This window comes from Myxine glutinosa, chromosome 1 (assembly GCF_964187855.1).
Source record: "Myxine glutinosa chromosome 1, kmMyxGlut1.1, whole genome shotgun sequence".
Classification (NCBI taxonomy): domain Eukaryota; kingdom Metazoa; phylum Chordata; class Myxini; order Myxiniformes; family Myxinidae; genus Myxine; species Myxine glutinosa.
Window position 1 is genome coordinate 279698021 of NC_136261.1, and position 144179 is coordinate 279842199.

A 144179-nucleotide genomic window follows, 5' to 3' on the forward strand; every position below is an offset into this window, starting at 1 on the left:
ACCAGCCTCCCCCTGCTATATGTGAGGTCCGCTCGCGTTGAACGGTACGCAGAGCTGCCTGCCCGGGTTATGCCCGTGGGACCGGAGCCTGGACCCCATCGCCTGGACCATCTACCTGGACCTTTCACCCTACCAGCTACAATCCCCATGTGAGTGTGTATGTTTGTCTGGGGTCATAAGTTAAGACTGTTTTTAAGACTGCCCTGTGTCCTGCTTCTTCTTCTTCCTCTTGTACATCCCTTTCGTTTCCTCTTTCCTCCTTTATATTTGTAATAAATTGCCTTGTTCTTTCTTGGTTTTCCCGAATCCGATCGCATTCGTCCTTTCTCAATTGAGTACCTGTGGCACGATTAGGAACCGCTCAGAATCGGGTTTAGTCATTGTTAACGGCTCGGATCGCGGATTGCCAACCGCTCGGCATTTTCCATCTTATCCGTGGTTCAAGCGGCAGTTATTTCCCTGCTTTACGGTCGGGTTAGTAAGTAGGTATTTGGGACTACCTTGACCAATGACCCGAGCTAATACCGACCGGAAGGAGTGTTATAACTTCCCAGGACTCGGGACGGCCAGCTAAAAGGACAAGGGATTAACCCCCCCCCCCCCCCCCTTGATAAGGGGAGTGCCGACCTCCGAGATCCGTAACAATATATATATATAGTGTGTGTGTGTGTGTGTGTGTGTGTGTGTGTGTGTGTGTGTGTGTGTGTGTGTGTGTGTGTGTGTGTGTGTGTGTGTGTGTGTGTGTGTGTGTGTGTGCGAGCGAGTGAGTGTGAAAATATGTTGTCCATATCGAAAGAAAGGCATTCACATGAAACGAATCCTCTGGAGTCAATTTGTTTCTAGTACAGAAACTGCTGCCGAGAAAGGAACCGCATTTCAAGACAGCAAGCAGTGCAACCTCATGTCAAGGAACCTCCAAGAAAATCGAAGAACTTGCTACCCACAGTCCAGGAAGCAATTTGTAATTTGTTCAGGGTGCCGGCGATAGCTCGCCTACTCTTCACGAAGGACAACATGGGATATTTAAACTCCACCGACTAATGCTGGCAGATCGGATAAACATTTAACATCCATTCGAGGGATGGCACACACATCGATGAACCACTCAGCCTATAAAACACCAGGATGGCACTTTATAGCTGGGTCGGGATTTAAACCCAGGATAGACAGCTTAGAGTCGAGTGTTCGTACCTCCAGCATATATATATATATATATATATATATATATATATATATATATATATATATATATATATATATATATATATATATATATATATATATATATATATATATACTAATACTCATAGTCATTCCAGTCCAGTCACCTTACTTTGAAAATCAGTCATTTGAGAAAATCCTACGAAAGAAAACCGTTATCCAAGAGGGAGTGGGGCAAGAAGACGAAGGGATTGTTACTCCGTTAAATTGAAAATAAATTGAGTTACGTGAATGGTTATTAACTCAATCCCCGCTTCTTTTAAATAGCACCCCAGATACTCAATAAACCTCCGAAATACCTTCAAAGGTTGCACTCCTCAGTCGAATGATTCCAAAACGGTTTATCCAGGTCCTCCTGGAGCGGCGGGAGACGAACGGGACCGAGAGGTAAACTTCAGATGTTCAGAGAATCCGTCCGACACAAAACCAATGACCATCGGTTATTCTCTGAAACGGTGAAAGCGAGGCCCGCCAAGGTCACGTGATCGTCACCGCGGCAACGGCGCCAGCACGTGGAGATCTTCTTCCTCTTCGCGTTGCGCGAAAGGTTTTTTGTATTTTTTTAATGCTCATCAGGATGCTCCCGTCTCTTTTCTGCATGTTCTTTTTTTACGTTTCTCGGATGAGTCAGGACGGACGCACGCTCCTCACCTTGTTACCTTGGGGGAAAAAATGGCGCAATTTTTATGGCGATTCGCCGACTGCATTTTCAGAAAGAACATAAACGGGACGCCGACCATGCAAACAGCATTCCAGCAATACACCGCCCAATCAGAACTCCTAACGACAGTTTAAATTCCTTCGGAAAATAAACATCTTAGCATCAAATATAGTAAAGAATAACCAGAACAAGATAGACTAGCTCATTTGGCAATGTTCGTGCACTGCAGTTTATTTCATATAGGTTCGATTCCACGATGCCGTCATGCAATTGCCGTCCGATCAAACTATTGCTGTCCCGTTTGCATTTAGAATGTCGACATGAAATGTCACAAATTATAAATATTAGTATGGTATATTTTACAAATACTGTTTGATATTCCTCCTCTTATTAGGCGAAGTATTAATTGTGTTTTTCCTCTTGGCAGGTTCACGGTTTCTATTGACGTCACACCTGTCAGCGAGTCATCTTCAGCTCTTTGTATCGGCTTGAAATGAATGTCCTATTAAATCCCTTGGCAGAGTCTTATTTTATAGCAATATGGAATCGGACCAAAGGCGTAATCCAAAGAAAGAAAGAAACCAACATGTTATACATTCCGTCCATATGAGTACTAGTACTACTGGTCGACATTCTAAGGGGAAAAACATTCCCTCCTTCTTCGCTTGGCCAGGGAAGCTTTTTGATCCATGGCTTTCACGAACCGGCTGGCCAGGCTTAACAGCTAACACAAAACACGTTCGCATTGTGATACAAACAGGAACTTTGGCAGATATTCTCTTATATAGATACTCTTTAAATCCAGTCGATTAGCCAACTCGAAAAGTAAACGTGGCGGCCATTTGCTTCAATCGTTAAAATTTAAATTTATCTTGATCTCAAGCGAGGGACACACATTGATGAATCACCTAGCACTGTAAAACACCAGGATGGCAGTTTATAGCTGGGTCAGGATTCGAACCCAGGCTAGACAGCTTCGAGGTGAGTGTGTACCTCCAGCAAGCAATCCTTACGGTCAATTTCAAAAAGAACAATAAATTGTACCAATTCATTTTCCTTCGTTTAAGACACCAATTTGGACACATCAAGACCACAACACAAACTTGAATGCACGTGGTCCGTCCGTTATTTAATAAGTCAAACGAATATACGTGTATTCTTAATTTCATGAAAAACAAGTCAATGTTGCAATTGTGACCATATATGTGTGTTCTAAAGGCAGTTGCTCTCACACAGCTTCATCACGAAAATATGTTTCATAAACAGGAGCCAAGGATCCACGTCATGCCCAAAAATCCCAAGACGAAGAGACATCCACACAACCAGAAAAACTTTTAATACAAAACTCGGTTAATATACACACTCTGAGCTGAGTTGGGATATATATTCAAATAAGTATACAGAACTTTTATTTACCTTTCAGCATACATTCCTCAAAATCCAGGGGACTGGTAGGATAGCCTGGAGGTATACACATGCACCTCTGAGCTATCGAGACTGGGTTAGAATCCCGACACCGCAATTATAAACTACCATTCTGGTGTTTTGCATGCGTTACGAGCCATTGATGCCAGCCATCGGAAGGACGTTAAGCCGGAGGACCCATCTGGCAGCACCGGGTGAAGCCGACAAACGGGTCGTGATATGCCCCAAACCCACCCCAAAAGTTAGAGTATTAGCCTATAATTATTTTCCAAAATCAGGTGGAATCGTGGAGTAATTTTCAAGAAAAAAATAAAGTAACTAGAACGCAACGCAGTAGAGCGCATACTCCCGCCGTGGGTCAAGTTGGAATAGTGCGATTTCACAAAAGTTTGAGGGAGTAGTTCAGTGACAACACAAGACAAGACAACACAAGACAGACACTGCACAGATATATATTTAGAATATATATATATATAGAAGATAATGTTTAAAAAAAACAAGGCACTTACATTTTCGGATTCAGCGTTCAATTCCACATAGGTGAGTGTATTTTGAGGCATGTGTGACTTCAAATAAAATTGTAAGCCAGGTAAACGTTCGTTTCATTCCTTAGGGATACAACATGTAAAACTGGCCCAAACGTCAAAACAAAACTCACTCATTTTAACTCGTACAAGCTAATGCGACCACTCATTCTTCTGGGAAGAATCCCGTGCACATGCTGGTCACACTTATAACGCACCTAAGTCTTTATAAGTTCACCAAATACTGACACCGTGATTGACATTCGCTGAGGTAAATGTTGATATCTCTTCTGAGGTTAAAAAACAAAGCAAAAAAAAACCGTTTTAAAGCATTATACGTATCAACCGATACATTTTATGAAACGGGGAAACCCAACACTTTGGTGGTTTTAAAATGACAGAATGTCTTTATTAGAAAAGAAAAAAAAGAACCTTGAAGACGACGCTGCTAAAAAAAAAATACACCGCTCCAACGCATAACCACGAGTTTAAACTATATTTACAACAAATATGAAAACTATTTTCATATCACAATGTTAATTATAGAATATATAGAAGATAATGTAAAAAAAAAATGAGCCCTATCTTCCAATGGTAAAAAAATCCTTCAAAAAATTCCTGGATCCGGAATAATATCCTGAGCTTCACCAAAAACTAATCAATTCTTCCTTATCCCAAGGGCAATCATCCCACCAATCTTCATCCAAATCCGTTCAGAACTTTTCTGGATATCTTGTTCACAAACACACGAACGGACACACACACACGAATGCATTACTCCCTCGCGGGAGTAAATATAAGTCGTTGTTAGCAAGTATCCGACTGGAGGGAAAGTATCAAAGGATGGAGGTAAAAGTATCCTTGAGAATGCAATTGCAGTGTGAAGCTGGAAGGAAAAAGAACAGGACCGAGAGTTGGTTAAAAAAAAACTAATTATGTTACAAAAAAAAGCTTTGAGATGGAAAGTGTTTTAGCTGCTAGCTGGGCATTTTGCCACCAGCTGCAAAAGTCATAGATTTGTTCAGGATGTTATGAGCAGTCTCTGTCTCTTCCTGTATTTGTGCCCACATTTTGTTTCCGCATTTGGCTCTCATCCTTCCAATGAAAAGTCTGCGCCTCACTTTCACCATGAAAAAAACTTTCCGTTTTGTTTTTCTCCATTGTTGCTCTCCTATCATAAACGACAAAGCACTAATATGATGTCAGTTTTTTAAAATCCCACAATTAACTTTTCATTACTATTTCATTCCACAATTAAAAATCCGTCATATTGTTCATTGTAGTCCATGAGCCAGAGATTGAAATTTTGGAGTTTATGACCAAATGGAGGGGGAAAAAAATACCAGTATGATTTTCAGATAACCTGATGTCTTAACTACTTGGACACTCTGCATTCCCGGCCAAATACTATTTTAGTGGACATCTTTCAAAATGACCGCCATTTCCCACCCGATCACGCCACTGAGTGACCAAATCCAAACTTGTGGGTGGTGATCTCAGATTCAAGATGCAACTTTAATCCATCACTACCCCACTTTATTTCAACCTTGTTCCTGAGCGAAAGATCTTCTTTTATCTGATCTGATTTTTCTTCCTACCGGATCTAAGGCTCAAGGAAGAGCTGTATGTCTCTGTCTGCATCTCTCTGTGTCTGTGTCTCTCTGTGTCTGTCTGTGTCTGTCTGTGTCTGTCTGTGTCTGTCTGTGTCTCTCTGTGTCTGTCTGTGTCTCTCTGTGTCTGTCTGTGTCTGTCTGTGTCTCTCTGTGTCTGTCTGTGTCTGTCTGTGTCTCTCTGTGTCTGTGTCTGTCTGTGTCTGTCTGTGTGTGTCTGTCTGTGTCTGTCTGTGTCTGTGTCTGTCTGTGTCTGTCTGTGTCTGTGTCTGTCTGTGTCTGTCTGTGTCTGTCTGTCTGTGTCTGTGTGTGTGTCTGTGTCTGTCTGTGTCTGTGTCTGTCTGTGTCTGTCTGTGTCTGTCTGTCTGTCTGTCTGTGTCTGTCTGTCTGTGTCTCTCTGTGTCTGTCTGTCTGTGTCTGTGTCCGTGTCTGTCTGTGTCTCTCTGTGTCTGTGTCTCTGTGTCTGTGTGTCTCTCTGTGTCTGCGTCTCTCTGTGTCTGCGTCTCTCTGTGTCTGCGTCTCTCTGTGTCTGCGTCTCTCTGTGTCTGCGTCTCTCTGTGTCTGCGTCTCTCTGTGTCTGCGTCTCTCTGTGTCTGCGTCTCTCTGTGTCTGCGTCTCTCTGTGTCTGCGTCTCTCTGTGTCTGCGTCTCTCTGTGTCTGCGTCTCTCTGTGTCTGCGTCTCTCTGTGTCTGCGTCTCTCTGTGTCTGCGTCTCTCTGTGTCTGCGTCTCTCTGTGTCTGCGTCTCTCTGTGTCTGCGTCTCTCTGTGTCTGCGTCTCTCTGTGTCTGCGTCTCTCTGTGTCTGCGTCTCTCTGTGTCTGCGTCTCTCTGTGTCTGCGTCTCTCTGTGTCTGCGTCTCTCTGTGTCTGCGTCTCTCTGTGTCTGTGTCTCTCTCTCTCTGTCTCTGTGTCTCTGTGTCTCTCTCTCTCTGTGTCTCTCTCTCTCTCTCTCTCTCTCTCTCTCTCTGTCTCACACACACACACACACACACACACACACACACACACACACACACACACACACACACACACACACACACACACACACACACACACACACACACACACACACACACACACACACACACACACACACACACACACACACACACACACACACACACACACACACACACACACACACACACACACACAGTGCGTCAGTGACACCATTTAGTATCATTGCTTTTCTCTCCGCAGTCAGTAGGGAATTTTAATGAGCAGCCTCTCCCACCTTCCCAATCATTGCTTGCCAACCCAAGGAATTGATCCATGCTTTGTCCTCTAAATACCGAGTGTCAAGCAAGGAAGCAGCATGTGCCATCTTTTAAAGTCTTTCAAACACCTCGGCCCAGGTAAGAATCGAACCGCTGACCTCGCAGACCCAGAACGGATGCTCTAATCTCCAATAATTCAAGAGGACCAGGCACAATGCAAAATGTTTTAAGATACGATGAATACATTATGAGAAGACAGGTGAAGACATAGAGCAAAAATAAAGTTTATTTGGAATAAGCAGAAATTTGTCAAGATTTTGAAAAATGACCTACACTTCAAATAGCAAAAGCATCTGGCTTCATTACAAAAACTTTCTGTCGCTTCGCTTCCCCTCCCAACCCCCACACCACACAATGATTTTGGCAATGAAAACATAAATAAATTAATCCATTCCAAACATTGTACTCTTTGTAAACAACAATACTTGTGCACATTTAAGCAGAACTTTCAAAATATTTCATCAACATCAGTTGTATTTGTGGATGGGTGAGCAGCTTCAAATGTAAAAATCCACACTATCAAATTTAACAAAACGCAAGTCTGATTCCCACATTTATAGATGTGCAGTAAATATATAACAGGACATACATGGCTATGTACGTGTGGGCGTAAGAAAAGAAAAGTTTTGGCTATCCAATAACTTTTTTCGACAAACGAAATAAACTCTTCCAAGAAAATAAGAAATTAGGAAGAAAAATACTTTCAGACGGATTATACAAACTTGTATTGAAAAAAAATATAGAAAATGGCACGAACCAGACTATAGTGTTCACAGAATTTTTTGAATGCCACCAAAATGGTAGAAATTGAGCCCAATTCAGATGCCTTTTACATTTCCTGTCCTCACCATCATCATGTTTTCTCCACCCCTTCCCTTTATTTACCCATTTACTCCAACTGATCGAACCTTCTTTTTCTTTATCATTTTCATTTTCTGACTTTTATTTCATCTCAATCTAGCCCTTATCCCATTGCAAACACGTGCGTTGTGTGCACGCACAACACACCAACGGTAGGTCATGATCTTCAGCAGATACCTAACTTCCCTAGCCTTTGTTTAACATTTTGTGACGACACCTTCTGCTTTCGTTTTTGCCCAAGATATCGTTTTTATTTAAACCATAAATAATAATACTTGTACACAAAAACAAGAAGTTAGACAAGTGGCTGCTTTAGATCGAAGAGGCCCGTACCACCTTGTACTGGATGGCCGACCACCAGGCAGGCAGAGGGAGAGTGGAGGAAGTCCGGAGTGCCTTTTGAGAGTGGGAAGAGAGAGAGAGAGAGAGAGAGAGAGAGAGAGAGATCAGTACACAAGAGAAAGAAAAATAAGGATTGGGATGGGCAGGGAGGGGATTAAAGATTTTCTAAAGGTTGAGTAGAGTAAAAAAAGGGTGTTGTTGTGTGTGTAAGATATCAGATCTGGACCACGGGCCTAGATATAATAAACACAGCCTTTACTCAATCACCGCCATATTCCTCTCCTCAGCTCCTATCATCACCCACTTTACCAGTGCCCTCTCGTGTCCAAGATCACGAGCATTTGCATCGTCAATGTAATGACAGAACAACAGGGGTGAACAGTGTATAACAGACTAGAAGAGCTCAAAACATTTGTTTCATTTTGGTGATTACATTTGCCCGAATTCGCCATGTACACTTACCTTTCTTTTGGTGCTTATCTACTATAAATAGATGAGGTGTGTGTGTGTCGTTTATTGTTATCTCAATAATTTGCATTTTAGAAGGTGGAACAGAGTCCTCCCAGGACTCAAAGTATCAACCCCCGCTTCGGTGAAGGATTGCTATTCATGGGCTAAGTTGTGAAATGTTGTTCTCAGAGTTTTGTTCCAAGGGCTCTTTTTAGGATCGTCACTGAGCCCCGTCCAGCCTCCAACTGCAGTTCATTTGTGGTAATGTTACCAGGGATGTTTTTTAAAGATCACTGCAAGGTTCTTCTTTATCATTCCTGTTGCCCCAATTGTCACTGGTACAATTTCGGAGCTCTTCAGCTTCCTGAATCTTTTCACTTCATTGTTAAGGTCTTGGTATTTGGTCATTTTCTTTATTTCTGCATTATTTACACCAAAATCACTGAGTACTGAAACCACAATTAGCAATACCTTCTTTTCCTTTTTGTATCTGAGTACTATGTCCAGTCACAGTGCTTTGTTTTATATGTTCACACTAGATGGGATCATCAGGGCATACGTGGGCATTATATCCTTGTTTTCAATGATTACTTTTGGTTCATATTTCCATGAATTTTGTGGAATTGGGATATGGAAACTTCTGCAGAAGTGCCAGTGGAGTACTCTACATACCTTATTGTGCATTTGGGCATACAGCTGCTCTGACATGAGTTTCTTTATATCTCAATAGGAGGTGACTCGTGCTTTCTATTTCTACCTTGCAGAACCTACACTTGTCTGATTGACTCGGTCCTGTCATCTTCTTAAAGCCATTGGTGTGGTGTCCTTGGTCTTGGTCTTGGGGATTTATGATGATTTGTTCTCCGTCCCAGTTGAGCTGACTTCTTATCTATTCCGGTGATCTCTGTCTATCCCCAATCTGTCCAACTCTTTTTTTTACATCTCCCTCAAATTTTGCCTTTCTCCCAGTTGTCACTATATATCAGCTTGTTATCGCTGTGACAGATCAACCTGCGTGTCAGGTTTTGCGGTCGATTCCGAGGAGAATCATCGTAGTGCCGTTACGCCTCGAGAACGGGCCGTCGGCCATTTTGACTCGCGCGCTTTGCGCTTCGCTCAAGGTTTTTCACTTCGCTTCAAACCATTTTCACCACATTCAGACGCTAATCTGGTGTGTGTGTGTGTGTGCAACGTGGCTTTTGAGTTGGAAATCTGCGGTTCGCCGAGTGGGAGCCGTGGAACGTCCATACCCGAGGGTGTGATTTCCCAGTCGCCTTGAGGGCGCCTTTACGCAGCTTTGGCAGCGGGACTGTGACTGTCATCCGAACGGGATTCTGGTCTCGATTAGACATCGTTCTGAACATTCGCAGGAGCGAATCGACTTTGGCTTGATACCGGAATAGAGACATTGGGAATGTTCTTCTTTTCGCTCACTTGGAGCACAGTGAGTTTTATTGTACGAACCTGATGGTACCATCATAGGAAATATATATATTGGTTGTACAATTGATTACTATTGTTTTTGTGTTGTTATTCTTGTGTGACCTTAATACAATATTTGTTTGTTGGTAACAATTGGTGTGGTTTCACCATTGATCTTTGACACAGAATAACACATCTTTCTGCCGTGACTCCTCTCGGGGCTCGGAGGTACACCTAACCAGGGGGTTTGGGGAGGAGCACGTAACAGTAGTCTGTTGAGCTTTTCACGTACTCTGCTAATCCTATGGTCGTCGCTCTGTGCACTCGATTGAGTTCCATCGGGCCATCAAGCCGCCACCTCCTTTCCTCGGCAGGTACATTCTTGGGATGCACTGATTTTTGTAAAACATTTTGTGAACAGTGAGGAGTTTCCTTGTTTGATATCTAGTTTTTTGATATCCGCTTGTGGCCAGTTTACTATTCCGCAACTGTACTGGAACACCGGTACTGCGAGTTGGTGTAAGGCTTCAATTTTGCTCCTTTGAGCAAGGTACGTCTTCAGGATCAGCCTTGTTCTACGAAGGTATTCTTTGGTAATGGTTTTGCTAATTTTTGTTACAAATTTGGTGGCCATCTTCTACTCCAAGGTATTTAGAAGATGCTTCGTTGTCTAGCCCCAGTGTTGCTGTTTTTGTTGTTTTGTTGTTTGTCTAGCCCTGTGTTGTGTGCCGTTGTCTAGCCCCTAGGTCTTGTCCGTTTTTGTTGGTCTACCTTGCACAACTGTGCACTTGACACTTATATAGGCGAAATTCCATTTGGATGTCGTCGGAGAACCATTTTACTAATTTCAGTTATGCCAATTTTTCGTCATACAGTCCAGAGTTTTAAATCATCCATGTACAGTAAATGTGTCATCTTTCTTGTTTCTTTTGATGTTATTTTATTGGATGTTAGGGTGTGTGTGAGTGTGTGTGTGTGTGTGAGTGCGTGTGAGTGTGTGTGTTGGTGCGAGTGCGAGTGCGAGTGCGTGTGTGTGTGTGTGTGTGTGTGTGTGTGTGTGTGTGTGTGTGTGTGTGCACAGGTGCATATCAAACATGAAAAAACAAACATCCGTATGTTTTTTTGTGGTGTTCTTCTGGAGCTGATATGGAATGTGATACACCAAAATTATCGTCACAACAATCTGGAATAATTCCCATGTTTCTAAAGGTGCGCCATGTTATGGTGCAGAGAGCAGTTTAATAGGTCCTTCCACGGCATGGCATTTTAATTACAAAATAAATAACAAAAACAATGACAACATTGTAACAAAGCATATATTAATTAATAATCATAATATTAACAACAACAACGTCAGGAGACGACGATGGTTTACGACCGAGCGGTATTCAATGACAAAGGACGGACTATAACCGAAACAGGCCGAGACAGGCCAGCCCCGCAAATGTCAAAACGAAGGTTACTGCCGTTGAAATGAGATAGAAAATAATGTATAATCAGTTATGAGGTTAGTTAGCTACACAATACCGAAAATGTGGTGAAAAATGAAATGAAAATAAATAAATAAATAACAAAATGGAAAAAAAAGAAAAATGAAAAATCGAGCTCCATGGGGCTAGACACATGACAATGGCCTAACCAAATACCGAAACCCCTGTCAGATTCCACCAAACCCCTCGGAGAAGATGTAGCTTGAAATCGATTACCCCCTAAAAAGACATCTTTTTCGGGCGTGGCTCCGCCCACAATGGGCGCAATACGCCCACTCAAGGCAGGACATAACTAGATCATGATATCAACCTCCCACCCAAGTTTCATCAAGATCGGATGATATCATCGGGTAGTTATGCTGCGGACAGACAGACACACAGACACACAGACAGACGCACACACATGACGAATTTTGTGGTCACTTGATAACTCGTGAATAAAACACAACAACAACATGCATTTTCAACATGCATGCATACAACTCGTGAATCAATAATATTGTTACAGACGCGGTTTTAGATGTTAGTTTACCGAGCGGTTTGGTATTACCGCGTCCGAACAGTTACTCCCCGATTAGAACCCGATCCCGCCCGACGTTGACCAAATCGCGCTATGCTAAATCAATGAAGGAAAGGACACAACGGCTGGGATTAATGAAACGACACAAGGGGGTACAGTTCTCAAGACCTCTGGAGGAGGATATAATTGGTGATGCAGAAAAGGGTAGATTACACGGTAAGAGGTAAAGCACAGAAAAGATGGGCACTTAGACACAGTCTTATCTATCCCCGACAGACCACAGACAAACGGGACAAGACTGACTTACACGGGGATTGATGGCAGGGAAGGACAGGCAGTCGATAGCACAAGGTGCACCTTGGCTCAGGGGCAGAATCAACACGGTCCGGTCCAGAGATGCGGGGAGGTATTTCAGCGCTCAGAGGTGGCGTCTTCTCTCTCCAAGCTGAGGGCGCATCTGACGTCACCTCCCTCTTCCTGCGCATGCCCAGCGGGGAGTGACACGCCCTCGGCTCGTTAGCTCCGCCCCAGATGGAATCGGTCCGCCGCTTCTATTGGGTGCGGGGGGTTACCGGGCTCCGCCCTTGACGAGGACCTGACAGCGAGCCCCTGCGTGGTAACCCCGTCGGAGCACATGTTCAATGGCGGCTAACCAAGCCGGAGTGAGGACGCACACTCCCTGCGCCGCCGCCGCTGTTGTTGTTGTTGTTGTTGTTGTTGTACCATGAGGGAGAGCTGCGGGGAGGTATTGGGAGGTCCTAAACTTTCTAACGGTGCCATACAATCACATTCTGGTGCAACGAAGAGTCAGAATTAATGGAAACGAGTCCTTAACTGACATAGACTAAGAATAACTAGCAAGATGTCCTATAGTTGTCTACGTGAGATGCGGTGGACCTGGATGCGACATTTAATTGGGGGAAATAGGGGAAGGTCGGGTCTACAGAGTGTTGTTTACAGAAAATGGGACTAGGGAATGGGGGATTGGGGATAGTTGGGAAGTATTGGGGAAATAGGGGAATATTTACAAGCGGATATGGATGGAGGCCAATCTCATATCCGCAACATTGCACCCTTCTCTACCTCGGGGCGTCCCGACCCGATAAATTTTTACTTACTTTAGTGTGGCACTCAGATGTAGTTCCCTCTACTATTAACTCAACCCTGAGTGCGACAGTTTTACAGATGTTCACAAATGAGTAAATATGCCCCCCTGCGACGTTGCACCCTTCTCACAGAAACACACCCACAGGATAACCGAATCGCGGAAAGAATCCTCAAACTAAACATACAGCCGGTAGGGAGCATTATTTACACAAGACTGATATTTACACTACAATCCAGGACCTGTTCTTTGAGGAACACATGCAGATGTTATGCATAGAGAGAGCACGCATGCCAGCATCGATACACCAACCCACGAGTGCCCTGTGGCCTTACGGCCTTTAATAATGTGCAGAGCACCCCATACATACAGTCAGCACCATCCGGTGCACCAATAAAGTGTTCAATAATCACCGGTGGTGTCGCAGCCGGCCGATGTTCTGCCGCTGGTCTTGCCTTCTTGGAGCACTTGGCCTTCTGGCTTCCCTAGAAATAAAGAAAGGCGCCAACCGCGTCCATTTCTAAATTGTGGCCGTCAGGGGGCCAACTATAGTGGTTCACCTCTATGGCATAGGTGCCACGTTGACCCAGAGGTCCATCCACGGGTGGTGCTTGCCCGCAAAAGAACTGCGGTCCATGGGGGGCGGCCACAAAAATTGCGGTCCATATGGTGTATCGATCCAGGCAGCAAGCAGCGAAAGTACAGGCCCACAACTGCGGAGCCAGCACCTCTCTCTCCTCTCTCTCTGCCCCAAAGCCAGATCCTCGGAGGTGGGAGACAAAAGAAAAGACAAGTGAGTAAGGTGGTAAGGGCGCAAAAGTGCACGCAATATTAGGTAATGCACACTAGGGGCACATGGGAACCAGGTGAGACAGGTACGTTCCTACCGTACGCCCCCCCCCCCCACCAGGTAACCTACATGGCCCCTCCCTTACCCCTTACTGTTTCCACAAAACACAACACTACCCATAAACATCTACTTTACACATCAACAAACGTCCCTACTGTCTTCCCCGTTCCTCCCATAAACCAAATTCGTCTTCTCTCCCTCCTAACCAATCAAATTTGCCATTTCCAACTCTCATCAAAATTTGCCATCTCCAACTCAACATCAAAATTTGCCATCACCAATTCATCATCAGTCCCTCCTAAGGAGGGAGAGATGGAATCACCCCAATGTCTCATCCACGTCGTGATGCGTCTCACAAATCCAACAGCAATTCTCATTTCCTGCAACACAGAACAAAGGAACACAGGTGTGGAGTCATCATCATCACCTCAGGTAAGTGGCTGCGTATGGTGCGACAGGTTCATCAATCCTAACTATTTCCTAAATGACTTTAACAACTTTACATTACCCGGGGTCTTTCCCTGCCAATCCATTGGCCAACTTACACTATGGGTTCTAAAAACCAATTCCCATTGACCAAACTGTGGTGCTTCTCAATTTGGGGTCTCACTCCCCCGATTCAACACTCGGTGCTCTCGCACAATTTCTGGGCTGTGACGTGTAGCTCTCCCAGCAGGTCTACCCACCTGCACACCTCCACCACTGTAGTTGCCACCCGAGCTTACCTGCTCCTCACCCTAACCTAACTAACTGGGGAAGGCCCTCTCGCACTCTCACCCCCTCAGTGCCCGCTCTGGCACGGGCTGCCCGATCCACACCCGGGATCCTCAGGCACCCACTGACACTAACGGCTCCCAGAGCCCACCTGCGGCCTCACCTGGCCGACATCCTCACAGTGGTGGAGTGCCCAAACCAACTACACACACTAACAGGCTACACGCCCAGCCATTTCCACAACACTATTGCACCCATCCAAAGACCATTCTTTCACCCGCACCACAGATGCCAATATCCAACCACAATTTACCTGTACCCTCTACCTAACACTTACACTACCCGCCCCGGGTATCCGTGATGGGGGTCCACTCTTCCCCCATTCACACCTTCGCACCATCCACTCCACTCCACAATTTCCACCATACTCACTCCACGACCATCCATTCCAATACTCCATACCATTTATTCCATACACCTGTCCTCCATTCACCTGTCGTTGCACACCTGTGCAATCATACCTGCACCCTCCTCCTCTTCCTAGACCATTTGGTCAGCACAATACACAATCACCTTCACTCAATCATACACTGCTCCACACACCTGTTCAGTTGCACACCTGTGCAATCACACCTGTTCAATTCTCACACAGCATCATCTCATTTAACTACTCCCCTCTGAAACTTGCGCTTCCCAGTCGTCCCTTTAAACTATTGCGCTCCCTCGTCATTATCATCCACTCTAATCTACCTGCGTCCCCACTACAGGTATCAGTCACTAACTAAACCTTAACGTTACCTAATGTCATCTTCGCTAGATCCCTATCAATATAACCTAACCCACCCGGGCTAGTTTTCACTGCCATCAACCCCATAAGCTATAGCGCATTTGCCCCACTCATGGGAAGGGTGGCAGGGATGCCACCCTTACCCACCGTCATACGGCGCGAGTGGGACTTTGTGGGACCACCTCGTATGCGAGTCGTTGCCCGCCTGCCGGACCCCGTGCGTCGCCCCTTGCGGGGTCAGCGCGGGGCCGAACCGGCCGGGCCCCCACAGTACATTACCCCCAAGGGGCTCTCGTGCCTCCCCTGTCCCTCTAACAACTACCCCTGTTGGTGTCGATGCATGGGTCACACTTCCGCAACCCGCTACCCATTCCATACCACCACAACCTTGCTCACTCACACCTCGCACCTCTCCCATCACCGGACCCTCTCGCTCGCACCCTCGTTCCATACCCTCCGGACCAGCCATACACCTCACTCTTGGCCTCTCACGAACATCCGGGTCTATCTCGACCCCCAAGCTTATTAAATCACCTGGCGCATCATACGCACGACCATATTGGTCACCACTTACACCGGGTCCTCTTTCTCTTCGCTTCTCCTCCATCACCTGCGAATCCCTCATCCGGTTAATGAGCACATCATCACGATCCGAACACAGACTTTGGACCAATTCTTTTACTTCCTCCTTTATCTCTTTCTTATCCTCTCTCCGTCGCTTCTTAATTTCGCTCACCCCTTCTTCCACTTCTTCTAATTTCTGCTTCACCTCCTTCATCTCCTCGTGCGCCCCTTTAAGTTCTTCCTCTAACTCCACTTAATTTTTTTCTATGTGCTCCCGCACCTCCCGCTCTTTAACCTCCATCACCTCTACCAACTTGTTCATTTTCCTCGTCAGGTCCTCATGTACCGTCTGATACTCTTTTTTAATTACCCCTACGTCCTTTTTCATCTCCTTCTGTGTCGATTTAAAACCCTCTATTACCGCTGTGTTCTTCTTTACCTGTTCCCCCAACTCCTTTTGTCCCACTGTCAGTTGTTCTACTCCCAGCGTCAACTCCTCTATACCACCTTGCAATTTTACAGTCCCCTTTCTCACCTCCTTCTCCATGCGCTCCTTACAGTGCCTCACCTCCTCGCGCACTCCTCCGACCTCCTCACTCACACCTCTTCTGATCTCTTCTCCCATCTCTTGCATCTCCTGCCCAGATGCCACCCTCATCTGCTCCATTTCCTCCCTGTGAGCATCCAATTTAGTTTCTACCCCCATTCTGACCCCCTCTATCTGCTGCCCCATTTGTTTAACTTCCCTTTCCGCTTGGTCCCTCATGTCCCTCAATTTGCCTTCCATACTGTTTTCTAACCCCTCTCACCCCTTTTTCATCCCTTCCATTTGATTCTCCTGAACGGCCATTCTGTTTTCTACCCCCATTAACCCCTCCTGTATTTCCCCTAATCTATTGTCTAATCCCTCTATTCTACTCCCTAACCCTCCGATCTGGGCCCCCATGTCCTCCCTCAATTTCTCGCTATTGGACCCCATGTCCTCCCTCAATTTCTCGCTATTGGACCCCATTTGGCCCTCCAATCGCTCACCCTGAGCATCCATCCGGTTCCCCATTACCCCCATTTGGCCCTCCAATCGCTCACCCAATCGCTCACTATCAGCCCTCATTTGCTCACTATTAGCCCTCATATCGTCCTTCTGCAGGTTGAGGGTCGCCTGCATTTGTGCCATAAATTGCTCCATGAGGGCCTGCATTTGGGCCATCCCTCCCACTTGTGCAGCGGGTGCGGCCGCCGCAGCCATGTGCGAGGCGCCATTTTGCGAACCTGCCGCCCTCACTGCTTCGCTCTCCTCTTGTCCCTCAATTTGGTCCTGGATCGACCCTGCCTCACTCTCCTCTACCGGAACCCAGCCGTCTTGATCCGCCATAGCGCGACTTTCAAAATTCGGGTTTTTATTTTTGTAAAACAAAATCAAATTTCGCCGTTAATAATTTCGAGCGCGTGAAGCGCGCTTCGGGTCCAATCCCACTTCCCGACACCAAATGTTACAGACGCGGTTTTAGATGTTAGTTTACCGAGCGGTTTGGTATTACCGCGTCCGAACAGTTACTCCCCGATTAGAACCCGATCCCGCCCGACGTTGACCAAATCGCGCTATGCTAAATCAATGAAGGAAAGGACACAACGGCTGGGATTAATGAAACGACACAAGGGGGTACAGTTCTCAAGACCTCCGGAGGAGGATATAATTGGTGATGCAGAAAAGGGTAGATTACACGGTAAGAGGTAAAGCACAGAAAAGATGGGCACTTAGACACAGTCTTATCTATCCCCGACAGACCACAGACAAACGGGACAAGACTGACTTACACGGGGATTGATGGCAGGGAAGGACAGGCAGTCGATAGCACAAGGTGCACCTTGGCTCAGGGGCAGAATCAACACGGTCCGGTCCAGAGATGCGGGGAGGTATTTCAGCGCTCGGAGGTGGCGTCTTCTCTCTTCAAGTTGAGGGCGCATCTGACGTCACCTCCCTCTTCCTGCGCATGCCCAGCGGGGAGTGACACGCCCTCGGCTCGTTAGCTCCGCCCCAGATGGAATCGGTCCGCCGCTTCTATTGGGTGCGGGGGGTTACCGGGCTCCGCCCTTGACGAGGAGCTGACAGCGAGCCCCTGCGTGGTAACCCCGTCGGAGCACATGTTCAATGGCGGCTAACCAAGCCGGAGTGAGGACGCACACTCCCCGCGCCGCCGCCGCTGTTGTTGTTGTTGTTGTTGTTGTTGTACCATGAGGGAGAGCTGCGGGGAGGTATTGGGAGGTCCTAAACTTTCTAACGGTGCCATACAATCACATTCTGGTGCAACGAAGAGTCAGAATTAATGGAAACGAGTCCTTAACTGACATAGACTAAGAATAACTAGCAAGATGTCCTATAGTTGTCTACGTGAGATGCGGTGGACCTGGATGCGACATTTAATTGGGGGAAATAGGGGAAGGTCGGGTCTACAGAGTGTTGTTTACAGAAAATGGGACTAGGGAATGGGGGATTGGGGATAGTTGGGAAGTATTGGGGAAATAGGGGAATATTTACAAGCGGATATGGATGGAGGCCAATCTCATATCCGCAACAATAATAATATAATAATTTGACAATAATAATAATAACAAAGCTATAATCCCTGCCCTGGCCAAATCACATCTGGGCTTGGAGAAAGGCAAGCTAATGCTCAAGCACAACCGCAGGCAGGTGTGCTACCAGGCTGTGAAGAACAATGTAAATTTGGTCCAATGGACCAACGGGCCCACTAGTATTTTGAAACTGGCTTGGTCTTTTTGAAATGTTACATCTTGGCTCGTTTTTGATAAGCTTTGCAGTCCTCACAGCATTTTCACAATTCAACAGGATATGCTTCTCTTTCTTCCCTTGATGGTCCTACATTCATCTATCAATCCCTTTTACCATGCATACCCCCATTTGTTTTATTTTGCATTATTTTATTCTACCTGTTGATTATTTGGTGCACATATTTGTGTGGGGGTGGGGGGGGGGGGGGGGTTTCCAGCAGATTTGTGTTGCACTCATTTTTGCATTTTTGCCATTCCCTTCCTGCATTGGCTTCATGCACGTGTGAACAGTGAACGCTCAACACCTTACCTTGTTAAGCGAATTCACATTCTAGGATTTGGATTTTTCTGATATTTGTGCAGTATTAATGATCACACACGTTTTTTTGTGATCACAGTGGTCTCTTCTTTTTTCCTGTTCCTGTTGATGCTTCTTTATATTGTTGCGGTTTTGGAATAAAGGATACTCCCCCTCGTAGGTAGACGCACCACAACATATAGCCTCGCAATAGTTCAGTTATTTCTTAGTAAATGTAAGCGTAGTCCTTTGCTGTGTTAGTTTTACGTTGAGCAGGCCCGTGAGTAGGGCGGTCTTTTGGCGCTGGAATGCCACGTGCTCGGCCTGAACAAGTCTGGCAAGACCGAAGGGAGGAGCTGCAGGGGGAGTGGCTAGTAAGCAACGAGATGCGAATCAGGGCTCGAGGGGAGTGGCTTACCACGGCGACGAGAGGTGGGGCTTGGAACATTCGAGTAAGGCCGGGGTGGAGCCATAAAACCCTGCCCCGGGTACCCCCACCTCAGTTGAGAGTCGTGCAGCCCATCAGTTCAAGTTGGAGTCGGGATCGGGATCGGAATCGAGTCAGAGCCGGGGAGTATCGTGAGTCAGTTGAGTTCAGTTGGAGTTCTGAGTTGAGTTGGGTTGAGCTGGAGTGCGAGAGAGAGAGAGAGAGAGAGAGAGAGAGAATCGCCCAGCCTCTGGACAATTGCCGGTTATCGTCATTGTACACGAACTTGCCCCGTGCCCCGTGCCCTGCGCTCTGTGCTGTATTAATCGCGTTTGAGAAGACAACCCGTTCCGGGCCACAGACGCGCGATCTCCTCCTGCCTGCCTTCTCCTGCATACGTGCCGTGACCGCCAGAGGGCCACGCCGGGCGAGCTGCCCCGGAGCGACCGATGGCAAAGCGCATTTGGCGCGCGAACTTCTCTTCTTCTTCTCCCCGTGTGTGTGAGTGGGCCCTTTGTCTGGGCTTTAAGTTAAACTGTTAAGCTTCTGCTCTGTGTCCCCTTTCCTTTATCCGAATCCTGCACATTGTGTAAACAAATCGTGTTATTCCTCTTATTTGACCGTTCCCGTCCCTTCCATTAATTGGCCTCGCATGGTACGAATAGAACCGCTCGAATCGGGTTCCATAAAAGTAACGGCACGAGTCACATGATACGCATACCGCTCGGGTGTACTTGATTAAGCGTGGCATGTGCGAGGTCCGGTCCCCGCTTTCGTGGCAGCGTGGGTCAAAGGTACGAGCGGCGTCGACCGATACCCTTTTTCACGCTTGCTGCGGAAGTGGCGATTCGGCCTCGTGGACACGAAGACCCAAAGGGAAAAAGGGGTTTAATCCCCCCTTTGTAACGTAGAACGGGCTTCGGGAGATCTGCAACAATATTTTTGGTATGGACTCGTTATTGATACTTTTTTGACATCCTTAGTTTAGCTTTGAATTATTCCCATCATCCCATTTTATAGGAAGGTTTCTGCAAATGTTTCCTACCGCTATTGGCACTGTATATATTTGCATAATTATATTCCCATCTATGAACATTGTTTGCTAGTTTAAAAAGCAAGGACCTTCGTTGAAAGCACTAATAACTTCAGAGGTCCTTCTCAAAAACAACAACACAACAACATGCATTTTAAGACCATTTTCCCTGCTAGAGCGGGGGTTAGCCTTGCGGTCCCCATGACAATCTTCTCCATTTTGCCCTATTTTCTGCATCTCTCCTTGTTAACCCCCTTGCCCGCATTTCTTTTTCCACCACCTTTAGTCCCTGGTGTTGGGCTAGCGGCTAGGGTGCCGGCTTAGGATCCTAGGATCCTGGGTTCGAATCCCGGTCAATCGCTGAATTAACGCCATGGGGGGTTGACTCAGCCTGTCATCCTTCCGAGGTCGGCTAATTGAGTACCAGTTCACTGGTAATTCCCTGCTTGTCGTTAAAGGCGGCAAAAAGGGTTGGCGTCAGGAAGGGCATCCGGCCGTAAAACATTGCTTCAAAAAGGGGACCGAAAAACAACAACAACCACGGTTCCCGAAAAAAGGCCAACCCCCGCTTGCGGGGAAAAAATGGCCTCTAAAGGTGTTTTTATTTTTATTTTTTTTAGCCAAGTCTTTCTCGGTCTTCCCCGTCCTCTACTTCCTTCTACATTCATTTCCATCACTCTTCTCAACCAGTCACTTTCATCCTTCCTCAACACTTTTTTTTTGTTTGTTTTTTGTATACAGAGTCGAGGCTCGTGAAAGAGCTAACATTTATCAAACAAACAAATCAAACAAACAAGTAAACAAACAAATCAAACAAACAAGTAAACAAAGTATATAAAAATGACCAAACCATCTCAACCTGTTCCTCTTCACAGCATCAATCACAGGCTCTATTCCCATCATCTTTCGCAATTCATCATTTGTCTTCCTCTCTCTCAACGATACTCCGCACATCCACCGAAGCATTCGCATTTCCACCCTTTCCAGCCTTCGTTGCTGCTCTACATTCATGACCCATGTCTCGCTCCCATAAATCATAACACTTCTCACACATGCAGCATACACCTTTCCCTTCAGCTTCAACGACACTCCCCTACTCATCAGCATGCCACTCAGTTCCCGAAACTTCTTCCATGCACATCTCACTCTCGCAACCGTTGCCGAGTCTGATCCACCTTCTCCATTCAGCATGTCTCCGAGGTAGCAAAATGTTTTCACACCTTCCAGCTTCACGCCGTCTCCAAGATCCAACTCAACATTTCCTCCATCTGCAGCTCCCTCTGTGCACACCTTACATTTGAATGTAGCTGCCACACTGGTTAATGACCCTCTCAGACCACTACATTTTTGATGAACCCACTCAGCGCACATTGAATGGAGTTCACTCCGACACCCTTCCTGCACACAGCACATGGCCACTTCCCAATTCTTTCCACCTCACCACATGCTTTACCACTTGCCATCACCTTTGTCTTTCCGATATTCACCTTCAGACCTTTTGTCTCCATACATTCCTTCCACTTGTTCATCTTTTCCTTCAGTCCATCCATACTTTCCGCATTCAACACCAGATCATCTGCATACAACAACTCCCATGGTAAACCCTCCTTTACGTTCTGAGCCAGCACCTCCATCACAGCCACAAATAGTAGTGGACTTAGTACCGACCCCTGATGCACTCCCACCTTCACCTCAAACTCACCACTGTTCCCATCCTTCGTCCTTACAGCTGTGCGCACTCTTTTGTACATTGCCATCACTACTCTGATCAACCATTCCTCCACTCCGAAGTTCCTCAACGCTTCTCAAAATTCAGGTCCTTCTCAAAAAGATGTTGCAAAAGGTCTCTTTCTCTCCCGTTAGCAACTGACTGTGGGCCTTATTGGTAGAAACAAAAGCTACAGCTTTACAGAAAAAAAACGTATATCAGGATCAAATATGTACACATGTATATGTATACACACACACACACACACAGACACACACACACACACACACACACACAGACACACACACACACACACACACACACACACACACACACACACACACACACACACACACACACACACACACACACACACACACACACACACACACACACACAGTAGTGTGTGTAATTTTGTACTTACCCTGAATTGTTGCCTGTTTGAGAAAAGCCATGCTAGTCTCAAAGGTCATTTGTTGCAGAGGCGAGGGTGATGTCGCCATTGAAAAGCGGTTGCAAGCCACGTAGGTCCCAGAAACGCACATATAGTCAGCCACGAGCGATAAGTGTCGAGGATCAATGGTTATACCTATCAAAGAATAAAGTGGTGATTATCGAGTACCAATGTCCATATCAACCTCAATATGAGGCACTCCATCCAATCCTTCTTCATGTTTGTGCCCTCCCATGACACCCCTAAACCACCAGCACCCATTACATGCTCATTAGGAGCAAACGCTGCCGTTACCACCCAGACTCTTACCGTAAACCGCAAACACATCTCTGACTTCCCGATGGATGACACGAACAGCAGCTTCAATCCCATAGAACCTCATTATTTCCATAATGTTGTTGCAGTAGAGTCGGTTTAAATCCAGAACCTAAGAACCACATATGTGTTATTCATAAAACTCAGCAGTGGGAGAAAAAAATATATAACAAAAAAGAAGATTTATTCGCAAGATCAAACCAGCACAGACTTTGGGGATTTTTTTTTTTTTTAGCAAGTTAAACAAACGAAAAAAAACCTGCTGATTGCATTTCCTCTGGCTCCCTTCCCCCTCCCTTCCTGTTGATGCTATCCTGCTCGTCTTTTCCCCCGCAAAGCGGGGGTTGGCCTTTTTCGGGAACCGTGGTTGTTGTTTTTCGGTCCCCTTTTTGAAGCAATGTTTTACGGCCGGATGCCCTTCCTGACGCCAACCCTTTTTGCCGCCTTTAACGACAAACAGGGAATTACCAGTGAACTGGTACTCAATTAGCCGACCTCGGAAGGATGACAGGCTGAGTCAACCCCCCTGGCGTTAATTCAGCAATCGACCGGGATTCGAACCCAGGATCCTAGGATCCTAAGCCGGCACCCTAGCCGCTAGCCCAACACCAGGGATGAAAATCCCATTGTAGTTTTAAAAAAGAATGCCATTGTGTGCTGGTACCCTGGACAAATTGTAAATTATTGTACTGATCTTTTGAGTTAATGTATTACTACAAACCCAGAAATTGACGAAAGAAAACAAGCAATCAGGTGCTGCATATGCACAAGTGAACCTCCATTTTATATTTGCTGCTGTCATGAATATAATGGCTCTAAATTAGATTGAATAACTAAGACACACATACACACACCATGCACGCACGCACACACGCAGGAGGTGTGTGACATTCTTGCCTTTCCATGATTGAGCATCTCATGGAAGTTCAGTCCCTCAGTTTTTAGCAGCAGCTGTTCCTCTTTCCCTTTCCCTTCCTCATGGAGAAAGCAGCGGGTTATTCCCTTGGTTTCTTTCACCATTGCTTCTTTGGCCAACCCATCAACCAATTTGCACATGTCTATTGATGTGTTGATGGGTAGCAATAGACTTAGCTTGGAGGTCAAGGATTGGGAAAGGAATGAAGAATATGATTAATACATGTCAAAACGACAACATTATTTCATGGGAAATGGATGAAGAGTATGCTTGATTCATGTTAACACTATTCTTTTTTGGCAGCTTCGAGAAAAACATTAACCAACTTGTTACCTTTTCTGAGCAAAGCCGAACAATTCTGGAATAAAAAGGTGAGGGACGTTCAAAACGTTTTGAGAAATAAATACTTAATAGTCCGATCATATAAAATGAGTAACAAAAAAGCTTGGCCAAGAGCACCTTTTTTGTATACATAGTCGAGTATCGTTGAAGATCTAGCACACAGAATGAATCAGGACATAACATACAAAAACAGGACGCAAAACATGCATACATGGAGAAGGAAATGCCAGCGAAGAAAAACTGGGAGGGATTTCGGTGAGGTTGATGAGGGTAGAAAAGATCATGGTTTTGGAATGGGAACAATCTGAGATGGCAGTGGATGTGGAAATAGATTCCACAGGCAGGAAAAAATAGAAACAAATGAGTGTAGTGATCAATGATCCTGGATTTAGGACCGTGTAATCCCTGCAGAAATCTGGGGGAGGGGATGGGGGGGGGGAGGGAGGGAGGGAGGTGGGGAGGTGGGGAGCAGGTGGGGCAGAAAGATCAGAGGGTGCAAGACCAGAAAGGAGGCGGTAGAAGACAGAGACCACCGACCTGTCTGCCATGGCGAAGTGTTAAGCCTGAGTGTTGACTGAGCTTCAACACAAGAGATTCTGAGGACTTTGAAGGCCTAGGTTTCCACAGCGTCAAGCTGAGCAAGATGTAACTGGGTCTGTCAATGGCTTCTGTGAACAGTTTTATAGATGGAAGGTAAGCCCACAGATGTAGGATAGCTTTGTCCAAAAACGTTTGCAAAACTTTCACCAAACTCCTTATCAAACAGGGAGAAACCATTAGCAAGGTCATGTGCAAGAGTCTTAATTATTATTGTGAAGTGGTTTGAATTAGAAGAATGGTAATGTGATGATGCAAATGGGAAGTGCTGGCAATTAATATTTAACATTACCATCATGAGGGAATGGTGCATTTTCATCACAGGAGTCACGACTGGTAGCATAGGGTGGCGAGGGACACTAATGGCATGATCGGCTATATACAGTCACGTGAAAAAGTAAGTACACCCCATGTAAAGTTTTGACTTTTTCAACATATTTCAACATACAGCTATTTGATCTTCATTTCAACAATTTTGATAGATAAAGGTGATATAATATAACAAATATCATGAAACATTTACATTTTGTAGTCCATTGTATAATTTAAATAAACATAAATGCAAATTTCACATGTGGAAAAAGTAAGTACACCCCTACATTTATCACTACTTCAAATACCTAAAATTAGAATCAGGTGCACCAGCTCAGGTGCAAATGATTAGAACATCATTAGAGATGATCTTGGAGGAACCTGTCTTATTTAAACCTCAGACATTTCGTTTGGTTTGCTCTTTGTGGTTGAAGTGTGCGGCGTCACCATGCCTAGATCAAAAGAGCTCTCTGAGGCCTTCAGAAAGAAGGTTATAGATGCCTATGAGTCTGGGAAGGGATTTAAAAAGATCTCCAAACAATTTGAAATCAATCATTCGACTGTCCGGAAGATCATCAACAAGTGGAGAAGATTCCAAACAACTACCAACTTGTTCAGGGCAGGCCGCCCCAGCAAGTTCAGCCCGAGAGCAGACCACAAGATGCTGAAAGAAGTCTCTAAGAACCCCAGAATGTCATCACGGGACCTACAGGTAGCCCTTGCCACTGTTGATGTCAAAGTGCATGAGTCTACCATTAGAAAGAGGCTGCACAAATTTGATCTACATGGGAGGTGTGCCAGGAGGAAACCTTTGCTGTCCAGAAAGAACATCAGGGCAAGACTAAAGTATGTCAATGAACACCTCGGCAAAGACCAGCACTTCTGGAACAATGTGCTCTGGACAGATGAGTCAAAGGTAGAGCTATTTGGCCACAGTACCAGAAGACATGTTTGGCGAAAACCAAAGACAGCATTTGACCACAAGAACCTGATACCAACTGTAAAGCATGGTGGTGGAAATATTATGGTTTGGGGCAGCTTTGCTGCATCAGGGCCTGGGCAGCTCACCATCATAGAATCCACTATGAATTCTTCATTGTACCAGAGGGTGCTTGAGGATAATGTGAGGCCATCTGTCGGAGAGTTGAAGCTCAACCGAAGGTGGACCTTGCAACATGACAATGACCCTAAACATACCAGTAAATCCACCAAGGAATGGCTGAAAAGAAAGAAATGGAGGGTTCTGGAATGGCCAAGTCAAAGCCCGGATCTAAATCCCATCAAGGTGTCGTGGGGGGATTTGAAACCAGCTGTGCATGCAAGAAACCCCTGAAACAGCAGGATGACAGCTTATAGCTGGGTCAGGATTCGAACCTGACCCCCCCCCCCCCCTTCCCACGCCTCCTCCCCCCCAAGCCCTCTCCCTCCCACACATCTCCCTGCTCTTAAATGTTGTGTGCTCAAGTGTTTGTGTGCTTCCCCTTCTCTTGTCTTCCGCTCCCTCTTTTTATATATTTTGTTTGTCTGGTTGATTTGTTTGTGAAGTAAATGTCAGCTCTTTCACGAGCCTCGATTCAGTATACAAAAAAATATATATATATATCGCACAGCTGAAATAATTCTGCATGGAGGAGTGGGCAAAGATTTCTCCCAGTCGATGTCAGAGACTGGTAGACAGTTATAAGAAACGCCTACTTGAGGTTGTTTCTGCCATAGGGGGCAATACCACCTATTAGAGCCAAGGGTGTACTTACTTTTTCCACATGCGAAATTTGCATTTATGTTTATTTAAATTATACAATGGACTACAAAATGTAAATGTTTCATGATATTTGTTATATTATATCACCTTTATCTATCAATATTGTTGAAATGAAGATCAAATAGCTGTATGTTGAAATATGTAGAAAAAGTCAAAACTTTATATGGGGTGTACTTGCTTTTTCACGTGACTGTAGCAACTAAATACCACTAAATACCAATCCTTGCACACCACCAATTTGGTTCAACTTTCACAACCTGGAAGCGCAACAGTGATGGCAATCAAGCTGCTCTCCTACACCAGATTTCCAGAAATTTCAAACATCTACAACCCCCAAAAGCAAAGTCAAGGTGGTTCCATTAAACCCTGAGCACATTCCTTAGTCCTCCTCTCCTCCCTCTACAAGACAGTACAAAGCCAGTCTCGCTATCCTGCTACAATACTGACCGTTACCCATGCAATGAAATGGCCTGCTTCCCTTCAAAGGAAATGCTTCAAATCACTTTTTCAACTTTAAAAATGGAATAAAACTCCTGGTGACTCACTCGTGATTTTTTTTCATCCATGTTTGACAAACCCGAAGAGCACTTCTAAGATTCTAATAAAAAGGTATAGTCTAGTAGGAAGACTAGGTCCCCCTGCACCCCCCGGAGATATACTTCTAATCAGTGTTTCTAGATTGGAAAAAATGTGTAGAAAATGACCAGCTATGGCCCCAAGCTGAAAAAATGTCCCACATACCATTTTTATGCAAATTACTGCTGCCATTATCAAAAAAACGATTTTTGACATATCTCAGCCAATATTGCAGATAATTGAAAAATGAAGGTGTCTAGACCCATGTTTTGAAGGGCATAGATCATGATAGAACTATTCATAACATGATTACATGTGTCTATGGTATACTAGTATGCTAATTAGTGCTTTATTTACAAAATAATCACAGTTTTACGAAATAATAGACTCATATTAAGGTCCGTCTACACAGACGTTAACACAAAGTTTTATTTTTCTAAATATTACAACTATCAAAATAGTCCTAGCACTCAATGTGACCACTCTTCTCTTGCTTGTTTTAGATAAACATCATTAGCATTAGTGATTCTACACTGAGTCAGTCATCATCATTTTCATCGAAATCGTCAGAGTCAAACTCTTCTTCTCCTTCCTCTTCCTCCTCCTCTTCGTGCTCTCCTGTGTTCAGAAGATCCACCAGTGAGGTTGGTAGGATGGGACCACTGGACCACATTGGTTTCAACAGTCCTTCATCAGTCCTTATCCATCCTTGCTCCTCATAAGGTTTTGGCTTTTCGATGATAGGTTGATCGGCTCTTTTGTACAATGCTACGCGGTGGTTCACACGCTGGATGTGCGGCTTCAGGGCAGACTGGCATGGAGGAAGGCGAGCCAGATCAACCTTGGACTTGGATGTGAGGGTCTTGTCCTCTCCCACCATTTTTCGTAGCAGCTTGGCACGGACAATGTCCACTGATGACTCGCGACTCTGGCCGTACATCACACAGGTGAATTTTTCTAACTGCCTCTCCACCTCAGGGTTGGCATCCCAGTTGTCACCCAGTTCACCGAATGCCCTGTGAAACCTGGGATTCTTCTCCAGCTTTTTCAAGGGCCCGACTTTTCCCTTCCCTTTGAAGGCACTGGTGCAGTCTTCTCCGCTGAACACATAGTACCCCAGGAGAGTGGCACAGTAGTCCTCTCCCAGGGATTCTGCCAGCTCAGAGACGTTGACAAGTTGGCGATGCTTCCCTGACCCTGTATCCAGGTGAATCTCTCCATCAACAGCCTCTCCATTGCCTCACACACTGTTTTGAGGCAAAAGAGGGACTTTGCGTAGGCCTTTCCACTGAGAACACCTTTGAGAGATCCACTTGTTACTAGTTGTGCCTCAAAGAGAATCTCTGCATATCCAGAACCACGCATCTTGTGTCCAGTGAGCATCCCGGTGTAGTTCATGGATGTGTGGAAGGGTCCAATCGTTACTACATGACTAGCAAATTCATTTGGCCAGCGCCAGATGATGGGAAGGGCTTTCATGCAGACACCCAGATCAAATGTATTCAGGACCCATCTCTGACCCACCTCAGCAGTTGCTGCCTCGGAACGCTTCAGTAGCTCACGAACAACTGCGTTGTCTGTGATCGGTTGGTGGATAGGCGTGCAGTAGTCGACTGTTGATTTGCTGGGTGGGGGAGAACCAGTTGCAGAGGTGAAACCCCCTAGCCCAGGCACAGGCTGCAGGCCACAGCTTCCGATGTATCTGATGAAGAGCCAGATGTAGTACTCTTGCATCGTAGTGGCATAGACTGTGTCATTCTCTGCTGGCGGTGTGAATGATGAGCCTTCAGGGAACTTCGGGCCAACGCGAGTAAAGTGCAAGGGTGGGAGAGTTTTTGGTGTGTCGACCTTCAGGCTACGCTGTTGTGACCTATTGATGGTAGGTAGCATTCGGTCCTTGCTGCTCTCGAACCCGGGCTTGACCTCCTGCACCATGATTCCTCCAGCACTGTTTACAATGTTGCTGCCGTGCACACTGGTAGTGGTTTTATTCAAGTTGTCCCACTCACAGTGGAATACAAGGTTGCCCTCTCCTGTCACAATTTGTGGTGTACGATAAGTTGAGACTTCATCCAGGACCTTGGCGAGAGCAGTTTCCAACTCCAAGGCGAAATCGTAGCTCTCAGAGTGTCCAAGCCTGTGTAGTATTGTGGTGAGCTGTTTGCTTCGGAACAGGTGCCTTACAGTCACACAGAGGAGAATGTGCTTTGGTAACTTCCATTTTCCATCTGACACTGCACGGCACAGATCTTGTCCAATGGAGAAGACCAGACGCTTCACCTTTTCTGTCTCGATGCCCTCCTTGCCAGTCATTAGCACGCTGAGAAAGCGGACAAGGTCTGGAGGTAGGATGTCTTCAGGATTGAGCTCCATGTCTTCAGCTGTTGGTGGCCATGGTTGGTCTTTACACTCTCTGAAAGCCTGTAGAATACCCTGGCGAAGTTGGAGGGCAACATTTTGGTTCTTGTTTGTGCTTCCGAGTGTGAATGCTCGTGCGAGAGCATTGGAAACTGTTATGTTTGAGCTGTGCACAAGCCAGAAAGAAATGACATCACATTTGTCATGATCAACCTTCGTGAAGTGGATATGCTCCTTGATTGGGTCATTCTGTAGGCGTTTCAGTAGTTTCTCTGACCGATAATTTGAGTTCTCATATCCATTCAGTTTCAGTTCCTCGACATAGAGCAAGCGCAAGGAAGAAAGCTGTAGAACTTTATTCTGCTGGATGACCTGGGTTTGAATGTGTTCCAGTACTGAGTTGAATGCCTTTTCATGGGCGGCTGACATGCAAGCCTGCTCCTTTGGTGCTTCGGCTCTGTGAATCGCACGCTCATAGTTGTAGAATGCTGTGCGGAAAGCTTTAAAACATGACGGATGGTGTTTGGCCTCACATGCAAAGAGGTCTTTGTTTTTCACCTTTCGATGGAGTCGATAGAGACCCATTTTCTCAGCCCGTGTTTCGATTTGCTCCCATGCATTTTCTTTGTTTTTAAAGGATGGGAAGGTTGTAGGCCTCTCAGTATTGCGATGAGCATCTTTGGTCTCAACTTTCTCACAAAATATACACTCTGGCGGGAAGATGGGTTCAGCAGAACCTCCTGGTTTACGAGGAGAGTGATGCCATGATGAGGTTGATGGCCCTGGTTCTGTATCATCTCCCAGACGATGAAAGTGGCGGACAAAGTGCTTATAACACTTGCTGTGATATCCTACTCTTTCTAGGTCATCAGGAAGAGTTGCCGGGATCTGATCACATACTGATTGCATACGACATGGGGAGTCATGCGGTTGGTTGAGACGTCTATCCCGGATCTTTTGAAGCAGTTGCAGTTTTTCTGAAGCAGATCCTTTAATTTTACGGAGGGGCGTGAAATCCCCATGATCAGACATGGATGGTACATGAAGGATGCATGTAGGAGGAGAGCTTTGGGCTGCAGGTTCTACACTCCGTTTTCTTTTGGGCATGCTTGCTGTCGATGTCTACCATCACTGTTAAATGACAAATAAGAAATCACGAATGATGTTAAAAGTGCCTGTGAAAGGAGGCTCTGAGTTTTCAGTGAGGTAACAGAGGTTCTGAGTCATGTTCTACACTAGGGTACTTTTTAGCTGACTAAACCATGTTTAGTGGCATCAAAAGTGCTAATAGCTAAAACATCTAAATTCTTCCACACTAACGTTAGCTATCTAGGCCAATGAAACATTGTGCTAAGTTACTGTAGCTAGCTCAGCTGTCGTGCCTCTTTCTGGTTCAATTCATATACAGAAGTCAACAGATATGTCTCATGTTTGGCATTAACAAAAGTTTAAGTTACACCGACATTAGGAACATACTGTACATAGATGAGGCTAGCTTTAACGTTAGCTAACATGGTGCTAGCTGGCTCAGCTGTTATTCTGCCTGTTTATGATTTCATGCAGAAACTGAAGTCAAGAGTGTGAGTAACATTATAGTTAGCATCTTACCTGGCTAGATTGGAGGATGAATACCAAGAACAACACACAGATGGAATGGAAGACTGAACTTTCAACTGAGGTATTCAATAACATCAACGTTACCAATTGATACGAGCGCGCGACATTACCAATTGATACGAGCGCGCGAGCGCGCATGTTACATGGATGGAAATGTAAAATGGCAGCTATAGCAGCACTAATTTGGATCTCTAGTCTGTCATTTCTGCACTGTGATTGGATAACATAAAAAAATATGTTTGGGAGTTAACAGCAGGAGTTGGTAGATTTTACGTGGGCTGGGTGAGAAACCTTTAAATAAGCAAGTGAAAATCTCTCGCAATACAAAGTCAATGGTGGGAAGAAAAGTTGAGTGGTACCAATGTTACTGCCAATGTCCCGCCCCTATGCAAGACTCAGGAGCATCTTGTTGACATTTAACCTTGAAAATACCTGGGTTTAGACCCCTTATGTACCATGTTAAGTTATCTGCAGTATTAACGTATCCTTATCATTTGTAAAACTGATTATTTTGTAATTACAGCATTAATATGCATACTAGTATACCATAGACACATGTAATCATGTTATGAATAGTTCTATCATGATCTATGCCCTTCAAAACATGGGTCTAGACACCTTCATTTTTCAATTATCTGCAATATTGGCTGAGATATGTCAAAAATCGTTTTTTTGATAATGGCAGCAGTAATTTGCATAAAAATGGTATGTGGGACATTTTTTCAGCTTGGGGCCATAGCTAGTCATTTTCTACACATTTTTTCCAATCTAGAAACACTGATTAGAAGTATATCTCCGGGGGGTGCAGGGGGACCTAGTCTTCCTACTAGACTAGTAAGATTCTAAGATTCCTCTTTTCTCCCACCTCTGGAACAAACTCCCACACTCTCTAAAATCCCTCTCCTCCCTCCAGGTCTTTAAAACGGCTGTTCACCACCATCTCTTATCTTCCCCCATCCAAAACCTTGATCTTTTCTACCCCCGTTAAAACACCCCAAATCTGCTTCTTTCAATCCCCAACTTCCTTCCTGAAATTCCTAGAAGTGTTCATTTGCTTTGTACCGTGTACCCCTCCCTCGTCCCTCTGCCCTCCTCCTCCCACAGATCTACCGACATCTGTTCTCTTCTGTTGTTGTGCTTGTGTGCTTCCCTCTCTCTCCCCTCTCGTCTCCCGCTCCCTTGATTGCATGTTTTGTATGTCTGTGCATGTTTTCATGTTCAATGTGTTAGCTCTTACACGAGCCTCGATTCTATATTTTTTAAAAAGAAAAGAAAAAAAAAGCACCATTCCATCATGATTATTAAAAACTGTTGTCAGAAAGGCTTGGCGTGTTTATATCCAGAGGCACAGGACCTCATGCACACATTTGATTGGTAGTTGTGGAACACTTCAGACGTACGAAATGGCCAAGATGTGACATCGTAGATATGAAGACAGAGTTTAGTGTAGTACCAGTAATTCTAAAATGCCGACAAGACAAACTATTATAGTTGTATACAAAACCTAGTCTCACGGAAGAGTGAGGTGTCAGAGCAAAACTGTAACGTGCCGATATTGTGACAGTGGAGCAACAGATGTACGTAACAAGGAAGGGGAAGAACGAACCGGGAAAAGAGGAGTTATAGGACAGGGGGAAAGCCAGCAACCTGCAAGAAGAGGGTTGGGTAAGAAGAGGTGCAAAGCCGAAATTGGTAGAAAAGGTAGGAAAGGTTGGTAGAAAAGATGGAGGATGACATGAGATGGCGGAGCATCGCAGAGTTAAACACCTGGAGAGAAGATTATGATTGAAGGTGGGTATTGCTAAAAATTTGCTGAAAATTGCAAAGAACACTTGTTTTTATTTTTAAAATATGAAATAGCTTGCATGTGTTACATTCATCCTCGCATCCTCCAAACTGGCAACCCTGAAGCACAATTTAAATTAGTCTTAAAAAAAAAAAGTGACCAAAGACGATGCAAATCTTAACTATAGTTCAAACCATCAACCATAAGGTTTAAGAAAGAGGAGAAGTTAAATTGAGAAGAAAAAATTGAATGAAAAGCGGAAAGTTACGCTGAAGGAGTTGTAATGACAAACCTCACACCACCCTGTCGATGCGTTGTACATATAATTATCTATGGAGGAGGAAAGAGACAAAACAGCATTCACTCTGTCCATGTCCGATGAAGTCTTCACACTTTTCTTGGGCCTATGGTGGGTGGAATAGAAAATATATAAAATGCCCTCAGAAGGCTCTATTGTAACCCATATAATCAATAAATCGTGACCTTTTAGTCTACAAGTATAGTGCTTACACTTTAAGCTGTCGAAACCTTTCAACTTCCTCCATTTCCTTTTCTTCTTCTACCTTTTCTTCCTCTTGTTTAATCTTCAAGCCTTCTTCTTCTTCATCCTGCAAGTCATCTTTCGTTTCATCCACCTCTTCATCACTTTCATATTCAACCTGGAACACAGGTGGATCGGGAAGAGTTGCAGAAACGTGGATCTAATTGAAAAGAGCTGCCTTCACAACAAAGTTGCAATGAGCTCAAAGACAGACGAGTTTTTTTTAACCCAATGAGCATACTTTTAGTTATACTATGTTAAATGCTCGAACAAATCAATGGAAGTACTGATGCCCATGATGAGTCCTTGATGAGCTTTGAAAAATATCCTCGGGCTAATGTTGCACGTTACCCACTCCATGCAAACATCCAATAATTGAAGAATCGATAGGCATTATACATAACTGGGGTACTCTTCAATTCACCAATCGTATGAAACCACACATAAACAGCCACAGTTGATTCAGTCTCAGCTTGGTGCAGTGGAAAAAGCAGAGATTTGGGGGAAGGAAAGGGGGACACACAAACAAAAAATATGTTTTTGTACAAGTTATCACCCAAGAGAAAATGAAAAACAAAGATTTGTTTGCAAATACACCAATTGGTTGAAGTATGTTATGATGGAATGCTTCCTTTTCACGAGCCAGCCTTGTGAAGAGAGCATACTTTGTTTAGCAACAACTCGATAAACCTCACACCACCCTGTCGATAGGCAGCACATACAGTGATCTGGGCTTTATGACAGAGTGGCCAGACGGAAGCCTCTCCTCAGTGAAAGACACATGAAAGCCCGCTTGGAGTTTGCAAAAAAACACCTAAAGGACTCTCAGACTGTGAGAAACAAGATTCTGTGGTCTGATGAAACCAAGGTTGAACTGTTTGGCTTCCGTCTGGCCACTCTGCCATAAAGCCCAGATCGGTGGGGTGTTGCAGCGATGGTTGTCCTTCTGGAAGTTTCTCCCATCTCCACACAGGATCTCTGGAGCTCAGCCAGAGTGACCATCGGGTTCTTGGTCACCTCTCTTACCAAGGCCCTTCTCCCCCGATTGCTCAGTTTGGCCGGGCGGGCAGCTCTAGGAAGAGTCCTGGTTGTTCCAAACTTCTTCCATTTAAGAATTATGGAGGCCACTGTGCTCTTGGGAACCTTCAATGCAGCAGAATTTTTTTTGTAGGCTTCCCCAGATCTGTGCCTCGACATAATCCTGTCTGTGAGCTCTGCAGGCAGTTCCTTCGACCTCATGGCTTGGTTTTTGCTCTGATATGCATTGTCAGCTGTGAGACCTTATATAGACAGGTGTGTGCCTTTCCAATTCATGTCCAATCAATTGAATCTACCACAGGTGGACTCCAATCAAGGTGTAGAAACATCTCAAAGATGATAAAGAGAAATGGGAGGCACCTGAGCTAAATTTCAAGTGTCATAGCAAAGGGTATGAATACTTATGTAAATGTGATATTTCAGTTTTTTATTTTAAATAATTTTGCAAAACTTTCTAAAATCCTGTTTTCTCTTTCCATTATGGGGTATTGAGTGTGGATTGATTTGGGAAAAAATGAATTTAAACGATTTCAGCATAAGGCTGCAACATAACAAAATGTGAAAAAAGTGAAGGGGTCTGAATACTTTCTGAATGCACTGTATGCAGAGAAGGAAAACAAAAATATTTTTATTTGAGAAATAAATAAATAAAAGGGAAAAGAGGATGAGTGAAGGGATATAAGTAACTAAGGAGAGAAAGTCAGAGGAGCATACTTTGTTTATCAACATCTCAATAAGCATCTCTTCCTTGCTAATGAAAATGAAACATTACATTAGTGAGAAGATGGAACACAATGCAAGAAATCATGATGAAAGGAAATAAAACAATGAAATTGGTATTGTTGAGTGGCCTGCATGGGGTGGTCAATATTGGCCAGCATAATGGTAAGGTGAGAGAAATAGAACAATGCTAGTCAGTTTAACCTCTTCAACTTGCTTTGCAGTCAACTTCGTATCCGTCGCATCACCATCTCCATCTGTCGGCTCTGTATCTACTGGTTCCTCAGCCAGTACCTCATCTTCCTGTCCATCCTGTTAAACACACATTTAATCTTCACCTCCATCATTACTTACCTCTGCCAGAATCCATAGCATCTTGTACTGCACACGTACAATCTAAACATCCATTGTTGGCTTCAGATAATACATATAGTAAGTAGCAGGCCTTTCTATGTCTTTCCCTTTTCTCTCCAATGAAAGTCATAAGAATCTCACTCGACGCCTTAAATCCCTGCTCACCTCCCCTTTGCCTCCATCACCATCCCCATCCATTGCTTTCGACACTTGCACTTTGCCGACTCGAGCTCCAGCCAATCGAATCTTGCGCAACAGAAGCTGAAAAAATCTTGTGGAAGAAAGAAGTGTGATTTAGCAAAAACCAATGAGACAACTGGTTACATTTCACCAGCTACGTGTTTATTAAGCATAACACAAACTATAATGCAGAAATGGTCATATACATTACACGTATGTAAAAAGGGCAAACAAAAACAATTTTATTTGAGAAAGAAATAAGAGGAAGGAAAGAAAAGGGAAAGGAGGATGAGTGAGGGGATAGGAGTAACTAAGGAGAGGGAAAGACAGAGGAAACTCTCGGTAATTCAAATAATTTCATGAGAGACTTTGTATGGTAAACAATGGAATTAGCAGGAATTGTTTTCGTTGGAGCCATCACTTCTACTGTATAACATACGGCAATCAACACCCGTATCAACTTGCTTATGCAACTTCACTGCACAGAGCGCTCTGCTCAGAGTTTCCAGGAATGACAGCTTGGGATATACAAAGAGAAAAGTGAACAAAAAGAAAGAGATTGGTTTCTGTGCAAAAGTTCTGCCGAAGAACTTGATGGAATTGAGATCAAGCTGCAAGGTGTAATCGTACGAGGATGCCAATGGATAGAAATCACCACCAGGGCATATACATGATGGAGCCATGTACCATACCAGACTTGCTTCTGGCCCATTGACCTCTATTTGCCCTGTAGTTTTTTGCACTTTTAGTCCATGCCATTATTGTATAATCTGCAGCTGCATGGGATCTGCTAAAATATATAAAGCAAATCTGGGTCTTGACCAGTTGATTTGTGTTGAAACACACAGGACGTTTTTGCCAGTTTTCAAGTAACAATGGCAGTTATTATTGCATTGCTGAAAGTGTTTTCAGGAAGGTGAATGCATGCTACATCTCATAGGTACGACCTTTTTAAATGGCAATTGAGTGCCGAGTCTGAAACAATCATGCTGGGAGGGCCAAGATGGCAAAGAGCTTATTGAACCTTGCTTTACGATCGAGCTCTATAAAAAATGAACTGCACCTAAAGGTAAACATCACTTCCACCATAATACCAAATCCTTCAGCATTTTTACTTTCTAAATAATTTCCATAATCCAGTGTGGACATTTGTGATTGCTTTGCTTGTTAAACACAGCCATCGTGTCACCAAAGATTGTTTGCCTCGTTACTTGGAGTAAATGTTGGCAATGGAGCAAGGGAAAACTGGACTGGACAGTTACCTTAGAATGCACTCCAAGTTATTGTAAGGGCCTGCCCATTTAGTGTCAACAAAGTAGCCAATGCAATGACTTTGTGAGTTATCATTTGTCAGTGATACAAAAGAGAAATGGCACTACGGTATGGTATGTGTACTGTTATGCAATACAGTGGTGTACAAGAGTAAATGCAGTAATGTACAGAGGTTTGTTCTTTTTACCATCCTGCTTCATCCTTTGGATGACACGACGACCACACTGTATTTGTATTCCACTTGGTGAGAAGAAAAATGTAGCTATTTTTTAGTACCATTCAATGTTGAAGGACCCTTCGACATACTCTTTTTCAAAAAGAAACACAATACTATCTTTAAAATCCACACCAAATTATGGCCAAGTACATTGATAAAGAGTTTTATAACGTGATGGCAAAGGCAGCGAGTCACACCTTAAGTGCCGTTCATTTGTATTTCGCTCCATTGTAATGACGTACAACATGCTCTTTTGTCATTTTGACCCACAACACATGCTCCAAAATTGGCACTCTGATTAAGCTTCCCCCTACAGGATAGAGAAAGGCATATACCTGTTTGCTATCTCATTATACCTAGATCTGTTTTTACGATTAGTGACCCCAATTTTTAATGGTGTTTTAATTATTTTTTTAGAGTTTATTCGACCCTTCGAAGTACTAAACCACCATTTGGAGTTTTGTTATATATATATATATATATTGTATATATATATATATATATATATATATATATATTCTTCCTGCACTCCAAATTTCCGAACTGTATCTATATTCAAACTGTATCTCGGATCCGGCTGGGATTTTCGGAATGAAATTTTGCATCAAGAATGGGAACAACAAGTATGCAGGGTTGACGATTTTTTGACGTTGACCTAATTTTAAGGTCATGACCTGATTATAGATTTTTTTGTTTTTGTTTTTTACTGTAACTCGACTAAGGTTTGGCCGATCAGAACAAAATTGCCCTCTAGATATCTGAGAGTAAGTCGTATTTGCACTTAATTTGCACCATACCCCTCTAGGTTAAAGATCAAATGCCGGTCTAAAGAAGAAAATACGTTTTTTGTCATCGCTCAATTTTGCCAATGTGGAATTTTAAAGACCACTTAACCTTCCCAAGATGTTCTTGCAACATAATCGTGGAAGTGCACTGAAGTTGTGCACCTGATATTTAATTTGTGTGCTTGACCTACTTTTTTCAGATTGTGACGATTAAAAAAAAAAACAAAAAAAAAAACTATCATAACTTGAATAATTTTACTCTGATTTTCATGAGTTTTATGGACAGATTGTAGATGGTGGCAGATTTTCTTAATTTGCACTCTATCCTGAAATGTTGAAGGTCAAGGTCATTGGTGGTCTGAAATAAATATGGCAATCATTAGATCACAAGCTAAGGGTAAGTTGCAGATGATCACCAAGGGCAAGCCTCCCTGGGTCCGGGCTTACCCTTGGTGATTGCAGATATCAAGTTTTAATTGAGCCTGTTGAAGTGAACGCCAATGAAATGTCACATGTAACCACGGTTTATGGAACTGCCTTCCGTAAGTTGGTCAATCAGACAATTTCCTCAGGGGCTTCAAGTAGACTCTGCACCAGGGTCTCGTTATCACCATCCATACCAGCAAACTTTTCCACTGCAATTAGGCTCTTACCTAATTTTACTATCTTACTTACAGACAAGAAAGGCACATCATGACCACTTGAATATCAAAATGAAAACATGGACAGCTGGTTTAATGTCGAGGTCCAGGCACTCAACCTGATGATGCCTCGGCCTTCAAACGGCAGTCACTTGTGTGAGTCAAACTGATATGTTATTGAATGTATGTACAAGTAATGCATGTACAACTTCTTATATTAACTAAAATAATAATTTGCCCTCGAATGTACAAGTTCCTCTGTTAGTTTAAAAACAGTTTTGGGCTCAAACCTATTTTGCATCAAAGCACATGACAATGCTCTTTTCCTGCAAAATACAGCTCCAACACTCTTACACAAACCTGGAATTGTTTATATCAAATAAACAGAGAAACAAACCTCCTCTCCAAGTAGTGTAGAAAGATATAGGGAGTAATTGGTGGAGGAAGGTGTGATCGTGTGAGCAGATGAAAGGTTATTTTGATCAACCTCTTGTTTTCTTTATCCTTATCCTTGTCAACCTTGAAACCTGCCCAAACGTCCAACTTTTCAAGTACCTGAAGGGAAAACTTTAATTAGTGCATCAATCTAAAGTTAAATGTAAGTGATCGGTAAGCCACTGTGTTTGCCTTTTTTTTCTTTTTTTTTTTTAAATACAAGAGTCTACACTAATGGAGGAGATCAACGACAAAGGGCAGCAGGTTCCAAAACTACCAGTGGGTATGGGGGGGGGGGGGAGGAGGGGAAAAAGGGGGGCAGAAGGGTAATTGGCATACACAAGGAGGAAAAGAGATAATATACAAATGAGCAACAATAGCCCAGAGAGGAACAGAATGGGAAAGAATCAGTGTTCGTAGAAGTGATCATGGATGTGCATGGGTGAGTGCATGGAGTAGTGATGGGTGGTGCATTTGAAAGACAGAAATTAAGACAAGACAACAGATAGAGGAAGACAGTTCCACAATCTAGAGAACTAGGGCATGCCCGTACTATATATAAGCTAGGACGTGCCCGTACGTGGGTGCCCGTTCCTTGCCAAAAAAAAAAAAAAAAAAAAATTTGTGTAGGGGTGTGTGTGTGTGTGTAAACATCCTAGGGTGTGCCCGTACGTGGGTGCAAAAAAACATGCGTGCAAACAACAACAACAAAAAAAAAACTTTGAAACCACGTGGCAGTAACGACCACAGAACCCCCCCCTCTATTTACATGAATGGTTTGGTCCATTCGCAACGACCACAGAACCCCCCCCTCTATTTACATGAAATGGTTTGGTCCAAAGCGAACGGCTTGCGGTGTTTGGTAAAGAAATCGCCATAGCTCGGTAACTACTTGTCCGATTAATTTCAAACCTTGAAAAGGCACATCCTCGGGTCCCCAGCAATATACCTGGCAAGTTTAAAGTATATCGGACCCGTGGTTGTCGAGAAACAGCGGTCACAGACAAACATACACACATACACACATACACACATACACACAGAGATTAATGGAATTATAGATAGATGTAGAGACATATGAATACAGGTGGTGGGCCATCAGCTTGGACTTTGGGACGGCGAGGTGTTTGTAAGCATTTTCACCTGTATTCACTCAAATACATATCTCTAAAATGTCCCTCAGAGGTCATGCTTTTTCAACAGAAAGACATGCAAGCCATTTCCATTCCATTTTAAATACAGCCTCAATATGAAAAAGAAACTTGGCAATTATGTATTAATAATCTATCTATAATTCCAGTAATCTCTGTGTGTATGTGTGTGTGTATGTATGCGACAACGATTTCTCGACAACTACCGGTCCGATATACTTGAAACTTGCCAGGTATATTGCTGGGGACCCGAGGATGTGCCTTTTCAAGGTTTGAAATTAATCGGACAAGTACTTACCGAGCTATGGCGATTTAGCCGTTCGCCGTTCGCTTTGGCGTTGCGAATGGACCAAACCATTGCATGTAAATAGAGGGGGGGGTTCTGTGGTCGTTGCGAATGGACCAAACCATTCATGTAAATAGAGGGGGGGGTTCTGTGGTCGTTACTGCCACGTGGTTTCAAAGTTTTTTTTTGTTGTTTGCACGCATGATTTTTTGCACCCACGTACGGGCACGCCCTAGGATGTTTACACACACACACCCCTACACAAATTTTTTTTTTTTTTTTTTTTTGGCAAGGAACGGGCACCCACGTACGGGCACGTCCTAGCTTATATATAGTACGGGCATGCCCTAGTAATAATAATAATAATAATGGGCTTGAATTGAATAAATAAAAATCATAATACCTGTGTCCAAAGATGCTCATGTATTTTTTGAGCCAATTTATATGAGTTGTCGAAGGGAAGATGTAAAATAAAGGTCTGTGCAACATACTGATGTTGTGTTGTACACAGCATGTAGCTGCTGAATGAATGAATGAATGAAAAAAAATTCTAGGGGTATAATTTCTGGTGGTATAATTGGTATAATTGTATGGTGTGGCTGGTGGTATAATTATAATTGTATGGTGTGGCTGGTGGTAAAGTGTGGCTGGTGGTATAATTTCTAGGGGAGGGGGTCGGGAGTAGAGGGAAAGGTGGACGGCAGTCCCACCGATGTGGTGCCCCTTGAAGGTGAAGACAGGGATTTGGAATTTGTTCAGGGTGCCAACAATTAAATAACTTGCTCACTTTTTTTGAAAGACTGAAGGAAAGGTCTATTGAAAGAAAGGTTGACAGATGGGCCCCCAGCTGAACGTCACATCTGAGGGGTTACATACTCATTGAACCGAGGGAAATACCAGGATGATGGTTCATAGTTGGGTCAATAATTGAACCTTATCGACCTATCTGTGCTATCTCTAACAAGTTGATAAAGCAGACATTAAAATCCCTTTTCTAAAATGACTGAAAACAAGATAAAGGTGCTTAAACATGAAAAAAAGTCAACCACACAGATTGTAGGTTTATTTGTATCAATTTTGAAACTCCATGCAAAGGGGCCGAAACGTGTATGGCTGTGAGATGTACCTCTGAGAGTCTGATCGGACTCAAGGAGTGCTGAAGAGCAACGGCACGTTCCCGTTGAGAAGGTTTGAAGGGCACTATCATGGCAGGGGTCTTTATTTGAATTCCAGCCACCATGAGGATCTCTCTAAGGCTACAGGATCACAAGGGGTGGACAGAGAAAAGTTAGAAAGATTGAGATACTGATATGTGGAGAAGAATAGAACAAGTGGAAGCAAAAAATTGTTTTTGTGTATTAGAACTAAAATGCCAATCAAACAACATTTAGAAATATAATTGGTGCAGGGGACAACTGAAAAACAACAACAACAAAGATTTCACATTGCCCCCAAGTTATAATCAAATAAATAAAGCTGAAATAACGTTTTTTTTTTTTTTTTTTGTATACTGAATCGAGGCTCGTGAAAGAGCTAACATTTATTTCACTAACAAAACAACCAGACAAACAAAATATACAAAAAGAGGGAGCGGAAGACAAGATGGGGAGAGAAGGGGAAGCACACAACCACAACATTTGAGAGCAGGGAGAAGTGTGGGAGGGAGAGGGCTTGGGGGGAGGAGGCATGGGAAGGGGGGGGGGGGGGACTGATCATTACCGTGGTATCCCCAGAGTGACGTTCATTTCTCCTCGTCCGGCGAAATGGAAGGTGTTCAGGGTCATCTGGGTGGAGGGCTCGCCAACGCTCTGGGCCGCAACGAGACCCACAGCTTCACCAGGATGGCAAAGAGCTGAACGCCATACTGCTGCCAAGACATTGCGCAGTCTGGACCACACAACACAATACAGTCAGGTACCTGAGGTAGAGAATACCTTCGTATGTGCTGTGGGCAGTCAGCTCACCTATCAGTTGATATGTCAGGAGCATCCTTGTTACCATTATTTTTGAGGTAATCATGCACTGCGTCGGCAAAATACTCTGACATTGCCCCCAGGTTAGAATCAGGTCGCCAGAGGGAAGAACAAGGGTCCAGACTACGAATTGGCCTCGGCGAAACCCAGCATCGGGTGGAAGCACTGTGGGAATCGAGCGATTTGCGCCAGCGCCGACACCTACGATGCCAGCGGTGGCATCGTGTTGGATTTGAGAGAAGCAATACTTGGTCCAGACTGCATGCTTTGCTCAGAGTCTATGGGTCGGACAAAACAGTAAAAGCTAAAGTGGCAAGGAAAGACTAATTAAGGAAAAGACAGCAGCATTATCCTCACAAGGGTGGAATGCAAGGTGTTCAGGGTCATCTGGATGGAGGAGAACAGAAACTACTGAAAGTAAATCACAATAAATGTAGACAAAGAGTAAGGGATAACCTTGTAATTGTTTGCGAGAAAGGGAAGGTGTGGAGATGAGAGAAATGGAGACCGTGTGACATCAATCCCATCATGACCATACAGGAACTGTACAACAGAATTGTCGCTGTCCCTGACTGTGAGGTCGTAACGAACTACGAGGCCTTCTAGATGCTTAATCAAACATCTGAGGACAGCAAGGGAAGTCAGGAAGATAATGCTTACACAAAAGAAGAACAATCCATGCTCACACATGCACATATAGCATTTCTCCTCACCCCCATCCTCTCAACCTCCCTCCTCACCCCCAATAAATAGGATTAAATTCTGACTTTGGCCAAACTACCTGCACACGATAGCCTGTTGCTATGATGGGATTGTGGTAGTGTGCTACTATTACTTTCAAGACGTAATATGGGATCTCTAATCAAAGCATGTAAGAATTGTGTCTTCAATGGCATACAGCATGAAAATGCCCATAAATATTGTTGCGGAAATGATTTATTGGGGGTAAAAAATGCTTAATATCGCGTATTTATTTCTACATATTAAAAGTTTAGAGTAAGCGTCGAGTGATTAAATGTCATTTCAGATACTGTCTAAATTAAATGTCTAATTGTGGAGATTTAGATTGTTCCAGGGGGCAGCTTCTCCAAATCTCCACATATCTCAATCTTTCTAACTTTTCTCTGTCCACCCCTTATGATCCTGTAGCCTTAGAGAGATCCTCATGGTGGCTGGAAGTCAAATAAAGACCCCTGCCATGATAGTGCCCTTCAAACCTTCTCAACAGGAACTGGCAATTATGTATTAGTTGCTCTTCAGCACTCCATGATTAAATGTCTAATTTACGTAGTTATAGACGTCAAACCCACCCCATTGTGTGCGTCTAAAAATCCTCATCCTTGCAAAGCCTTATCTATCCTTATCCTCCATTTGTGTCTTAAATGTTCCCTTTTCACCACACTAGAACAATTCATCAAGTTTAGGCAGCAAAAATTGTTGTGTTCTCCCAACATTTGCCACCTTGCCTCAGCAATGGGAACAAACTGCAGCACATCTGGGGAGAAGGTCTTTGACTCACCTACCGGTCGTGGCGTGGACTAATTGTAGATGAAATATTAGGGGCGCACATTGTCATCATTGACATTGGCGGGCCAAGCTATAAAGGCGCGAGTTACCAGAATGAGGTGCTATTACCCCGGAAGCGCTGAACAGGAAGCTGCCCCCTGGAACAATCTCAAGGAGGAAGAAGCCACGCCCTGCCCTGCAGAGGCGAAGCCCCCTCCACCAAGACATGTCCATCCCCCCTCGCTGTCTGCAAAAGACAATTACCATCTGCACTGGTTCTCTTCGCAAGCAACTTCATCAGGTTTGGCCCAATAACTCTGCTGTCCCGTGACTTTCCACTGTCTCTCCATTGTGAGTGCAAGGCCTTAAGACATTGTTTAATTAAGAATCTGCCATCCATTGCTCGATATGTTCACGGGCACGTGTGTCAGTATTGGGTGAATTGGGGATGGAATTATTAATATTGTATCCATTTGGTTATCGTTTGCTTATTGTACATTCTCGACCATGTTATTGCCCTAATGTAATTTACAAATCTGACTCGGTCTTTGGCTGATTCTGTTTCTCCTGACGGTTTTACAAAACCTGTCAAAGGTAAATAGGTAAATTGGTCGCACCGTCCTCCCCCCCCCCCCTCTCCACCCCCACCGTACTGCCAAAGGATCCTGTCACAGTGTCACATGGTCAAGGTTTGCTTGGCCTCATAGGAACGATCATGTGGAAGCCAATCAGCGCGACGCTCGCTCGATTTAAGGATGTCCGCCTGCACGTTAACGCAGCCTTAAACGCAAAGACCCTGCAGTGGGTCTGTGAAATGGGTGACCGTTGTGGTTGTTTTTACGAGACTCGCCGGATTCAAACCGGGAAACCGGAATGGTCTGGCGACTGCCACAATATATACATGGCGCATTCAAAATGTTTGACAAGCGAACGAGACACACAACAATCCACAAAATATTAACGTTGTTTGAATGAATAATGAATGATCGTTTTGAGGACAAAATAAAAATTCAATGTACGAGTAAATATATTATGAAGAAAAAACATTTCTTTGCCGTTTATTGATAAATAGAATGGCATTTCTTTCAAAATTGTATCTTGTTCCCAAAAGTTTTTGAATGCCATATTATCACGCACATGCACACGCACACAACTTATGCAAGAGGTTCATGTTGCATTAAAACACAGAAACACTTGCAAACAATTGCAATGTTCTTGCAAAATGCATCTTGCAAGGCTATGGAGAAGAAAGTAAAATGAAAGAGTAAAAGGAAGAGAATAATACAACCAATTCAATGTTGGCAAATAAAGTAAAAGACAGCAAAAGTGTTGGGTTCAGAGATCTATTATAATGAGTCAGAAAGGAAAAGACAAACTGACCTCTGCAAGTAACCAGAACGACTGGTTTTCACAGCAGTGTCCACAAGACCTTCTCTCCCAGCCATGCAGTGAAAGAAATATTCCTGCAATGAAAGCAGCAATCAAACCCCACAGCTACGTAAAGGAAACAACAAAATTATATGGGAGATGGCTACAAAAGAAAGGAATAGTTACCAATCTTTCCAGATACAAACATTTATCAAGCAAAAGCAAAAAATGAAATAATTTAAACAATCATTCCAAATCAATTGCGAAAAGATCACTCCGATCACCAATGATTTTTTTTTTTTAAATACAAAAGTACAACAATGAACATATTTAAGAAATTTGGAAAAACATTCTAGTATTCTACATATTGTAATGGTGGAATGGCTTCCACGACGTTTCGGGTGCTAACCCTTCGTTGGAGGAAAAGAGAGGGAGGCATGTGGAATTACCTCTCGGCTCTCTTTCTCTCTCTCCGATGAAGGGTCAACACCCAAAATGTCAACTTCTCCTTGCTTCCCATGGTGGTTAGCATAATTCACTCAATGACCCGTTGATTTCATCCAATGACATATTCAGCCAATATAAACTGCAAATTTTCATTTAAGTGCTGCCTTCAAGAAAACTAAAAATGTCAAACTTGGTTCTGCTGGTACGGTTTTGCTGCTTAAAATTGTATCTATTCGTAATCAAACTTCATTTTAATATTCCATCGAGAAAGAAATGTTATAATCTCAGAAAGAGCCTGAAAAGAGATCAGACCAAGCAGCGTGTCTTGGAGAGATATCATAGGACTGTTTTTTTTAAAAACACAAACAACAAAAAAAAACCTTTGAGAAATAGTGTACAAAAGAGCACACAAAATAAAAAACAAATATATACCGGGGGTTCTAGGCCGGTTAAGAAGCGCCCCATCACAAATCCCCCTGACCGAGGGGTTGCTGTGTATGGTGGAAAGCAGGGAAGAGTGCGTCCAGAAGGCATCAAAGGTGGTCGGTGTCCCTCCAGTTCAATCTGGCCCAACAAGCTGGAGATCTGGATGTACCAAGGATAAATTACAGACATAGTTGAGAGATTGATGTTTAAAAGCAAAACAGGTTGAAATTTCAGTTGAAATCTATTTATTAGTCCCCTACCGGTTTCACTGGAGAGGACTATAGGTATGCTCCCTGTCTGTCTATCCGTCCCACCTGTGGTTTTCCAGACTTTTCCCAATACCCTTAACATATTCAACTTATGCTTGGTAGATGGCTTTATTATAATAACTTAAAGAACGAGAACGGCACTCAGCAGAGAGCATACCTCTGCCTGGTTGGCCATATCACTCAATGTTGAAGAATCACTTAAGAATTAAATAATCCTCATATTCGAATCCATATTCAGATCTTCACCACAATCGAATCTATTTGTCCTTGTCAGACACCCAACCGGTCCACCAAGTTTCATCCAAATCCGTCCACCACTTTTTGAGATATCCTGCTATGTATCGTTTTGGCCCTATCTCCAATGGTGAATAATCATTTTTAAAATTCCAGTAGCAGGATCCGAATCCGGATCTGGATCTTCACCAAAATTTAACAATTTCGTCCTTGTGACATATGCTACATCTTTGCCAAATTTCGTCCGAATCCACCCACAACTTTTTGGGATATTTTGTTCACAAACAAACAAGCAAATGAAAAATCGGTCAGAGACCAAGGACTTGCCGGAACGTACTTTTTTATCGGCCGGAATGTACTTATATCGATGTATTTTCAGTGGTTTTTAAGGCTTTTGTGTTGAAACAAATATGGCGGCCGAACCACATGACCGATGACGTCATCATTATTTTTTTTCTAAACGAATTTATTCTTAGATTATGCTCAATAAATTTCATCTTGATCGGATGAAGTTTTGTACTTGCCGAATTATGACGTCATAATGGAGGAACCTATGACATCATTAACCTATTTTATTCCCCATGGAAAGTTCTTTACAATGAGCCATGTCTCAATTTTTTCAATTCAGCACTTTCGGAGATATAGAGGTGCAAAGTTTTTCGGTTTTTCCAAGATGGCGGCCGAACCACATGACCGATAGCATCATCATTATTATTTTTCTCCAGTTTATGCCGACATGGTGCTCACGAAATTGCATCTTGATTGGATGAAGTTTTGTACTTGTTGAATTATCGAATTATGACGTCATAATGGAGGCCTTGAGCCGAGAGAGTTAAAAATTGGGCACAGTCTATTCCAGGGCAAGACAAATATGTGTGTAAAGTTTGGCGATTCTATGTGCAACGATGTAGACGTAGTACTGCGCACAAACAGACAAACAGACAGACAAACCAACCAACACTTGCCGGAATTTTTTCCAGCAAGTAACAAACGGACAAACAGACAGGGGTGAAAACATAACCTCCATCCACCTTTGGTGGCGGAGGTAACAATATTAAGTTTTGGGGTGTTTCCCCGATTTTCCACCGAGTTATGCCCTTTTTGGACTTAGAAAGTATCACGTATTAATGATACATCGATAGGTTTTCCAGACTTTTTCCCGTTGCCCTTCAACATATTCAACTGAAACTTGGAACATGGCTTTATTCTGATAAGTTACAGAACAAGTTCGACTTTCAGGATATTTCATCAATTTTTTTCATTTGTTAAGGCTTTACTATGCAAAATTACTCATCAAGATATAGTTTCAAAGTATTGTGTTTGTTTATACAACCTGACTGTTGGATTTTAGAAAACTATACCCTGCATAGCATGATATAATACCATGATATATAAATATACCGTGAGGTGAACATCCAGTATATTATATTATCTTTACCTAAACAGTCAAACCGTTTGGACGATGTATTAGTAAATCGGTGGTCGGACCATTGAAGGACTGCTTTACACCCATTGACTGGACAGCGAGCCTGACTCCACCCCAATTATAATCATGCACTACCATTTCATGAAGCAACCTTAGACCTGGGTGTTAATCCATGGCCCAGTGCAAGTGGAATACAACAACAACACAACAACATGCATTTTAAGGCCATTTTCCCTGCTAGAGTAAGGGGTTAGCCTTGCGGTCCCCATGACAATCTTCTCCATTTTGCCCTATTTTCTGCATCTCTCCTTGTTAACCCCCTTGCCCGCATTTCTTCTTCCACCATCTTTAGCCAAGTCTTTCTCGGTCTTCCCCATTTTGTTAAGTGGAATAAAAATAAAAATAAAACCACCTTTAGAGGCCATTTTTCCCCGCAAGCGGGGGTTGGCCTTTTTCGGGGACCGTGGTTGTTGTTGTTTTTTGGTCCCCTTTTTGAAGCAATGTTTTACGGCCGGATGCCCTTCCTGCCGCCAACCCTTTTTGTCGCCTTTTCACGACAAACAGGGAATTACCAGTGAACTGGTACTCAATTTGCCGACCTCGGAAGGATGACAGGCTGAGTCAACCCCCCTGGCGTTAATTCAGCGATCGACCGAGATTCGAACCCAGGATCCTAGGATGCTAGGATCCTAAGCTGGCACCCTAGCCGCTAGCCCGAATGATACCAGGAATATAACTATGATGTATTATATATGCAAATAAGCAGTACGCACGTTTTTGCTTCACGTATGTAGATCAGGCACTTCAGCCTTTGCCACTTAGCCGAGCTAAAATGGTGGAAATATTCTGAAACTGCAACTTATTCTGCAGCTTCGCATTCCTAAAACAAGAAAGAGCAATCAGAGATTGCAGACCCTCGCCAGGACGTGTTTCGAGTGGTTTTTAAGGCTTTTGTGTCCAAAAAAATATGGTGCCCGTACCACGTGACCTATGACGTCATACTTATTATTAAAAAATTATACTGGAGGTGGTGCACCGATGGTGAAAACTTCCTGTCAATCGAACCAACGGTTGCAGAGAAAATCATATTTATTCTGTGCGGACAAACAGACAAATGAAAAATCGTTCAGAGGCCGAGGACTTGCCGGAATTTACTTTTTTATTGGCTATTGAGGACAAATATGGTGGTCGAACCACGTGACCGATGACGTCATCATTAACATTTTATTCCCCATGGAGAGTTCTTTACAATGAGCCATGTCTCAATTTTTTCTATTCAGCACTTTCAGAGATATGGATGTGCAAAATTTTTCGGTTTTTCCAAAATGGCGGCCAAACCACGTGACATATGACGTCATCATTAACAAATTTTATTCCCCATGGAGAGTTCTTTACAATGAGCCATGTCTCAATTTTTTCTGTTCAGCACTTTTGGAGATATAGTGGCGCAACGTTTTGCCGTTTTTCCAAGATGGCGACCGAACCACGTGACTGATGACGTCATCATTTACATATTTTATTCCCCATGGAGAGTTCTTTACAATGAGCCATGTCTCAATTTTTTCTGTTCAGTACTTTCGGAGATATAGAGGTGCAAAGTTTTTCGGTTTTTCCAAGATGGCGGCCGAACCACGTCACCGATGACGTCATCTATTGGGCACAGTCTATTCCAGGGCAAGACCAATATGTGTGCAAAGTTTGGCGATTCTACATGCAACGGTGTAGACGCAGTGCTGCAAACAGACAGACAGACAAACAGACAGACAAATGAAAAATCGGTCAGAGACCGAGGACTTGCCGGAATTTACTTTTTTATCGGCCATTTAGGACAAATATGGCGGCTGAACCACCTGACCGATGACATCAGCATTAACATATTTTATTCCCCACGGAGAGTTCTTTACAATGAGCCATGTCTCAATTTTTTCTGTTCAGCACTTTTGGAGATAGAGGTGCAACGTTTTTCGGATTTTCCAAGATGGCGGCCGAACCACGTGACCGATGACGTCATCACTAACATATTTTATTCCCCATGGAGAGTTCTTTCCAATGAGCCATGTCTCAATTTTTTCTATTCAGCACTTTCAGAGATATGGAGGTGCAATTCTTTTTCCCAAGATGGCGGCCGAACCACGTGACATATGACGTCATCATTAACATATTTTATTCCCCATGGAGAGTTCTTTCCAATGAGCCATGTCTCAATTTTTTCTGTTCAGCACTTTCGGAGAAAAAGAGGTGCAAAGTTTTTCCAAGATGGCGGCCGAACCACGTCACCGATGACGTCATCAATTGGGCACAGTCTATTCCAGGGCAAGACCAATAAGTGTGCAAAGTTTGGCGATTCTACGTGCAACGGTGTAGACGCAGTGCTGCAAACAGACAGACAGACAGACAAACAGACAAATGAAAAATCGGTCAGAGACCGAGGACTTGCCGGAATGTACTTTTTTATCGGCCATTTAGGACAAATATGGCGGCCGAACCACGTGACCGATGACATCATTAACACATTTTATTCCCCATGGAGAGTTCTTTACAATGAGCCATGTCTCAATTTTTTCTGTTCAGGACTTTTGGAGATGTGGAGGTGCAGAGTTTTTCGGTTTTTCCAAGATGGCGGCCGACCACGTGACTGATGACGTCATCATTAACATATTTTATTCCCCATGTAGAGTTCTTTACAATGAGCCATGTCTCAATTTTTTCTGTTCAGCACTTTTGGAGATATAGTGGTGAAATTTTTTGCCGTTTTTCCAAGATGGCGGCCGACCACGTGACATATGACGTCATCATTAACATATTTTATTCCCCATGGAGAGTTCTTTACAATGAGCCAAGTCTCAATTTTTTCTGTTCAGCACTTTTGGAGATATAGTGGCGCAACGTTTTTCGGTTTTTCCAAGATGGCGCCAGAACCACGTGACTGATGACGTCATCATTTACGTATTTTATTCGCCATGGAGAGTTCTTTACAATGAGCCATGTCTCAATTTTTTCTGTTCAGTACTTTCGGAGATATAGAGGTGCAAAGTTTTTCGGTTTTTCCAAGATGGCGGCCGAACCACGTCACCGATGACGTCATCAATTGGGCACAGTCTATTCCAGGGCAAGACCAATATGTGTGCAAAGTTTGGCGATTCTACGTGCAACGGTGTAGACGCAGTGCTGCAAACAGACAGACAGACAAACAGACAAACAGACAGACAAACGAACAGATCAACATACTTGCCAGAAAAAGTTTTCCGGCAAGTAATGAAAAATCGGTCAGAGACCGAGGACTTGCCGGAATGTACTTTTTATCGGCCATTTAGAACAAATATGGCGGCGGAACCACGTGACCGATGATATCATCATTAACATATTTTATTCCCCATGGAGAGTTCTTTACAATGAGCCATGTATCAATTTTTTCTATTCAGCACTTTCGGAGATATGGAGGTGCAAAGTTTTTCGGTTTTTCCAAGATGGCGGCCGACCACGTGACATATGACGTCATCATTAACATATTTTATTCCCCATGGAGAGTTCTTACCAATGAGCCATGTCTCAATTTTTTCTGTTCAGCACTTCCGGAGATATGGAGGTGCAAAGTTTTTCGGTTTTTCCAAGATGGCGGCCGACCACGTGACATATGACGTCATCATTAACATATTTTATTCGCCATGGAGAGTTCTTTACAATGAGCCATGTCTCAATTTTTTCTGTTCAGCACTTTTGGAGATATCGTGGTGCAAAGTTTTGCCGTTTTTCCAAGATGGCGGCCGACCACGTGACTGATGACGTCATCATTAACATATTTTATTCCCCATGGAGAGTTCTTTACAATGAGCCATGTCTCAATTTTTTCTGTTCAGCACTTTCGGAGATATGGAGGTGCAAAGTTTTTCGGTTTTTCCAAGATGGCGGCCGAACCACGTGACTGATGACTTCATCAGTAACATATTTTATTCCCCATGGAGAGTTATTTACAATGAGCCATGTCTCAATTTTTTCTGTTCAGCACTTTCGGAGATATGGAGGTGTAAAGTTTTTCGGTTTTTCCAAGATGGCGGCCGAACCACGTCACCGATGACGTCATCATTTGGGCACAGTATATTAGAGGGCAAGACCAATATGTGTGCCAAGTTTGGTGATTCTACGTGCAACGGTGTAGACGTAGTGCTGCAAACAGACAAACAGACAGACAGACAGACAGACAGACAGACAGATGAAAAATCGGTCAGAGACCGAGGACTTGCCGGAATTTACTTTTTTATCGGCCATTTAGGACAAATATGGCGGCTGAACCACCTGACCGATGACATCATCATTAACATATTTTATTCCCCCTGGAGAGTTCTTTCCAATGAGCCATGTCTCAATTTTTTCTGTTCAGCACTTTTGGAGATAGAGGTGCAACGTTTTTCGGATTTTCCAAGATGGCGGCCGAACCACGTGACCGATGACGTCATCATTAACATATTTTATTCCCCCTGGAGAGTTCTTTCCAATGAGCCATGTCTCAATTTTTTCTATTCAGCACTTTCGGAGATATGGAGGTGATTTTTTTTCCCGTTTTTCCAAGATGGCGGCCGCACCACGTGACCGATGACGTCATCATTAACATATTTTATTCCACATGGAGAGTTCTTGACAATGAGCCATGTCTCAATTTTTTCTATTCAGCACTTTCGGAGATATGGAGGTGCTAGGTTTTTCGGTTTTTCCAAGATGGCGGCCGACCACGCGACTGATGACGTCATCATTAACATATTTTATTCCCCATGGAGCGTTCTTTACAATGAGCCATGTCTCAATTTTTTCTGTTCAGCACTTTTGGAGATATCGTGGTGCAAAGTTTTGCCGTTTTTCCAAGATGGCGGCCGACCACGTGACTGATGACGTCATCATTAACATATTTTATTCCCCATGGAGAGTTCTTTACAATGAGCCATGTCTCAATTTTTTCTGTTCAGCACTTTTGGAGATATAGTGGTGCAAATTTTTGCCGTTTTTCCAAGATGGCGGCCGACCACGTGACATATGACGTCATCGTTAACATATTTTATTCCCCATGGAGAGTTCTTTACAATGAGCCATGTCTCAATTTTTTCTGTTCAGCACTTTTGGAGATATAGTGGTGCAAATTTTTGCCGTTTTTCCAAGATGGCGGCCGACCACGTGACATATGACGTCATCATTAACATATTTTATTCCCCATGGAGAGTTCTTTACAATGAGCCATGTCTCCATTTTTTCTGTTCAGTACTTTCGGAGATATAGAGGTGCAAAGTTTTTCGGTTTTTCCAAGATGGCGGCCGAACCACGTCACCGATGACGTCATCAATTGGGCACAGTCTATTCCAGGGCAAGACCAATATGTGTGCAAAGTTTGGCGATTCTCCGTGCAACGGTGTAGACGCAGTGCTGCAAACAGACAGACAAACAGACAGACAGACAAACAGACAAACAAACGAACAGATCAACATACTTGCCGGAAAAATTTTTCCGGCAAGTAACAAACAAACGAACAGATCAACATACTTGCCGGAAATTTTTTCCGGCAAGTAATGAAAAATCGGTCAGAGACCGAGGACTTGCCGGAATGTACTTTTTATCGGCCATTTAGAACAAATATGGCGGCCGAACCACGTGACCGATGATATCATCATTAACATATTTTATTCCCCATGGAGAGTTCTTTACAATGAGCCATGTCTCAATTTTTTCTGTTCAGCACTTTTGGAGATATAGTGGTGCAAATTTTTGCCGTTTTTCCAAGATGGCGGCCGACCACGTGACATATGACATCATTAACATATTTTATTCCCCATGGAGAGTTCTTTACAATGAGCCATGTCTCAATTTTTTCTGTTCAGCACTTTTGGAGATTTCGTGGTGCAAAGTTTTGCCGTTTTTCCAAGATGGCGGCCGACCACGTGACTGATGACGTCATCATTAACATATTTTATACCCCATGGAGAGTTCTTTACAATGAGCCATGTCTCAATTTTTTCTGTTCAGCACTTTTGGAGATATAGTGGCGCAACGTTTTGCCGTTTTTCCAAGATGGCGACCGAACCACGTGACTGATGACGTCATCATTTCCATATTTTATTCCCCATGGAGAGTTCTTTACAATGAGCCATGTCTCAATTTTTTCTGTTCAGCACTTTTGGAGATATAGTGGTGCAAATTTTTGCCGTTTTTCCAAGATGGCGGCCGACCACGTGACATATGACATCATCATTAACATATTTTATTCCCCATGGAGAGTTCTTTACAATGAGCCATGTCTCAATTTTTTCTGTTCAGCACTTTTGGAGATATAGTGGTGCAAAGTTTTGCCGTTTTTCCAAAATGGCGGCCGACCACGTGACATATGACGTCATCATTAACATATTTTATACCCCATGGAGAGTTCTTTACAATGAGCCATGTCTCAATTTTTTCTGTTCAGCACTTTTGGAGATATAGTGGCGCAACGTTTTGCCGTTTTTCCAGGATGGCGACCGAACCACGTGACTGATGACGTCATCATTTCCATATTTTATTCCCCATGGAGAGTTCTTTACAATGAGCCATGTCTCAATTTTTTCTGTTCAGTACTTTCGGAGATATAGAGGTGCAAAGTTTTTCGGTTTTTCCAAGATGGCGGCCGAACCACGTCACCGATGACGTCATCAATTGGGCACAGTCTATTCCAGGGCAAGACCAATATGTGTGCAAAGTTTGGCGATTCTACGTGCAACGGTGTAGACGCAGTGCTGCAAACAGACAGACAGACAGACAAACAGACAAACAGACAAATGAAAAATCGGTCAGAGACCGAGGACTTGCCGGAATGTACTTTTTTATCGGCCATTTAGGACAAATAGGGCGGCCGAACCACGTGACCGATGACGTCATAATTAACATATTTTATTCCCCATGGAGAGTTCTTTACAATGAGCCATACCTCAATTTTTTCTATTCAGGACTTTTGGAGATGTGGAGGTGCAGAGTTTTTCGGTTTTTCCAAGATGGCGGCCGAACCACGTGACCGATGACATCATCATTAACATATTTTGTTCCCCATGGAGAGTTCTTTACAATGAGCCATGTCTCAATTTTTTCTATTCAGCACTTTCGGAGATATGGAGGTGCTAAGTTTTTCGGTTTTTCCAAGATGGCGGCCGACCACGTGACTGATGACGTCATCATTAACATATTTTATGCCCCATGGAGAGTTCTTTACAATGAGCCATGTCTCAATTTTTTCTGTTCAGCACTTTTGGAGATATAGTGGTGCAAATTTTTGCCGTTTTTCCAAGATGGCGGCCGACCACGTGGCATATGACGTCATCATTAACATATTTTATTCCCCATGGAGAGTTCTTTACAATGAGCCATGTCTCAATTTTTTCTGTTCAGTACTTTCGGAGATATAGAGGTGCAAATTTATTCGGTTTTTCCAAGATGGCGGCCGAACCACGTCACCGATGACGTCATCATTGAGGCACAGTATATTAGAGGGCAAGACCATTATGTGTGCAAAGTTTGGCGATTCTCCGTGCAACGGTGTAGACGCATTGCTGCAAACAGACAAACAGACAGACAAACAGACAAACAGACAAACAGACAAACAAACGAACAGATCAACATACTTGCCGGAAAATTTTTCCGGCAAGTAATGAAAAATCGGTCAGAGACCGAGGACTTGCCGGAATGTACTTTTTTATCGGGCATTTAGGACAAATATGGCGGCCGAACCAAGTGACCGATGACGTCATCATTAACATATTTTATTCCCCATGGAGAGTTCTTTACAATGAGCCATGTCTCAATTTTTTATATTCAGCACTTTCGGAGATATGGAGGTGCAACGTTTTTCGGTTTTTCCAAGATGGCGGCCGAACTACGTGACCGATGACGTCATCAATTGGGCACAGTCTATTCCTGGGCAAGACCAATATGTGCGCATAGTTTGGCGATTTTACGTGCAACGGTGTAGACGTAGTGCTGCAAACAGCCAGACAGACAGACAAACAAACGAACAGATCAACATACTTGCCGGAATCTTTTCCGGCAAGTAACAAACGAACAGATCAACATACTTGCCGGAAAATTTTTCCGGCAAGTAACAAACGAACAGATCAACATACTTGCCGGAATATTTTCCGGCAAGTAACAAACGAACAGATCAACATACTTGCCGGAAAAATTTTTCCTGCAAGTAACAAACGAACAGATCAACATACTTGCCGGAATCTTTTCCGGCAAGTAACAAACAGACAGAGAGACAAACGAACAGATCAACATACTTGCCGGAAATATTTCCAGCAAGTAATGAAAAATCGGCCAGAGACCGAGGACTTGCCGGAATGTACTTTTTTATCGGCCATTTTGGACAAATATGGCGACCGAACCACGTGACCGATGACGTCATCATTATTTGTTTTCTAAACTTGCCGGAATTTAGAAACTTGCCCTAAGACTTGCCCTAATTAGAGACTTGCCCTAAATTGCCTCTAAACTTGCCCCAGATCAACATACTTGCCGGAATTTTTTCCGGCAAGTAATAAACGAACAGATCAACATACTTGCCGGAAATATTTCCGGCAAGTAATGAAAAATCGGCCAGAGACCGAGGACTTGCCGGAATGTACTTTTTTATCGGCCATTTTGGACAAATACGGCGACCGAACCACGTGACCGATGACATCATTATTTGTTTTCTAAACTAATTTATTCCTTGATGATGCTCAATAAATTTCATCTTGATCAGATGAAGTTTTGTACTGGTCGAATTATGACGTCATAATGGAGGCACCTATGACATCATAATTAACATATTTTATTCCCCATGGAGAGTTCATTACAATGAGCCATGTCTCAATTTTTTCTATTCAGCACTTTCGGAGATATAGAGGTGCCAAGTTTTTCGGTTTTTCCAAGATGGCGGCCGAACCACGTGACCGATGACATCATTAACATATTTTATTCCCCATGGAGAGTTCATTACAATGAGCCATGTCTCAATTTTTTCTATTCAGCACTTTCGGAGATATAGAGGTGCAAAGTTTTTTGGTTTTTCCTTGATGGAGGCCGAACCACGTGACCGATGACGTCATCAATTGGGCACATTCTATTCCAGGGCAAGACAAATACGTGTGCAAAGTTTGGCGATTCTACGTGCAACGGTGTAGACGTAGTGCTGCAAACAGACAGACAAACAGATGAAAAATCGGTCAAAGACCGAGGACTTGCCGGAATTTACTTTATCGGCCATTTAGGACAAATATGGCGGTTGAACCACGTGACCGATGACGTCATCATTATTTGTTTTCTAAACTAATTTATTCCTTGATGATGCTCAAGAAATTGCATCTTGATCAGATGAAGTTTTGTATTTGTCGAATTATGACGTCATAATGGAGGCACCTATGACATCATCATTAACATATCTTATTCCCCACGGAGTTCTTTACAATGAGCCATGTCTCAATTTTTTCTATTCAGCACTTTCGGAGATGTAGAGGTGCTAAGCTTTTCCGTTTTTCCAAGATGGCGGCCGAACCACGTGACCAATGACGTCATCACTATTTTTTTTCTCTACCAGTTTATGCTGTCATGTCACTCAAGAAATTGCATCTTGATTGGATGAAGTTTTGTACTTGTCGAATTATCAAATTATGACGTCACAACGGAGGCCTTGGGCCGACAGAGTTAAAAAATTGGGCACAGTCTATTCCAGGGCAAGACAAATACGTGCGCAAAGTTTGGCGATTCTACGTGCAACGGTGTAGACGTAGTGCTGCAAACAGACAGACAAACAGACAGACAGACAGATGAAAAATCGGTCAGAGACCAAAGACTTGCCGGAATGTACTTTTTTATCGGCCATTTTGGACAAATATGGCGGCCGAACCATGTGACTGATGACGTCATCATTAACATATTTTATTCCCCATGGAGAGTTCTTTACAATGAGCCATGTCTCAATTTTTTCTGTTCAGCACTTTTGGAGATATAGTGGCGCAACGTTTTGCCGTTTTTCCAAGATGGCGGCCGAACCACGTGACCGATGACGTCATCAATTTGGCACAGTCTATTCCAGGGCAAGACAAATACGTGTGCAAAATTTGGCGATTCTACGTGCAACGGTGTAGACGTAGTGCTGCAAATAGACAGACAGACAAATGAAAAATCGGTCAGAGACCGAGGACTTGCCGGAATGTACTTTTTTATCGGCCATTTAGGACAAATATGGCGGCCGAACCACGTGACCGATGATGTCATCATTAACATATTTTATTCCCCGTGGAGAGTTCTTTACAATGAGCCATGTCACAAGTTTTTCTATTCAGGACTTTTGGAGATGTGGAATTGCAAAGTTTTTCGGTTTTTCCAAGATGGCGGGCGAACCACGTGACAGATGACGTCATCATTAACATATTTTATTCCCCATGGAGAGTTCTTTACAATGAGCCATGTCTCAATTTTTTCTGTGCAGTACTTTCGGAGATATAGAGGTGCAAAGTTTTTCGGTTTTTACAAGATGGCGGCCGAACCACGTCACCGATGACGTCATCAATTGGGCACAGTCTATTCCAGGGCAAGACCAATATGTGTGCAAAGTTTGGCGATTCTACGTGCAACGGTGTAGACGCAGTGCTGCAAACAGACAGACAGACAGACAGACAAACAGACAGACAAACAAACGAACAGATCAACATACTTGCCGGAATCTTTTCCGGCAAGTAACCAACAGATCAACATACTTGCCGGAATCTTTTCCGGCACGTAACAAACCAACCGATCAACATACTTGCCGGAATCTTTTCCGGCAAGTAACAAACGGACTCAAATGCAATACCATCTCCTCTGGCGAGGGTAACAATTTGACCTACTGTATATGGCTCCCAATTGCTGAGTGCTTGGAGCAAGAACATTAATGGGGACCAGTAGGAGGCATGCATTGCTAAGCAATTCTCACTGCGTGCTTGTTATTTTTAATAAAAATAATAATAATCGAGCCTTATTTAAAGAGTGAGAAACTTGCTCATTGTTGACTGTGATTTGGAAGATACTCATTGTGGATTAAAGTGTCACAGACATCAACATGTGAAAAACCTTCTCAAGTTATTGTGAGCCAACGGAAGAAACACACCTGCATAGCATTCACAGCTGAACCTTTGGCACCTGAAAGCAGCATCATCTGCAGAGCATTTTCTGGGAAGACCTTCATCAAACCAGGAACCACCACCTTAAAAGGCACACATCCATTTTGACAACTATCGCAAGCACAAACAACGTTGCCATTACATGCATCTAATACCAGTCACAACAGAGGACTTTTTTGCAGTGATTGCAAAAGCGAGCACAAATATATAAATTTAACAGGTTATACGCATTAATGAGAAAATATCAATGGGGTGAGTATTAAAGAGGGGGTGGGGATTGGAGGGCCCCTTCACTGTACTAATGAGGCCTCATTTAACGGGAATTTACTTTGATTTAATGGAACTGCGTTTCTACCTCCGCCACACATTAGGTGGGGAGAGGTTATGTTTTCACTCCTGTCTGTCTGTTTGTCTGTGAACAGGATATCTCAAAAAGTTGTGAACGGATTCAGACCAAATTTTGTGGTTGGGTGTGTAACAAGGACAAAATGATTAGATATTGGTGAAGATCTGGATCTGGACCAGATATGTTTTTTTATATCTCAACTGATTCTTACCATTGAGCGATGGGGCCAAAAACGATATATGGCATGATCTTAAAAAACGTTGTGGATGACTTATGACAAAACTAGGTGTATGAGTTGGTTCGGCAACAAGAACAAGCCTGATTCGATTTTGGTTCAGGTCCAGATGCAGATCCGGTCTATCAGTGGGAAACAAAACGTAAACCCCCAGATTTCTTCCAATGGCAAATCTACCCTTCTGGATTTGGTAATGACAAACTTCCCCACCAATGTATCTTGCTCATCCTCTAGCCCAATTGGCTCATCTGATCATGTGCTTGTGAAGGTCAACATCTCGCTGGACATTCCCAGAGAACAGTCGCAGCGTCGCAAGTCTGGCAGTTCACTCAGGCAAACTGGCAGGGACGACAAGCAGCCAGAGGGCAGGGACAACAAGCCCTTCAGGACTGGTCTCCTATATCTACCATCTCTGATATTAATTCAGCCTGGGACTCTTCCACAGACACTTGGCTCTCTCTAACGCACAGATTCATCCCATCTTGTCTTCAGCCATCTTACCCATCATTCTACTCATGGTACTCAAAATCCTGTGGTGAGGGAGTTGCTTCAAAATAACTTAAATTCTCCAGATTTGCATTCGAGAAGGCAAATCTAACCGAAGGCAACCTCTTCCACAAAGTCCAGATCATTCAACAAAGTGTGTCTACTCTCAGAAGAGCCAGAAAACAACATCTGTCCAATCTCAAGAATGAACTTTCAAACTTAGGTGCCTCCGTTAAAACCTGGTGGCACCTTGTCACGTTGGTCTCTGGTATACATGTTCCCCTTCCATCCCTTCCCTCACTTCCCTTAATTCAAATGGCACTATAGCTGACTACACTCGTGAGAAGGCTGAATGCCTCCAAATCTTGTGTCCCAAAATTCCCCTCTCCCCTCCCTCTCTCTCCATCTCACCCCCTTTCTCTCCCTCACTCTCCATGTGTCTCTCTTTCTCTCTGCACCCATCCTTCCCAGTCATACCCAATTGCTCCTGGATTGTGTCATGTGGAAAAGTTTCTGGCAACCCTCGACTCTGACACTGCAACTGGACCGGACGGCATGAACTCACATGTCCTAAGAATATTCTCTGCTGCCCATGCACATACTCTCTCTCTGCCCTTTTCACCTGAGGTTATCTTCTATCTACTTTGAAGTCAGCAAACATCACAGCATTACATAAAAGATGCAAAAATGCATCGCCTTAACTACAGACCAATTAGTTCACTTCCAATCATCAGCAAGGTCATATAATCCATCATTATAGTTGGTATAAAAATCATTCCTTTTATACAACAGCCTCATCTCAGATCATCAATTCAGTTTCAGACCTGGTCACTCCACTTGGACATGCTACTTTTGCTCTCCTAACAATGGATTGGGGCCTTCAATATCAGACATGAGATCAGAGCCATCTCTCTGGACATATCAAAAGCTTTCGATACCATATAGCATCCCGCCTGGCTCTCCAAACTCTGCCTATGGCCAGAGACATGTTTCCTTGCTCTCCAAAGGCTTATTCCACTCTTGAATTACTGACTTCCTCCACTTTTGTGGACAATGTGTGGCTCTCAAGAGAAACCTTTCCTTCTCTCCCTGTAAAGGCTGGAGTACCCCAAGGCTGTGTTCTAGGCCCCATCCTAGTCTTCATCTTCATTAATGATCTCATTGACTCTCTCAAAAATCTTGTCACGTTGGTCTCTGGTATACTCCCCCCTCGCCCCTCCCCTCCTAAACTCCCCCCTTGCCACTCCCAAGCCTTGATAGACACCAGCAAATGTCTGCTGCTCTTCTTCTGCTCCAATCGGTTCTTCTGATCATGTGCTTGTTAAAGTGGATATCTCTCTGACAATTCTCAGAGAGCCTCCTCAGCGTCGACGAGTCTGGCATTTCACTCAGGCCGATAGGGACGGTCTTCAAGCAGCCATCAATCGTCTGGATTGGTCTCCCATCTCCACTGCCTCTGACATCAATTCTTCCTGGGAATTCTTCCAAAGCAAACTGATCTCTCTCATGCACAGATTTATCCCATCTCGCCTTCAATTGTCTTACCCTTCCTCCCGTCCATGGTACACTGAATCTTGTGGTGAGGCAGTTGCCCTGAAACAACTTGCCTTTGCCTCTTGGAAGGCTAATCCAACTGAAGGAAATCTCAGTTCCTTCCACCAAGCTCGGAACAAGTGTGTGTCTACCCTCAGGAGTGCCAGGAAGCACTATCTCTCCTCACTCAAGAATGAACTCTCAAACCTGTCTCCTTCCTCCAAATCCTGGTGGCGTCTGGTCAAATCCGTTTCTGGTGTTTGTTCCCCCTCCATCCCCTCCCTTACCTCAAATGGCCACACGTTCGTTCGTTCTTCGACCTCGTGTTTCACCCCCATTTCCCCAGATAGTTTACACGGTTTAGTTTTAAAATGTTTGAACTTTCCCCGAAAGTGCTGTATTCTGTCGTATATTATAACACATTTTTCTTCTTCTTCTTCTTTAAAAGGTTGCTTTCGACTTGCTCACCAAATCTCTTCATTTCAAAAAAAAATTCCATCTCTAACAGTTCCTCCTTCCGACATTCCCTAAACTCACCTGCATTCCACCCCTCCTCCAACGTTTTCAAACGTATCTCTGACTCAAAAATCACAAGAAACTCATTTTGCAATAAATGTTAGTTTCCCATTAATCGTACAACACTTTCTAAAATCCAAACTCACTCCTCCCCTCCTAAACTTCCCCATCACCCATCCCTTTCAAATCTCCCCCCTTGCCCCTCCCCTCCTAATCTCCACCATCCCTTTCAAATCCCCCCCCCTTGCCCCTTCACTCCTAAACTCCCCCCTCCCCTCCCAAACTCCCCCATCCCTTTCAATTCTCCCCCCTCACCCCTTCACTCCTAAACTCCCCCTCCCCTCCTAAACTCCCCCCTCGCCCCACCCCTCCTAAACTCCCCCCTCGCCCCACCCCTCCTAAACTCCCCCCTCGCCCCTCCCCTCCTAAACTCCCCCCTTGCCACTCCCAAACTCCCCCCTCCCCTCCTAAACTCCCCCCTCGGCCCTCCCCTCCTAAACTCCCCCCTCGGCCCTCCCCTCCTAAACTCCCCCCTCGGCAACTCCCCCCTCGGCCCTCCCCTCCTAAACTCCCCCATCGGCCCTCCCCTCCTAAACTCCCCCCTTGGCCCTCCCCTCCTAAACTCCCTCCTCGGTCCTCCCCTCCCCTCATAAACTCCCCCCCTCACCCCTCCCCTCCTAAACTTCCCCCTCGACCCTCCCCTCCTAAACTTCCCCCTCGACCCTCCCCTCCTAAACTTCCCCCTCGACCCTCCCCTCCTAAACTTCCCCCTCTACCCTCCCCTCCTAAACTCGCCCCTCCCCTCCGAAACTCCTTCCTCCCCCCCTAAACTCCCCATTGCCCCTCCCCTACTAAACTCCCCCTTGTCCCTCCCCGAATAAACTCCCCCTTTCCCCTCCCCTACTAAACTCCCACCCTCACCCCTCCCAAACTCGCACCCTCACCCCTCCCAAACTCGCCCCTCACCCCTCAAATCACCCCACCCTCCTTTTTTCTCCAATTCACCCCTCTCACCCCTCCTCCTCAAAGTGTCCTCCCCGCTTCTTCTCCCTTCCAACTCTCACCTCCATCTCCCCCAAACCTTCTTCCTCGTTCTTCCACCCCCCCCCCCCCCATCAAACAACACTTCACTGTCCTTCACCCAATCACCATCAAACCTTTTGTCCGCCTCATCCTTTACTTTCTCCGAGCTATTCTGAGCTATTCTGAAATCTCTGACACACCATCAACAGCTCTCCCTACCTCCCCCTCCCCCACCTCATCTTACCCTACCCCTCCCCTCCCCTGCATCCGATGCTCCGCCTTCCTCTTCATTAACGGTATGGTATGGACCTCAAACATCCGGGGCCTTCACTTAAACTTGACTGATCTCTCCATACAGGTTGCTTCTGACAAACCAGACTTGATCTGCTTAACAGAAACTTTCCGCCTTCATGATGTCTCTGATTCCTTAACATCTCTCCCGGGTTACTCCCTCCTCCGGTATGATAGACCTGAGCCTTGTCCTGGAGGTGGGGTTGCTATCTTTATCAAAAACTCTTCCTCACTCTCAATGCATTGCCCTCTCTCCACCTCACCCCCAGGAGTACCTCTGGCTACGGCTTCCCCTTCGCTCCCACCTTTTGTTCATATGTGTGTTGTACCGTCCACCAAACAGTGATGACTCCATCTGCATCTCGCTGTCTAATAATATGGACCAACTTCTATTGACTCATCCCAACTCTCTCTTCCTCATATGTGGTGATTTCAATTGTCACCATGCCAGTTGGCTGGGTGTGGGTACCTCTCTCACCAGCCATGGCTCCTCAGCAAAGGACTTCTGCGACTCATTGGGACTGACACAATCTGTCAATTTCCCAACCCGGAACTCAGTCAACAGAGACTTCTCTTCTAGACTTGGTTATGACGAACTTGACTGCAAATGTCTGCTGCTCTTCTTCTGCTCCAATCAGCTCAACTGATCATGTGCTTGTTGAAGTGGACATCTCTCTGGCCATTCTCAGAGGGCTTCCTCAGCGTCGACAAGTCTGGCATTTCACTCAGGCCAACTGGCACTGTCTTCAAGCAGCCATCAATCATCTGGACTTGTCTCCCATCTCTACCACCTCTGACATCAACTCATCCTCGGAATTCTTACAAAGTAAATTGCTCTCTCTCATGCACAGATTTATCCCATCTCGTCTTCAGTTGTCATACCCTTCCTCCCGTCCATGGTACACGGAACCTTGTGGTGAGGCAGTTGCCCAGAAACAACTTGCCTTCGCCTCCTGGAAGGCAAATCCAACGGAAGGAAATCTCATTTCCTTTCACAAAGCCCGAAACAAGTGTGTGTCTATCCTCAGGAGAGCCAGGAAAGAATATCTCTCCACTCTCAAGACTGAACTCTCAAACTTGTCTCCCTCCTCCAAATCCTGGTGGTGTCTTGCTGGTGTTGGCTTAGCGGTCAGGGTACCAGCTTGGGATCCTAAAATCCTGGGTTCGAATCCCGGTCGATCGCTGAATGAACGCCAGGGGGGTTGCCTCAGCCTGTCATCCTTCCGAGGTCGGCTAATTGAGTACCAGTTCACTGGTAATTCCCTGTTTGTCGTAAAAGGCGACAAAAAGGGTTGGCGGCAGGAAGGGCATCCGGCCGTAAAACATTGCTTCAAAAAGGGGACCAAAAAACAACAACAACCACGGTCCCCGAAAAAGGCCAACCCCCGCTTTGCGGGGAAAAATGGCCTCTAAAGGTTTTTTTTTTGTTTTGTTTTTTGTCTGGTCAAATCTGTTTCTGGTGTTTGTTCCACCTCCCTCCCCTCCCTTACTTCAAACGGCTGCACAGCTGACTCCGCACGTGAAAACTATGAATGCCTCAACATCTTGTGTCCCAAACCCATCCCTCTCTGTACCCACCGTACCCAGTCATACCCTGCTGCTCCTGGACTCTGTGTCCTTTTCTCCTGACAAGTGCAAAAACAGATCCTTGCAACTACAGACCAATCAGCCTTCTCCCAATTATCAGCAAAGTCATGGAATCCATCATTGCTTCGGATATCAAATCTTTCCTCTTCTCCAATGGCTTGATCTCTGATCATCAATTTGGTTTCAGACCAGGTCACTCTACTCTGGACATGCTGCTTCTGCTGTCTCAACAATGGATGGAGGTCCTCAATGCCAAACAGGAAATTTAACCTGTCTCCCTTGACATATCACGTGCCTTCGATACGGTCTGGCACCCCGCTCTGCTCACCAAACTCTCCTCCTATGGTATCCATGGAAATCTCCACGCATGGCTTGCGGACTTCCACTCTGGTCGTAGTCAACATGTGACCCAGAATGGGTTTCTCTCATCTCCCCTTCCGGTTCAGGCTGGAGTTCCCCAAGGCAGTGTACTGGGCCCTGTGCTTTTTCTGGTCTTCATCAATGACCTCTCCGATTCTCTGGAAAATCCTCTCTATCTCTTTGCTGATGACTCTACTCTCTGTCGCTCCATTCTTCTTCCCTCAGATCGGCAGTCTGCAGCCTCCTCACTCTCTGCAGACCAGGACAAAATCACAAACTGGTCAAACAAGTGGAACATGTCTTTCAATCCTCACAAATCTCACACTCTTACTTTGTCTCTCCGAAAAGGCCGACTGGACAACCCTCCCATCCACTTTCTGAACAATCCTCTCCAAGAAGTTCTGTCACTCAAGCTTTTGGGTCTCACTATCTGCCATGATATTTCCTGGGAAAACCACATTTCCTATCTGACCTCCAAAGCCTGTCTTCTACCGACTCCTCTCCGCCCTAGCTCCCCCAGCTCTATCTGTGCTCTGTCCCACAAATATTCCTACAGGTCGCACACTGGGCATCCTCCGTCGTGCGAAGTCCTTCCTTGGCACACCTGAGCAACTCACCACATACAAGGCTTTCGTCCGCAGCTCAATGGAATACTGTTCTCCCCTCTGGGCTGGTGCTCCTGCCTCACACCGAGCTCGTCTTCACGCTGTTGAAACCAAAGCTTTCAGAATCATTGGAATCTCCCGCGATGAAGCAAACTCCGAGGGCCTTTCACTCACTCACCGCAGGCAGGTAGGTGGTCTTTCTGTCTTCTACCGACTCCTCTCCGGCCTAGCTCCCCCAGCTCTATCTGTGCTCTGTCCCACAAATATTCCTACAGGTCGCACAAGATCTGCCAGTAACCCTCCTCTGGTGAAATTTCCAAATCAAGACTCTCTGCTCACCTTCACTCCTTCACTCCTCTTACTCCTGCCTCTGGAACAAACTCCCTCACTCTCTTCAATCCCACTCCTCCCTCCAGGTCTTTAAAACAGCTGTTCACCACCATCTCTTGTCTTCCCCCATCCAAAACCTTGATCTCTTCTACCCCCGTTAATTCACCCCAGAACTACTTTTCTTTTTTTTTTTTGATATCCCGACTTCTTTCTTTCCTGGAAGTTCTCGCAGTGTCCATGTGTTTTATACCTTTCCCATCCCCTCCCCCACCTTCCCATGCCTCCTCCCCCCAAGCCCTCTCCCTCCCACAGACCTTCCGTTGTCCCTGTTCTCTGCTGTTGTACTTGTGTGCTTCCCTCTCTCTCCCCACCTTGTCTCCCGCTCCCTTTATTGTATGTTTTGTGTGTCCGTTTGTCCTTTTTTGTGATTGATGTTAGCTCTTTCACGAGCCTCGATTTTGCATACAAAAAAATAAAAATAGAAAAATCCTGATAAATGATACACATTCACTCTCTCTTTCCGAAAGGACCGTACTGCAAACTCTCCCATCTACTTTCTCAACAACCCTCTCGATGAGGTTCAGTCACTCAAAATCTTGGTTCTCATTCTCAGCCATGATATCTCTTGGGCATGCAACATTTCAAAGTTGCCCTCTAAAGCCAGATGCCGACTGGGTGGGCATCCTCCATCATGCAAAGTCCTTCCTCGGCACACCTGAGATGCTATCCACCTACAAGGCTTTCATCCACAGCTTGATGAGTACCGCTCTCCCATCTGGTCTCACTCTCCTGCTTCACATCTTGCTCAGCTTGACGTCGTGGAAACAAAGACCTTCAAGATCATTAGAATAGCCCACGATGAAGTTTAGTCTATGGGCCATCACTTCATCATTGCTGACAGGTCACGCCTCTGTCTTCTTCCACCTTTCTGGTCTGCACCCTTTTTGCTTCGCGAGCTCAGGGTAATAATCCAGGTGTTCTGGTAGCTTACACCAGTTGCTGCGTTTAAACCTTGGGTCGTTTGAACTGCTGCAATCTATCTGTCCTGGTTCTTCCCAACATCTTTGATCTTTGTTCCTTTCTCTTTCACAATCCTATTCAGTATTTCACACTTTTCTACTTTTCACATTTTTCTTTATTCATGTTAATTGTTGCTTTTCGTTCATTTCCTCTCCTTTACTCTTAATGTCTCCCTATATTTGTCTATCTGTCGAGGGAAGATTGAATTCTTACAAAAAAAAAATGCTTGGAAGTCTCACTTAGCTACGCCTGGATGGGTTTGAGGGTAGAGGAGCAGCAGCTGAAATCCGAATCCTATCCAGGTTCCTCCTGATGATTCCATCTTTGCTCTTTGCGTATGCGGGTTCCTTCTGATGACTCCAAAGCAGTATTTAGTCTTTAATTTGATCACAACACCACACCGACAAAATAATCACCCATTTTAACACTGCCAAACTTACCAATTACAATCACATTTTGCAATCGCCATGCAGGGGACGCATAAAGAATGAAAATTGCCTGACAATGTCATTCGGTAGACTTTTACAAGACTTGCATTTCATGCAGCAGAACTTAAGTTTTGCAAATAAAATGCAACAATAATATTGTGTTAAAGGATGCATCACGATTTGTAACATGTCACCAGTAGTTCAGGTGAATCTCAGAAAAACCACATGGACATTCAGAAAATGAAGACATCCGCACAAACATGGAGATTTATCATGCTTAACGATTGCGAATATGGTGGTAAATATCATTGTCAATGTGACATAATATGGCAGATACAAAAAAAACACATCGTCGTCAACGATTTGTAGCAGATAGTGCATGGAATTACCTGATTAATCTGATTATTAATTCGATCAGATACCCGTTTGAACTGGTAATCAATCGTTGGTTGCGCCATAGAGTCCTTTCCAAGGTGAGCCTTTCTGCAACCAGCAACCAAGGCTGATTGTGGTGCAGAGGGAGGAAGGCCTAAAGCCTCTCTCACAGCCTAGATCGGGTAGAAATAAAAGCAAACACTCAAGGCAAGTTTGCAAAACAGGAACCTCATGATTTGCCTTGTTGAGAGCAAGCAATCTTACTCACCGTATTCCCTGCTGCAGCTGCTTTTCGCATGAGCTTGTAACGCTTTGCATCTGCTTTTGCTTGGACGAGAATGTCCTCCACTCCTGCACATAATGCAAAATGAAAGATGGTTTACAAGTGAGGAAAGTAGGATATAAATGGGCAAATGGATATATTTTTCTTACTGATAAGGACATCAAACATAGTTATTGACCAAGGCTGAATCCACGGTAACGCTGAAGGAATGCCGTGAGGATTCGCGCCAGGCAAGAGAGGAGACGAGAGGCAACAGCACCGCCATATAGTTGCTGCACACAGTGCACAAGGCCATATGGAGCGCTGCCACACTGCGCCTTATCCAGCACCCCACACAGGAGTTCCCCTCCACGCACCACCACCTGGAGCAAATCCAAAGCTAGAATCACCAGCCATGAAACAACTATGCACACTATTGGTGCAATAATAATAACAATGATTGCTGCAATTATTAACACCACCACTACTATTACCATATTTAAGCAGTTACTGATAACTCCAAGTGACAAAAGAGAAAGAAAAGACATTTTACAAACCTGTGACTCACACATGGTACTGGGTTCAAAACCTGGAATGCATCGTGCCGGAGCTTTGACCCAGCATGATGAACGGATTCTAGCTGTGGAGTCCAGGCTCAGGTGTTTGCCGCCATATGGGATAATGTTGTATAATAGAGCGGTGATGAGCTGCAAACAATTCAAGGAAAGCAGGAGCGGACGATTAAAATAAAAAAATAAAAAATACTTTAAAAGGAAAAAGTAAGAACTGTGGCATGACTGAACAATGACCTGCTACCCATTGGGACAAACAAGAAAGGAGATAAGTGCAAGGAGGAGGGGAGAGAAGGAGAATGCAGGAAGCACACAAGAGTTGGGGAAGAGGAGAGGGGGTGGAAGTGGGGTTACAAGGAAGGCTCATTGAATAATGGCAGTTAATAGAGATTAACTTAGGAATAATGTAACAACTAAATTAGTACCAGGCGATAAATTCATTGTTAAGGGAATAGGATTAGCTCTGCATCCGGTCTAATAAACCATTTTGAAGCAGATTTAATGGTACATCCCTGGGAATGGGGGGAGGGAGGGTTAAAATTGTTACTCTTCCCTTTTTGCAGAGGCCTGACATATTTATATTTGCACAATTTCTGGATTATCAAGGAGTTTCAAGGACTTGAACAAGTTTTCCCAGTACAAGAAAGTGGTTTTCATTTTTCCACGAATTTCAAGGACTGTGCAAATTCTGAATTAGCATCTAAAAGAGATGCTTTGCGGACTTTGTATTGAGGAAAACTAAATAAAGGCATGTTGGAGATTCAATTTGACTAAATCAGAAGTAAAAGTTGTGCAAGTGGCTCCTGCCTGCTTCCCAGCCCATAGGCGTTGTGGAACAAGAATTGACGGTGGTGGGATGCGAATTTTCTTTGAAGTATCGGGCAGCCCGTTGAAGATCAATGTAGTGAAGACGGAATGCGAGAAGAAAACTCCACGGCAGGTGAGCAGTGCACCGGCAATAAGGTGGTCTTGGATTAGGCCTGCCAGTGGAGTGCCGTCCTTCGGGAGAGGAGATGAAGAGAAAGTACATGACAGGAAAATGTGACCAATTCTGGCCCTGGGCACTGCTTTGGGAACCAGCTTTAGCTTAAGGATTTCCAAATGTGATTAACCCCAAAGCAGTCTATGCTGCAAATGTAGGTGTGCAAAACTCACTTTGGGCACCAAATATTGTGCATGTGTGGCAGCAATGGTAGCAGCTTCGGCACGGGCTGTCTCACTCTGAGGCAGGTGAGCATTCATCTCATCACCATCAAAATCCGCATTGTAAGCCTTGCAGGAAGTGTAGTGCAAGCGGAGGACACGCTCACTACGAAGGACTCTAACTCGGTGACCTTGCACTGAGGGACGGTGAAGAGATGGCTGACGGTTTAGCAAGAGGTAATCTCCAGTACGAAGGTGACGCAAGACCTAGAGGGAAGCTTTTCAGTCAACTGCAATGAAGAAGAAAAAAACCAAGCACAGCAGCACAATGACCCTTGTAAAGGCCTTCAACTTACAGTTGGCATAGACCCTCCATCATCCCCTCCACCATCTGTCAGCAATTGAGCAGCCAAGGCACGGCGTTGAGATGCATCCTTCGCAGATAACAATGTTCGGCGTCCGTCCTTGCCAAGCACAGCAACAGCTCCTGGGTACGAATTTGGTCCTCGCAACACAGCACGCTGAAGCTCTGACACATTCCATGGTGTCACAGGAACTGGGTAAGTGAGAGTCTGGGCAAAGACCTAAGCAGATAAAAGTTAGTGAGCCAAGAGAAAAACCCAAAACCAGTGTAAAGCGAGTATTTAAAAAAAACAAATACATGCAGTATATTTTTGCTTTAATGGTACTGTATTACATTTGTTAAACTTCAGCAACTTATCGTTTACCAGGGAGATGCCGATCTCATCCGCAGATATATACATGTCCGGGCAAATAACGGAACGGGCAGCAAAGTCGACTCTTTTTCCCATCATGTTCTTCCTGAACATGCCCTCTTTGCTTTCCAAGAGCTGGGAAGGGGGAAGGTGTTTCAGGAAACCGATGGTGAAAGTGACGAACAAGATAGGAAAGCAAAGAACACAACCTCCTAAACAATACTGCAACCATAATTCACCCTTGCACTGTTTTCAAATAACTCATCATTTTCTCTAAAAATAAGTTGAAATTGACAAAAGTATTTGGTCTCCACGATTCTTTATTTCACTGTTAATATTACAGAACCTTTGTTTTAAGAAAATAACTTAAAATATCCTTTTAAATCAGAAAACAAAAAGAAATGGCATTGACAAAATTATTGACACCCTCGACTTAATACAGACTTGGCATTTAATATGGAATATTTTTTTTGTGGGGGTGAACTTACTTTTCAAGATGTCTTAGAACCAAAAGTTCATTGGAATTATGTTGAAATTATTCTAGATTTTGTTAATGTGACCTTTAAAAGAAACAAAAACCACATTTGACATTTCAAAACAAATAAATTCATCCTTGAAAGTGATGTAAACTGATATCGAACTCAATTCATGGACAGTACTGTGATGAACTTCTGTACGTTTTCCAGAAGTATCTCTTTATTTTGCACATTAGCCAAAAAAAATTTCAACAGAAACAAAAGTTAAATTACGACTGGGATTACGGACAGTAAAATTACAGTTCAGTACTTCGTGTAACCCCCACGAGCATTCAGGAGAGCACGTACACGTTGAGGCATGCTGTTCACAAGATTTGCCAAGGTTTGGACAGGAATCGCTTGCCATGCAGTGACAATAGCCTGCTGCAATTCACGCACAGAGGTCGGCTGCTGGTCCAAGTGGACGATTTGACACGTTAATTCTGCCCACAAGTTCTCTATCGGATTCATATCCGGGGACTTGGCAGGCCACTCCATATGCTCTACACCACGGTCAGCAAGAAAGTGTTGGATCATGCGAGCACGATGAGGCCATGCATTGTCATCTTGGAAGACAAAGTTTCCTTGAAAGGCTGCACGAGCAAATGGAAGCAATGTTTCTTCCAGAATGGCCCTGTACTTGAACTGGTTCAGGTTTCCATTCAGAACAACCAAGTCAGTTTTGCCCCCTGCATGAAACGCAGCCCAAACGGTCACCCCACCACCTCCAGCTTGGACTCTTGGCACTATACAATATTTGTTGTAGGCTTCATGCACTTGTCTGCGCACTCGGACGCGGCCATCTTGACAATAGAGCAGAAATCTAGACTTGTCACTGAAGATCACGTGATTCCAGTGTCCTGGCTGCCATTGACGGTGCTCTCTGGCCCACTGCAATCGGCGCTGGCGGTGTTGTCTGGTCAGGCGTGGCTTTCTCAGGGGACACCTGGCACGATAGCCTGCTTGAACCAGTCGTTGGTTGACTAGCCTTCTGGATACAGGCACATTTGTCAGTTGCTGCCACTCAGCCCGAAGCCGATTAGCTGACTTGGTACGGCCATTGCGGACTAACCGGTGCAGCTGGCAATCATCCCTCCTTGTGGTTCTGCGGGGACGTCCTGGCCTCGGTATTGGAGTAGGGACACCCCTCTGAGCATTTGTTTTCAGGATCTTTGACAACTGACCTTGAGTGATGCCATACTGCCGAGCAATAGCATGCTGTTTCATGCCGTAATTTCGTAAAGCCACCACTCCATGACAAACAGCATTGTCGAGTTGACGGACCATCTCCAGAGGAAGCGGCAATAACTTTTGGAGACATGCAGCAGTTGTTTTCCACTAATACAGAACGCAACAACCCTTGTATACCAGACTGTGAAGCCAATCATCAAATGCACCTGTCTGTACATTTTGCCACGCCACCTGAGATATAATCCTGTTGTTGACTTCTTGCTGCGACATACAATCAGTGACATGGTTGTTTTAACAAATAAATCACCAAAGTGTAAAAGAAGCTCACCAGATTGATATACTGAGTTAAGAAAGTAAACCCAAGTCAAGAAAAAAAAAAAATTCCATATTACATGCCAAGTCTGTATTTGGGAGGACAAAATAACTGCAGTCAAGTACTTCCTATAGCCTTGAATGAGCTTCATACACCTCTCTACTGGCAGTTTGGCTCACTCTTCTTATGCAAACTGCTCCAGCTCTCCAAGACTTGAAGGGTGCCTTCTCCCAACTGCTGTTTTCAGATCGCCCCACAGGTGTTCAATGGGATTTAGATCTGGACTCATTGCTGGCCACTTCAGAACAGTCCAGCGTTTTGTGTTGAACCATTCCTGGGTGCTTTTTGAAGTGTGTTGGGTTCATTGTCCTGCTGCTGGACCCATGACCTTCGACGGAGACCCAGCTTTCTGACACTGGGTTGAACAATGCGCTCCAAAATGCCTTGGTAATCTCCTGATTTCATGATGCCATGCACACATTCAAGGCACCCAGTGCCAGAGGCAGCACAGCAACCCAAAACATCACTGAAATTCCTCCATGTTTGACTGTAGGGAAGGTGTTCTTTTCTTTGAAGGCTTCATTTTGTTTTCTGTAAACATCGAGATTATGTGCTTTACCAAAAAGCTCTAATTTGGTCTCATCTGTCCACAGGACATTCACCAAGAAGGATTTTGTCTTGTCCTGGTGTGTTTTGGAAAACTCCAAGTCGTGCTTTCTTATGTCTCTCTCTCAGCAGTGGGGTCCTCCTGGGTGTCCTACCATATAACCCCCTTTCATCGAGTTGGCGACGGATGGTACGAGTTGAAACTGGCGTACCTTGTGTCTGAAGGTCAGCTTGAAGTTGCTTGAGGTGCTTTCTCCACCATTTGAATCATCCTTCACTGCAATCTTCGAACAAGTTTTCTCTTGCGGCCACGTCCATGGAGGTTGGCTACAGTGCCATGGGCCTTAAATTTCCTGATAACATTGTGTATGGTGGACACAGGAACATCAAGGTCTCTGGAGATGGAATTGTAGCCTTGAGATTGTCCATGTTTGGTTACACTCTTGTGTCTGACCTCCTCAAACAATTCTATGGTTTTCTTTCTTTTCTCCATGCTCATTGCAGTACACACAGACACACAAAACAGCAGAATAACTGCTTGAAATCAATTTCTAACAACTTCGAAATTGTGCCAATAATATTGTCCAGGTCATTTTAGGATTTATGTGTGGAATAAGTTAAGATTTAGTAAGGCTTTCAGCTTTTTTTGTTTTGTTCCACTGCAAACCAAAGAAATACATATGTGGATATACCAAAAGATTTTTTATTTTTAACAATTTTCTGGAAGGTGCATTATTTTAAAAAAAAGTTCAAGGGTGCCAATATTTTTGGCCATGACTGTGTATAAATTGAGGAAAATGAAATAACTAGAGAGTTCATGGAACACTTTACTCCACACAGTCTTGAGAAAAAAGACATGGGAAGGGTCTTTTAAACACTTGTTTTGCAATTTGCATGAAACAAACAGCGCATGTCCCGCCATTTTTGCCGAATGCTGAATCTCAGTTATTCTGCCCTCAAGGCATGAGACTGCATAATATTTTGTCCAAGTACTGTTAAACGTGAGGTTTTTGAAAGTGCCAAAAAGGCCATTTGTGTTCTTCAGTGTTTAAGTATATAAATCAAATGAAATAAAATAACGGTTTTAAAGCCTGTAGAAAAATAAAATAATTTTTTTTCGTATGTTTACCACCATTGATGCGCCGTCTTTTACACCACCCTATTTAGCACATTAAATTAGTTATTACCTTCGCCAGAGGAGAGGGTATTGCATTCGAGTCCGTTTGTTTATCTGTTTGTCTGTCTGTTTGTTTGTCCGCACAGAATAAATATGATTTTCTCTGCAACAGTTGGACCGATTGACAGGAAATTTTCACCATAGGTGCAACTCCACCTGTAGAATTTTTTAATAATTATGAAGTCATAGGTCACGTGGTTCGGCCGCCATCTTGGAAAAATCGAAAAACTTTGCACCTCTATATCTCGGAAAGCGCAGAATAGAAAAAATTGAGACATGGCTCATTGTAAAGAACTCTCCATGGGGAATAAAATATGTTAATGATGTCATAGGTGCCTCCATTATGACGTCATAATTCGACAAGTACAAAACTTCACCCGATCAAGATGAAATTTCTTCAGCATAATCTAGGAATAAATTCGTTTAGAAAAAAAAATAATGATGACTGACGTCATCGGTCACGTGGTTTGGCCGCCATATTTGTTTCAACACAAAAGCCTTAAAAACCACTGAAAATACATCCTGACGAGGGTTTGCAATCTCCGATTGCTCTTTTTCTTGTTTGTTCCTGTTATTTGTGTCCTTTATAACGTCCATAAAAACATCAAGTTTTGGGTTTGGAATGATTTTCAATTTTGTTTGACTGCTCGGCAGGCAGGCAGACAGACTAGAAATAACAATAATAATAAATTAATAAAAATAAGATATATAACAAAAACAATCGCACCCCAGGAAGCAGTTCAGTTTGGCATTTTTAATATGAAATAGGCAAAGCCGAGAAATGAACGAAACCCATTTGATTTGCCCATTAATGCAAGGGTGAAATAGCCAAATTAGTACATCTACATTAGTGTATATACCAAATTAGTATATATAATTAGTACATTAGTGCACATATCCAAATGATACCCATTCGATTTACCCATTAGAACCCTTTAGAATCACCCCTTATAATTTCTCTTTAGAATTACCCCTTACTAGCAACGGTACCTGCCCTACATAATACATATACAAAGCAAAAAAAAAAGTAAGTGCGGAATCTCGGCCTGTTCCATCACATCATGCAAATGTTTAGTCCATCAGTGTATATCGGTCACGAACAGTCATCTAATCATTTGTTTCATATTTTCAGTTTGATTTTAAGTTTCTGTCTGAATTGACAGTTTGAGTTGGTAAATTTTAAATACTAGCAACGGTACCGCCCTACGGGCGGGGCTTCAATTGGGAGGCCCAAATGAAAAGGCAAAATATCCGAAATTAAAGGCTTTTTTTTTTAAACGATTCATATAAACATCCGTTAAATCATATCACATGCAAATCATCAAAATCTAAATAGTACATGGCGCCCATTTTGAAAAAAGATTGAATTCTGCAAAATGGAAGCTGCCACCACACGTCTTTCTCAGTCGCACGTTTGTGTAAAGAGTGCGTGCCGAATCTGTAATACGGAAGCGGCCGCTACACCCGTTTCTCAGTCGCTTTGCACACGCTGCCCTGTTACTTCGGAGCCGCACGTTTATATAGGAAGAGTTCGTCAGGAGTCAATCTACTCTCTCCTGGTACGTATAATTTCAACAAAAGCCACATCACTGTTCATATCGGTAAATATTATTCCATCGTGTTTGGAAAAACTGTAAAATTGGAAAAACATCATAGACTATTTTACTCTAGGGGGTCCCAGGATTACCCACCCAAAATATCGTTGCGATCGGTTCAGCCGTTTTTGCGGTACCTTCGAACGGACGGATGGACATTTGGTGAATTATAGTAAGATAACCATTAAAATTACCATTTGGAACTCTTTAGAATTACCCTTTATAACCCACTGGACTTACACTTTAGAACCCTTTATAATTAAATAGGGTGGGTTAAAAGGTTCTTTTTCTTCATTTTGATGGACCGATGGAAGGACATAGCCAAATGTTGAAGTGGCTTCAACACTTAAAAATACCTTACTCTGTGCATGCATGATCAGTGTGAGATTCCGTACAATTTACCAAATTCAGAGCCAAATTACTGCTAAACTACAAGTTCGTGCTCCCATTCATGTTCCGATTCGTATTCTACAGTATTCAAAATGTAAAATTCAATTGAAATAAAGGAGTCCTTCAATATAGACTGATGTCTGTAGACAGACCGACAGAGTGAACAAATTGCTTCACCCGATTTTTGCTTCGCACGTGCAGGTTAAAAAGCTGGAAATTGCTACAGAAGTGAAGTTGGCTGTGCTGATAGTGCTCAACATTACGTTGAAAGGCAATAGCGATGTAGTCTAGTTGCCGCCCTTATATGTCCTTTATGAGACCCTGCAATGTTAACTACTGCGAACTTTTTTCATGGAAGTGTGTTCTATATAGTTAGGAAAGTCAAATTAGCTTGGTTGCTACTTGTGCAACGTGAGCATTTCTCAGAATTCAAGATGGCGGCCACCGCTATGTTGGATGTTGGCAAATTTTCAACTTTTGATCTTGATGACCTAGAGGGTCGTGTAATACCTCTTTCTAGGGGTTTTAGAGTACGGGGAGTCCATTTCTGGAGTTATTGTTTGGATACGGGGTCAATGTCAATTCTGCAAAATGGAAGCGGCCACCACACGTCTTTCTCAGTCACACGTTTGTGTAAAGAGTCGTTCTCAGTCGTTCTCAGTCGTTCACCCCGTACCTCCTTGTTTAATATCTGTACTCACAAAAAAAAAAAAAAAAAAAAACCCCAAAAAAATATTTCCTTCCCAGGTCTTACTCGTTTATTTGTTGTTCTTTTTGTTTGTTCGTTCTTCGTTCGCGATCACGCGGTTAGAAATGTATAATCTCTCCCCTGAACAACTATTTTCTCTCATATATTATAACACCCTTTTCTTCTTTTCCTACAAAAGGATGCTTTCGTCTTGCTCACCAAATCTATTCATTCCAAAAAATATATATAATACCATCTCTTACAGTTCCTCCTTTCTACATTCCCTAAACTATCCAGAACTCCACCCCTCCTCCAGTGTCCTCAAACGTATTTTTGACTCGAAGGTCTCAAACTCATTTTGCAAAAAATGTTCGTTTCCCATGAATCGTACACTTTTCAAAATCCAATCTCACCCCTCCCCTCCAAATCCTCCCCATCACCCATCCCTTTCAAATCTCCCCCCTTGCCCCTTCCCTCCCCTCCCTCCTAAACTCCCCCCACACCCCTCCCCCTCCAAGACTCTCCCTCGCTCCTCCCCTCCTAGACTCCCCTCTCACCCCTCCTCCTCAAAGCATCCTCCCTGCTTCTTCCCCCTTCCAACTTTCACCTTCATCTCCCCAAACCTTCTGCCTCGCTCTTCCCCCTCCTCAAATAACACCTCACTGTGCCTCACCCAATCTCCATCAAACCTTTTGTCCGCCCCATTCTTCCCTTTCTCCAAGCTATTCTGAAATCTCTGAAATCTCTGACACACCTTCAACAGCTCTCCCTACCTCTTCCTCCTCTTCCACATCTTACCCTACCCCTCCCCCCCCCCCCCCTGTTCTGGACCCGATGCTCCCCCTTCCTCTTCATTAACGGTATGGACCTCAAACATCCGGGGCCTTCGCTCAAACTTGACTGACCTCTCCATACAGGTTGCTTCTGACAAACTAGATGTGATCTGCTTAACAGAAACTTTCCTCCTTCATGATGTCTCTGATGCCTTGGTATCTCTCCCAGGTTACTCCCTCCTCCGGTATGATAGACCTGAGCCTCGTCCTGGAGGTGGGGTTCCTATCTTTATAAAAAACTCTCTTCCTCACTCGCCCTCCACTGCCCTCTCTCCACCTCACCCCCAGGAATACCTTTGGCTACGGCTTCACTTCGCTCCCACCTTTTGTTCATATGTGTGTTGTACCGTCCACCAAACAGCGATGACTCCATCTACATCTCACTGTCTGATAATATGGACCAACTTCTATCTACCCATCCCAACTCTCTCTTCCTCATATGTGGTGATTTCAATTGTCACCATGCCAGTTGGCTGGGTGTGGGTACCTCTCTCACCAGCCATGGCTCTTCAGCAAAGGACTTCTGCGACTCACTGGGACTGACACAATCTGTCAATTTCCCGACCCGGATCTCAGTCAACGGAGCATCTTCTCTTCTGGATTTGGTTATGACAAACTTCCCTGAAAATGTCTGCTGCTCTTCTTCTGCTCCAATCGGCTCATCTGATCATGTGCTTGTCAAAGTGGACATCTCTCTGACCATTCTCAGAGAGCCTCCTCAGCGTCGACGAGTCTGGCATTTCACTCAGGCCAACTGGCACGGTCTTCAAGCAGCCATCAATCATCTGGACTGGTCTCCCATCTCTACCGCCTCTGACATCAACTCATCCTGGGAATTCTTTCAAAGTAAATTGCTCTCTCTCTCATGCACAGATTTATACCATCTCGTCTTCAGTTGTCATACCCTTCCTCCCGTCCATGGTACACGGAATCTTGTGGTGAGGCTGTTGCCCTGAAACAACTTGCTTTCGTCTCCTGGAAAGCAAATCCAACGGAAGGAAATCTCATTTCCTTTCACAAAGCCCGAAACAAGTGTGTGTCCACCCTCAGGAGAGCCAGGAAACAATATCTCACCATTCTCAAGACCGAACTCTCTTATCTGTCTCCCTCTTCCAAATCCTGGTGGCGTCTGGTCAAATCTGTTTCTGGTGTTTGTTCCCCCTCCATCCCCTCCCTCACCTCAAACGGCTTAACGGCTGACTCCGCACGTGAAAAAGCTGAATGCCTCAACTCTGTGTTTGCCTCTAAATCTTGTGTCCCAAACCCATGCCTCTCTGTACCCACCGTACCCAGTCGTACCCAGCTGCTCCTGGACTCTGTGTCCTTTCCTCCTGACAAGGTGGAAAAGTTTCTGTCAACCCTCGACTCTGATTCTGCAACTGGTCCTGACGGCATCAGCCCACGGGTCCTAAAATCATGTTCTTCTGCTCTTTCACTCCCTCTTTCTGTTCTCTTCACCCTCTCTTTTGCTCAAGGTCATCTGCCATCTGCTTGGAAATCAGCCAACATCACCGGTTTGCACAAAAAAGGTGCAAAAACAGATCCCAGCAACTACAGACCAATCAGCCTTCTCCCAATTATCAGCAAAGTCAGGGAATCCATCATTGCTTCAGATATTAAATCTTTCCTCTTCTCCAATGGCTTGATCTCTGATCATCAATTTGGTTTCAGACCTGGTCACTCTACTCTGGACATGCTGCTTCTGATTTCTCAACAATGGATGGAGGTCCTCAACACCAAACAGGAAATTAGAGCTGTCTCCCTTGACATTTCACGTGCCTTCGATACGGTCTGGCACCATGCTCTGCTCACCAAACTCTCCTCCTTTGGTATCCATGGAAATCTCCACGCATGGCTGGCGGACTTCCTCTCTGGTCGTAGTCAACGTGTGGCCCTGAATGGGTTTCTCTCATCTCCTCTTCCTGTTCAGGCTGGAGTTCCCCAAGGTAGTGTTCTGGGCCCTGTGCTTTTTCTGGTCTTCATCAATGATCTCTCTGACTCTCTTGAAAATCCTCTCTATCTCTTTGCTGACGACTCTACTCTCTGTCGCTCCATTCCTCATCCCTCAGATCGGCAGTCTGCAGCCTCCTCACTCTCTGCAGACCTGGACAAAATCACAGACTGGTCAAACAAATGGAACATGTCTTTCAATCCTGACAAATCTCACACTCTTACAATGTCTCTCCGAAAGGACCGACTGGACAACCCTCCCATCTACTTTCTCAACAATCCTCTCCAAGAAGTTCTGTCGCTCAAGCTTTTGGGTCTCACTATCTGCCATGATCTTTCTTGGGAAAACCACATTTCCAAGCTGGCCTCCAAAGCCAGTCGCCGACTGGGCATCCTCCGTCATGCGAAGTCCTTCCTTGGCACACCTGAGCTCCTCACCACATACACGGCTTTCATCCGCAGCTCAATGGAATACTGTTCTCCCCTCTGGGCTGGTGCTCCTGCCTCACATCTTGCTCGGCTTCACGCTGTTGAGGCCAAAGCTTTCAGAATCATTGGAATCTCCTGCGATGTAGTCAACACCGAGGGCCTTTCACTCACTCACCGCAGGCAGGTTGGTGGTCTTTCTGTCTTCTACCGACTCTCCGGCCTTGCTCCCCCAGCTCTCTCTGTGCTCTGTACCCCCAATATTCCTTCAGGTCGCACAAGATCTGCCTGCAACCCTCTTATGGTTAAACTGCCAAAGTCTAGGCTCTCTGCTCACCTTCACTCTTTCATTCCCCTTTTCTCCCGCCTCTGGAACAAACTCCCCCACTCCCTTCAATCCCACTCCTCCCTCCAGGTCTTTAAAACAGCTGTTCACCACCATCTCTTATCTTCCCCCATCGAAAACCTTGATCTTTTCTACCCCCGGTAATTCACCCCAGAGTCCTTGCAGTGTTCATATGTTTTATTCCTCTCCCACCTCCCCCCAAGTCCTCCCGATGTCCCTGCTCTCAAATGTTGTGTTTGTGTCCTTCCCCCTCTTCCCACTCTCTTTTGTGTCCTTCCCCCTCTCTCCCCATCTTGTCTGCCGCTCCCCTTGTTTTTTGTGTTTTGTGTGTCGGTTTGTCTTTTTGTGTGATTAATGTTAGCTCTTTCACGAGCCTCGATCTTGTATACAAAAAAAAAAAAAAAAAAAAAAAAGTGCGTGCCGAATCTAATACGGAAGCGGCCGCTACACCCGTTTCTCAGTCGCTTTGCACACGCTGCCCTGTTACTTCGGAGCCGCACGTTTATATAGGAAGAGTTCGTCAGGAGTCAATCTACTCTCTCCTGGTACGTATAATTTTAACAAAAGCCACATCACTGTTCATATCGGTAAATATTATTCCATCGTTTTTGGAAAAACTAAAATTGGAAAAACATCATAGACTATTTTACTCCAGGGGTTTAGGTAAACCACCTAAACGGTGGTTTTATACGGGGTCAATGTCAAGGTCAAAAATGAAGGTCAAAGGTCAAACTAAGAAACTTTCATGTATTGTTATTGTTCATAAGACATGACGACGGAACTGGAGCGCGTAAAATGGTTTTTAACACGAGCATAAGAGCAAAAAATGCTTTTAAACACTAACCCAAGTGCAAAAACTGGTTTTCAATGCCATCACAAGTGTGGAAAGTGGTTTTGCAACACTAACACAAGTGAAAAAAAGTTGTTTTCAATGCCAGCACAAGTGTGGAAAGTGGTTTTGCAACACTAACACAAGTGCAAAAAGTGGTTTTCAATGCCAGCACAAGTGCGAAAAGTGGTTCTGTAACACTAGCTCAAGTGCGGAAAGTGGATTTCAATGCCAGCACAAGTGTGGAAAGTGGTTCTGCAACACTAGTATCCAAAAGATAACTCCAGAAATGGACTCACTGTACTCTAAAACCCCGAGTAAGAGGTATTACACGACCCTCTAGGTCATCGAGATCAAAAGTAGAAAATTGGCCAACATCCAAGATAGCGGCGGCCGCCATCTTGAATTCTGAGAAATGCTCAACGTTGCACAAGTAGCAACCAAGCTAATTTGACTCCTCTAACCATATAGAACACATTTCCGTGAAAAAAAGTTCGCAGTAGTTAACATTGCAGGGTCAACATTTTGGCAACCTGACTAATGGTTTTGAGACCAATTAAGTTTAATGACACAAATGACATACAACCAGAACCAAAACAGGTTAAAAAAGCCAAATGTTACAAATAACCATACTGCCATAGGACCCATAACACGGAGAGACCATGTACAAGCTGGGGGTGGAATATTTGAGAGTGTACCTGTTTGACTCCTGGATGCTTCTCTGTATTCATCTTGTCCAAGTCACTATCAAAAATCATGTTGACGGCAGACTGCAACCTCACCCAAACAAAGTGAAGCTGGTTGGCAAGATTAACTTTATTCTCAACCTCATCCATAACAGTCACCTCATTTGGATCCACATTTCCATCATCCTGAAAAGGAGAAAATTGTATTTACAAAAGTGAATAAATAAATAAATAATGATATGGTAATGTGCAAAAGAGGGCAGAGATCAAAGAGTTCAAAAATGAAACTGAAAGAGAATGCGAAGCAAAAGATGTTATAAGAGAAAGACAAGCGTTACGCCTAGGTCCCCGGTCGGGGAAGTGATGTGTGTTGACAAAGTGGAAGATGCAGAAAACATGCTATGATATGATATTTTGCTCACAAGGTTCAGACATACATGGAGGCGGCCATCTTGGATTTTGACGTGGCGCCCCAATTTTCAATAGCGTTCGTCCTTATGCGTAGATACACCGACACACCAGATTAGAAGTTAGTAGTTCGTTTATTTTTCAAGATATTTCGCTCACAAGGTTCAGACATATATATGGTGGTGGCCATCTTGGATTTTGACGTGGCAACCCAATTTTCAATCAATAGGATTCTTCCTTATGCCGAGATACACCGACACACCAGATTACAAGTTGGTACATAGCTTATTTTTCAAGATATTCAGCTCACAAGGTTCAGACATACATGGCGGCGGCCATCTTGGATTTTGACGTGGCGACCCAATTTTCAATAGCGTTCTTCCTTATGCCTAGATACACCCACACACCATATTAGAAGTTGGTACTTCGCTTATTTTTCAAGATATTCCACTCACAAGGTTCAGACATACATGGCGGCAGCCATCTTGGATTTTGACGTGGGTTGCACCCACACACCAAATTCTAATGCCGTCCTTCGCTTACGCACACACGCACGCACGGACGGACGGACACACGGACAGAGGGGAAAACCATAGTCCCCCTTTCGCTCCGCGGTGCGACGGGGGACAAAAAGGATGGCATAAAAAGCTCATCATTTGCTTAGGTGAGGCTTATCAAGCATCGAGGGGATTTTATCTACGCTCATTGGCCAACCATCAAAGACCATTACATTGTTATCCCCAAGTTATTGCCATTTCATGTCTCAAAGCATTGTACGAGTTCAATTAATTATTTCAATCACCCCGTTGTAATTATAGACGGCATACATGTCGTACTGCCATGAAGAACAACTATAAATTCTCAATATAGTGAATTGACCGGTGTGTGTGTGTTTGTTTGTCGCGCTACTCCTCCTAAAGTTCTGGGCCAATTATATCCAGACTTCCCACATAGGATCCAGACTTTCTACATAGGATCAGCATGATCGCAATGAATGTACAAGGGTGCTTTTACTTTTCCAGTGGTCTTGGGGAATGGGGGTAGGGGAGGGGGGGGGGGGGGGGATAAGGACGCAATTCTCTATGTAAATGTGTATTGTGTAGCATCGCTACAGGTGTGGGAGGCCATTACAAGTCCCCATCCTTTATGGTTCAGTGTTCCTGTCTCCACGTTTTCCAGTACAGTAAGGTGTTTTGAATTATGCTGTGAAAGGTATTTTAGAGAGGACTAGAATATAAGACCCATCGCTTCGCTGACGGAAATACCAATCTCTGCTGCGATAGCTAATCTATGGGGGAAGAAAAAAAAAAAAAAAAGGATTCCTGGGAGATCCCACTCTCCATGCAGGGATAACTGACGTCATGTGTTGGCACTTGCAGTTTTGACATGTGTGCCCATGTACCCATAAAAAATGTTTTTTTGGGGGCGGGGGGGGGGGGGGAATCTCAAACACTCCCGGGATTTACCCGAATCCACCAAAGTTGGATTTATTGAAATCCATTCATCCGTTCTCAAGTTATAACATGACAAACAGACAGACAGACAGACAGACACAGCTCCTTTTTTTCTTTTCTTTTTTTTTTGTATACTGAATCGAGGCTCGTGAAAGAGCTGACATTTACTTCACAAACAAATCAACCAGACAAACAAAATATATAAAAAGAGGGAGCAGAAGACAAGAGAAGGGGAAGCACACAAACACTTGAGAGCACACAACATTTAAGAGCAGGGAGATGTGTGGGAGGGAGAGGGCTCGGGGGGAGGAGGCGTGGGAAGGGGTGGGGGGGGGGGGGGTGGGAGAAGTTTTAAACACAAGGACACCAAGGACTTCCAGGACAGAAGTTGGTATTTCAAAAAAGTGGAATTGGGGTGAAATTAGCGGGGATAGAAAAGATAACATATATATATATATATAGATAATATAGATAATAATTTATAATATAGCTAGATTATGCATTGCACGTTTGAATAAGTACAAGTTTGGGGATTCATGCAAAATGGGCGAGTGATCAGCGATTTATCCAGCCAGTTATTCCAAGCTAAGTTCTCCTGACCATTTACGTTGTGTTTTACTGTTTAGCTTTTAATGCTGTTTTGCAGTTTGTGCTTTTCATCAATTTTTTTATATCCCAAATTGTATCCTGCTGTGTTGAATCCTTCTCCTGATCTGGGTCGGGCCTATTCGACTTGTGATAGTTGAGTGTGCTACCCTCACCTCAGTGTTTTTATTTGCATTGTATTCATTTTCACTGCTCTTTTTCCAGTTATTGTTACTTCTGATCCTTCAGCTCAATCCATTTTCCCTCCTCCCTCAAAAATGCAAACAAAATATCTCTTTCACTCGGAAAAACAGGAAAAAATCCCAACAACTAACATCAACAATATCGGGGATAAAAAAATCCAAACTCCATTCTCAGTTACTCATTTTCCTATCCCTCCCATCCCATTTTCCTATCCCTTCTTCACAATCTCCCCAAACTGAATAAAACGTATTTCTTCCTTAAAACTTCTTCACAACATTTAAAAAAAAAAAAACGCTTCGAAAAAAATCTTCCTTTTCTCCTTGACAAGTTTCTTTCCCAAAACTTCCCGACTCCTAGACACAAACTTCATCCAACTTCCTCTTTCACTTAAAGCCAATTTTTTTCTCAATGCCTTCAACCAAAATCACTCACCACCACCCACCCAGGAAGTCTGTCGCAGGTTACCTAGTCTCAGAATCCTGAGGCATCAATTTTGCAAAGGCTGTGCACAAATGACAAAAATTTCCCCTTCACATCCATTCATTGTGTCAAACCCCTCCATGTGTCAGTACCATATCTGTGAATGAGGGAGGGAGTGGAGTCGCTACCTCGCTGCTGGGCGCACAACAAGCAGGGCGGGTGAGTGCATCGCCATCTGAACATCACAACACAGGAATTTTCCACAGCCCCATCACTGCACCTGCCGCATCAGACACGCACCAATGGGAAAGAAGATGCTCACGTGAAGAATCCTCCCTCTAAGCCATGCCCGGCTTGTCTTGGCGTGTATAAAGGCCAGGACTCGGGTCTGTTTCTGGCTGTTTGGTGATGCACCAGCGACGTGAGAACATCTCGGATTGCTGACTCAGAGATCGCCTGTTGGAGTGGGTGTCGAGTTGAACCAGGCTGATAGGGTATGAAGTGCAGGAGAGAGCCGTGCCAAAGCTAGAGGCGAGTAGCCCATGAGCCAAGAGTGCGCTGAAGTCCCTGGGGTGTTGCACGGCTCCAGCTACACTCGTACCACATGCTTCCCAGACATAAAGCCGACACAACACAAGACTCCCACCTCCTCCAAACCACTCCTCCCACCCACCCCGCTTATATCTTTGGACTGACATGATGCCGCTGTGTTGCATGAGGAGCCGGAACCAATGCTTCAAACTGACTCTTGCTGTTCCTCCTATTTATTTCTTCCCGGGATGAGGAATGGCGCCATGTCTTGTGTGCAAGTAAGACCGTGTAAGGGGAATACGTATTAGAGGTAAGCCTGCTCTTCTGTCTTTTCCCTTTTGCATTCCGCTTGTAAATACACGTTTTGATCATTGCCTGCCTGTGTAAATAAAGATTCCTGGTTGCTTACTGACTACCTTTCAAATCAGACTCGGTTGTCCTTTTATTCATTGGTCCAGCATAGCATGGACGCAACAGATAGATTGGAAGTTTTTACCCCACTGTTTTGCTTTAGTCATGATTAGCCAATGCTGCACCCACGGTTCAGCTTGGCCATAACAGGTACTTGGGTGCACATTAAGGGAGCAGGCCTTAGTTGAGGTCATTAGGTCACCAATAGGTAACACGACATCAAAGGCATGAGGACCCTGTTAGACCTAATTATCCCAACCGGCATACACAGTTGCTTAACAACCTGTAGGGCCACGGAGTTATCCGTGGCCTGGTAGCCTCACTGTCATTAGTGGCAGCGGGTCCGAGTATGCACTTCGTGAGCCCAGTGTATGTGCCGACACCGCAACAATATATATATACATACATATAAGAAATGTGAGTGTGCGTCAGTCAGTCAGTGTGCGTCTACTCAATAACTCCAAAATCATGAAACCTAGTGGCCAAAACATTGCATGCATACCAAGGGAACTCCAAGGCTGTGCATGAATGAAAACTGGTGTATTTGAGTAAATGTAAACACCCCTTTTGAATATAATTAAGGCTTGCCTTCATTAAAGGCTTATCCTTGGTCAGCCCAACTTCACCTCGCAGGGGTCTTAGCCACCATTTTGATTCGGCCCACTCAAAAAGCCTCGCCTTAGAAACACAATCAACTCTCATGGACTAATCTATATAAAACCCGAGATGGCTGTCCATTCGTCCACTTGCAGTTACCCTGATTGGCTGTGTGAGGCTTGGTGCACTGTGACTGGCTCCTAGCAAGATTATCATATAGGCTTAATACCACCGTTTAGAGGCCATTTTTCGCGCGGGGGTTGGCCTTTTCGGGGACCGTGGTTGTTGTTGTTTTTTTGGTCCCCTTTTTGAAGCAATGTTTTACGGCCGGATGCCCTTCCTGCCGCCAACCCTGTTTGTCGCCTTTTACGACAAGCAGGGAATTACCAGTGAACTGGTACTCAATTAGCCGACCTCGGAAGGATGATAGGCTGAGTCAACTCCCCTGGCGTTAATTCAGCGATCGACCGGGATTATAAAAGCTGATAATCGAAATCTGATTCAATATCTTTACAATCGGAACTTGTGGCCTAAATAATTATGTCGAAATCTAGACTGAAATCGGGGGGGGGGGGGGGGGGGGAACGGATTTGTTTTGAACCTGGTATATAATTAAATGATATGCTCCGTTGGATGTAGGCTGAGAGGATGAGGATGGCCTAGAGGTATGCACATTCACCTCCAGGCTGTCTATCCTGGGTTCAAATCCCTACCCAGCTATAAACTGTCAGTTCAGTATTTCACAGGTAGGGCAATTCACCAATGTATGTGCCGTCCCACGGATGGACGTTAAACTGGGAGTCCAGTCTGCCAGCAAAGGCTGGTGGACGTTAAAGATCCCATGGTGTCCTTTGGAAAGAGTAGGCGAGTATCACCACCACTATGGCCAAATTCCAAATTCCATCATGTCAGTCAAAACTAGTCGAACGTCAGTCAGTCCTGGCCAGGCCAGATCATGAAGACTTGGGCCAAGCTTCCCCCTGCATACCCCACGAGGTGGGATAATAGTGGCCGTTAAAGAGCAAAAAAGAGAAACTCCGCGGGATGTGAGGTTGCTGCAAACAGAAGTGTTATATTCACAATCAGCTGGTTGATGTCGTAAATTAACTTCTTCAAAAGTCGCAGGTTAACCCGTTCTTCACTAATTACAAAAACAAGACTTAACATTACTTTACAAGGTATTCTCCAACTTTGGACACTTGTCCCATTGGAGCGGGAGCTTTCATATGCCTCAATGTACAATTATTAAGGAAATGAACATAGCCAGCACATAACGTTATTCTTAAACGCTTTGTTTGTCAGAAATTTATTGACCCAAAGATGCTCTTTAATAAGCATGTTCTTGAAGGTTATCATTACGTTGCTATAGTTGCTATATAGCTAATAGCCTGCAAATTTCAATAGGCTTTTTGTTTTCACTTGACAAACACTAGAAAAAAATCCTTCAAAAAGTATTAATCTATGTTCAACACTGTGCCTTTTATAAATAATATTCTAAGTCATATATGAAGCGTTATCATATAAATTGAGTAATAAGTCAGGAGACGACGATGGTTCACGAGCGAGCGGTATTCAATGACAAAGGACGGACTGTAACCGAAACAGGCCAGGACAGGCCAGGCCCAGAAATGTCAAAACGAGGGTTACTGACCTTGAAATGAGATAGAAAATAATGTATAATCAGTTATGAGGTTAGTTAGCTACACAATACCGAAAAATCGGTGAAAAATGAAATGGGGGAAAAAAAATATAAAAAAATTTTAAAAATGAAAAATCCAGCTCCGTGGGGCAAGACATGACATTGGCCTAACCAAATACCGAAACCCGTCAGATTCCACCAAACCCCTCGGAGAAGATGTAGCTTGAAATCGATTACCCCCTAAAAAGACATCTTTTTCGGGCGTGACTCCACCCACAATGGGCGCAATACGCCCACTCTCGGCAGGACTCAACTAGATCATGATATAAACCTCCCACCCAAGTTTCATCAAGATCGGATATCATCGGGTAGTTATGCTGCGGACAGACAGACACACACACACCACACAGACAGACAGACACACACACGACGAATATAGTGGTCACTTGATAACTCGTGAACCAATACAATACGTTTTGATGTACCATGATATTTGTGTGATAATGTTGTTGATGACCTTGAACGACTGCATGTAAAATTAGGAAATGTTTTTATTTTACTTTTTCCCCTTTTCTTTATGTAAAATTAGGCCTCTATACAGACATGCTGAATGGAGGAGGTGGATCAGACTCGGCAACGGTTGCTAGAGTGAGATGTGCATGGAAGAAGTTTCGGGAACTGAGTGGCGTGCTGATGATGAGGGGAGTGTCGTTGAAGCTGAAGGGAAAGGTGTATGCTGCACGTGTGAGAAGTGTTATGATTTATGGGAGCGAGACATGGGTAATGAACGTAGAGCAGCAACGAAGGTTGGAAAGGGTGGAAATGCGAATGGTTCGACGGATGTGCAGAGTATCGTTGAGAGAGAGGAAGACAAATGATGAATTGCGAAAGATGATGGGAATAGAGCCTGTGATTGATGCTGTGAAGAGGAACAGGTTGAGATGGTTTGGTCATGTGTTGAGGAAGGATGAAAGTGACTGGTTGAGAAGAGTGATAGAAATGAATGTAGAAGGAAGTAGAGGACGGGGAAGACCGAGAAAGACTTGGCTAAAGATGGTGGAAGAAGAAATGCAGGCAAGGGGGTTAACAAGGAGAGATGCAGAAAATAGGGCAAAATGGAGAAGATTGTCATGGGGACCGCAAGGCTAACCCCTGCTCTAGTAGGGAAAATGGCCTTTAAAATGCATGTTGTGTGTGTTGTGTATACAGACAAAACATTGTGGAAAGAAATTTCACTATTTGTTGCACATTGTTTTCAAAACTTATTTTCCATGTTAGCAGCAGCTATACAAAAAGGAAAGGTATTTATTGGTGGAATATAAACAAGACATATCTTGCTTTAAAAGTCATAATTTATTTCAAAATTTTCAGACAAATTACAACTAGACATCTATTCAAACCTGTTTTGCCATACGAGACAGGATTTGCCTGAGTTCAAGTGAAGTCGACAGCACAGCTTGCAAATTGGCCGTCTGTCCATGCATCAACACCTTGTCTCCAATTCGGTTCAACGGACGGAATCTGGACCATAAAGGAAAAATAAATAAATAAAGGATAAACTTTAATTTTTTTTTCTTCAGATTTGTCTTGGGGCCATGGTGGAGCTTGCAGATATATTACATATACAAGGACATTATGATACAAGCGTACTTTTACGTGACATAAATCCATTAGAAAGTGAAGGACAAACAAACAGAGCATATGCAAACGAGGGTTCAATTATTCCAGGCTGTTTGCTCAAACGAGAATGACAAACATGCTAACATGGTTGACATTCCAAAGTACATAAATGGACTATTATATGTCAACAAGTGCACAAGTCAATAAGTTAGTAAATAATTAAATATTATTTCTTCGTCTGTCTTTTTTACCTGTTTGGAGGAACAAGCAATACATCCAGGAAGAAAGAGGAGTATCCAAAATGGCCTCCACCTCTCGATCCTTTTTGAACATCGCATTCTCCGCCGAGTATCTGCTGCAGGAGGTCACCTGTATGAGAAGCACACACTCTTGTATCAAGTAACAATTCCAATTCTCACTCCAGCACGACTGCTATCACCACTTCACACAGCTCACCTTCATTTTGCCAAATTTTCTCGAGATGTTCTCGAGCTGAAGTTGGCGTCATGAGTTCCTGGCCTCCCTTGCTATCTGAATAACATGTGCAGGAAAATTTGTTTGCAAATGTTGATAATTGGAGAACCAAAGGTTTTATGGTGATGTGAATGCTTAATAATGAAAATCTTGAAAAATTTGCACAATGCAATAATAATTATCAACCAGACTTAGTGCCATAATACAAAGCCTGGTGTTGGCTTAGTGGTTAGTGTGCCGGCTTGGGATCCTAGGATCCTGGGTTCGTATCCCGGTCGATCGCTGAATTAACGCCAGGCGGGTTGACTCAGCCTGTCATCCTTCCAAGGTCGGCAAAATTCAGTACCAGCTTGCTGGGATGAATGATCACGGTGTGTACCCAGGTTTAGAATAGATACACCGTATCCGTGCGCTTCGTAAGAGGTGACCAAGGGTTGGCGTCAGGAAGGGCATCCGGCCATAAAAACATTGCCTCAAACAGGGAACCATGAGCTCATGGGGCCCGCAAGGCTAACCCCCGCTCTAGCGTGGAAATGGGCCTTAAAACGATCATTCATTCATTCATTCACTTAGTGCCATGATGGTTTGGTTAATTTTGGTTTGTTACATATTTCATGTGTCCTCCAATGATGATTGCATACACAAAGTTTCATTAAAAAATCTTTTCAAATGTCCCGTAATAGCATTTTTTTTCATATTTGACCATTTGACAACACCCTGGGGGTGGGGTCAAAACGATACTGCTCTTGCACCTTTGTGCCATGTAGTACAACAACAACAACAACAACAACAACAACAACAACAACATGCATTTTAAAGCCATTTTCCCTGCGAGAGCAGGGGTTAGCCTTGCGGTCCCCATGACAATCTTCTCCATTTTGCCCTATTTTCTGCATCTCTCCTTGTTAACCCCCTTGCCCACATTTCTTCTTCCACCATCTTTAGCCAGGTCTTTCTCGGTCTTCCCCGTCCTCTACTTCCTTCTAGAATCATTTCCATTGCTCTTCTCAACCAGTCACTTTCATCCTTCCTCAACACATGACCAAACCATCTCAACCTGTTCCTCTTCACATCATCAATCACAGGCTCTATTCCCATCATCTTTCGCAATTCATCATTTGTCTTCCTCTCTCTCAACGATACTCCGCACATCCACCGAACCATTCGCATTTCCACCCTTTCCAGCCTTCGTTGCTGCTCTACATTCATTACCCATGTCTCGCTCCCATAAATCATAACACTTCTCACACATGCAGCATACACCTTTCCCTTCAGCTTCAACGACACTCCCCTCCTCATCAGCACACCACTCAGTTCCCGAAACTTCTTCCATGCACATCTCTCTCTCGCAACCGTTGCCGAGTCTGATCCACCTTCGCCATTCAGCATGTCTCCGAAGTAGCAAAATGTTTTCACACCTTCCAGCTTCACACCGTCTCCAAGATCCAACTCAACATTTCCTCCATCTGCAGCTCCCTCTGTGTACACCTTACATTTGAATGTAGCTGCCACACTGGTTAATGACCCCCTTAGACCACTACATTTTTGATGAACCCACTCAGCGCACATTGTACATTGAATGGAGTTCACTCCGACACCCTTCCTGCACACAGCACATGGCCACTTCCCAGTTCTTTCCACCTCACCACATGCTTTACCACTTGCCATCACCTTCGTCTTTCCTATATCCACCTTCAGACCTTTTGTCTCCATACATTCCTTCCACTTGTTCATCTTTTCCTTCAGTCCATCCACACTTTCCGCAATCAACACCAGATAATCTGCATACAACAACTCCCACGGTAAACCCTCCTTTACGTTCTGAGCCAGCACCTCCATCACAGCTACAAATAGTAGTGGACATAGTACCGACCCCTGATGCACTCCCACCTTCACCTCAAACTCATTAAAAGCTTTTGACTCACTCACTCACTTGAAGCTTTTGACTCACTTGAAATGTGGAGCAGCAACGAAGGCTGGAAAGGGTGGAAATGCGAATGGTTCGGTGGATGTGCGGAGTGTCGTTGAGAGAGAGGAAGACAAATGATGAATTGCGAAAGATGATGGGAATAGAGCCTGTGATTGATGCTGTGAAGAGGAACAGGTTGAGATGGTTTGGTCATGTGTTGAGGAAGGATGAAATTGACTGGTTGAGAAGAGTGATGGAAATGAATGTAGAAGGAAGTAGAGGACGGGGAAGACCGAGAAAGACTTGGCTAAAGATGGTGGAAGTAGAAATGCAGGCAAGGGGGTTAACAAGGAGAGATGCAGAAAATAGGGTCAAATGGAGAAGATTGTCATGGGGACCGCAAGGCTAACCCCCGCTCTCGCAGGGAAAATGGCCTGAAAATGCATGTTGTTGTTGTTGTATTGCTTTTATCGCTTCTGTTACGGATCTATGTGGATTTATGTGAATTACTATTCAGGTCTTTGCTTATCAATGTGTAGTCGAGTAACGGTTGTTGTAATTAAAGGGTCAGGAGCCCTTCTGGGAAAAAGGAGACCGGAAACGGAAGAAGAAAAGACACGAGGTCCGGGAGAAGCGGCGATCTTCCTCTTCCTCGCCGAGCTCTGAGGCGAGGGTATCGATATTGAGCAGCGTCTGACGCTGCGTTGGAAAACCCGTCTGGCGAAAGGAATTACCCCTTGACACATCAAGTTGCCGTGGGTTCGTGCACGGAACCAAGCGTCCTACACAGTTCGCCTCACCGTCTACAAGGACGCGTACGGGTCGCACCTTGGGCCTCGCGCGCTGGACAAGCCGCGCGTTGCTTTGCCCGCTTTGCGTGGCAAAGAGGTGTGCGCTGCAACCGTTGTTCCCGGTACGTGACATGCACGTTTGGGAGCACGTCAGCCAGGGGTTCGTTCAACCGCCCGTGTGCGGAGAAGCCGACCTTCATCTTGGTCAGGAGGGGCCCAGAGACATTGTGAGGGACAGAGACCAAAGGGGTCGTGAGTACCCAAAGGGGTCGGGAGTGGGGAAAGGGGACACACATATATAAGATGGCCATCTTAATAATATTGGAGATTGATTGTTGATTGTTGATGGTTGTTGATGGTTGTTGATGCTTGATTGCTCGGGGAAAATATTATTGGTTATTCCGGATCCTTGGTGTGGGGTTTCTTATTGACTGGAATTCATGTTGATTGCGTTACGAAAACGTATAAATCATTGATCTTTCTGGTGGAGTTCCTCTCACGGTCCGGGGGTCACCGAGACCAGGTAGTTACCGGGAGGACCACGTAACACTTCCTCAACTTCCTTCTCAGTTATCTTCTCTGCTGGTCCTAAAACTGGGTTACTCTCGATGTTGCCATCCCATTCATTCTCTGTATTCAACAGCATTTCCATATATCTTTTCCATCTTCCTTTAATTCCATCTGGGTCCACAACGATTTGTCCCACTTCATCCTTCAAGCAACTCACCCCCATCACATCACACCTCTGTTTCGCTATCTGCTTTGCAATCCTGAATACCACTCTCTGACCCTTTTCCGAATCCAAGCGTTCTCCGAACATTTTCCTACATGCCTCCTGCGCCTTTGATACCTCTTTCTTTGCAGCCTTCTTGGCTGCCTTATAACTTTCATGCTCTGCTTTTTCTGCTCCCGTACCTTTCGCATTCTGCCACTCCTTGAACTTCTTCCTCTTCTCGTCAATCCTCTTTCCAACTTCATCATTCCACCACCATGTTTCCGAGTGCCTCGGTGGTCCTTTTGTCCATCCACATACCTCACCAACGGCTCCCAACAGACTAGCTTTCATTGACATCCAACCACGTTCAAGCTCAACCACATCATCCTCTGCCCTACTCAGCCTCTCTTTTAATGCCTCCCTTACTGTCACCTCTTTCAACCTCCACACCTTCATTCTCGGTTGGTACTTCACCCGCCGAGCTCTCCTCGCACCTTTCACCCTTATGTCGCAGACAACCAAGTGGTGCTGTGAAACAGCCTCCTCCCCCGGGATCACCTTTGTGTCCCGGAGGTGCCCCCTATCTTGCCTATGCACCATCAGGTAGTCAACGGTTGTCGTTGACCCACCTGACGTGTATGTAACAAGCTTATTATCCCCTTTCTGGAACTGAGTATCACAAATCAACAAATCAGCTCCATCAGCAAACTCCAAAATCCTTTCACCTTCTCCATTTCTCACACCATATCCGTAACCCCCATGAACCCCCTCAAAACCGTCCATACTCCTTCCCACATGTCCATTTAGGTCTCCTCCGACCACAACAACGTCCTCATCTTTCACGTTTTCCATCAGCTTCTCTATCGCACACCAGAACTTGTCCTTCCCTTTATCGCTCCGACCAACCTGCGGAGCATATCCCGAGATATTTGTGCCATGTAGTGATGAGCAGGAAACATGGTGACGTGTATTTCCTTCATTTATTTGTTTATTCTATTTTTGGCACACCATGGGTTTGCTTGGCATTCATTATTCACGAAGTTCGACATCAAAGTTGTTGTTCTTTAACGGCCACTATTACCCCACCTTGCGGGGTTGGCCGGGGGAATCTTGGCCCAAGTCATTCAAGAACCAGCTGGCCAGGTATGATATTCACCTAATTAGGGCAGGAATTTGGAATTTGGCCAAGGTGCCACCATACCTCCCTACTCTTTGCGAAGGACACCATGGGATCGTTAACGTCCACCAACTCAAGCTGGCAGATGGGACTCCTAGTTTAACGTCCATCCGGCACACACATTCATGAATCACCCTCCCTGCCTGTGTAACACCAAACTGACAGTTTATAGCTGGGTCAGGATTCAAACCCAGGCTAGCCAGCTTAGAGGCAAGTGTGCGTGCCTCTAGGCCATCCTGTGTGTTCCGTTAGCAAGCAGCTTGCAATCACTTGCCAAGCCAGACGTTCCATATCAACCGCTTTGCAAACTGCTTGTCCAATCAAACTGCTTGCAACAGAATGATGAAATAAAGAGTACGAACACACGTAACTCTACAGCTATTCAGTTTGTTTTTATGTGCATTGTTATTGTATGCTATATGGTTCTCAAGGTATTAATTACATTCATTTTTCATTCATTGGACTTTGTCCGAAACGGTGCTTATGGATTTGGTCTTGTGCTTACATGCGCCCATAACCATACCGCGGAGATGTATGGACAGATTTTGTTCATACATGGCACAAAGACAATACATGCCGGTATACATGTGCACATAATTTTGTTTCGCGATGTGATCAAAGATGGCCGTTGGGCGGCCATTTTAATTGTAAAAAAAACACGATGTTGAACATGTCCTCAACCATCTCTCGGATATGCATTTGCCGATGTTATTCAAAACTTGGCACACAGATAAATTAATGATGGTTTACAAAGGCACATCATTTATTTTTGGGAACAGATCCAAGATGGCCGACTGGTTTCCATTTCGTTACTTAAACGTGTCCACTCTCCCTCCTCCCTTCTTGCTATCCTCTCAACTCAACCTCCTATCCCTTCCATGTCATTAATTTTTCTCAATTTACTATCCCTTCAATGCCCACACTCATGAAATATATGTGGTAACTTTGAAAGAAATACATAGAATGAATGATAAAAATCTAGTAAGAGAATGAAAATAAAACACCAATTTAGAGGAAAAATGAAGAGGAGACCTCTATTCTTCTCCTTCTCAGATCCCTTCGGTCCTGGCCGAGTGAGCAATAGCTTGGCGTGATGCTCTTGCCTGATTTTGAACGTTCCACATCTGGGAGAGAAAAAGATGGAAAGTGAACGGTTGAAGATGACATGGAGATTGGTAAGAGATCAGGAAGAAGAAAAAAATGCTTACTGGCAGTGTGGACAACGTTGATTGCGAAGAGTGTCTTTCCAAAATAAGGACAGAAGTTTAGAACGAATTTCACAGACATTTCGAATCTAAAGGTAAGGTCGCATGGGGAGGAAGAAGGAAAAAAGTATTTTATGAACACCTCGATAAGTTTCAACTCAGGAATAATGTACCAGGAGTTGCCATGTTGAGTGCCAGGTGATTACCATCTGTGCCTCTGCAGCTGAATTCACATGTATGTTTGTTGAAGTCTCCACAATTGCCTTCAGCTTTTTAGATATCTCCTCAGACTGTAGTTCATTGGTGGCTTCAATAACCTGCAGTTAAAAACAAACAAACCAAAAAAAACTTTACAAACATGGATGTTCACTTAATGATGTATTAGGTGTACAGGAAGGTAATGTCGTTTTTTAAACTGTGGATTCCTCATTGGAAAACGACATAACTTTCCGGTACACCTAATAGTTTTAGGGTTGGTATGTTGCAAATGTAACAATCACACAGCCTCTCAATTTAAATGGATCAGGAAGTAATTATCATTTGAGGTCATGAAGTTGCATCAAAAACAGAGGATGTGAGAGGGAAAGGTTGGGATGATAGTACTACTACTACAACCCATCTTTCTCTTTCTCTTTTTTTTCTGTTTCTGTCTCTGTCTCTCTCTGTCTCTCTCTCTGTCTCTCTCTCTGTCTCTCTCTGTCTGTCTCTCTCTGTCTCTGTCTGTCTCTCTCTGTCTGTCTCTGTCTGTGTCTGCCTGTGTCTGTCTGTGTCTGTCTGTGTGTGTCTGTCTGTCTGTGTCTGTCTGTCTGTGTCTGTCTGTCTGTGTCTGTCTGTCTGTGTCTGTCTGTCTGTCTGTGTCTGTCTGTCTGTGTCTGTCTGTCTGTGTCTGTCTGTCTGTGTCTGTGTCTGTGTCTGTCTGTGTCTGTCTGTCTGTGTCTGTCTGTCTGTCTGTGTCTGTCTGTGTCTGTCTGTCTGTGTCTGTCTGTCTGTCTGTGTCTGTCTGTCTGTCTGTCTGTCTCTCTCTCTCTCTCTCTCTGTCTGTCTGTCTGTCTCTCTCTCTGTCTCTGTCTCTCTCTGTCTCTCTCTGTCTCTCTCTGTCTCTCTCTGTCTCTCTCTGTCTCTCTCTGTCTCTCTCTGTCTCTCTCTGTCTCTCTCTGTCTCTCTCTGTCTGTCTCTCTCTGTCTCTCTCTGTCTCTCTCTGTCTCTCTCTGTCTCTCTCTGTCAATAGCTGGCGATAGCTCGCATACTCTTCACGAAGGACACAGTGGGGTCTTCCTAACAACCACCAATTAATTGCGGTAGACGAGATGCCCGCTTAACGTCTATCCAAGTAACTGCGCACACATTGATGAAACACCCTACCTTTGAAACACTAGGATGACAGTTCATAGCTGGGTCGGGATTCAAACCCAGGCTAGACAGGTTTGAGGTGAATGTGTGTACCTCCAGGCCATCCTGCCGGTCCACTACCACTAATATTTGAAACAAAACAGAATAGAAGGATTGGGGGGACTGGTGTGGGGGAAGGGGGCGATAATTAAATAAATAAATGAATGAATGAATAAGAAACCTGTGCCAACTCCTCTGTGAGCTGAAGGGCCTTGTGAGATTGTCCAGCCTTCAGAGCTTCCATTTGTTGGCTGAGCAATACAAGTTGGGATGGTGGACAGGTAAGGCGGTGACAGGAGAGGCAGGAACCACGAAGCAACTTGTACAGATTCTAGGAAGACACATACAGCAAAGTGAAGATAATAATTCTGAATTAAAATTTTAAAAACGCAATTGGAAAGCAATAAAAGGGAAATCCGATTCAATATGCATAAGTGAGATTATATACAGTACACACGATAATCGTGCTGATTTGTTTTACTTGTTGCTTTTCGTAAAGCACATCTGATGGCTCATCGAGGACATGGACATATCCAAGATACACAAGTGATTGATCAGTGGCATGGTAGTGTTCAGAAGCAGATATGTTATTGATGTCAGCCTGCAACTACGTATTGCATGACTTCATATTTTGTATGTCACCTCACTTTTGACTATTTCACTACATTACAAACAATTATATTTGCTAACAGTCCGTTCAGTGGTCCTTTTCAAATTTAGCCTATGAGTAGTGGAGACTGTGCCTCACACCAATAAATTGGATACTGGCTCAGTTAGTATCTCAGAAAGAGAAACATTCCATTCACCTGCAACCCAGAGTCAGACAATCCTGCTAACAAATCACATGATTAATTAACAGGAAAATTCATTTGAACTACCAACCTGCAAAATATATTCTTAGTGATGGGGGGAAAGGGTTGTGGATCCACAGCGAGACTTGTGGTAGGTGTAACATGATCGATGTTATTCGAATAGATTATATTTCCATGTATCAGGGACCTGTCAGAGTAAGTCGCTTTGTTAAGTGATGCTGAAGAGGCAGCTGTAATTTATAGACAGGATAGTCAGGATAATATTGTATGCGAAGCATTGTACACTGTGAATTGTGATAGGTATACAGAGGTAAGCGAATCCGCGAATGGTGAAGTTTTACTGTGTACTAAATTTTGCTGGACTCTAACATAGTTGAGTCCTTGGCATTCTGAACCCGAATCCTAAAGAATCGAGTCCAAGTCCCCCCAAAAAATGTAATAGAGTCCGGACTCGAGTCCTACATCACTGTTTGCCAGACGTTCCTTGCTGAGAGACCCAACAAGTGTGCGGGTTTTGTCAGATGTTGAAATTATTTAAACAGAAGAGCTGCTTAATCAAACAAGGAATTGTGTGATGCCAATGAAGAAACAATCAGACCTGCTGGCAAAAAAAGATAACCAAATACAGTTTTCTTGCATCAAAAGGAAGTTAAACACCCCACAGTCAGACTTTGAATCCATCACAAACAAAAGATTATAATCCTACAGATTAGAGTTTTTCAGAAGCCATTAGATATCAAACATGAAACAAGCGGATTTAGTTACATCATAAAGTGCAATGATGAAAAAGTGCACAAAACAAGATGGAGCTTTACAGGGGACCAAATGCATCGGGGTATTTGTTGCGAGACCAGAAGAAAATTCTATTTCAGACAATTTTTAAATGCTGTATTTCAAAAGTATCACCACCACACAGCTATTGCTATAATTGCATTTCATGATGCCGAGCCTGGAAACAAGCCAACCCAAATTACATCATCCCCACACATTAGTCTTGCTATGAGGATGCAAAGCTTTGTTCTTATGCAGAATTGCTACGTGACAGCTGTTCCAGGCCGTTAAATGGAAACAAGGCTTAGTTATCCAGAAAAGGATGAATCCACTACATCTTGTTCTACATGTGTCATTATCTCTGTCACAAAAGATGGATGGAGGTTATGCTTCCGCCCCTGTTTGTCTGTCTGTGATCATGATATCTCAAAAAGTTGACCGATTCAGATGAAATTTGGTGGACAGATTGGGGGTGTGCCAAGGACGAATTGGTTAGATTTTGGAAAAGACAAAGATCTGGATCCAAGATTTGTTAAGCGTTTCCTCACCATTGAGAGATAGGGCCTAAAACAATATACAGCAAAATATCTCAAAAAGTTGAGGATGGATTTTGACAAAACTTGGTGGACGAGTTGGGTAGGTGACGAGAACAAGCCGCTTAGATTTTGGTTCGGGTCCAGAGGCAGATCTGGCATATCAATGGGATACAAAACAAGCAGTTCAGCCTCGCAAAGGTATGCACTCTACCGAGTGCCATCCTGGTTGGCCAATGCTATTTTAAAATGAGCAATGAACCGAACTTCTTCACTTTTGTCCCTGTAATTAAGGACAAAAGTTGAACAATCAAGCCAAATAAAACCCCAAAACAAGCATGTTAACCATTTGCTTCAGTGAGATTATTAAAGCACCACCGAACCAAACTCACGTTGAAGAACAAAGGGTTGTAGACAGGAAGCGGTAGCTCTATATGGCCAGGATGCCCTGGGCAGTGACCAAGGCGCTGACAGCATGTGGTGCAGACATCTTGAGGCCCAGGTGGTCCCAAAGAGAGATCATATAGTCCACCAGGTAGAGGAGAGCCCAGAGGGTCCAAAACCTGAGGACTCTGGATCAACTTCACACTCAGCTTCCTAAGGACACAGCATATTTGGGGAAGGAGAAATGGAGACATATAGTAAAATATTAAGAGATATGAAGACATAGGAACACAAGGAAGAGTATTTTGGCGGAGGAGAAAAAAAAGGAATTAAACAAGAGCAAGAATTGCTTTGCATGAGTGCCAGCAGTGGCAATGAATGTTTTTTTAAATTTTAACAAATATGGATGAAACACCCTGAAACCCAAACTTGTTCTGTGACATCATAATAAAGCCATGTACCAAGTTTCAGTTCAATAAGTTAAAGGGTAAGGGGGGAAAGTAAAGAAAACCGACCCATGTATATTATGTGATATTTTCTCATTTCAAAAAGGGCATAACTGCATGGAAATTTGGCCAAACGCCCCGAAACTCAAACTTGTTCTATAACTTACCATAATAAAGCCATTCACCAAATTTCAGTTCAATATGTAAAATAGGTTAATGGCAATGGAACAAAGTGCAGAAAACCACAGGTGGGATGGACAGACAGACAGAGAGCAACCTAGAGACCTCACAAGGAAGGGGACTAATAATGATGGAAGCAGGCATGGAGACAGACCAATGAAAATGAGTAATAAATAAATAAATAAATAAATAAATAAATAAATAAATAAAGAGCATCCTTCTCTCCCTCATCCAATTTTTTAAATCAAAAGCCAAAAATCTAAAATTCCATACAACTCCACCCCTCTCCACCATGATTCTTCCTTCTTCCCCATTGGCCAAGTTAAATTTAAATTTTCACTTCTCTCTATTTTTCGCATTCCCTCACCATCCTTACTTCTCCATTCTCTTATCCTTCACTATCCCACCTCCCCCGTTTTCTTCCCTTTCATGCCTTTCCTGGCATACTCTCAAAATCACATCCCTCGTCTTGTCACATTTTTACAAAGATGCTTATATTTGCACTTCAAACAACATCTAACCACACCCCGACAATGATGAATGTTTGCATTTTGCTGAGTTCAGGATTCTGAAACAGAACCCAATATCCAGTGAGCGCAGGCATATGGCAGTTAACCCAAACTTGCCCCTAGCCCCCACATCTCTCCGTTTCCTCCTACACTCTCATGCCCACTTCAGCTACTATATATCATCCTTGCCTAAACAAATAGATATCTAACATTTGAGGACTCTGTTCTGCTTCTGCTAATCCAGACGTAGTGCATTTAACGTGTTCCTGACTTATGTGTTTCTCCATGGCTAGTCTCTTTTCCGATACAACAGGCCAGACTTCCTATACAGTGGCAAGGTTGCCGTTTTTAAGAGGTGTTTGTCTCCCTATCCCCTCCCCTTCTCACCCTTATCACTCCACAAGCTTCTCCTAGACCCTTAATTGGAATATCTCTGGGTGTTCCTTCATCTTCACAACTATCTAATGTTTCTCTGCATGATGTACTACAAAATCCAACAATTGCAAGCCCTCTATACACCTCTTTCTGTTAACATGGATCAAATAATATCCATCCATCATAATTCTCTATTTTCATCTGTGGTCGTTACCTCCAATACCAAAGGTGGATGGAGGTTATGTTTTCACACCTGTCTGTCTGTCTGTTTTTGTTTGTTTTTTTGTCTGTGAACAAGATATCTCAAAAAGTTGTATCGAATCATTTGGTCCTTGTTACATACACTACCTCTCTGCCAACTTTCGTCCGAATCCATCCCCAACTTTTTGAGATATCTTGTTCACAAGATCCGGATTCGGATCCGGCAACTATAATTTTTTTAAGTGATTCTTCACCATTGGGAGATAGGGCCAAAAACGATACAGAGCACGATATCTCAAAAAGTTGTGGACGGATTTGGACGAAACTTGGTGGAGAGGTTGGTGTCTGACAAGGAAGAATTGATTCAATTTTGGTGAAGATCTTAATATGGATTTGGTTACGATAATTATTTAATTTTTAGATGATTCTTCACCATTGAGAGATCAGGCGAAAAGCGATATACCCCATGATATTTTTAAAAGTTAAGGATGAGTTATGACTAAACTTGGTGGACGAGTTGGTTCGGTGACAAGAACAAGCAGATTCGATTTTGGTTCAGGTCCGAATCCAGATCCTGCCTATCAGTGGGATACAAAACATAAACGGTCTAGCCTGGCGGAGGTATGCGCTCTATCGAGTGCCGTTCTAGTTTCAACTGTTACCATTAGAGTTGGCATTGCAACAAACTGCCACCTTACTACAGCTGGGGCCTTCTGTGATGCCATGGGACTGACCCAATCTCATGTGTTAATATCTCAACCTGGATCTCCACTCGTGATACATCCTCACCTCTGGACTTCGGAATGACCAATTTCACATCAAACATCTCCTGCTGCTCTCCACCATGGTTGGCTCCGCTAACCGTGTTCTTGTAAAAGTACAAATCTACCTGGCTGTAGTTAGCACCAGAGTCTGGTTATTAGCTCAGTCCAACTGAATACGGCTGCAATTTTGCCACTTGAAAAAAAGATTGGTCCATCATCATCTCTGCAACCGATATAGGCTCAGCCGAGGAAATGTCTCAAAAACGCATTCTCTCGCATGCAGAGGTTTATTCCATCTCAACTGCAGGGATTATATCTGTCCTCTCAGTTCTAACACGCTGCCTAATGTTGAGATAATGGATATCAATTATAGCTTGTATTCACATCACGTATAGGCAACCTGATAGAGGGAAGCCTGATACTGTCTCCCTTGACATATCACGTGCCTTCGATACGGTCTGGCACCCAGCTCTGCTCACCAAACTCTCCTCCTATGGTATCCATGGAAATCTCCATGCATGGCTTGCGGACTTCCTCTCTGGTCGTAGTCAACGTGTGGCCCTGAATGGATTTCTCTCATCTCCCTTTCCTGTTCAGGCTGGAGTTCCCCAAGGCAGTGTGCTGGGCCTTGTGCTTTTTCTGGTCTTTATCAATGATCTCTCCGACTCTCTGGAAAATCCTCTCTATCTCTTTGCTGATGACTCCACTCTCTGCCGCTCCATTCCTCTTCCCTCAGATCGGCAGTCTGCAGCCTCCTCACTCTCTGAAGACCTGGACAAAATCACATACTGGTCAAACAAGTGGAACATGTCTTTCAATCCTGACAAATGTTACACTCTTACTATGTCTCTCCGAAAAGATCGACTGGACAACCCTCAGACTCTACTTTCTCAACAATCCTCTCCAAGAAGTTCTGTCGCTCAAGCTTTTGGGTCTCACTATCTGCAATGATCTTTCTTGGGAAAACCACATTTCCAAGCTGGCCTCCAAAGCCAGTCGCCGACTGGGCATCCTCCGTCGTGCGAAGTCCTTCCTAGGCACACCTGAGCTCCTCACCACATACAAGGCTTTCATCCACAGCCCAATGGAATACTGTTCTCCCCTATGGGCTGGTGCTCCTGCCTCACACCTAGCTCGGCTTCACGCTGTTGAAACCAAAGCTTTCAGAATCATTGGAATCTCCCGCAATGAAGCTATCTCTGAGGGCCTTTCACTCACTCACCGCAGGCAGGTAGGTGGTCTTTCTGTCTTCTACCGACTCCTCTCTGGCCTTGCTTCCCCAGCTCTCTCTGTGCTCTGTCCCCCAAATATTCCTACAGGTCGCACAAGATCTGCCAGCAACCCTTTGATGGTTAAACTGCCGAAATCTCGGCTCTCTGCTCACCTTCACTCTTTCATTCCTCTTTTCTCCCGCCTCTGGAACAAACTCCCACACTCCCTTCAATCCCACTCCTCCCTCCAGGTCTTTAAAACAGCTGTTCACCACCATCTCTTATCTTCCCCCATCCAAATCCTTGATCTTTTCTACCCCCACTAATTCACCCCAGATCCACCTTGTTTGAAATTCCAACTTCTTTCCTGGAAGTCCTGGCAGTGTCCATATGTTTTATACCTCTCCCACCCCCCCTTCCCATGCCTCCCCCCCCAAAGCCCTCTCCCTCCCACAGATCTCTCGATGTCTCCATGTCTCTCGGTCCCTGCTCTCAAATGTTGTGTTTGTGTCCTTCCCCCTCTCTCCCCATCTTGTCTACCGCTCCCGATGTTATTTGTTTCATGTGTCGATTTGTCTTTCTGTGCGATTAATGTTCGCTCTTTCACGAGCCTCGATCTTGTATACAAAAAAAAAAAAAAAAGCCTGAGGTAATTCTGCAAGAAATGTTTCCATCCTCAGACAAGCCAAAAAACATTATCTGGCAAGCCTTCTGCCCAAACTCTGCATCCTGTCTCATTTTACAATGTGCTCATTGCATCTTGTTAAATCTGTCACTGGTGTGTCCTGTCCCCACACACCCCTTCTCATCTTAAATGAGATAAGGGCCGGCAATGCTCAAAATAAGGCCGAATAGCATTTAACTCAATATTTGCCTCCAAACATGTATCCAACCGATCCCTCAACTTATCCTCTTGTATTCAATGCCTCACGAACACTGACTTTTTATTTGAGGAGGTAGAAAGAGAAAATTATAGCCAGCCTCGACTCAACCAGCCATGGTGATAGGTCAGGTAAGGTATGGGAGCAGGTGCCAGAGTAGCACGTCACCGCATCCATTTTCCGACGGTACACCAGGGGCCTCCGTCTGGCCATCCCCCAGGCTGATGCCTGGCCCAGTGGCCCATCCCTATCTCCTTGAGATGCCGATCAACCTGCTGCAACCACGTGGCACACAGACGGCCCCTTGGCCTCCTCCACTCAGGAGGCTCCCTTGCTGAGAGTATTTGGTGAGCTGGATCAGCATCCGGAAAACGAGCCACATGTCCATACAGCCGCAGCTGATGCTCACAGACAATACAGGAAACAAATATTATCTGAGTCTCTCTCAGCAACTGCTTGTTGGACACAAAGTCCGACCAGCGATAGCCAAGGATTATCGGAAGAGACTTGGTTCCAAAGAAATCAAGTCTCATTCTCTGGCCCTTAATAAGGGTCTAAGTCTCACATCTGTAGAGCAAGACTGGAAGCACCAAGGACAAAGACTCTGACTTTCGTCCTCCTGAATAGATACCGACAGCACCACACCCCATGCTCCAGTGAATCCATGACTCCCCAGGTCTGACCCAGACGTCCAGCAACCTCTGGCTCGGAACATGAGGAGACATGAATAACACTGAAGGTAAGTAAATATCTTTGTGACCTCAACATAGTCGCCACAAACAGGTACAGACAAGACAGCAACATCTAAGATGTCCTTGAAAGCCTGGATCTTGGTTTTGACCCAGGAAATCCGTAATCACAGCGGCTCCGCCTCCTCATTCAGTGCCTGGAGGGCCACCGTAAGAATATCCAGCATCTCCGTAAAGATGACTGCATCATCTGCGAAATCAAGGTCAGATATCTTTACACTTCCAAATGATGCACCGCAGCCTGACTTCTCTGACATCCTCACCAGAATCCAGTCCATACAAGTGCTGAAGAGTGTGGGAGCCAGTACACACCACTGCCGAACTCCACTAACAACTGGAAATAAGTCAGAGGTGGAGCCACCACACCTCACAGCACTCTCAGTACCAGAGTATAGTTCAGAGATCAGATTGATCAGCGTTGGTGGCACCCCACAAAGACCAAGAATCCTCCAGAGGGCATCCCAATTCACCGAATGGAAGGCTTTGTGAACATCAAAATAGGCTGCAAGCAGCCCGACGAAACTCAATTGCATTCGGTGAGGACCAGAAAAACAATGATATGGTCAATCATTGACCTCTTTGGTGTAAAGCCCGACTGCTCTGGTCGCTGGTACTCGAGCAGATGACGGCGAACCCTCTCAAGAATGATCCAAGCAAAGACCTTGCCCGGCACTGAGAGTAGCGTCACCCCTCGGTAATTGTTGCAGTCCTGGTGATCACCCTTCCCTTTCCAGAGGGGGACAACAAGGCCCCTCTTCCAGTCAGTTGGGATGATGCCTGTGCTCCAAACAGAGCACAGAACTGCATGCAGCGACTCAAGTACAGCATTTCCACCAGCCTTGAGAAGTTCAGCATAGATGTCACAAATCCCAGGAGCTTTGCCCCCTTTTGACCGGTTCACCGCCGCCTGCGTTTCCACAAGTGAAGGCAGTTCACAGTTAATTGGGGGTCAGCATTTGGGATAGCAACACCCCTGACATCCAACTCAACAGCCGATGGGTGATAGGTCAGGTGGTAGGCCCAGTTGTTGTCAGTGCCTGTGGCCTGTACATCACCATAAGCACAGTCTATAGACTCAAATACACAACAATATCACTCAAATACACAATAAGGGTACAACAACTGATTTTAATCAACCACCAATTGGTTAACTTACTTCAAATTACAAGCAAAGTCTTTCCTTTTCTCATACAACCTAATCTGACAAAATTATGGATGTCTTGACCACTCAACTTTGGATATTCTGTTGCTTCTCTCTCAATAAGAAAAGTCTCAAGAAAAGGTCAGTCATGTCTATCGGTATATCTCAGATATCGACAGTCTGGTACTCTGCTCTGCTTGCGAAGCTTTAATTCTGCATGTGGAATAAAAGGACACCTTCCTTCCAGGCTATCTGATTTCCTCCCCTCACGAAGTCAGCATGTAGCTCCAAAAGGAGACTGGAATTGTCACCGGTGTGACCTGTTACTTGTTCCAGAAAACTCCTTTTCCTCTTTGCACGTGACTCCACCTCCATATAATAAAGCAGGAGTATCCATCCGTCCCCGAACTACTCCCACAGTTTTGGGGCCAGCCCTCCTCCTCACAATACCCCCCCCCCTCCCCCTTTGCCCAAAGATTCTGTGGAACCTTTTGGGGGTATTAGCGGGTGTCCGAAGTCAAGTGTGAGGATTCATAAATTCCTCAATACAATCATGATTTCATTTTCCACATGTACAAAACTGTTCCTTATCCAGCTGTAAACAAAATCACGGGTTCGGCAGAAACATTCACTGGTTCGATAATATCTCAATACAATCTTTTGATTTACCATCCATTTGAAGCCTTATGTATCCGCCCAGGCTCGCCAGCAGATTAGTCTGTATTGGTTATCATGTTAGCCTACCTGATGAGTGTTTGTAAACTTGTATTTTGTTATATTAATGGTATGGTATTAATTTGTGATTGGAATTATGCTGTTTGGAATGAAACTACTGAGAGATTGAGGTTGAAGGAGAATGACGAAATGATGTGAAGGTTACCATCTGTGACATTTGCAGATTTTTTCGCAGGCACATGGACTCCCACCCTTGTGTAGCACAAGTACCTCGCTAGTTATACAATACAATTCCATATCCCACAAGCCAGTAGTAACAGCTTTCATCTCAGATGACTGAGAAAGGATCCGATTCTGGCCGAAAACCTGGAACATGTCTTTTAATCCAGACTACACTAAACTTCTCTCTCCATCAAGATCATCAAACAGATCTACCTATCAAATTCCACAAACAACAATAAGAAATTCAGTCTCAGCATCAGTTCTGACCTCTCCTGGGCTGACCATCTATTAAAACTGGCCTCCAAAACCATGTAAAATCCTTCCTTTAGAAATCTGAACTCCTCCAATCTACAAGACCTTTTCCCATCACTCAAAAGAGCCCTGCTTGCATGGACGAGCTGACACCCCACTTAATCCTGTCACTCCTAAAGGTTGTGAAATCCAAAACTCTCAATATCACCGACATCTCCCACAAAAGCAGAACTAGGGCTGCTGCTCTCCGAAATTGTAGACAAGTTAGTGGACTCTGTTTTCTATAACCTTTCCTGGGGTCGAGGTCACCCTGCTCTTTCATCTGTCTGTCCCTCCAACTCACACGTATTCTTTCATCAAACCCCTCATTGTGCTACTTCCCATGTATTTACAGGTTGTTACTTCCTTGCCTCGTCTCTTTCACGCTCATCCATGTCCTTGTTACATATGCATGTTGTCCTACTGCACCACAGTCAGTGTGCTGCCTTCCACACATTAATTATCAACCTACTTTTCCACAAGTTTAGAATTTGTATACATAAAAACAATAAAATATGAAGGGTGTGAAAATAGCACAATAAAGCAAAAAATAAAAAGAGGAAGAAATTAGAACGGCACTCAGTAGAAAGCATACCTCTGCCAGGTGAACAGTTTACGTTTTCTATCCCAGAGTAGACCAGAAAATAACATTTAATCAAACTCATCCGTCCACAACTTTTTGAGATATCCTGCTGTATATCGTTTTTGGCCCGATCTCCCAATGGTGAAGACAACACAACAGGCATTTTTAGGCCATTTTCCCTGCAAGAGCGGGGGTTAGCCTTGCGGTCCCCATGACGATCTTCTCCATTTTGCCCTATTTTCTGCATCTTTCCTTGTTAACCCCCTTGCCCACATTTCTTCTTCGACCATCTTTAGCCAAGTCTTTCTCGGTCTTCCCCGTCCTCTACTTCCTTCTACATTCATTTCCAGTCACTTTTCTTAGTCACTAGTCACAAGTCACTCTTCTCAACCAGTCACTTTCATCCTTCCTCAACACATAACCAAACCATCTCAAACCTTCTCTTCACAGCATTCATCACAGGCTCTATTCCCATCATCTTTTGCAATTCATCATTTGTCTTCCTCTCTCTGAACGATACTCCACACATCCACCGAACCATTCGCATTTCCACCCTTTCCAGTCTTCGTTGCTGCTCTACATTCATGACCCATGTCTCGCTCCCATAAATCATAACACTTCTCACACATGCAGCACACACCTTTCCCTTCAGCTTCAACGACACTCCCCTCCTCGTCAGCACGCCACTCAGTTCCCGAAACTTCTTCCATGCACATCTCACTCAAGCAACCGTTGCCGAGTCTGACCCACCTTCTCCATTCAGCATGTCTCATAGGTAACAAAACGTTTTCACACCTTCCAGCTCCACGCCATCTCCAAGATCCAACTCAACATTTCCTCCATCTGCAGCTCCCTCTGTGCACACCTTACACTTGAATGTAGCTGCCACACTGGTTAATGACCCTCTCAAACCACTACATTTTTGATGAACCCACTCAGAGCACATTGTACATTGAATGGAGTTCACTCCGACACCCTTCCTGCACACAGCACAGGGCCACTTCCCAGTTCTTTCCACCTCACCACATGCTTTACCACTTGCCATCACCTTCTATTTCCGTTTCCAATGGTGAAGAATCACTTAAAAAAATTATACTCGCCAGATCCATCTGGGTCTTCACCAAAATTTAATCGATTCTTCCTCGTCACACACACAACCTCTCCACCAAGTTTCGTCCAAATCGTCTACAACTTTTTGATATATCCTGCTATGTATCGATTTTGGCCCTATCTCCAAATGGTGAAGAATCACTTTAAAAACTAGTTGGTATTCATAGAATACTTACCCTGCACAGTCAACTTGTTGCGAGCCAACTCTTCTGTTTTTGAACATTTTTTTTCTTTGATCAAATATGGCTGCCAGACCACGTGAGCGATGACATCATAAATTTATATTCTCCAATATAATTGTTGCATAGATCAAGCTCAATACATTTCAAACCGATGAGACTAAGCGTTGTCCCTGTCGAATTATGAAGTCATAATTATGGCACCAATGACGTCATCGTTAACAGCACCTATTCCCCATAAGGAGTTCTTTACAATTTGCCATGTTTCAATTTTTTCCATGCAGTGGTTTTGGAGATATGGAGGTGCAACATTTTTCGGTTTTTCCAAGATGGCAACTGTACCACATGACCTATGACGTCATGATTATCATTAAAATATTCTAAAGGAGGAGGCGCTCCTATGGTGAAAATTTCGTGTCCATCAGATCAACAGTTGCTGAATTTTTTAAAATAATGATCGGATCGATGTGTTGTATTTGTCAAATTATGATGTCATAACGAAGGCACCGATGACATCCTCATTAACATATCATATTCCCCATGGGGAGTAGTTGACAATGAGTCAGGTCTCAATTTTTTCCATGGAGTAGTTTCAGAGATATAGAGGTGCTAAGTTTTTCCAAGATGGTGCCTGTACCACGTGACCGATGACATCATAATAATCATTAAAATATTCTACAGGAGGAGGCCCTCCTATGGGGAAAATTTCATGTCAATTGGACCAACAGTTGCCAATAAAATGAATTTTTAAAATGCAGACACGGCACACGGACGCAACTGAATGCTTAAATCCGCTTTTCACGTCGTGAGCGCAGGGTAATTATAGTAGCCGGATCCGAATCCGGATCTTCACCAAAATCGAATCATTTCGTCCTTGTCACATACGCCACATCTCCGCCAAATTTCATCCGAATCCGTCCACAACTTTTTGAGATATCTTGTTCACAAATAAACAGACAGACAGAGGTGAAAACATAACCTCCATCCACCTTTGGTGGTGGAGGTAAATATGAGGGATGCAGTAAAAAATAAAAAATAAAACAAGCTTACCTGATTTCCTCTGAAGAAAACACAGAGAAGCTGACACTTTGCAAACGGTGCCACGGAATCTCCTTGTCAAACATGTTTGCCTGGTGGAAATAAAAATAAAAATAGGACCGCAGGTCCTGAAGCTCACCTGGATCAGGAGCAAGTCACTCAAACCTCCCTTATACTCCCATAGGCACTGTTTTTTTATGCCATGAACAACCTTTGGTACATCATGGGTGATGAAGGTTGTAGTCGGGTTTTGTCTAAATTGTGCGTGTAGTTTCGGAGAAGAGAGCAAATACCTATTTTATCGGTCAAACACCCCGCACACCCCCTTAGACACCGATTTTTTTTATTCCAGCCATGAGCAAACTTTGGTGCATCAAGGGTGTTGAAGGTTGTGGTCGTTTCACCAAAATTGTGTGTGTAGTTTCAGACAAAAAAGCAAATACCTATTTTGGAGGGGATGAGGGGGGGGGGGGGGGTGTCAACCTAGACCCACTTTAAACCCCCCCTCCCCCATGTAGATCCCCTTAGCCCCCCTCCCCCCTGTCGATCCCCTTAGACCCCCCTCCCCCCATTAGATCTCCTTAGACCCCCCCTCCCCCCTGTAGATCTCCTTAGACCCCCCCTCCCCCCTGTAGATCTCCTTAGACCCCTCCCCCTCCCCCCTGTAAATCCCTTTAGACCCCCCCTCCCCCCTGTAGATCCCCTTAGACCCCCCTCCCCCCATTAGATCTCCTTAGACCCCCCCTCCCCCCTGTAGATCCCCTTAGACACCCCCTCCCCCTTGTAGATCCCCTTAGACCCCCCCCTGTAGATCCCCTTAGACCCCCCTCCCCGCATTAGATCTCCTTAGACCCCCCCTCCCCCTGTACATCCCCTTAAACCCCCCCTCCCCCCTGTACATCCCCTTAAACCCCCCCTCCCCCCTGTACATCCCCTTAGACCCCCTCCCCTGTAGATCCCCTTAGACCCCCCCTCCCCCCTGTAGATCCCCTTAGACCCCCCCTCCTCCCTGTAGATCCCCTTAGACCCCCCTCCACCCTGTAGATCCCCTTAGACCCCCCTCCACCCTGTAGATCCCCTTAGACCCCCTCCCCCATGTCGATCCCCTTAGACCCCCCCTCCCCCATGTAGATCCCCCTAAACCCCCCTCCTCTCCCCTGTAGATGCCCCTTAACCCCACATCTCCCCTGTAGATCGCCATTACCCCCCCCCCTGTAGATCGCCCTTACCCCCCCCCCCCTGTAGATCCTCCTCACCACCCCTCCCCCTGTAGATCCACCTTTCCCCCCCTCCCGATCCCCCTTTCCCCCCTCCAGATCCCCCTCACCCCCCTCCCCCCTGTAGATCCACCTTACCTCCCCCCTCCCCCTGTAGATCCCCCTTACCTCCCCCCTCCCCCTGTAGATCCCCCTTACCTCCCCCCTCCCCCTGTAGATCCCCCTTACCTCCCCCCTTCCCCTGTAGATCCCCCTTTTCCCCCTCCCCCCTGTAGATCCCCCTTCCCCCCCTCTCCCCCCTGTAGATCCCCTTAGACCCCCTCCTCCCCCCTGTAGATCCCCTCCCCCTGTAGATCACCCTAGACCTCCCCTACTCCCTGTAGATCCCCTTAGACCCCACCTCCCCCCTGTATATATATCCCCCTCAGTCTAACATTATATGGATGGATCCAACCTCGGCTCAACATTACAATCAGTCTAACACTTCTTCGGGGTATCGTCCAAGTAACCATAAGCATAACAATAACATAACATAAGATAAGGTGCGATAACGACAAATTAGCGAAATCACATCCAAATAGATTACTTTCGAGACGGACACAATGCTCATCGCATTATAACAAACAAATAATTAGTTTCGTAGTAAATTATATCAAACGAACTATGATTAACGTACCATACAGTGAAACTGTAATTAAGCCAGAACCGCTCACTGCGAAGTGCGAACCATGTGTCACCCACACACACATGCGCATCACTTCCGGGATACATATCCCGCTATCCGCTTCTCTCTTTTGTATTTGATTAATGTGATTAAAATGTTCTGATAATCTATCTCGTCCAGCAGTTGATATAATATAACGAAAAAAATACATTTACTCAGATAATGGAGCCAAGAAAGCGTGAATGGTAATGCACTACCGCGCACTATATTATCGAGGTGAATCAACCGGATGAAGGCTTAATTCGAATTTTTAAATGAAACCTGAAGTATTTTAACTCATATATGAAACGCAAATCTCTACAAACATAACAACCACATATTTTAAGTGTGTTAAATTTGATTGCAATTTACCTTTATTTTAAAGATAAAAATGCAATACGGTACTTTTGGTGATGTTATTTGACTGGTTGGAGGCGCCCTCTTCTTCTTTATAGTTTTATAGCGTTTCAGAGAGCCGCGCGGATCTATACACGCCACGTACCTGGACATAACTGGCGAAAAGAAAACATAACAAAAAAAAAGGAAAAAGAAGTCTATGGAAGATCCATAAAACTATATGGGCCTCCCGCTCGCTTTCAAAAAGTTTAAGACCGCCTTGCACAGTCGAGGATGCTTCTGGTTTAAATGACCGGTATATCACGATCAGACACACCAACCCCCGCCTCTCTAATGATTTTAAAATTAAATAGGAGCAACCTGGGTCCATCATAATATTAATAGGCGGCATTCAGGAAACAAGTGGGTTAAATCTTCGGGTTCCCCACCAGTGTCGCAGGTCCCTCCTAACCCCCTGCCCACAATATGGATGGATCCAATCTCGTTTTGGTATATAACCAATGAAAAGGTTTGGCTTCATCTTTCTTTCATGGACGTTTAATTAATGCTGCTGGAGTTAAATTCTGAGGATTGGCCACCAATGGGCTGAATCGGAGGAATCCCAATCAGAGGTTGGACAGGAAGAGGGGATTATTGATAAGGCCAAACAAAAAAATATTCATGTTTAGCATCCCCGCCCGCTTCCTTTTTAGAGACCGCCTCCTTTTTTTGTTTTTTTTAACATCGTTCGACTGATCGCGAGCAATCAATTTTCTCACTCTCGATTTGATAGTCTCCATCATAATTGTTTCATGGCCGCTCACACAAAATAATCCCGTCTGTGATACACGTACATACAGGTCCGGCAGTAATATGCGGCTGGTTGTTGTAGACTAGCAAAACGTGTGAGTGTGCTATAGAATGTTAGCGCTAGCGTACTAGCGTGCTGTAGTTTCTACATGCTCTGATTTCGAGACAGACTTGTATTGTAATAATAAAATAGGTAAGATATTATTTGCAAATCTCATCTTGAATTTTTCTGTATACCTGTATAAAGATACAAAAGAAAACAAAGTACAGTATGCAAATATATGAAATGGTCTCTTTTACTAGTCTTTTATTAATACTAGGGCATGCCCGTACTATATATAAGCTAGGACGTGCCCGTACGTGGGTGCCCGTTCCTTGCCAAAAAAAAAAAAAAAAAAAAATTTGTGTAGGGGTGTGTGTGTGTAAACATCCTAGGGCGTGCCCGTACGTGGGTGCAAAAAAACATGCGTGCAAACAACAACAGCAAAAAAAAACTTTGAAACCACGTGGCAGTAACGACCACAGAACCCCCCCCCCCCTCTATTTACATGAATGGTTTGGTCCATTCGCAACGACCACAGAACCCCCCCCCCCCTCTATTTACATGCAATGGTTTGGTCCATTCGCAACGCCAAAGCGAGCGGCGAACGGCTAAATCGCCATAGCTCGGTAAGTACTTGTCCGATTAATTTAAAACCTTGAAAAGGCACATCCTCGGGTCCCCAGCAATATACCTGGCAAGTTTAAAGTATATCGGACCCGTGGTTGTCGAGAAACAGCGGTCACAGACAAACACACACACAGACACACACACACACACACACACACACACACACACACACACACACACACACACACACACACACACACACACACACACACACACACACACACACACACAGAGATTGCTGGAATTATAGATAGATGTTACTCAGTACATGTTGTATTTTGTCAACACAGATAGTCAAGACCCAAACATTCTACATGTATTTCACATCTAAAGAAACAAAAAAGCAGGCGACCATCTTGGGAAAAATGAGCCTGCCGGCCATTTTGAAAAAAAAAAAAGAAAAAAAAAGAATCCGCTGTAGCGGTTACCGCTGGGTGTACACAATCGCCTTGCACCTGCCAGGACGCGGCCAGGGCGCAATCACCATGCCGGGCTCGTCCGGACGGGCCCAGACGCGCCTCTCCCGGGCATGCCCGAACTCGCTGTTCCCGGGCTCGCCCGAACCTCCCGGGCACGCCCAGTCTCGTCTTTCCCGGGCATGCCCGCTCTCGCCTTTCCAGGACTCGCCCAGAACGCCCGGGCATGCCTGCTCTCGCCTTTCCAGGGCTCGCCCAGAGCGTCCGGGCATGCCCGCTCTCGCCTTTCCAGGGCTCGCCCAGAACGCACGGGCATGCCCGCTCTCGCCTTTCCAGGGCTCGTCCAGGACGCCCGGGCATGCCCGCTCTCGACTTGCCAGGCCTCGTCCAGCACGCCCGGGCAGGTACAGACTCGCCTTTCCAGGACTCGCCCTTGACACCCGGGCATGCCCGGTCTCGCTTTTCCCGGGCAAACGCTCCGGCATAAATGTGTATATATATTGCTGCCCGATAAACGGGCTTCGCAGAGTACCCGAGTTTGATACGTACAATAAAGCAACTCGGACGAATTTCCGTCTTTGGTCGCGTCAATTCTTTCGACTCGCGTTGGAGCACAGCTCCTTCATTGGTGACCCCGAACATGGATACGGCAGTGACTCTTAAACTGCCTACCTTCTGGGAGGCTCACGCGGCTGTTTGGTTCGCCCAGGCGGACTCCCAGTTCGCCCTGCGAGGCATCACCGCCGACGACACCCGCTTCCACCATGTCGGGCAGCGCTCGGCTCCGCCACCACGGCCCGCGCCCTGAGCCTCCTCGAGTGCCCGCCGGCTGCTGACAAGTATGACGCGATTAAGACGCTCCTCCTCGACGCTTTCGCCCTCTCACCGGCGGCACGCGCACGGCGCCTGCTCGACCTGCCCGAGCTCGGCGACACGCGCCCATCCGAGCGCATGGACTACATGCTCTCGGTGCTCAGTGAGCACTCTCCCGATTTTCTGTTCCGAGAGCTGTTCCTTCGCCAGCTGCCTCACCCAGTACGCCTCGCCCTGGCTGGCACGTCGATCACAGATCCCCGCGCCCTCGCCAGGGAAGCCGACAAGATCTCCTCGGCGGGCCAGCACATCGGAGCGGCTACCTGGAGCCCGCCGCCGTCCAAGGCGACGCCCGAGCGCCTTGCGCGGTTGGAGGCCGAACTGCCGGTGCAACTGGCTGCCGCCACGCCGCGCCGACCGCTTCCAACACGACGGCCGGGGCCTCCACCTGACCAGGCATGGTGTCATTACCACGCCAGGTTCGGACACAAGGCTCGGACATGCCGACCCCCGTGCACTTTCGGCAAGTCGGGAAACGGCCGGGCCGGCGTTCATTACCAGCCATGAGCGCCGGCCACTCGGGCAACTTGCTTTTTATTAAGGACAAAGCGTCCGGGCGGCGTTTCCTTTGTGACACCGGCGCCCAACTGAGCGTCATACACGCCTCCGAGCAGGACAGGCGGAACGCCGTTTGCGGCCCCTCTTTGGTCGCTGCTAATGGATCGGCCATACGCACTTTCGGCCCGCGCGACGTCACCCTCTGCTTCGGTAGCCAGCGCTTTCAGTGGACCTTTGTGACCGCCAGCATCCCCATGGCCTTGCTGGGCGCCGACTTCCTCTGCACGCACGGGCTCCTGGTCGACGTCAAACGACGTCGCCTTGTCAACGCCGAGACCTTCAGCTCCCTGGTGTGTACGATGAGCAGCTCCGCGCCGACCGAACTGGCATGCGCCCTCCCGACGGCGAACGAGTTCGATCGCCTGCTCGCGGAATTCCCGGCCCTCACGCGGCCGACGTTTTCGGCCGTCGCAGTGCGACATGGGATCGAGCACCACATACCCACTACGGGCCCGCTGGTCTACGCCAGGGCCCGCCGCCTCGACCCGGCCAAGCTCGCCGTGGCAAAGGCCGAGTTCGACGCGTTGGAGCGCCTCGGCATCGTGCAGCGCTCCGATAGCGCGTGGGCCTCACCACTGCACATCGTGCCAAAGCCGGGGGGCGGATGGCGCCCGTGTGGCGACTACCGCCGCCTCAACGACGCTACCACCCCCGACAGGTACCCGATCCCGTATATCCAGGACTTTTCCGCCCGTTTGGCGGGACGGGTCATATTTTCCAAAATTGACCTGATACGGGGATACCACCAGGTACCTGTCCGGCCGGCCGACGTCCCGAAGACGGCCGTCATCACGCCGTTCGGCCTGTTCGAATTTTTGAGGATGCCGTTTGGCCTCAAGAACGCGGCCCAGGCGTTCCAACGCTTGATGGACGGCGTGCTGCGCGACCTGCCATTTATTTTCATCTATCTGGACGACATCCTCGTCGCCAGCACGTCCCGCGCCGAGCACCTCCTCCACCTCCGAACACTGTTCGGTCGCCTCAGCGAGCACGGCTTAATTGTCAACCCGGCCAAATGCCACTTCGGCACGACGACCGTTGACTTTTTGGGCCACCGCATCACCAAGACCGGGGCCGTGCCGCTGCCGACCAAGGTCGAGGCCATCACCACGTTCCCGCGTCCCCGCTACATCAAGGCCCTACAAGAGTTCCTCGGCATGGTGGATTTTTATCACCGATTCGTGCCCCGCGCTGCTCAGCTCATGCGGCCCCTTTACGAGGCCCTCCGGGGCAAGCCGGCCAAGCATGACATCGTCTGGTCCGCGGCCATGGACGCGGCATTCGCGAGCGCAAAGCGGGCCCTCGCCGACGCAACGCTGCTGGCTCACCCGGTGCTCGACGCGCCCATCGCCCTCACTACGGACGCCTCCAACTACGCGGTGGGCGCCGTCCATGAACAATGGGTGGACGGGGTTTGGCAGCCACTCGCGTTTTTCAGCCGGCAACTCCGGCCGAACGAGTTAAAATACAGTACGTTCGACCGCGAGCTCCTCGGTCTATTCCTGGCCGTTCGCCATTTCCGCCACCTCCTGGAGGGCCGCCCGGCGCCCGTTCACGGCTTTCGTCGACCACAAGCCATTGGTTTACGCAATGGCCAAAGTCACGGAGCCGTGATCGGCCCGCCAGCAGCGCCACCTCTCCGCCGTGTCGGAATTTACCACGGACATCCGGCACGTCGCCGGCAAAGACAACGCCGTGGCCGACTGTCTTTCTCGGGCCAGCGCTAACGCGGTCCACCTCGGCGTGGACTTCGCGCTCATGGCGGCCGACCAAACCACCGACACCTCGGTGCAGGCCCTCCGGGCGGCGGACACGGGCCTCCGCCTGGCCGACATCCCCTTCGCGGACACTGTCCTGCTCTGCGACGTCTCCCAGGGCCAGCCTCGCCCCATCGTGCCCGTTACCTGGCAGCGCCGCATCTTCGCCTCCATCCACGGCCTTTCTCACCCGGGCCGGAAAGCTTCTCAGAAGCTGGTGTCGGCGCGTTTCGTCTGGCACGGCCTTCGACGGGACGTCCGCGACTGGGCCAACGCCTGCACGGCCTGCCAGTGGGCCAAGGTCCACCGCCACACCCAGGCCCCGCTGGCACCTTTCACCGTGCCTGAACGGCGTTTCGACCACGTCCACGTGGACCTGGTGGGTCCCCTGCCCCCATCGCGGGGGTTCACCCACCTGCTCACCATGGTGGACAGGACCACCAGGTGGCCGGAGGCCGTGCCCCTCACCTCCACCACCACCGCCGACGTGGCGCAGGCGTTCATCGCCACCTGGGTCGCGCGTTTCGGCGCACCGGCGGACATCTCGTCCGACCGCGGCCCACAGTTCACGTCCGAACTTCACGACCGCGGCCTCAAACCGGCGCATGTGGACGTCGACCGACCACCACGGTTTGCCCTTCCTCCGCGGCGAGGCCACCCCCCGTCCACAGTTCCCCCCGCTCGACCACCCACCACCACATCGGACCCCCCCCCCCCCCCCCACGTCCCTCCAGGGGTCGCTTCGGCCGGGTCATCCGGACCCCCCTTAAATTGACCCTGCCGGTGCAGGTCGATTCTGGAGGGGCATGTGTAGCGGTTACCGCTGGGTGTAAACAATCGCCTTGCACCTGCCAGGACGCGGCCAGGGCGCAATCGCCATGCCGGGCTCGTCCGGACGGGCCCAGACGCGCCTCTCCCGGGCATGCCCGAACTCGCTGTTCCCGGGCTCGCCCGAACCTCCCGGGCACGCCCGGTCTCGTCTTTCCCGGGCATGCCCGCTCTCGCCTTTCCAGGGCTCGCCCAGGACGCCCGGGCATGCCCGCTCTCGCCTTTCCAGGGCTCGCCCAGGATGCCCGGGCATGCCCGCTCTCGCCTTTCCAGGGCTCGGCCAGGACGCCCGGGCATGCCCGCTCTCGACTTGCCAGGCCTCGTCCAGCACGCCCGGGCAGGTCCAGACTCGCCTTCCAGGACTCGCCCTTGACACCCGGGCATGCCCGGTCTCGCTTTTCCCGGGCAAACGCTCCGGCATAAATGTGTATATATATTGCTGCCCGATAAACGGGCTTCGCAGAGTACCCGAGTTTGATACGTACAATAAAGCAACTCGGACGAATTTCCGTCTTTGGTCGCGTCAATTCTTTCGACTCGCGTTGGAGCACAGCTCCTTCACCGCCTCCTCCTTTTTTTCAAAAAGGCAGGACGCTAAACATGTTTTATTTTTTTTGGCCTAATGCAAGAGTCGAGCCAGGTATGGCTTGGGTAGAGGTCTCTCCTAGTTTAGAGAAGTGTAGTTCTGAAGGGAGTTGCATGGCAAGAAGGAGCACCTGATAAATAGTTTTTTAGAAGGCTTTAGATCAGTGGTTCTCAAACTTTTTTGGACTACCGCCCCCCTTCTGCCCTCTTGGACCGGCCCAATGCCCCCCTTGTCCTATCGTTCGTGGTCGGACACCCAGAATTTATGTATATAGGAAGCAAAAATAACAGAAGCCAAATATTTTCTGAATGATATTTTACTTTATTTTACTTTATTTTTATTTTCCACGACCTACAATGTTTCAGCAGAACAGGTCCAGGTGAGGCAAACTGGAAATCTGTTATCACAGGCCCAAATACCGTTAGTATGAAGGGTGGGCCTGGTGACTCGCTGCGAGATTACGAACGTCTGGCTCCATCTCAGTGAGGTAGAGATGCAGATCGCCCCTCTTGGTAATGTCAAGGCGGTTTCGATACTTGGTCAGCAGCACCATCACGGCGTTGAACCCTCTTTCACCGAGGTATGATGTGGGGAACGCCATCAGCAGCAGTTCTGCCTCTGTCCACATTGCGGGGTATCCGCCCCGCTCCAGAATCCAGAATTTGCCGTATTCATGCTGCGAGAATCTTACCTTCGCCTCATCATCATTGTGGAGGTTGATAATTTCGTCCTGTAATTCGCGTTTCACATCTTGAATGTCACATTTGAATGGGTTGATCACCCATGCTGGCACCGACAGTTCTAGCATGTCTCTGAAACACTGCTCCACATCTCCACGAATCTTCTCAAGGTGATTGAAATAAACGAGCAGCTCTTCATCAGAAACAGCAGTTTCCTTTGCCAACTGGGGAAAGTGGTACATATCTCTGCGGCCGAGGGTTTCCCTGTGCAGAGTTGCCTTGGTTACGAACGCGCCGATCACTTTATTTGCTTTAATCAGCGTCATGTGGTCACCCTGGAGTTGTTTGTTGACATCATTCAGTATACTGAATATGTCCGTGAGGTAAGCCACATCATGCTCAATCGCATTCACTTTCTCCGATAGCTCCGTATCAATTTCCGACAGAAACTTGACCACTGTTCAGAAGAGGGCATGGAAACGGGTCAAACAAGTGCCTTTGGACAACCATCGAACTTCGGTATGCAACAGGAGCCGCTCGACTGCCTCATCGTTCTCCTGGCAAAGCTGACGAAACAGCCGATCATGCAGAGATGACACCTTGATTTTATTCACTGCTTTGATTACTGTTTGGAGTGATGTATGAAGTCTGGTGCTGAGAGCTTTTGCTACAAGATGCTGGCGGTGCACGACACAGTGAATGGCGAACACTGACGGTACCTGGTTCTTCAGAAGCACAATAAAACCACGCTGGCGGCCAACCATCGCTGGTGCCCTGTCCGTCGCGCAAGCGAGAATGTTCTCCATCGGTATGTTCTTATCAGTAAAGTACTTCTCCAACGTTTGGAAGATAGAAGAACCCTTCCTATCGGTCTGGAGAGAGCGGGCAAACAACATTTCTTCCACCATTTCCTGATCACGGATGAAGCGAACGTAGCAGAGTAACAGAGCTTCACTGTCATGCAAAGTGGACTCATCCAGCTGGATGGCGAAGTGTGTGCTTCTCAGCTCACTACACAGCGTATCTTCTACATTTGATGACATTTCATCAATCCGCCTGGCCACGGAATCATTGCTGAGCGCAATCGACGAGAGAACTGGATTCGGATCCTGGCCCATAACGGTTTTTATCACTCCCCAACAGCTGGTTTGATCAACTGTTCGCCGATTGAATACAGTTTTCCAGATCTGGCAATGAGCAATGACAGCTTATACGACGCTTCGTCCTTTATCCACGAGCTTTTGGCTGGCTTTGAACATCGTCGTTACCGTGGATCGCTTCTCAAATTTCTCTTTCAGCGATTGGAAATAGCTGACCTCTGCGCGAGCCTTATCACTGTGCTTTTTACTCAGGTGATCGCTCAGTCGAGATGGTTTCATTGCTTCATTGGACAGCGTGATACCACACAACAAACACATCGGTAACGATTTGTTCGTCGGAGATGGAATGAATCCATACTTGATGTATTCAACGGAATACTGACGACACTTTTTCTTTGAGGCCGACATCTTGAAGCCGACCGGACGTGAAGCTTTTTTGAATAACGAAATCAACACGCCAAAATGTCGAAAGACTAACACCAGCACTAACACTGACTGTTCATACCTTGCCCAATGTCTGTGCTGGCAAGGCCAGGCTGTAAAGTTGAACCAGGCACGTTGAATAGTCCAGCACGAATCGAGTGTATTATATCCTGCATAAAAAGATTCTTGCAAGCCGATTGGTTGAAATGGCACCACATGACAAAAATTAGTGTTGTGCTATCAGCGAATATGTGATCATAAAATTGTAAAAACCATGCGAAGGGGGAAATAATGTGGTTGTTGATTGGATGGCCAATTTGCCGAATGGCGCCGGGTAGCCTGTTCAGACTGCAGGAAGCCCAATGGGCGCTCCAAATCGCCGCTGCTCCTCTAAATCGCCAGTGCCCCCCAAATCATTGCCAGCGCCCCCCTACTGCACATGGACTCTCGAGCGCCCCCCTGAAAGTTCCCAGCGCCCACTGGGGGGCGGTAGGGACCACTTTGAGAACCTATACTTTAGATACATCTGGTGAGAGCTTCCTTGGCCTCGAAGCTGGCCTGCAATGGTTTCACCAGCCTTCAAGTACATGAGAGGCAGATTGTCAGGCTATCGAGAATCACCTCTATACTCCAGAACCTCCATAAAATTCAGTTCACACTCTCTGCCTCCAAGTCCTGCTGTGCACCCCGGTTTAGAATAGGTACACCGTATCCCTGCATGTCGTAAGAGGCGACGAAAAGGATTGGTATCAGGAAGGGCATCGGCCATAAAAAAAACATTGCCTGAAAAAGGGAACCATGATAATTACAATTACATGTGGGCAGGGTACAGCCTGAAATACCCCGTGGGGGGTCCTCACCCCCTCTCATCAAAAATCAAGGTGGGGAACCCGATCGAAGCAAGGGTGGAAATCACTCCATTTATGACGACGAAACGTCTGATGCCCCACGTGGAGATCGGTTTCTGAAGTTTGGGACATGGAATGTAGGGACAATGGCAGGGAGATCAGGAGAAGTGGTGGAAGTATTGATCAGAAGAAGAGTGGACATATGTTGTGTGCAGGAGACGAGATGGAAGGGAAGTGGTGTGAGAATGGTGAAGGGTAGGCATTGACAGAAATACACGTTTGTGTGGCAAGGGTGCCCGGAAGGCGTGCATGGTGTGGGGGTCCTGTTTTCTGAGGAGTTTGTATACAGTGTGGTGAGTGTGACTGGAGTGAGTGAAAGGTTGATGATGGTGAAAATGATGATTGGAAAGCTCTTGGTGAACGTCATCTCGGGATATGCTCCGCAGGTCGGTCGGAGCGATGAAGACATGGACAAGTTCTGGAGTGCAATAGAGAAGCTGATGGAATACATGAAAGATGAGGAAGTTGTTGTGATAGGAGGAGACCTAAATGGACATGTGGGAAGGAGTATGGACGGTTTTGAGGGAGTTCATGGGGGTTACGGATATGGTGTGAGGAATGGAGAAGGTGAAAGGATTTTGGAGTTTGCTGATGGAGCTCATTTGTTGATTTGCAATACTCAGTTCCAAAAATGCAGATAATAAGCTTGTTACATGCACGTCAGGTGGGTCGACGACAACCGTTGACTACCTGATGGTGCGTAGGCGAGATAGGGGGAACCTCCCGGACACAAAGGTGATCCCGGGAGAGGAGGCTGTTTCACAGCACCACTTGGTTGTCTGCAACATCAGGGTGAAAGGTGTGAGGAGAGCTCGGCAGGTGAAGCACCAACCGAGAATGAAGGTGTGGAGGTTGAAAGAGGTGACAGTGAGGGAGGCATTAAAAGAGAGGCTGAGTGTGGTAGAGGATGATGTGGTTGAGCTTGAAAGTGGTTCGATGTCAATGAAAGATATTCTGTTAGGAGCCGTTGGTGAGGTATGTGGAAGGACAACAGGACCACAGAGGCATTCGGAAACATGGTGGTGGGATGATGAAGTTGGAAGGAGGCTTGACGAGAAGAGGAAGAAGTTCAAGGAGTGGCAGAAGGCGAAGTGTACGGGGGCAGAAAAGGCAGAGCATGAAAGTTATAAGGCAGCCAAGAAGACTGCAAAGAAAGAGATAGCAAAGGCGCAGGAGGCATGTCGGAAAATGTTCGGAGAACGCTTGGATTCGGAAGAGGGTCAGAGAGCAGTATTCAGGATTGCAAAGCAGATAGCAAAAGAGAGGTGTGATGTGATACGGGTGAGTTGCTTGAAGGATGAAGTGGGACAAATCGTTGTGGACGCAGATGGAATTAAAGGAAGATGGAAGACATATATGGAAATGCTGTTGAATGCAAAGAATGAATGGGACGACAACATCGAGAGTCACCCAGTTTTAGGACCGGCAGAGAAGATAACTGAGAAGGAAGTTGAGGAAGCGATAAAAGCAATGAAGAGTAGAAAAGCAGGAGGGCATACGGGAGTTGTGGGAGATATGTTGAAGGCAGCGGGAAATTGGGGTGTGAAGAGAGTGACAGAGATCTGTAATCTGGTGGTGAAAGAAGGCCGCATTCCAGTGGATTGGGAACTGAGTACCCTCGTCCCTCTCTCTATACAAGGGGAAAGGTGACCCTCTGGCCTGTGGCTCGTATCGAGCGATAAAGTTATTGGAGCATGGAATGAAGGTATTGGAAAGGGTGTTGGGAGAGGAGGATAAGGAAGAAAGTGAAGAAAGTGACAAAATGCAGTTTTGATTTATGCCAGAAAGAGGAACGACAGACGCGCTTTTTATTGTAAGGCAGTTTTAGGAGAAGGACATGGAGAAGAGGAAGAAGTTGTTCCTTGGGTTTGTTGATCTGAAGAAAGCATTCGATAAGGTTCCACGCGATGTAGTGACATGGGCATTGAGGAAATTAGGAGTGGAGGAATGGTTGATCAGAGTAGTGATGGCAATGTACGAGAGAGCGTGCACAGCTGTAAGGACGAAGGACGGGAACAATGGTGAGTTTGAGGTGAAGGTGGGAGTGCATCAGGGGTCGGTACTAAGTCCACTACTATTTGTAGCTGTGATGGACATGCTGGCTCGTAATGTAATGGAGGTTTACCGTGGGAGTTGTTGTATGTAGATGATCTGTTGTTGATTGCGGAGAGTATGGATGGACTGAAGGAGAAGATGAAGAAGTGGAAGGAATGTACTGAGACAAAAGGTTTGAGGGTGAATATCGGAAAAACTAAGGTGATGGCAAGTGGTAAAGCATGTGGTGAGGTGGAAAGAACTGGGAAGTGGCCGTGTGCTGTGTGCAGGAAGGGTGCCGGAGTGAACTCCATTCAATGACAAATGTGCGCTGAGTGGGTTCATCAAAAATGTAGTGTTCTGAGAGGGTCATTAACCAGTGTGGCAGCTACATTCAAGTGTAAGGTGTGCACAGAGGGAGCTGCAGATGGAGGAAATGTTGAGTTGGATCTTGGAGACGGTGTGAAGCTGGAAGGTGTGAAAACATTTTGCTACCTAGGAGACATGCTGAATGGAGAAGGTGGATCAGACTCGGCAACGGTTGCTTGAGTGAGATGTGCATGGAAGAAGTTTTGGGAACTGAGTGGCATGCTGACGAGGAGGGGAGTGTCGTTGAAGCTGAAGGGAGAGGTGCATGCTGCATGTGTGAGAAGTGTTATGATTTATGGGAGCGAGACATGGGTAATGAACGTAGAGCAGCAGCGAAGGCTGGAAAGGGTGGAAATGCGAATGATTCGGTGGATGTGTGGAGTATCGTTGAGAGAGAGGAAGACAAATGATGAATTGTGAAAGATGATGGGAATAGAGCCTGTGATGGATGCTGTGAAGCGAAACAGGTTGTGCATGCTGCATGTGTGAGAAGTGTTATGATTTATGGGCGCGAGACGGGTAATGAACGTAGAGCAGCAACGAAGGCTGGAAAGGGTGGAAATGCGAATGATTCGGTGGATGTGCGGAGTATCGTTGAGAGAGAGGAAGACAAATGATGAATTGCGAAAGATGATGGGAATAGAGACTGTGATGGATGCTGTAAAGAGAAACAGGTTGAGATGCTTTGGTCATGTGTTGAGGAAGGATGAAAGTGACTGGTTGAGAAGAGTGATGGAAATGAATGTTGAAGGAAGTCGAGGACGGGGAAGACCGAGAAAGACTTGGCTAAAGGTGGTGGAAGAAGAAATGCAGGCAAGGGGGTTAACAAGGGGAGATGCAGAAAATATGGCAAAATGGAGAAGATTGTCATGGGGCCCACAAGGCTAACCTGCGCTCTAGCAGGGAAAATGGCCTTAAAATGACTGTTGTTGTTGTACTCTCTGCCTCCAAGCAGAGTGGGCCCACCCAGCTGTTAGAGGCTCTTATTTTCGCAGGTGTCATGTTGAATCCCCCCATTCTAGCACTGAATTGTGGTCTGGGCCCAAGCCTCCTAATCATCAGCCACCCTTAACCAGATGAAAGTGCAGATACATATGAGGTTTTGTCAGGAAAAGGTTATCTGCTTTTTTATGGAGCTCTCCCTTCACAAGGCCACTCTGGATGAAGGGCTATGATGGATATGCTGGCTATGATGGAGCATGTGAGACTGTTCTAAATGTTAAAGTTACGGAAAGAGCAAACCTCCATACTACAGAGCCCCCCCCCCCCCCCCCCAGGTTTTAGGTGGCAGCACCAAGCTAGCAGCCAGCCTCTTCAGTTATGAAATACAAATATAGCTGGACCAACTGGTGAACTGAGCACTCAGGAGAATGCCTGAAGACTAAAACCCTAGGACCAACAATAATATTTAGCCTTTTGTTGGATTTATCTTCAGGTGTAGTTTCCTCAGCTTCAATGAATGCCTGGCAAACTTTAAATAAGCACTCCCCATTATATAATGTACGAGGGGCAGTCAATAAGTAACCTTGAAATATTTTTCACAACTTGTTTATTGCATGTACGTGTGTAACAACTGTTATTTTTCAACATAATCTCCATTACGTTCAATGCATTTTTTCCAGCGCTTTACTAAGGCCTGGATTCCCCTAGAAAAAATATATTTTGGCTGCTTGTGTAGCCATTCGTGCACTCCTCTTAGATCTCTTCGTCAGATCAGAAAGTGGTTCCACCAAGCACGTCTTTAAGCGGCCCAAAGATGTGGTAATCCGAAGAAGCGAGGTCTGGCGAGTAGGGTAGATGAGGAAGACACTCAAAATGCAGGTCCTCGAATATTGTCGCTGTAGCGTGGGCAATATGGGGCCGAGCATTGTCATGCTGCAGAAAAACACCGATAGTGAGTAGTCCATGACGTTTTGATCTAATTACTGGTTTCAGATGACTTTAAGGAGGTCACAGTATGATGCACTGGTGACTGTGGTCCCTCTGGGCATGTAATGCTCTACAATTGGACCTCGACTATCCCAGAAGAGCGTCAGCATCTCTTTTCCAGTGAACGGCGGCTTGCGGAATTTTTTGGGCTTCGGTTAAGTTGAATGGCGCCACTCTTTGCTTGCCCTCGTCGTTTCTGGCTGAAAGTAGTGGACCAAGCTTTCATTCCCAGTCACTACGTGCTTTAAGAAAGCGTCGCCTTCTGTTTCGTAATGTCGCAGAAGTTCTTCACATGCTTCCACTCGCCGTTCTTTCAGTTTGGATGTGGGTTGTTCCGGCACTGGCTTTGCAGACACTTTGTGAAACCCCAGCCTGTTGTGAATGATATGGTGCGCTGAACCATGGCTAACGTTCAATTCGGAGACCACTTCATCCAGCGTAATGCGACGGTTTTCCCTTAGCACGCGCTGACCTCCTGCAACCATTTCTTGTGTGTCGGCTGTGTGAGGCCGGCCCGAGCGAGCAGCGTCTGCCACACTGGCCACTCCACTTTTAAACTTCCTGTCCCAGTCGTACACCTGCTGCAGCGAAAAACATGCGTCACCATATTGCATATTCATTCTGCGATGGATTTCACTGGGATTCACACCCTCACTTCCCAAGAAACGAATGACAGAACATTGCTCCTCCCTGATGCATGCTTCTAAGGGAGCCGCCATCTTGGAACTGCTCTACTGACGTCATACGCTTAACGTTGCCACATCTAAAACAGGCACAACATGACTCTTACCCATATATATAACATATGTCGTCTACAACTACACACATTACATTCTCGAATTTATATCGCCATTTTAAGGTTACTTTTTGACTGGCCCTCGTACATTACGTACGTGCTGGCGTGTTGGCCCTCGTACGTAAGTCTGTTATTTTTAAAATTCAACCGTTGGTCCGATTGACACAAAACTTTTGCCATAGTATACGCCTACTCATGTATAAATTTTGACTGATAATTATGACGTTATAGGTTACGTGGTATGGGCGCCATCTTGTTTAAATTCATTTAATCATTTTTTCGGCAACCAATGGTGCAATTGACACGAAATTTTCACCATATATGTTGAAAATATTTGAAAATATGTTGAAATATTTTTCAAATTTGAACTGCTATCCTTCTCTAAATGTATTCCTAACTTTGGCTAATAAAACCTTGTATTGTCACAAACTTCTTGTTCTGAACCAGGCTCGCTACGAACATGTTGCAAGAAAAACCAAGCTACAAAACCAATTACAATTATTCTCCCTCTTCCTTTCCAATTCCCTTGCCCAATTGTTGCACCACCTGCAGTCACGTGAAAAAGTAAGTACACCCCATGTAAAGTTTTGATTTTTTCAACATATTTCAACATACAGCTATTTGATCTTCATTTCAACAATATTGATAGATAAAGGTGATATAATATAACAAATATCATGAAACATTTACATTTTGTAGTCTATTGTATAATTGAAATAAACATAAATGCAAATTTCGCATGTGGAAAAAGTAAGTACACCCTTGGCTCTAATAGATGCTATTGCCCCCTTTGGCAGAAACAACCTCAAGTAGGCGTTTCTTATAACTGTCTACCAGTCTCCGACATCGACTGGGAGAAATTTTTGCCCACTCCTCCATGCAGAATTCTTTCAGCTGTGTGATGTTTGAGGGGTTTCATGCATGCACAGCTCGTTTCAAATCCCCCCACAACATCTCGATGGGATGTAGATCCGGGCTTTGACTTGGCCATTCCAGAACCCTCCATTTCTTTCTTTTCAGCCATTCCTTGGTGGATTTAATGATATGTTTAGGGTCATTGTCATGTTGCAAGGTCCACCTTCGGTTGAGCTTCAACTTTCGACAGATGGCCTCACATTATCCTCAAGCAACCTCTGGTACAATGAAGAATTCATAGTGGATTATATGATGGTGAGCTGCCCAGGCCCTGATGCAGCAAAGCTGCCCCAAACCATAATATTTCCACCACCATGCTTTACAGTTGGTATCAGGTTCTTGTGGTCAAATGCTGTCTTTGGTTTTCGCCAAACATGTCTTTTGGTACTGTGGCCAAATAGCTCTACCTTTGACTCATCTGTCCAGAGCACATTGTTCCAGAAGTACTGGTCTTTGCCTAGGTGTTCATTGGCAAACTTTAGTCTTGCCCTGATGTTCTTTCTGGACAGCAAACGTTTCCTCCTGGCACACCTCCCATGTAGATCAAATTTGTGCAGCCTCTTTTTCATGGTAGACACGTGCACTTTGACATCAACAGTGGCAGGAGTGACCTGTAGGTCCCGTGATGACATTCTGGGGTTCTTAGAGACTTCTTTCAGCATATTGCGGTCTGCTCTCGGGCTGAACTTGCTGGGGCGGCCAGGCCTGAACAAGTTGGCAGTTGTTTGGAATCTTCTCCACTTGTAGATGATCTTCCGGACAGTCGAATGATTGATTTCAAATTGTTTGGAGATCTTTTTAAATCCCTTCCCAGACTCGTAGGCATCTATAACCTTCTTTCTGAAGGCCTCAGAGAGCTCTTTTGATCTAGGCATGGTGACGCCGCACACTTCAACAACAAAGAGCAAACCAATCTAAATGTCTGAGGTTTAAATAAGACAAGTTCCTCCAAGATCCTCTCTAACAATGTTCTAATCATTTGCACCTGAGCTGGTGCACCTGATTCTAATTTTAGGTATTTGAAGTAGTGATAAATGTAGGGGTGTACTTACTTTTTCCACATGCGAAATTTGCATTTATGTTTATTTAAATTATACAATGGACAACAAAATGTAAATGTTTCATGATATTTGTTATATTATATCACCTTTATCTATCAATATTGTTGAAATGAAGATCAAATAGCTGTATGTTGAAATATGTTGAAAAAGTCAAAACTTTACACGGGGTGTACTTACTTTTTCACGTGACTGTATATGTGGTGGAAGTGACGTATTTATCCCTATTGATGCCCCACTACCTCTAGTCTCCATCATCCTCCATCTACACAGTTCCACATCACTGTTAATTCAACCTTGCACTTTTTTTTCCTTTTTTTTTGTATACTGAATCGAGGCTCGTGAAAGAGCTAAAAATTGGGTTTGGCCCCCCAACGTCCTTGTGGACTTGGGGTCTTCCATAAGCCTCGCTCTTGCAGAGAGAGAGAAAGAGAGAGGGGAGAGGTGTAGCAGAGACAACCGGCTAATCCTGTAAAGGTGATTGACTCAATTATTGCGGCAATAAAACAGGTAAGGAACCACAAAGACCTGTTATGCAAAAGATAAACTTCAAATTTATTACACAAAATTTAAATTCAATTGCAACATTATACTGGTCGATTGCAACAAAGCCCCAACTCTTTGATTTCAAACACGTAGACAACACAAAAGGTGAAACGAGAGCAATTCTTTAGGCCTCAGCTTTTCTCCTCCAGAGTAAAATTTATTCGTTTGTTCTTGGCATTGGTTTTAGGCCAGGACAAAAGGAGACGTGGGGTGAACAAAAGTTCACTCTTCATTTTGGAGCACTTGACTGAAGCAGAGATGCAGTCTTCAGAGTCAACTGCTATGTACTCAGGCTGATTTCCAGGCCTTCAGGACTCAACAATTTGTCCTCTACAGCTGAAGTATCACAGGGATCCCCTTGAGAAGCTCAATCTGCCCTCTCTGGTCTCTCAACTCAGCCTCCTATCCAATGCTTCTGGCTTTTCACAATTACATTTGTCAGCAAACGTTAACGCCAGGACAGCACAGCTTAAAAAAAAAAATATATATATATATATATATCACAGGAACTGCCCAGGGTGAGACCTGATTGGTTAAAAACCTGACATCCAATGGGACAGCACCATGTGGATCTTCATGCCCATGTATCCTACATCCGGAATCACCTCCACACTCAGCATGGGATTCAAAATAAAATGCAGTTCACACTCTCTACCGACAACGTCCCAGGTCAAGCCTACACATCCTGCATATACAGTACACAGTTTCAGATCATGTCTACTTTCACCCATAATGCTCTCATACGAGACGAGACAGAAAAACATAATCAGGTGGACAAATATAGAGGACTAACACTATAAGAATAAGAAACTATTTTAAACTAGAACGGCACTCGCCACTCAGTAGAGAGCATACCGCTGCCTGGTTGGCCATATCACTCAATGGTGAAGAATCACTTTAAAATATCTACTAGCTGGGTCCGGATCTTCACCAAAATTGAATCAATTCTTCCCTGTGACACACCCAACCAGTCCAACAAGTTTCGTCCAAATACATCCATAACTTTTTGAGATATCCCGCTATGTATCGTTTTTGGGCCCCATCTCCCAATGGTGAAGAATCACTTTAAAATGTAAATAATTCTCATATCCGAATCCATATTCAGATCTTCACCAAAATCGAATCGAATCGTCCTTGTCGGACACCCAACCTATCCACCAAGTTTCGTCCAAATCCGTCCATAACTTTATTAGATATCCTGCTAAATAACGTTTTTGGCCCAATCTCACAATGGTGAAGAATCACTTTTAAAATTCTAGCAGCCGGATCCGAATCCGGATCTTCACCAAAATCGAATAATTTCGGCCTTGTCACATACGCTACATCTCTGCCAAATTTCATCCGAATCCGTCCACAACCTTTTGAGATATTTTGTTCACAAACGGACAGACAAACGGACAAACACACAAACAGACATGGAAACATCCACCTTTGGTGGCGGAGGTAATAACCCAGTTTACTTAATTATTATATCAATTGGGTTTGTCTGCTCATGTTATCATCAAAACTCCTGCTCATGATGCAATCACAATGCTTATGACCCAAGTTCAAATCCCATAATAATGAACATGTTTGTCAAAATTGTCTACTATCATCCTTGTAATTAATATAGAAGTACAATGATATATAGTCGCACAAGCCTTAGATAACCAGAAAAGTAATGAAAGATAATTATTATTTAAAATTTACATTGCTGTTCTACACTATCATACAGCATACTTCCAATGATGCTGCATTGCTCTAGCTTACAACGGTATTCTTGAAATCACAATGTTTGATTTGTTTAACTGTTTTTTTTACTCATTTTCATCATCAATGGTAAGAAGCATTGTTCATCCTCTGGTGAACATACATACATACGCATACAATACGCATACGCATACAATGATACGCATACAATACGCATACGTGATATACGCAATACGCAATACGCATACGGTGAATACGCATACAATACGCTTTGCATACCACGCTGTGCCCTGTTAGCCAATTTATCCCCATTCACAAATCATAAACTTATGCCCATGCAGAGCGAGTTTCATAGATTTCTTTAAATGTTTTGCATACAATACCGCTTTAAGCTTACATTACATTTTTCATCGTGTATTGCTGAGTACCTATTGGCCCAATTTACGCACCTTTTGTATTACCTGTCAGAACAATCTCTATGACTGAACATTTCAATGAAGATCGACCAGTTTTGCAGATGTTTCTTACAAAAAAAAGAAAAGAAAAAAGGAATACGATTGAGAATGATAAGAATACAGTGTCTTCAGAAAGTATTCACACCCCATGGCTTTTCTCACATTTTATTGTTACAGCCCGAACTTAAAATGGATTTAATTGAGATTTTTTTTTGTCACTGATCTACACATAATACCATAACGTCCAAATGGAATTTTGTTTTTAGAAATTATTAGAAATTAATTAAAAATGAAATACAGAAATATCTAATTTACATAGGTATTCAACCCCCAGAGTTAATACTTAGTAGAAGTGCCTTTGGCAGCGATTACAGCTTCGAGTCTTCTTGGGTGTCTGTATCAGCTTTGCACATCTGGATTTGGAGAGTTTCTCCCATTCTTCCTTGCAGATTTGCTCAAGCTCTGACAAGTTGATAAGGGGAGTGTTGGTGAACAGCAATCTTCAAGTCTTTCCACAGATTATCAATGGAATTCAAATCTGGGCTTTGACTGGGCCACTCAAGGGCTTTCACGTTGTTGTTGTGAAGCCATTCCATTGGTGCTTTGGCTATATGCTTGGGGTCATTGTCATGTTGGAATGTAAATCTTTGCCGCAGTCTAAGGTCTTTTGCACTCTTGAAGCAGGTTCTCCCCAAGGATTTAACTGTATTTGGCTCCATTCATTGTTCCTTCAATCCTTCCTAGTCTCCCAGACTCTGCCCCTGAAAAGCATCTCCATTGCATGATACTGCCACCACCATGCTTCACGGTAGGAATGGCGTAAGATGGGTGATGAGCTGTGCTCTGTTTCTGCCAGACGTAGTGCTTTGCATTCAGGCCAAAGAGTTAAATATTAATCTCATCAGACCACATAATCTTTTGCTTCAAGCTCTGAGTCTTTCACATGCCGTTTTTGCAAACTCCAGGCATGCTGTCATGTGCCTTTTTCTCAGGAGTGCCTTCTGTGTGGCCACTCTCCCATAAAGCCTAGATTTGTGAAGTGCTCTAGAGACTGTCATCATTCCTGCAGGTTCTCCATAGTTCTGTCAGAGTGGTCATTGGGTTCTTGGTCATCTCGCTGACCAAGGTCGTTGCCCGGTTGCTCAGTTTGGTCAGATGGCCAGCTCTAGGAAGAGTCTGCGTAGTTCCATATTATTTTCGTTTCCTAAGGATGGAGCTCACTGTGTTCTTGGTAACTTTCCAGACTAGAAATTGTTTTATCCCCTTCCCCAGCACCTTGATGCTGTTTTCATAGTTTATGCCTCCTCACAATTCTATTTCGGAGTTCTATGGACAGTTCCTTGGACTTCATGGTAGAGTTTCTGCTCTCACATGAACTGTCAACTGTGCGTGCGACCTTATGTAGAAAGGTGTTTCTTTCTAAATCATGTCAAATCAATTGAATTGACTACAGTTGTACTCCAATCAAGTTGTAGAGACATCTCAAGGATGATAAAAGGAAATTGGATGCACCTGTGCTCAATTTGGAGTGTCATAGCAAAGGGGTTGAATACTGATTTACTCAAGACATTTCAGGTTTTCATTTATATTTAACTAGCTGAATGCACCCGGCGTTGCCCGGGTTCTTTTTGAATGAATTTAATCTTCTGTGCATAGGTCTGACGCGAGCCCAGTATCAGTTAGTGCTCAACGATTCCTTGTTCTTTCTTCTGTCGGGCCCCGTGAGAGAGAATTTTGAAAGCATGTGTTGCAATCAGTCAGATATTCATATTAAGTGCATAAGTTGTACCTCAAGAGAATTTTGAAAGAAGAAGAAGATTTTTTGCGAAATGGGCCCAGCCCGGCCGAGGCGGCCTCGACCGGCCTCCCCACCTAGCCTATAACCTTCCCGGGGCTTGTCCTGACATTTTTTGTTTCAGAGGTTTCCTCCTATCTTTGACTGTTCAGGAGATTAGCACATGCAGACAAACAAACAAAAACTTTCTTTTATATATATAGAAGATAGATGATAGATTTGTAAAAAAAAATAAAAATATTTTAACATTATGGGCTATGATGTGTGGATCAGTCCCAAAAAAAATCTCAATTTAATCCATTTTTAAATTCATAATGTAACACAAGTGGTGTCAATACTTTTTGAAGGCACTGTAAATGTTCACTTCCAATGGAAAAGCTATAGCAGATTTTCTCTTTTGGAGAGTTTCTTTTTAAGCAGTCATTCAGTTATAAAGGCTTCTTCTTCTTCCTCCACCTCTTTGCAATAATTGCCTGCTTGGCAGTCTCAGAATAACATGACTAAGTCACAGCTGTGTCATGATACCTTTATTACTCTAAATTATACTTTGGATGTAAAATATGCACCGGCATTTGCAGAGCAGGGCAATTTCACGGTATATTGAGATGGGCACTTCCTCAGGCAAACATCAACCCTGCATCATGCCCTTTCATCACTCTTTCTTGAACGCCTTACTCTCATCTCCAAAATTGCTTCTTCCCACTCCCTCAGGTGTGGTGTTGCCTGGTGTTGGCTTAGCGGTTAGGGTGCCGGCTTGGGATCCTAGGATCCTGGGTTCGAATCCAGGTCGATCGCTAAATTAACGCCAGGGGGGTTGACTCAGCCTGTCATCCTTCCGAGGTCGGCAAATTGAGTACCAGCTTACTGGGATGAATGATCCCGGTGTGTACCCCGGTTTAGAATAGGCACGCTGTATCCCTGCGCATCGTAAGAGCGTGACCAAGGGTTGGCGTCAGGAAGGGCATCCGGCCATAAAAACATTGCCTCAAAACAGGGAACCATGATTGTCATGGGGCCCGCAAGGCTAACCCCCGCTCTAGCGGGGAAAAATGGCCTTAAAACGATCATTCATTCATATTCCACTCCCTCAGGTGCACCACCCTTTCTCAATATTCCTTCCCTCTTTATTGATACATTCAAGTTTTGCACATACACCTTGATTAACCCCAATTAACGCATGTCCTGTCAGAGTCCCTTAATTCCAGCAATTGTCTGGAATTTATATGTTTGTATATGTTAACAAAACCAAAGTACCTAAACCAAAGTACCAAAACCAAAGTATACAAGAGTAGGCCATTATGTGACAGCACTCTGGCCAAATGAACCTACATGGGGTATTGCAACAGCCACACAGCTATGCATCAATAAACTATGAAAACAGCATCCAGGTGTTGTATGTGAATTAATGAATGAGTGAATGAAAGAATGAAAGGGTGAAGGTTAGATCCTGTTTGTCAAAACTATACACAAAATCTCCAGTTGATTGTGCTAATACTCCTGCAATTTTCCACACTTTGAATAGCAATGTTCAATCCACATCTTTGTTCAATTTGGATGCAAGCAGCTGCAGTTGCATCGGATCGCATAATATTCATCCAGCTAGTCAGTGACAGAAAGAATGAATCAAATGTACACGTGTGCATCATCCCATTTTAAAATTCGGAACCAAACCACAGACTTTGAAGACATATAAAGAAACAAATGTTTTCAAAAACGCTTTATTTACTGTTTGCTAAGATAAGGTGGGATGAAGAATATTCAGGGTCCTGGCTGACTGCATTTCTCACAGTCATGAAAAATATATAGGTTGTTTTTACATTGGCCAACAATGCAGAAGAGCTTTAGCAAAGCCCAGTGAGGATTGCATCCACATGTCACTAAAAGTTTTTGGTTAACGTTGGTGTTGAGTGTCGAAAACACTGGCAGCAAATGATGTATATATGTAACCAGTTCGCATTACTTGCGGTGGGCTCTGATGTCCTTGTGCAAGTGGCTAGGTGAAGGATTCCGATGCTGATGGGCTCTTGCGATGGATTGTGCCAACATCTTGCGGAAAGAAGCTGCTCGGGCACTAGTAAATCTTCTGACGTGATGGAAGAAATGACTCTTTTACAAGTCGGAAGCAAGCAAGCAACCCAGAACGGTTTGCTTTCTTGCCTGATGTAAAGTAGTTCGATACAACATCATTATCTGTGAGATGGGGAGAAACAGCGACAATGACATAGCAAACGTCAGCACCCTGGAAAAAAAACAAAAATACTTATCACGATTCAACAAGTACTGCAAAACCAGAGGGTTTTGGAAGCAATAAGAAGTCGATTTGTATAAATTGAAATAAAATAATGATTTTAAAGGTCGTAGCAAAAATTCTGGAAGTTTACCGCCATTGACAGTGTATTATACGCCACCTTTTAAAATACGAAACATTAGTTATTTGTGTCCTTTATAACATCCTTAAAAACAGCAAGTTTCCTGTTTGGAATAATTTTCAATTTTTTTGACTGCCAGGCAGGAGACAGAGTAAAAATATCATCTCACTCCTCTCTGCGCATGTGCGATCAGGAAGAATTCAGAGCCAAAGTACTGTTCAACGGCAGGTTTGTATTCCGAATAGTGTTCAAAATATAACATTCCGTTTTAATTAAGTTGTTCCTCGATTATAAGCTGACGTTTGTAAACGTACGAACAGGCGAGGCGGACAGACAGAGGTTAACCAATTGCTTAACCCCACTTTTTGCTTCGCATGCGCAAGGTAATAACGTCATTATTGAACAACACTTACCTCCCCTAATAGCTGATTAAAACTTACAATCCACTCGCAAGATTCCAATAATCATGGCTTTGCTTCCCCACACCTTGATTTCCCCAGTATCCATACCCTCTACCCAGCTCCCCTTCGTTCCACCCAGATCCCTACCAGACTGTGGTACAGTTGACGGAAGGACATTATCTCCAGCAGATAATGACACAAAAAAGGAAAATGGTACAAGCCAGAGGCAAATGGTAAACACAGCCAGGGCCTGCAGGAGGCAAGGAAAAAGGTGCCGTATTAAACAAAATAACCATGTCAGCAATGCTACAATAATTAATGATAAAATAATTATGATACAAATGATAAAATAAAATCACCTATGAAATGAGAAATATTTATGAAACATCTTGAGGTGATTGACAAAACCGTAGGATAGTTATACCTATATGATACACTCCAAAGGTCTTGTGAGTTACTGTATGTACGGTATTCAAAGTTACCATTGAGAAATGATCTCCAATACTGCGATACTAAGATTGTAAACACTAGGGCATGCCCGTACTATATATAAGCTAGGACGTGCCCGTACGTGGGTGCCCGTTCCTTGCCAAAAAAAAAAAAAAAAAAAAAATTTGTGTAGGGGTGTGTGTGTGTAAACATCCTAGGGCGTGCCCGTACGTGGGTGCAAAAAAACATGCGTGCAAACAACAACAAAAAAAAACTTTGAAACCACGTGGCAGTAACGACCACAGAACCCCCCCCCTCTATTTACATGAATGGTTTGGTCCATTCGCAACGACCACAGAACCCCCCCCCTCTATTTACATGCAATGGTTTGGTCCATTCGCAACGCCAAAGCGAACGGCGAACGGCTAAATCGCCATAGCTCGGTAAGTACTTGTCCGATTAATTTCAAACCTTGAAAAGGCACATCCTCGGGTCCCCAGCAATATACCTGGCAAGTTTAAAGTATATCGGACCCGTGGTTGTCGAGAAACAGCGGTCACAGACAAACAAACAAACGTACAAACGTACAAACGTACAAACGTACAAACGTACAAACAAACACACAGAGATTACTGGAATTATAGATAGATATGGCAGGTTTCCAGAGTTAACCAAAATGCCAACAGTAAAATAAGAACAACATTGCACATATTTATGAAACACAAACTGAGAATAGCTCAGACGATGCAAAATTGCTTTTGAGCAGTCTAGTTTAGGTTCGATTCCAGAGCCTATGATAGAACTGTCAGATTGGTGCTTTGCAGGCAGGGTCTTGCATCAAGGAGTAGTGTCCTTTTAAGAAGGTGTTGCACCAGCTGGCCCATCTGATCACATTCACCTGTGGGTTTTTCTTTTGTATATAAAGGCGAGGCTCATGGGGAGCTGGAACATAGAATGGATCAGGATGTAACAGAACAGAAGGAACAGTAGAAAGAGGGGGGCACAACAAACAGCAGGGTCAAGGGACAAAACAGAGGGAGACTTGGACAAACAAGGGATTGAAGTAAGAATGAGGAGTAGGGGAGGATGCACAAGGTGGACAATATGGATATACAAGCAAACTCTCAGGAAGGAAAAACTGGATATTTGGAAAGATGTGGGCTTGGGGATGGGTAACGGTGGTAGAAAAGATCATGCAAACACAGAAGCTAACACAGAATTGAGGTATTCGGTCTTCTCACGAGGGGAGTCGCCTGTGGTGCCATTTGAAGGGAGGGAATGTATGGAAGAAGATCATACACCAGAGACTTAGCAAGGTGCCACCAGATTTTGGAAGAGTGAGACAAGTTTGAAAGTCCAATCTTGAGGTTGGCCAGATGTTGTTTTCTGGCTCTCCTGAGAATGGGCACAGACTTGTTGTAGGATTTGTGGAATGATCTCAGATTGCCTTCTGCAACATTGCATGTCATGTGGCAAACACTCCCATTTATTTAAATAACAAACTGCATGAAGAAATTCAGTCCCTCAAACGTTTCGGCCCCACCAACCAAGTCGGTCTCCAAAGCCAGCCTTGAATGAGCATCCTCCATCATGCCAAGCATTTTCTTGGCAAGTCTAAACTTCTAACAACCTACAAGGCCTTCATCCGCAGCTTGATGGAGTACTGCTCTCTCCTTTGGGTTCATGTTCCTAGCTCACACCTTTCGCATCTTCACACTGTGGGGACCATGGCCCTCAAAATTATTGGAATCTCCTGCGACAAACCTGAATCCATGGTCCTCTTACTCCTGCATTGCAAACAAGTTGGTGGCCTGTATTCTACCACCATTCTGATCTTGCACACTCTGCTTTTTCAGTCCATTGTCCCTCCCTGGTTCCTCCAGGGTGCATGCATTCTGCCAGTAAGTTTGTAACCCACCTCTGATGCAACTCCAAAAAGTTTAGGCTTACCTCTACTCATTTGTACCTCTTTTCCTCAATCTGATCAATCTCTTTCTTCCCTCCAGGGCGGTAAGATGACTGTTCACAAAACTCCTCGGATCATCCCCATCCATACTAATGATATTTTATACCCTTATTAACTCTATCCAATCCTCCACCTTCCTTTCTAGGTTATGGTTTCTCTCCTCTCCCTTCAAAACGTTTCTATTTTTTGTTCCATTGCTGTCTCACTTGGACAACAAGGAACAGAAACTGAATACAAGTGCGATGCGTATGCTGAGATGGACATGTGGAGTGACCCAGAGAGGATAAGATCAGGACCCAGTACATCAGGTCTGACCATTCAGGTCAGTCTTTTGGGACTGCACTGGTAACATGTAACACAGTGCTACCTTCCCGCATGGTCGGGTTGACGAAACTGACACCCCTCACTGGCTTTGCTTGTGTGGAGGCTGACTGACACCCTGCCAGGACTAAAAACAACACCTGAGAAAGGGAGGATGAGCTCCCTTCGGGGGCCAACGGCCATCCAGTATGGAAATGGTGTCTCCTAGAAAATCCCTAATGGGGGTAGGAAAATGTATTTTCCCGCCTGGCCGAGTTACCTCCTCCTGCACAGTGGTCCTGTGAAGAGGGTTCCTTGTTTCAGGACTAGGTGAAGGCTCTGCCAGTTTTTTCTCTTCTGCTTTTTGTTTGTAGCCCAACACATTTAGTGGATCTCAGCCTTGTTAAGGGTGAATTTCAATAAATAAATAAAAAATCAGAAAGTCAGTTGCGGATGCATCGAAGAGAGTAGCAGAGAAGAGACTAAGTTGGTTTGGTCATCTGATGAGGAAAGTGAGTATGTGGTGAGGCAAGTGATGGAGATGGGACTGCCAGGAAGAAGTGGAAGGCCTAAGACCAGATGGAAGAATGCGGTGGCAAGAGTTTTAGAAGTTGGTTGGCTTGGAAAAAGAATGGGTGATTGATATGAAGAGATGGAGAAGGATGATAAACCAGCATTGTGGCGACCCCAAGTAAAATGGGAGAAGCTGAAAGAAAAAGAAGAAGAAGAAGCCGTTTCATTCCCGGTTTTCCATTCTTGTCTTTCAACCCCCATACTGTTGTGTTTGAGCTTGTATCCAGCTTGTTCAACTCATGTGTCCTTCTCCCTTCATCTCTCTCTCTCTGATTCGTCTCCCTCTACCCTGCTGTTGGTGTGCTTCACTGCTTTCTATTGTGTTCTGTTCTGTTCTACGTTACAGGTCTTCCATGAGCCTCGACTTCACATATATATATACATATAATAAAAACCTAAATCTTTCACAAATGGTCCCAAGAAAGCCAAACATCTTGAAAATTTTCCTTGCTTCTGGAGACACCAAGCCAAAAGCTCCTGTTTAATAATAATAATAATAATAATAATACATTTATTTTATATAGCGCTTTTCAAGAAGCCCAAAGACGCTTTGACAGAGTACAAAAAACAAGTGCAAAAAGACAAAAATCAACAGGTAAATAATCAAAGCAAAAGGAAGGAGAGGAGAAGAGATAGTCAGGGGTTAAATGCTGTGGGTTAAATGTTGAATGCAGTGTTGAACAGGTGGGTCTTGAGTGATGTTTTGAATGTGGTGAGTGAAGAGGAGTCTCTGATGGTGTGAGGTAGTGAGTTCCAGAGGGTGGGAGCAGCGATGGAGAAGGCCCTGTCCCCCCAGGATCTGAATTTGGTCCGCATAGGGGGGGGGGGGGGGGGTCATGAGGTTGGTACCAGCAGAGCGGAGGTTGCGGGTGGGAGTGTGTCTGGAGAGGAGGTCAGTCAGGTAGGATGGGGCCAGGTTATGGAGGGCTTTGTAGGTCAAGAGGAGGATTTTGTACTGGATTCTCTGGGGGATGGGGAGCCAGTGAAGCTTGTAAAGGACGGGGGTGATGTGGTCACGGGTCCGGGAATGGGTGAGTAGACGGGCAGCGGAGTTCTGAATGTATTGGAGTTTATTGATGATTATTGAGGGTGAACCAAAGAGGAGGCTGTTGTAGTAGTCCAGACGGGAGGTGATGAAGGCATGGATGAGGGTTTCTGCAGCCGTGGAGGAGAGGGATGGACGGAGACGGGCGATGTTTTTCAGGTGAAAGAAACCAATTTGTTTACCAATTTGTAAACAGCTTGTATCCAGCTTGTTACCAATTTGGTAACCAATTACAATTCAATTTGGTTTACCAATCTTTTGTGTGATTGCTCAGTTCCTTTGGTTCTTCTGCTTGCAATGGTGGGATTTAGTATACATGTTTGACCATTCTGTGGGTTCAGCAACACCTAGGACTCTGGAACAGCTAGATATCTTGGGAGTTATTTTTCTGATTTTCTGGACATTTTTCCTCGGCCTAGGTAATGCTGCCAACTATTTTACTGCTGCTATTTGGGCTTGGGCCCCATCAGATGGAGCACTAATTCCGATACTTTTCAATCAACACCTTTTGGAGTCTCTGCACTGTTCTCTCATTTAGCGATGTGGGCAGGTGTTCATGGATGTGTCGCCCTTTATATATCTGCCTCCAAAAGCAGAGGATCTTCCACGATGTGGAAGAAGCTGGCTATGTACCCACAAGTTATTTTTTTGTCATGTCTGCCTTCAGCTCTCCAATCCCACCTCAAAAGCTAGAGGGATGGGGGAGTGTTTGGGGGTGCTATGGCCATTGCAAAGATTATATTGCACAATCCTTTCCACCATAATAACAAAACCCTCTGTGCTCACAACTTACACTTGCAGATTTTTTGCAATACAGACTGAATTTTTTTTTTTCACCTCTCTTCATACTGTATTGTAATTTATCTTCATCGTTTATTCTCCACTATCAGTTTTTGACCTTCAGCTTGCTGTTTACCTCGTGATTATTGATTTGCTTCCACTTTGTATTGTCTTCATTACCTCCACTACCGAAGGTGGGCAGAGGTTATGTTTTCACCCGTTTGTCTAACTGGCTGTGAGGACGTTATCTCAAGAAGATACAGACGGATTTGGATGACACTTGGTGGATAGATTGGGTGTGTGACGAGGACGAAATGATTCGATGTTGGTGAGGATCCGGATAGTTGAATTTTTTTTAGTGATTCTTCGACATTGAGAGATGGGGCCAAAAACTAAACATAGCATATTTCAAGAAGTTGTGGACGGATTATGACAAAACTTGCTAGGTGAGTTGGGTAAGGTGACAAGAACAAGCCGATAAGATTTTGAATCAGGTGTGGATCCAGATACGACCCATCAATGGGATACAAAGCGTAAGCTGTTCAGCCTGGTGGAGGTATGCGCTCTACCGAGTACTGTTATAGTTTTGCCTTTTGTTATAGATGCTGGAGTTGTTTCAGGAAGCTTTATAACTACTGTTAGTGTTTTGTCTCACTTTGCTTATTCTAGGTGTAAGCTCTTTCTTGGCTTCCCGAAACATCTTTTTAGCTAAGTTAAGTAAATAAGTAAGCTCTTTCATGAGACTCTTTATCCTGTAAATATTTTTTCAAACTCACTTTGACGATTTTCGTTATGTCTGTGTAGACTAGGCCAGAGATAACAAATGCTTGAAAATTAGCTCAGTTCTACTTAAAATAACTTATTTTGATAATACAAGGATATTTAAAATGACGCAAACACATAAAGCATTGCCCAATTCGAGGCAATTAACAATGCGTAAACAGATGCAAAAATACAGATAAAAAGTGGAAAATGGCAGAGGTAATGCAATGACACAGATGTAGAATACAAACCTCAGAAAATGGATGGTAGTTCTCACTGAAGTATGCAAAAGTCAAGTAGTGATTAATCAACACCATCACTGCAACAAAAAGAAACAGCATGTTTTTTTTGTAAAACATCTGAGAAATATCGTAAATTCTCCCTTCCTCTGTTCCAATATTTCATCCTGTAAAATAGAGCCTGGTGTTGGCTTAACGGTTAGGGTGCTGGCTTGGGATCCCAGGATCCTGAGTTAGAATCCTGGTCGATCGTTGAATTAACGCCAAGGGGGTTGACTCAGCCTGTTTATCCTTCCGAGGTCGGCAAATTGAGTACCATCTCTGGTAATTGGGGCACCGCATCAGCGGCACAAACACGCTTCCAGAAAAATGATGCAAC

At 44.9% G+C, this 144179-nt stretch overlaps 3 protein-coding genes across 3 annotated transcripts in view; all 3 read right to left on the reverse strand.

Annotated features, from left to right (window-relative positions):
- LOC137438016 (fibroblast growth factor receptor 2) overlaps window positions 1-1725 on the reverse strand; it is a 150340-nt gene extending 148615 nt beyond the window's left edge. The window contains exon 1 of the mRNA XM_068132870.2: window positions 1521-1725. The gene's annotated coding sequence lies outside the window, so the exon portion shown is untranslated. The remainder of the gene's footprint in view (window positions 1-1520) is intronic.
- A 5199-nt stretch (window positions 1726-6924) lies between these two features.
- POLR1A (RNA polymerase I subunit A) lies at window positions 6925-113484 on the reverse strand. Its single transcript, XM_068132944.2, has 35 exons — window positions 113379-113484; window positions 111498-111577; window positions 100939-101143; window positions 98612-98761; window positions 97248-97358; window positions 97045-97130; window positions 96869-96960; window positions 91227-91301; window positions 91022-91139; window positions 90551-90671; window positions 82914-83087; window positions 71369-71491; window positions 70997-71224; window positions 70653-70907; window positions 70305-70496; window positions 69483-69632; window positions 69125-69308; window positions 68932-69014; window positions 68678-68836; window positions 59516-59611; window positions 46459-46611; window positions 45592-45674; window positions 43162-43327; window positions 42697-42983; window positions 42452-42619; window positions 41859-41988; window positions 39258-39415; window positions 35931-36036; window positions 35616-35723; window positions 33623-33771; window positions 33405-33516; window positions 23744-23938; window positions 22841-22958; window positions 22502-22666; window positions 6925-7973 (listed from the first exon to the last, which is right to left on the reverse strand). The coding sequence occupies exons 1-35, from the start codon at window positions 113379-113381 to the stop codon at window positions 7873-7875; spliced, it is 4884 nt and encodes a 1627-aa protein (XP_067989045.1). The 5' UTR covers window positions 113382-113484; the 3' UTR covers window positions 6925-7872.
- Window positions 113485-136638: 23154 nt separating this feature from the next.
- TEX261 (testis expressed 261) overlaps window positions 136639-144179 on the reverse strand; it is an 18644-nt gene continuing 11103 nt past the window's right edge. Inside the window, exons 4-6 of the mRNA XM_068132884.2 lie at window positions 143813-143880; window positions 137854-137956; window positions 136639-137126 (exon numbers count right to left, since the gene is read on the reverse strand). Coding sequence (XP_067988985.1) covers window positions 137008-137126; window positions 137854-137956; window positions 143813-143880 — 290 coding nt within the window. The 3' untranslated portion in view covers window positions 136639-137007. The remainder of the gene's footprint in view (window positions 137127-137853; window positions 137957-143812; window positions 143881-144179) is intronic.

Excerpts from the sequence above, each read along its gene's own strand:
- POLR1A (XM_068132944.2), bottom strand. Across the intron at positions 98,762-100,938 it reads ACAACCCTTTGTTCTTCAAC|AATCTGTACAAGTTGCTTCG; the intron begins GTGAGTTTGGTT and ends GTGTCTTCCTAG. Across the intron at positions 7,974-22,501 it reads CAAACAGGCAACAATTCAGG|GCACTCCGGACTTCCTCCAC; the intron begins GTAAGTACAAAA and ends CACTCTCAAAAG.